Source organism: Poromitra crassiceps, assembly GCF_964638095.1.
Source record: "Poromitra crassiceps genome assembly, chromosome: 14".
NCBI lineage: Eukaryota > Metazoa > Chordata > Actinopteri > Beryciformes > Melamphaidae > Poromitra > Poromitra crassiceps.
In genome coordinates this window covers 6,775,691-6,918,002 of record NC_139633.1, presented here as the reverse complement: position 1 = coordinate 6,918,002, position 142,312 = coordinate 6,775,691, and the positions used below count along the sequence as shown (strand labels likewise).

At 43.8% G+C, this 142,312-nt stretch overlaps 3 protein-coding genes across 6 annotated transcripts in view; all 3 read left to right on the top strand.

Moving 5' to 3' along the window:
• The first annotated feature begins 32,822 nt into the window (after positions 1–32,822).
• rtn4b (reticulon 4b) lies at positions 32,823–67,947 on the top strand. Its single transcript, XM_083651142.1, has 7 exons — positions 32,823–34,681; positions 56,757–56,964; positions 59,200–59,338; positions 61,412–61,481; positions 62,275–62,321; positions 64,488–64,546; positions 66,792–67,947. Exons 1-7 carry the CDS (start codon positions 32,971–32,973, stop codon positions 66,832–66,834), a joined length of 2,277 nt encoding a protein of 758 aa, XP_083507268.1. The 5' UTR covers positions 32,823–32,970; the 3' UTR covers positions 66,835–67,947.
• Positions 67,948–81,793: 13,846 nt separating this feature from the next.
• On the top strand, positions 81,794–123,476 carry LOC310789494 (uncharacterized protein). 2 transcript variants are annotated; one of them, XM_083651140.1, is made up of 13 exons: positions 81,794–81,896; positions 84,085–84,201; positions 88,188–88,304; positions 91,707–91,820; positions 94,087–94,203; positions 101,916–101,994; positions 102,384–102,612; positions 103,006–104,803; positions 104,898–105,071; positions 110,922–111,095; positions 113,726–113,899; positions 114,060–114,106; positions 122,702–123,476. In XM_083651140.1, exons 1-13 carry the CDS (start codon positions 81,829–81,831, stop codon positions 123,235–123,237), a joined length of 3,744 nt encoding a protein of 1,247 aa, XP_083507266.1. In that variant the 5' UTR covers positions 81,794–81,828; the 3' UTR covers positions 123,238–123,476. The 2 variants fall into 2 exon arrangements, with proteins under 2 accessions (XP_083507266.1, XP_083507265.1); XM_083651139.1 differs by having other exon boundaries at positions 91,704–91,820.
• An 8,620-nt stretch (positions 123,477–132,096) lies between these two features.
• Positions 132,097–142,312, top strand: part of slc30a6 (solute carrier family 30 member 6) — a gene marked incomplete at its 5' end in the record, with an annotated part of 89,939 nt that continues 79,723 nt past the window's right edge. For 2 of the 3 annotated variants that reach the window (XM_083650458.1, XM_083650459.1), the window contains 3 exons: positions 132,097–132,283; positions 134,217–134,263; positions 136,664–136,750. In XM_083650458.1, the coding sequence (XP_083506584.1) occupies positions 132,097–132,283; positions 134,217–134,263; positions 136,664–136,750 (321 nt within the window). The remainder of the gene's footprint in view (positions 132,284–134,216; positions 134,264–136,663; positions 136,751–142,312) is intronic. The other variant, XM_083650460.1, reaches the window with a different exon arrangement.

The following is a 142,312-nucleotide window of genomic DNA, read 5'->3' as shown; positions in this document are numbered from 1 at the left end:
GAATCACATCTCCAAGTCCCCGGTTCCCTTAGGGCCTTCTGTATGAATCACATCTCCAAGTCCCCAGTTCCCTTAGGGCCTTCTGTATGAATCACATCTCAAAGTCCCCGGTTCCCTTAGGGCCTTCTGTATGAATCACATCTCCAAGTCCCCAGTTCCCTTAGGGCCTTCTGTATGAATCACATCTCAAAGTCCCCAGTTCCCTTAGGGCCTTCTGTATGAATCACATCTCAAAGTCCCCGGTTCCCTTAGGGCCTTCTGTATGAATCACATCTCCAAGTCCCCAGTTCCCTTAGGGCCTTCTGTATGAATCACATCTCAAAGTCCCCAGTTCCCTTAGGGCCTTCTGTATGAATCACATCTCAAAGTCCCCGGTTCCCTTAGGGCCTTCTGTATGAATCACATCTCCAAGTCCCCGGTTCCCTTAGGGCCTTCTGTATGAATCACATCTCAAAGTCCCCGGTTCCCTTAGGGCCTTCTGTATGAATCACATCTCCAAGTCCCCAGTTCCCTTAGGGCCTTCTGTATGAATCACATCTCCAAGTCCCCAGTTCCCTTAGGGCCTTCTGTATGAATCACATCTCAAAGTCCCCGGTTCCCTTAGGGCCTTCTGTATGAATCACATCTCAAAGTCCCCAGTTCCCTTAGGGCCTTCTGTATGAATCACATCTCCAAGTCCCCAGTTCCCTTAGGGCCTTCTGTATGAATCACATCTCCAAGTCCCCGGTTCCCTTAGGGCTTTCTGTATGAATCACATCTCCAAGTCCCCAGTTCCCTTAGGGCCTTCTGTATGAATCACATCTCCAAGTCCCCAGTTCCCTTAGGGCCTTCTGTATGAATCACATCTCCAAGTCCCCAGTTCCCTTAGGGCCTTCTGTATGAATCACATCTCAAAGTCCCCGGTTCCCTCCACCATTGGTGGATTGTGGGGCTGGACTCAGAATGAGGCGTTTAGCAGAGTGCAGAGTGAGGACTGAGCACTGTGATGATGACAGAGTTCACAGGGCATGTAGCAGAGTGCAGAGTGAGATGGCCTGAGCACTGTGATGATTTACGGCAAGGCTTTGTCATCTCTGATCTGTAGGCTATGTATTCTGTACAATGTAATGCATTCAGAATTTATAGTTAAAATGGCACATTTCATGGCATATTTCATCATCATCATTATTATTATTATGCATCAAATATTAATATCGGTGCTGCTCACTTATTGAATTTGATGATTAAATAACCTGAAAACTCTCTCTCTCTCTCTGACTCTCTCTTTCTCTCATTCTCTCTCTCTCAGAGTGTAATGTAGATCTCATGATAGCTTGTTGGCAGAGGAAAACGTAACAGGATCAGTCCACACACGCACGCACGCACGCACGCACGCACGCACGCACGCACGCACGCACACACACGCACGCACACACACACACACACACACACACACACACACACACACACACACACACACACACACACCACACAGTTATCTTGTTAGAGAGACTCTCGGAAGACAATAATAAATTATGTAAGGAGGTGAATAGTTTGATTTGTTATGGATGAAGATGGGAAACAAGGGGAAATGGCGGAGTTACGCTTTAATCTGTATTCATGGAAACCTGTCTGGAGTCACTTGGTTCCTGTGGCCCAGTGACCCTGCTGGAAGGAAACACAATCTGAACTGAATGTGAATGACAGGAAATGGAATTTCCACTTCTAAGAGTTTGTCTCGACTCGCTAGACATTATGAATCAAAACATTATGAACTAGACATTATAAATCAAAACATTATGAACTAGACGGGCACTCAGAGAGCGCAGACCGATCCCATACACCCTTTAATTAAAATCTGCCCAATTGTTTTTCCGTAATCCGCTAACAAACAGACAAACATAGAGACAAACAGCACTAAAAACTAGGGCTGGGCGATATAGCCAAAAAAATTATCACATGAAAATATAAATACACATGAAAATATAAATGAATGGTCTTTTTGGCTAGTGACCATGGTATAGTGACTATATAATATATAGTCACTGTATAATATATAGTGACCATGGTATAAACAGGATAATGCCATTTGAGGTGTCCTGTATCAGGAATTCATGGATACCCCGTCATCCAATTCCTGATCATAATGGACACCTCGTCGAGCATTATCCATGATCTTTTTTTTTGTACCTTTATTTATACAGGGGGAGTCTCACTGAGAGCAATGCTCTCTTTTTCAGGAGCGCCCTGTTCACATTCACACACACATTCATACCTGGAAGCTGACCAGTACAACCACAGTCTGATCTGCTGACCACTGATCAGCTCCACTGGAGCGGTTTGGGGTTAAGGGCCTTGCTCAGGGGCACCTCAGTGGTGGTAATGAGGGAGGGGCAAACGCTGCCTTCTCCCTTTCCCCACCCAGATTTATCCTGCCGGTCCCGGGGATTGAACCGACGACCTTCCGGTCACAAGCTCGCTTCTCTAACCATTGGGCCACCACTGACCTAAAGCAGTGCATCTAATATCCATGATCTATTATCTCATGTGGGACAGCTACAGTTAGCTACTGTTATCATCATGTAATGCTTACAGCCAGTTGAATGATGTAAAACTCAAGTATATTTTCCCTTTCTAGCGGCATATCGTTTTAATCATTCACTTCAGATTTAGCTTTACCAGTCAGAAAACGGATGCTATCGAAGGTCATTTAGCATCGCCCTAGGCTAGCCCTGTGTGGGACACCTGACGTCATGCTAGCATAAATAATGCAGTTCAGGCATTAGCACTCGATTGTCGAAGTCGCCCAAGCTCGCCCCCTGGCTTTCTCTCATCAAAACCACTTTCCTCAATTATTTGGCCATTTTAATGGTCATGTATTCATTTAAAATTTGACGTGCAATGTGCATCAGTCGTCCCTCAACAGTCGGGTTCAGGGCAATATACCGCATTCATGACAACTCGGACCGCCGTAAGTTTCAACACGGAACCTCCGCCTCGGACATATTTGCGTTCACGCTGCACTTCCCAATCGGCGGGGGGAGAAACCAAACAAAGGCTATAGGTTGCTATAGCAACCCGTCTAGCATTGTAGCTACCTACTAGCTAACAATGCTAACTGAATGCTGAATTTCACATATTGCTCTAATCAGAGTGAAACATAAATGACACAAACACATAACGTTAACATTACATAATTGAGACATCACATTTTGTGTTAAAACGTTAACAAACGTCTTTACAATAATTCTGTGATTACCATTAACGATACAAGTCACCATTTTGATGTGGCTTTGATGTCAACTCGGACAAAGTGGAGCTCTGGATGATACCCGAATTTCCGAGCTGTAATTCCGGCCTGACAATTCACTTTTTACAGGTCGGAACTCATTTTTTCCGAGTGGTCCGAGTTGTCTTGAACGGGGTATTAGTGTCCGCCTCAGGGCTCATTTCCGTAACCGTCACATGCTATGTTATACTCTCTTCTCTCTCTCTCTCTTTGTATGTCACTCTCTCTCCTCACTCTCATTCTCCCTCTCTCTCTCTCTCTGACAGACAGTAATACAGCCATGTAGAGACAGATGTACTGTATATACTTACATTTTATTTTTAGAGCCATCTATCCTTAGCATGCCGCGGAGCCCTGAAACCTTATAGCTCAGACTGAAGAGAACCACAGAGACTATCTATCTATCTATCTATCTATCTATCTATCTATCTATCTATCTATCTATCTATCTATCTATCTATCTATCTATCTATCTATCTATCTATCCTTTATCTCAGAAGGTTAACAGTAGCCAACTTCTACTTGAGTAGGATGTTCTAGTTCTTTTTCCACCCCTGGTTGAGTCACTCAGTGCATGCCTTTTTGTGAGTGGTGGAATGTATGTTACTCAAGTACTACTTACAGTAAGTACAATTTAGAGGTAGTCTACTTGTAGCCTACTTTACTTGACTAGCCTATTTTCATTTAATGCTATTTTATAGCCTACTGCCCTGGGAAACCTTTTACTCTATTCCATTTTTTGACACCTTTAGTTAGGCTACTAGTTTCTTTGCAGATTTCGATTATTGGCCTAATACAAATTATAAATCAACGAATACATTATTATATTTTTGTACAGGTTAAGATACCCATCAGTATATAAAGTAATTAAACTTAGCTCCACCTTTTCCAGCTGCAACATTAAAGTGATGAACACATTCATGCATCAACAACTTATATTCCAAAATAACATGATTCTGAAACAGGCCATTCTGCAGAATGACTACTTTTGCAAAAACAAATAAACATTCCTGAAGAAACATAAATCACAGACTTTCTGAATCAAACCCATATAGCCTAGATCAAACCCATTTGGTCAATCTTTTAGTTACTAGTTTTGATTGTTTTATTAGGCTATTACTTGGGAAAAAGTAATATTTTGCCGTAGGCTATCCCTTCTTCCACAACCGACCACCAGTGCTTTTGCCCCCTCCCCCCCCCCCTTTAACTGTTTGTACAGCATGTCTCAGAGCTAGGACTAACTGTACACTACCTGTAGGAGGAGTTTCTGCGTAACAAAAAAGTAAGTCAAAGTTATGTAATATTGCCACACACACACACACACACACACACACACACACACACACACACACACACACACACACACACACACACACACACACACACACACACACACACACACACACACACACACACACACACACACACTGAAGTTATGTCACACAGCAAACGGGACTGACAAACCTCTGCTCCTCCTTACTTTTGGATAACTTTCCTCCCACAGCCAGGTGGGCGGGGTCGCTGTCCTTCGGCATGGGGCTATGATTGGCCACGGTCGGCGTCACTCAGGTGAGCCTCGGTGTCTGATTGGTCAGTGGAGTTCCCCTTCTCCTTTTCAACATAGTGGAGGCTGTGCGGGGACTCGGGTTCGATCCGATCTGAGGCGGCGGTGGTGTGGCGCATGCACTTCTCCAACTTTTGTCCGTTATTCTAAAAAGTAACGCTAGAGGGGAGTTTACCTGTGCAGTGTGTGTGTCGGTGGAGTTTGGTTACCGGGGGGCTAACGTTAGTTTAACGGAAAGTTAACTGATATCTGAAACTTTTTTTTTGTACTTTTTGGTTTCTTTTCGCCTCGGGAGACAGTTTGAAAAAAGATGGCAGACACTAGCGAGGAGCAGCAGCAAGTCTCTTCCACCACGTCGTTCGGTGAGGAGCTGGTCCACCTGGTAGACCCGGTCCCGGAGAGAGAGGCCGCCGTGCCGCTGCTGGACCCACAGCCCAAACACGAGCTCTTCGACGCGGATGAAATAGTGGACTTGGTCGGCGGGGCGCAGGACGCCATCGAGCGGCACATAGCCGAGGACAGCGAGGTCACAGAAACCCCCTTCACTCCTCCAGAGGAGCCGGTGTCGTTAATAACCGAGCCCGTCCGCGTAGAAGAGCCAGAACCGGTGACAGTAACGGAGCCAGAGCCCGAGGTAGCGCCACCACAGACCCCCTACACCGCACCACCAGAGGAGGAGGAGGAGGAAGCCCCCCCCAAAGAGGAGCTGATCCCAGACTCCACCACCATCGTCACCCCTGCTGTCGTCCCAGAACCTCTTCTTCTTCCAGAGCCCGCGGTGGTTTTCGCCCCCAAAGCCGAGCCGGAGAGTGCTCAGATCGCACCCGAACCAGAGGTTGTTGAACCCGTCCCGGAGCCAGCAGCCCCCGCACAGGCAGCACAGGAACCTGCGGTGACAGAGGTAGCACCACCGGCTCCAGCATCTTGTGAGTATTCAGACAGAAACATTATGATATGAATCACTGGGGTGAATAACAGTTTTTGCTCAAATTTGACTTGATCCACGATCCTATTCATCTCTATAACTGTATGGCCATGATGGGTGTGTTGAATTGGATTAGCGTTAACGTTATTCATCTTGCCAGTTCCCGTTTGTGTCTGACATTAGGTCAGCATCGTGTGCATGTGGGACAAGATGATGAACAACTGGGGCAACGTTTTTTTTTGGTCCGTTTAACGTTTGTCGACTAGAGGAAAGAATGTGTGTTATTGTGTCTAGTTTGATGTGATTTCTTCAGTTAGCAGGTTAGCCGGTTAGCTGGGTTGGGGGGATGCTAGCCCGAGGGGAGCGGTGTTGGGCTGACTCGCTGTTTGACATTTTGGGTGAACTGTGAATGGAAATTACACTTATTTTCAAACTAAACGAGCATATTTGTTTTGAAAAAGATACTACGCGTCTCCTCCTCACAGAAGACTGTATTCGGATAAGCTTAGCAGGTTAGCTTAAGCCTTCTGCTGTGCCAGAAGATGCGGCCCACCTGTTTTGACAAATAAACGGAAGGAAGCATAATGTCAACTGTTGACTGGATGAGCTGGCAGAAATGTAGAAATGCAGCATTTCTACTTTCTCTCAACGAGTTATCAGCAAAAAACGTGTTCGCGAATATGGCAGCCATGTGTTCTATTAGCGTTGTATTGGAAGGTAATGGGATTTAAACCGTATGGATGCGTTATTACTGTGGGGCTGAGCAGCAGCGCCCATCTGCTCTGCCTCTCCCCACTGCGTGGTGGTCCGCTTTTGCGTTGCCAGTGCGGGTTCCATTCTCGGACACACACACACTTGACTCCTATTTCGTTCGCATTTTAACCGCAAACAACAAAACGAGCCACCGACTGACACATGGCTGCCGGGTATCTAGACCGCAGCATTGTCCACACTAACACAAGGCTCTGGAGTCGGATAACAGGAAAGGGGCCGTGTCCGATGTCGGTAATAGCAGCCATCAAATTGGCTACATTGCAACGTTACTCCGATACAGGTGACGTTATGCACAAAAACAGGAACGGTATATCCTAAAAGGCGTATATTGTGTATGTATGTGTGTTTGGGTTGGGCAGAGAGTGTCGTCATCCAGATTGTGTAGATACAAAAGAAGAGGAGGAAGAACGACGTCAGACAGTGATGTGTCCGATAATGGAAGCACCGCGTTAGCACAGTAACGCTGTGTACCGGAGCTGTAACCTAGAGATTAGTCACAACAAAGGAATCCGCTGTGCGTCCACTCCCTGCCGGTGTGCTGCTGCTCATGTTTTCCACATTATACTGTCTGGACTCTGGAGCCACTGTAACACACGGAGCCAGGCTGTGTCTGACCTGGCTCCAGCGTTTTTTAACCGCCCACCCCCACCCGCATACCCCAAATATATAATGCACATTATTTAGAAGAGGCCTGTGGGTCTATTTCTGTCTCCCCTTTGAGCTGTGAGAAGAAGTGATCTTTTGACGCGTTATTTATTACAATGCTGTGTGGGCTGCTGTTGCCGTTATTTATTAGCTCGTGTGTATTCTTCTGAGCTAGTTGTGTTTTGTGTGGAGGAGGCAGAGAGCAGGCTGTAGGCCTGTGCTGGTTCCCCCAGACATGAGGCAGCAGGAGCGGGCAGGGTGGGGCTGGGTTTGGCACGCCTGGCTGGCTGCTGATGTAGGCTACTGGTAAATAATCATGTGCTGCTGGTGACTGGTTAACCTCCCAGCATCGCATGAATCACCAGTTCATCATACACTTAACAAAAGCACAAATCGGATACATTTTCAGGTGGAGCTGAACGTCTTGGTCAACAGGAAATTAACTGATTTTAGAATTCGGATAATAGGTTCATCATTCTAGTCATTTATCAAGTACAAATGTGAAACGTGCTGATTGCAGATTTCCAAATTTTCGCGTGAATCTAAAATGAATGCTTTGGGTTTTTTGGCTGCCGGCCAGACAAGTCATACATTTGAAGAATCACTTTGGGCTCGGCTGGCATTTGCCATTATTTTTTTAAATTTTATAGACTAATCGATTAGACAATGACACAGCGATTGTCAGTTGCCGCCCTAGTTTCAGAAAACCCCCGATTATGCCTTTCCCCCTTCCTTAAAAAGCCCTCGCGTTTGTTGAATGAAGTGACATCAGTTTGATGCTACTTGCGGTGCTGAGCTGGTTCTGTGAGTCTGTTCTGTCATACAGGTTTGTGTCAGGCAGCTAAAAATGTGGTTGAACTCAGTTTTACCCCCCCCCCCCCCCCCCCACACACACCCCGTCCCTGCTGGCCAGACCTGTGACTGACAGGTCGGCTAATTGTCTCGAGACTCGGCGATCACTGCTGGCCTACATCTTATTTTTGGGTCGCCGACATCTGTCGCTCTGTAAAGTGCTGGTAATTTGGTCAGGTGGATTAGATGGAGAGGGGGTGGGGGGGGTGTCAGACACAGGAACAGCAGCTTAAGGTGTGTGTGTGTGTGTGTGTTTGTTGTGTTGTTGTTTCTCTGTCTCCTAGTGAAGGCCACAGATGAGTGGGGTTAAGTGCTACATGCTTGTCTGTCTCTCTCTCTCTCCCCACACTGCCAGCACAGCAGCTGGAGACAGGCTCCTGAATGGTGATGAGGACCACACGGTGATCTGTTTTAAATCTCGCTGCTTATCACTGGGCCGTTAGCCACCCGGCGTTCTGATGTGTCAGATCCAGGGTTGGACATTAGCACAGGCCACCAGCCAAATGCCTGTGAATTTGTCAAGTGGCCTGTGGATTTATGACGTGGATTCTGAATTGGATCAACCTACCGGGCCGGTTAGCTAGCTACGTCTCCGCCCGCATCTTCTCGAGTCTCTCGACCAATCGGATAAGGTCCGGGACACTCGGGGAAACGGTCGCAGTCAGACCGCTTGATTAATGTGTTTTTTAAGGGGTGTCGCCCAGAGAGCGCAAAAATGAAGGATGGGTTTATTGTAATTATTTTAAGAGCTCCTTGCACCCACCGCCCGGGTGGGGTCGGCAAAAAGGGCCTTTCTGTGTGGAGTTTGCATGTTCTCCCCGTGCCTCCCGGGGGTTTCCTTCATATAGGAACCCCCTTCACAAAAACATGCAATATCCTGGTTGCTAATGTGGTTCCTCCTCTGGTCGTTAAGGGCGCCTGTTCAGAGGGAGGGGAACTGGTTGGAATAGCATGAACCTCCCACGTGCTATGTCCTACCGGTGAAGCTTCCTCTGTCAGGTGAAAAGAAGCGGCTGACTGACTGCCCATGTCTCGGAGGAAGCATGGAGCCAGTCTCGGCTCTCCCCAGATCGGCAGAGGATGGAGTAGCAACCAGGATTGAGAAATCAAATGAGCACTAATGGGGGATAAAATGGGATAAAAAAATCGAGAAAAAAAAAAAAAAAGAGCTCCTTGCACCTGATTTACTAAAGGAAAAACAGCTTATTTAATCACACTATTTTACCGCCAGTAAAAAGCATGTTTTAATTTAGCAGCAGACATCAAATTATTTTTAAATCTTCCTGGTTTGTCCCTGCCTGCCTGACGCGCCCCCTTAAATCAGGAGGTGATCAGGAGGATTTGCATCACAAAACTGAGGATTAAAACTTGGAGCGAACTCAAAACCAACAAACATGAGTGGCTTCAAGTCAAATTTAGAATAAACTGTTAATTTCCCAACCTGGTCAGTTCCAGCTGACTTTAAAGGGGCAGCTCACCATAAAACCCCAAAATACATATTTGTCCTCTCACCTGTAGTGCTATTTATTAGGGATGCACGATATCGAACCTATAAATGATTGGCCGATAATGGGAAATTCATATTTATCGGCTATTATCCGATTATATATCGGCTGATAATATATATACAAAACAATATTTTTTACAAGGAAATTTCCTTTTGATAAGCATTTAAGCATAAAATGCCATAGGGGCTAGTCTACTATAGCTTTTTCATTGTTTAATCTGCAGACTAAGCAACCATAGGCTGTCAGTTTTATATTTATATATTTATTAGTATTTATTATAAAGCCTTTATTTCTGTATTGACTGATGCACTTTTCTACTAATAACCTGTATTAAATGCATTGAAATGTCTGATTCGACCAATTATATCAAAGCATTTACTTTGGATTCTGAGGCCAAATATGATATAAAAGCCAAAGTATGTTTGTTTAGATTTTTTTACTCGAAAAAATAAATGAACACTTGAAGAGTCACAAGTGTTCTTTGTTTTGTGTTAACAACAGTTATGACAGTTAGATTTTGTTAGGTCAGAACTATGGAATGTTACATCATCTTTTCTCACTACGTCTTAGTCTTTCTCACCCTCAGCTGTGCGTAAGCTACAGGTTATTATGAACTTCTTTTTCAAATAAGAAAATATGATATTATTGGATATTGTTGTATCGGCCATGAGAAGTAGGTCATTATTGGTTATCGCTATCATCTGGGGAATACAATGGAACTGGATGGCACTCGGCTTATGGTGCTCAAAGTGCCAAATAAATACATTTGAAAAACTCAACAGCATTGTCTCTTTCCAGAAATCATGACCCGGTTACTCAAGATAATCCACAGACCTTGTTGTGAGCAGTTTAATCTAGGAACTATTTTCTTTCGACCAAACTACTCCCAGTAGCTGCTAGCTAGCTTCTGCTCTAGCTCTAGCTGCTCTAAGCAGGAATAGATCATAATGAGATCATAGATCAATGATAGATCTATAGATCATAGATCATAATGAGCCAAAGTCATATCAAAGCAATGCTAGGTGTGTGTGTGGTCCTGTCAATGTTTCCCAAACGTTTTGTAGAAGTACCTACACACTACAAGTAGGGCTGGGTTAAAAAAATCGATATATCGATATTGAATCGATATTCATGTGAAGGAACAAGTATCGATACATAAATCCCAGTATTGATATTTTACAAAAATAAATAAAAATAAAAATAAACTTAGGCTATAATATTATAGGCTGTGTGTGGTAGTTAAAACATAGTTTCAAGTTGACGTTTATTTATGTTTGTAGTTGAAACAAAAACATAAATACTGTATGTGCATTGTGCATGCACCATGAGCCAGATGTACAGACCTCAAATCTGTTTGCACTATAATGTTTGTGAACTGGAAATGTTCATGAGCTGTATTTAATTTAATATTATTTTATTTACAAAGCATTTATACTTTATGAAACACTGTTTACAACATGCTGCTGTTCAATGATTCTGTTGTATAGTGGAAATCTAAATTTGTTTGGCTTCTCACAGAAGACTGTAAAGAAAGATAAGAAGTTGAATGACTATGTTGGTCATGCTTAAATAAAAAAGAATTACATGATGTAACTGCTTGCTTTATGGTCAATTCTTAAATGTAAATATTCATATTTTTTAATAATGCACCAGGTTAGAGGGTTCCTTGTACAATTGACAGCATTAGTTCTTTGAGAATCTCTTCCATTATCACAGCAAAACTGGTATTGTAACTAAAATATCGATATCGTGTCGGAAATCGTATCGACTTGGGACCTTGTGTATCGGTATCGTATCGGGAAGTCAGTGGCGATACCCAGCCCTAACTACAAGTACAGTAACTAGAAGAGGGCTCTGACAGGAACCATAGATTCATGTTTTCATCTTTACGAGAAGGCAGCAGGTGGATCTTCTCCTGAAGTCGTTTATCAGTGTCAGGCTGTGTAGCGTTCCTCAGTCCACTTATAGTCCACGAGGAGACCAGTCCCTCACAGGGTTACAAGTCATTTCATTCTGTACAGCAACTCAACAAGGCACTTAACACTGCCTGGGTTGGGGGTTCAAATCCCACTGGGGCCGGGCCATAGGCTGAGGGGATCTGCTTATGTCGCGAACTCACCATAGGGTTTGATATGATCTTGAGGTTCAGGATTCAATTAAACCAGGAGGATGTGATGAATTCAAGTTCAGTGACAAAGTCTGCCTGTGCAGAATTCAGTTGATTCCTGAGACACAAGTCTCAAGTCAACCAATTAAAAAAACGTCATTACAAAGTGACAATAATAATAAATAGTAATTTGGATGGAAAGCTTGTGAAACTGTGATGGTCAAAAGTCTCATTAGTAGGGGTGTCACAATATATCGTCCCACGAAATTTCGCGATAGTAAAACGTCACGATATGTATCGTTGAGATGAAATCTCATATCGTGAAAATTTTTTTTTTTTTTTTTTTTTTTTTTTTTTTTTTCTTCAAAAGTAGATAAAGAAACGTACTTGTTTGTTGAAGTTCAATGTGTGGAAAGTAGTTCAGTTGAACAAGTCTCTGAAGAGACACATGAGAAGTTATACAGGAGAGAAACCATTCAATTGAGTTTCTGGCAAAACTGTTTACTTGACAGGAAAAACTGAAGATGCATAAAAAATAGACTAAGAAAAGTCTTGTTGTTTGAGTTTGAAGAAAAACTGAAGATGCATAATGAGAATTTATACTGCTGAGAAACCTTTTAGTTCAAAGTAAATCTAAGTGACGGTGTAACTCATTCTATTTCAAGATAAGCCTTATCTCCAATCTCATGTTTTTTCTAGTTGTTATTGTAATAACAATTTCCCACAACAGCATGTTTTGTATTTGTGCATTTCAAATAAAATACTACTTTTCCAGTCATATATTGTCATTATTCAAGTTTAAAAAAATATTGTTAAAATCGTATCGTATCGTATCGTTATCGTGAACCCAGTATCGTGATACGTATCGTATCGTGAACTGAGTGTATCGTGACACCCCTACTCATTAGTGATGATTACTACAGCAGAACAACATGGAGCTAGTATCGCAATATATCGAATTTCGATACATCAGATTAAATTGAATGTTGCTTCTCGTGTCAAATATTGATATGTGATTAATTTAGATCACTTAATTACAAAGCCTCTGATCAATTAGATACTTTTTTAATCGAGTCCCACCACTATATATATATATATATATATATATATATATATATATATATATATATATATATATATATATATATATATATATATATTTAACATCTTAAATTTTTTTGCAGGGTGTTTGACTATAAGGAAATAAAGTTATGAAGCCATCAGTCATTGTATCCAGCTACACCCAGTTAATATCACAGCCAGTTCATATATAGTCTATCCCTAGCTGTTATAAATGCAGGTTAGTGTGTGTGAAGTAAGGATGTCACACAGATACAACCCATTCAGTCAATTTCTAAAGGCTGTTATTGACTGTTCCTGCTCCCCCCCCACATCTCCTGCATTTCTTTCTTTATGACCCCGATACTGTTACTGTAGTGTACATGGCTGGTATTTAAAGCCACAATGCAGTTGACATTGACAGAAATGGAGCAGTTGCTCTGGGCGTACACTTCCTGTCTGAGACCAGATTCAGACCGGATCACATTAGTCTGCCTCTCAGAGCTCCACGTGCTGTGATAGGACTGATGACCTCATGACTCCATTTCCTTTGCTGACAGGCGCCGTACGAGACTTCCAACATGAATCTGTAGGGTTGTCTTTTAGGGCCGCCACAAACGATTATTTTGATAATCGACTCGTCACCGATTATTTTAACGATTAGTCGACTAATCGGATCATAAATTGCAGCTTATCGCCCTGATTTAGCTATCATCAGCTTCTAAATTTAGCTTGAATTTGTTTTAGGCATGTGCTGACTAAAAATAAAGACAATTAAGATGATAATTGACGCAAAAATATATCTTTTAATGAACCAGCAGCAGCTTCGGGGGAACAAAACTATTTTTTTTTAATGTTGTAAAGCAGAACCTTGCCTCTGTGGTGATAAAGGAGTTGGACGGTCTATCTAAACATGTTGTTGTAAAGCAGAACCTTGCCTCTGTGGTGATAAAGGAGTTGGACGGTCTATCTAAACATGTTGTTGTAAAGCAGAACCTTGTCTCTGTGGTGATAAAGAGGTTGGACGGTCTATCTAAACATGTTGTTGTAAAGCAGAACCTTGCCTCTGTGGTGATAAAGGAGTTGGATGGTCTATCTAAACATGTTGTTGTAAAGCAGAACCTTGTCTCTGTGGTGATAAAGGAGTTGGATGGTCTATCTAAACATGTTGTAAAGCAGAACCTTGTCTCTGTGGTGATAAAGGAGTTGGATGGTCTATCTAAACATGTTGTTGTAAAGCAGAACCTTGCCTCTGTGGTGATAAAGGAGTTGGATGGTCTATCTAAACATGTTGTTGTAAAGCAGAACCTTGCCTCTGTGGTGATAAAGGAGTTGGATGGTCTATCTAAACATGTTGTAAAGCAGAACCTTGCCTCTGTGGTGATAAAGGAGTTGGACGGTCTATCTAAACATGTTGTAAAGCAGAACCTTGTGTCTGTGGTGATAAAGCAGTTGGATGGTCTATCTAAACATGTTGTAAAGCAGAACCTTGTCTCTGTGGTGATAAAGGAGTTGGATGGTCTATCTAAACATGTTGTTGTAAAGCAGAACCTTGTCTCTGTGGTGATAAAGGAGTTGGATGGTCTATCTAAACATGTTGTAAAGCAGAACCTTGCCTCTGTGGTGATAAAGGAGTTGGATGGTCTATCTAAACATGTTGTTGTAAAGCAGAACCTTGTCTCTGTGGTGATAAAGACGTTGGACGGTCTATCTAAACATGTTGTAAAGCAGAACCTTGCCTCTGTGGTGATAAAGGAGTTGGATGGTCTATCTAAACATGTTGTAAAGCAGAACCTTGTCTCTGTGGTGATAAAGGAGTTGGATGGTCTATCTAAACATGTTGTAAAGCAGAACCTTGTCTCTGTGGTGATAAAGGAGTTGGATGGTCTATCTAAACATCATGTTGTAAAGCAGAACCTTGTTTCTGTGGTGATAAAGCAGTTGGATGGTCTATCTAAACATGTTGTTGTAAAGCAGAACCTTGCCTCTGTGGTGATAAAGGAGTTGGACGGTCTATCTAAACATGTTGTAAAGCAGAACCTTGTCTCTGTGGTGATAAAGGAGTTGGATGGTCTATCTAAACATGTTGTTGTAAAGCACAGAACCTTGTCTCTGTGGTGATAAAGGAGTTGGATGGTCTATCTAAACATGTTGTTGTAAAGCAGAACCTTGCCTCTGTGGTGATAAAGGAGTTGGACGGTCTATCTAAACATGTTGTAAAGCAGAACCTTGTCTCTGTGGTGATAAAGGAGTTGGATGGTCTATCTAAACATGTAAAGTAGAACCTTGCCTCTGTGGTGATAAAGGAGTTGGACGGTCTATCTAAACATGTTGTTGTAAAGCAGAACCTTGCCTCTGTGGTGATAAAGGAGTTGGACGGTCTATCTAAACATGTTGTAAAGCAGAACCTTGTCTCTGTGGTGATAAAGGAGTTGGATGGTCTATCTAAACATGTTGTTGTAAAGCACAGAACCTTGTCTCTGTGGTGATAAAGGAGTTGGATGGTCTATCTAAACATGTTGTTGTAAAGCAGAACCTTGCCTCTGTGGTGATAAAGGAGTTGGACGGTCTATCTAAACATGTTGTAAAGCAGAACCTTGTCTCTGTGGTGATAAAGGAGTTGGATGGTCTATCTAAACATGTAAAGTAGAACCTTGCCTCTGTGGTGATAAAGGAGTTGGACGGTCTATCTAAACATGTTGTTGTAAAGCAGAACCTTGCCTCTGTGGTGATAAAGGAGTTGGATGGTCTATCTAAACATGTTGTAAAGCAGAACCTTGTCTCTGTGGTGATAAAGGAGTTGGATGGTCTATCTAAACATGTTGTTGTAAAGCAGAACCTTGCCTCTGTGGTGATGAAGGAGTTGGATGGTCTATCTAAACATGTTGTTGTAAAGCAGAACCTTGTCTCTGTGGTGGTAAAGGAGTTGTATGGTCTATCTAAACATGTTGTTGTAAAGCAGAACCTTGCCTCTGTGGTGATAAAGGAGTTGGATGGTCTATCTAAACATGTTGTTGTAAAGCAGAACCGTGCCTCTGTGGTGATAAAGGAGTTGGATGGTCTATCTAAACATGTTGTAAAGCAGAACCTTGCCTCTGTGGTGATAAAGGAGTTGGATGGTCTATCTAAACATGTTGTTGTAAAGCAGAACCTTGTCTCTGTGGTGATAAAGGAGTTGGATGGTCTATCTAAACATGTTGTTGTAAAGCAGAACCTTGTCTCTGTGGTGATAAAGGAGTTGGATGGTCTATCTAAACATGTTGTAAAGCAGAACCTTGTCTCTGTGGTGATAAAGGAGTTGGACGGTCTATCTAAACATGTTGTTGTAAAGCAGAACCTTGCCTCTGTGGTGATAAAGGACTTGGATGGTCTATCTAAACATGTTGTAAAGCAGAACCTTGTCTCTGTGGTGATAAACGGGTTGGACGGTCTATCTAAACATGTTGTTGTAAAGCAGAACCTTGTCTCTGTGGTGATAAAGGAGTTGGATGGTCTATCTAAACATGTTGTTGTAAAGCAGAACCTTGCCTCTGTGGTGATAAAGGAGTTGTATGGTCTATCTAAACATGTTGTTGTAAAGCAGAACCTTGTCTCTGTGGTGATAAAGGAGTTGGATGGTCTATCTAAACATGTTGTTGTAAAGCAGAACCTTGTCTCTGTGGTGATAAAGGAGTTGGATGGTCTATCTAAACATGTTGTTGTAAAGCAGAACCTTGTCTCTGTGGTGATAAAGGAGTTGGATGGTCTATCTAAACATGTTGTAAAGCAGAACCTTGTCTCTGTGGTGATAAAGGAGTTGGACGGTCTATCTAAACATGTTGTAAAGCAGAACCTTGTCTCTGTGGTGATAAAGGAGTTGGATCGTCTATCTAAACATGTTGTAAAGCAGAACCTTGTCTCTGTGGTGATAAAGGAGTTGGATCGTCTATCTAAACATGTTGTAAAGCAGAACCTTGCCTCTGTGGTGATAAAGGAGTTGGATCGTCTATCTAAACATGTTGTAAAGCAGAACCTTGTCTCTGTGGTGATAAAGGAGTTTGATGGTCTATCTAAACATGTTGTAAAGCAGAACCTTGCCTCTGTGGTGATAAAGGAGTTGGACGGTCTATCTAAACATGTTGTAAAGCAGAACCTTGCCTCTGTGGTGATAAAGGAGTTGGATGGTCTATCTAAACATGTTGTAAAGCAGAACCTTGTCTCTGCGGTGATAAAGGAGTTGGATGGTCTATCTAAACATGTTGTTGTAAAGCAGAACCTTGTCTCTGCGGTGATAAAGGAGTTGGATGGTCTATCTAAACATGTTGTAAAGCAGAACCTTGTCTCTGTGGTGATAAAGGAGTTGGATGGTCTATCTAAACATGTTGTTGTAAAGCAGAACCTTGCCTCTGTGGTGATAAAGGAGTTGGATGGTCTATCTAAACATGTTGTTGTAAAGCAGAACCTTGTCTCTGGTGATAAAGGAGTTGGATCGTCTATCTAAACATGTTGTAAAGCAGAACCTTGCCTCTGTGGTGATAAAGGAGTTGGATCGTCTATCTAAACATGTTGTAAAGCAGAACCTTGTCTCTGTGGTGATAAAGGAGTTGGATGGTCTATCTAAACATGTTGTAAAGCAGAACCTTGTCTCTGTGGTGATAAAGGAGTTGGATGGTCTATCTAAACATGTTGTAAAGCAGAACCTTGTCTCTGTGGTGATAAAGGAGTTGGACGGTCTATCTAAACATGTTGTAAAGCAGAACCTTGCCTCTGTGGTGATAAAGGAGTTGGATGGTCTATCTAAACATGTTGTAAAGCAGAACCTTGCCTCTGTGGTGATAAAGGAGTTGGATGGTCTATCTAAACATGTTGTAAAGCAGAACCTTGTCTCTGTGGTGATAAAGGAGTTGGATGGTCTATCTAAACATGTTGTTGTAAAGCAGAACCTTGCCTCTGTGGTGATAAAGGAGTTGGATGGTCTATCTAAACATGTTGTTGTAAAGCAGAACCTTTCCTCTGTGGTGATAAAGGAGTTGGATGGTCTATCTAAACATGTTGTTGTAAAGCAGAACCTTTCCTCTGTGGTGATAAAGGAGTTGGATGGTCTATCTAAACATGTTGTTGTAAAGCAGAACCTTTCCTCTGTGGTGATAAAGGAGTTGGATGGTCTATCTAAACATGTTGTTGTAAAGCAGAACCTTTCCTCTGTGGTGATAAAGGAGTTGGATGGTCTATCTAAACATGTTGTTGTAAAGCAGAACCTTTCCTCTGTGGTGATAAAAAGTTGGACGGTCTATCTAAACATGTTGTAAAGCAGAACCTTGCCTCTGTGGGGATAAAGGAGTTGGATGGTCTATCTAAACATGTTGTTGTAAAGCAGAACCTTTCCTCTGTGGTGATAAAGGAGTTGGATGGTCTATCTAAACATGTTGTAAAGCAGAACCTTGTCTCTGTGGTGATAAAGGAGTTGGATGGTCTATCTAAACATGTTGTAAAGCAGAACCTTGCCTCTGTGGGGATAAAGGAGTTGGATGGTCTATCTAAACATGTTGTTGTAAAGCAGAACCTTGTCTCTGTGGTGATAAAGGAGTTGGACGGTCTATCTAAACATGTTGTAAAGCAGAACCTTGTCTCTGTGGTGATAAAGGAGTTGGATGGTCTATCTAAACATGTTGTAAAGCAGAACCTTGCCTCTGTGGTGATAAAGGAGTTGGATGGTCTATCTAAACATGTTGTTGTAAAGCAGAACCTTGCCTCTGTGGTGATAAAGGAGTTGGATGGTCTATCTAAACATGTTGTAAAGCAGAACCTTGCCTCTGTGGGGATAAAGGAGTTGGATGGTCTATCTAAACATGTTGTAAAGCAGAACCTTGCCTCTGTGGTGATAAAGGAGTTGGACGGTCTATCTAAACATGTTGTTGTAAAGCAGAACCTTGCCTCTGTGGTGATAAAGGAGTTGGATGGTCTATCTACACATGTTGTTGTAAAGCAGAACCTTGTCTCTGTGGTGATAAAGGAGTTGGATCGTCTATCTAAACATGTTGTAAAGCAGAACCTTGCCTCTGTGGTGATAAAGGAGTTGGATCGTCTATCTAAACATGTTGTAAAGCAGAACCTTGTCTCTGTGGTGATAAAGGAGTTTGATGGTCTATCTAAACATGTTGTAAAGCAGAACCTTGCCTCTGTGGTGATAAAGGAGTTGGACGGTCTATCTAAACATGTTGTAAAGCAGAACCTTGCCTCTGTGGTGATAAAGGAGTTGGATGGTCTATCTAAACATGTTGTAAAGCAGAACCTTGTCTCTGCGGTGATAAAGGAGTTGGATGGTCTATCTAAACATGTTGTTGTAAAGCAGAACCTTGTCTCTGCGGTGATAAAGGAGTTGGATGGTCTATCTAAACATGTTGTTGTAAAGCAGAACCTTGTCTCTGCGGTGATAAAGGAGTTGGATGGTCTATCTAAACATGTTGTAAAGCAGAACCTTGTCTCTGTGGTGATAAAGGAGTTGGATGGTCTATCTAAACATGTTGTTGTAAAGCAGAACCTTGCCTCTGTGGTGATAAAGGAGTTGGATGGTCTATCTAAACATGTTGTTGTAAAGCAGAACCTTGTCTCTGGTGATAAAGGAGTTGGATCGTCTATCTAAACATGTTGTAAAGCAGAACCTTGCCTCTGTGGTGATAAAGGAGTTGGATCGTCTATCTAAACATGTTGTAAAGCAGAACCTTGTCTCTGTGGTGATAAAGGAGTTGGATGGTCTATCTAAACATGTTGTAAAGCAGAACCTTGTCTCTGTGGTGATAAAGGAGTTGGATGGTCTATCTAAACATGTTGTAAAGCAGAACCTTGTCTCTGTGGTGATAAAGGAGTTGGACGGTCTATCTAAACATGTTGTAAAGCAGAACCTTGCCTCTGTGGTGATAAAGGAGTTGGATGGTCTATCTAAACATGTTGTAAAGCAGAACCTTGCCTCTGTGGTGATAAAGGAGTTGGATGGTCTATCTAAACATGTTGTAAAGCAGAACCTTGTCTCTGTGGTGATAAAGGAGTTGGATGGTCTATCTAAACATGTTGTTGTAAAGCAGAACCTTGCCTCTGTGGTGATAAAGGAGTTGGATGGTCTATCTAAACATGTTGTTGTAAAGCAGAACCTTTCCTCTGTGGTGATAAAGGAGTTGGATGGTCTATCTAAACATGTTGTTGTAAAGCAGAACCTTTCCTCTGTGGTGATAAAGGAGTTGGATGGTCTATCTAAACATGTTGTTGTAAAGCAGAACCTTTCCTCTGTGGTGATAAAGGAGTTGGATGGTCTATCTAAACATGTTGTTGTAAAGCAGAACCTTTCCTCTGTGGTGATAAAGGAGTTGGATGGTCTATCTAAACATGTTGTTGTAAAGCAGAACCTTTCCTCTGTGGTGATAAAAAGTTGGACGGTCTATCTAAACATGTTGTAAAGCAGAACCTTGCCTCTGTGGGGATAAAGGAGTTGGATGGTCTATCTAAACATGTTGTTGTAAAGCAGAACCTTTCCTCTGTGGTGATAAAGGAGTTGGATGGTCTATCTAAACATGTTGTAAAGCAGAACCTTGTCTCTGTGGTGATAAAGGAGTTGGATGGTCTATCTAAACATGTTGTAAAGCAGAACCTTGCCTCTGTGGGGATAAAGGAGTTGGATGGTCTATCTAAACATGTTGTTGTAAAGCAGAACCTTGTCTCTGTGGTGATAAAGGAGTTGGACGGTCTATCTAAACATGTTGTAAAGCAGAACCTTGTCTCTGTGGTGATAAAGGAGTTGGATGGTCTATCTAAACATGTTGTAAAGCAGAACCTTGCCTCTGTGGTGATAAAGGAGTTGGATGGTCTATCTAAACATGTTGTTGTAAAGCAGAACCTTGCCTCTGTGGTGATAAAGGAGTTGGATGGTCTATCTAAACATGTTGTAAAGCAGAACCTTGCCTCTGTGGGGATAAAGGAGTTGGATGGTCTATCTAAACATGTTGTAAAGCAGAACCTTGCCTCTGTGGTGATAAAGGAGTTGGACGGTCTATCTAAACATGTTGTTGTAAAGCAGAACCTTGCCTCTGTGGTGATAAAGGAGTTGGATGGTCTATCTACACATGTTGTTGTAAAGCAGAACCTTGTCTCTGTGGTGATAAAGGAGTTGGATGGTCTATCTAAACATGTTGTTGTAAAGCAGAACCTTGCCTCTGTGGTGATAAAGGAGTTGGATGGTCTATCTAAACATGTTGTTGTAAAGCAGAACCTTGCCTCTGTGGTGATAAAGGAGTTGGACGGTCTATCTAAACATGTTGTTGTAAAGCAGAACCTTGCCTCTGTGGTGATAAAGGAGTTGGACGGTCTATCTAAACATGGTGTTGTAAAGCAGAACCTTGCCTCTGTGGTGATAAAGGAGTTGGATGGTCTATCTAAACATGTTGTAAAGCAGAACCTTGTCTCTGTGGTGGTAAAGGAGTTGGATGGTCTATCTAAACATGTTGTTGTAAAGCAGAACCTTGCCTCTGTGGTGATAAAGGAGTTGGATGGTCTATCTAAACATGTTGTTGTAAAGCAGAACCTTGCCTCTGTGGTGATAAAGGAGTTGGATGGTCTATCTAAACATGTTGTTGTAAAGCAGAACCTTGCCTCTGTGGTGATAAAGGAGTTGTATGGTCTATCTAAACATGTTGTAAAGCAGAACCTTGTCTCTGTGGTGATAAAGGAGTTGGATGGTCTATCTAAACATGTTGTAAAGCAGAACCTTGTCTCTGTGGTTATAAAGGAGTTGGATGGTCTATCTAAACATGTAAAGCAGAACCTTGTCTCTGTGGTGATAAAGGAGTTGGATGGTCTATCTAAACATGTTGTAAAGCAGAACCTTGCCTCTGTGGTGATAAAGGAGTTGGACGGTCTATCTAAACATGTTGTAAAGCAGAACCTTGTCTCTGTGGTGATAAAGGAGTTGGATGGTCTATCTAAACATGTTGTTGTAAAGCAGAACCTTGTCTCTGTGGTGATAAAGGAGTTGGATGGTCTATCTAAACATGTTGTAAAGCAGAACCTTGCCTCTGTGGTGATAAAGGAGTTGGATGGTCTATCTAAACATGTTGTAAAGCAGAACCTTGTCTCTGTGGTGATAAAGGAGTTGGACGGTCTATCTAAACATGTTGTTGTAAAGCAGAACCTTGCCTCTGTGGTGATAAAGGAGTTGGACGGTCTATCTAAACATGTTGTAAAGCAGAACCTTGCCTCTGTGGTGATAAAGGAGTTGGATGGTCTATCTAAACATGTTGTAAAGCAGAACCTTGCCTCTGTGGTGATAAAGGAGTTGGATAGTCTATCTAAACATGTTGTAAAGCAGAACCTTGCCTCTGGTGATAAAGGAGTTGGACGGTCTATCTAAACATGTTGTAAAGCAGAACCTTGTCTCTGTGGTGATAAAGGAGTTGGACGGTCTATCTAAACATGTTGTAAAGCAGAACCTTGCCTCTGTGGTGATAAAGCAGTTGGACGGTCTATCTAAACATGGTGAAAGTATCAAAACACACTCAATCCATATTAGAAGAACAAGCCTTAAATGGGCCGTTTGGACTTGTGTAACTTTGTGGCTTTGAGCGGTTGTCATTGTTTATCACCGGAGAGGTTTCCCTACCTGGAGCCGCCGGGCTGCGGTGTCTCACTTTTCAAACGGTTAGCCAATCAGAGCAGAGGGCAGTTAATAAGCCTTAAAGACACAGCGACAGAAATAGCCTGTTCTTGGGTAAGGCTCAGAGAGATGCTGTAAAATCGATGAAGGGAGTTTTTTGGTGCATGACACCACACACAGCTTTGAATGGACCGCAAGACACTAAATACAACTCTGGACAGTGTTCGCAGGGGTGGGGTGGGGGTGTCAGGGCCAGGGGGAAATATCATTTTTTCTTACTTTTCATTTTTTGTTTTTGAACGACTTTTTGATACTAGAATTTCTACTTCGATACCGATACCCGGTAAAATATCGATACTCGATACCATTTTCGATACCATGCGGTGGGATGACAACAACACATCAAGAGGCATAAAAAATAAAGAAAGAAATATGGATGGACAGATGCACGCTTCTCCATAATCTAGACCTGATCAAACTCATTCAAAACGTTGACCTTACATAGCAGATTACACCTGCTATAGTCATCAGCCTATCAGAACACAGCAGATCACACCTGCTCTAGTCATCAGCCTATCAGAACACAGCAGATCATACCTGCTCTAGTCATCAGCCTATCAGAATACCCTGAACTTGTTGAAGCAAAAGACCAGGAGGGAGAAATCAGTGGTATGTTTGATTTCTCATTAAGAGAAAGCACTGATGATATTGATACAGTTGCAAATGAGTATTGTATCCGTTTCAAAATGTTTTGTATTCATACTTATCGATACTATCGATACCTGTTGCAAATGAGTATTGTATCCGTTAAAAAAAAAATTGTATTGACTTTTATCGATACTATTCGATACTTTTGACAACCCTAGTGTCTTGTAAGTATCAGGTAATTTCCAGAGTCTGTCCTGTTATCTGTCTGTTCCACTTGAGACAAAGAGCTTTAGAAGGAGACGTGTTGTTGATCAGTATGCAGGATTAACCTGAGAGCGAAGCGTGTTCGTTTTTCCTCCGGCTGAAACCTGACTGCAGCCTTGGCCCAGTCGAAGCGAGCCTCAGGTTGCACAGGCTGCTCGTCCTGCCGGGACCTCCCACCTCCCACCTCCCACCTCCGCTCGTGTTAGAGGACCTGGGTAGGTGCAGAGTGCAGACTGTAGCTTACCTATAGTAGCACTAGTAGGCTTTTCACTAGCTATTTCCCCCCTGCATGTAGGACAGTAAAGGACACTGTTGATGTTGTCAGTGGTGAATTCCCTACAGACTGTAGAGACTAGCTTGAAGAAATGTGTCAACTGGAAGTCTGGCCGGTTGAACATTGGCATTTTGCATAGGACACTGTACTGTATAGATCCTATTTGTGGGTGTTTTCATGTTAAATAAGTTGCATGTAGACCCTTCTCACGGGGGTGATTTTCTGTCAAAAAGGGCAGGGTCAACACAGGGGCAAGCAAAACACTAAGGAGGGTTTCAAACGTCCACGAGTGGAATTTGGAAACCCTCATTCGTGTTTTGCTTGCACCTGTGTTGATTCTGCCTTTTCGACACAAAATGGCCCCCGTGAAAAGGGTCTATTGCAGCTCAACTGCAGGCTGAGAAATATCATCATTTTAATGAACACCAGCCACCAGCCAAAGTCTTGGCTGTAGGCCGTAGCTGAGAAGTTGGTTATTAAATATAATCAAGATAAGTTAGTTGCTTTACCAGCCACTTTGGCAGGTAACCAGCCCTCATTTGGAGGGCCTGTTTGACCCTTAAACAGTCTAGTTGGCTGGTAAAATCATAGATAATAGAACTATGGTAAAACATACTGAAAGTGGCTTTTGAATTTTTATGTTTAGCAGCAAAATGTAGCGAAGGACAAAAACGTCCCCCTCGCCCTGATCTTCACTGTCCGTCCTTCCAGCTCGGGTTAACATCCACCTGCTGAGAGGAAGGCAGTGACATGTGATGCTGCCTCTAATCTGGTTACCTTGTTGAGTGTGGGCCAGTTCCTGCTGTGTGAGCTGTGTGTGCTTCACCCTCAGCAGCACAGAAGCTCTGTGTGCTTCACCCTCAGCAGCACAGAAGCTCTGTGTGCTTCACCCTCAGCAGCACAGAAGCTCTGTGTGCTTCTGCTTCACCCTCAGCAGCACAGAAGCTCTGTGTGCTTCACCCTCAGCAGCACAGAAGCTCTGGGTGCTTCTGCTTCACCCTCAGCAGCACAGACGCTCTGTGTGCTTCACCCTCAGCAGCACAGAAGCTCTGTGTGCTTCACCCTCAGCAGCACAGAAGCTCTGTGTGCTTCACCCTCAGCAGCACAGAAGCTCTGTGTGCTTCACCCTCAGCAGCACAGAAGCTCTGTGTGCTGCTTCACCCTCAGCAGCACAGACGCTCTGTGTGCTTCACCCTCAGCAGCACAGAGCTCTGTGTGCTTCACCCTCAGCAGCACAGAAGCTCTGTGTGCTTCACCTTCAGCACCACAGAAGCTCTGGGTCTGCTTCACCCTCAGCAGCACAGAAGCTGTGTGTGCTTCACCCTCAGCAGCACAGAAGCTCTGTGTGCTTCACCTTCAGCAGCACAGAAGCTCTGGGTCTGCTTCACCCTCAGCAGCACTGAGGGTGAAGCAGGGGTGATTAATTAAAAAAAAAAAAAAAAATTTTTTTTTTTTTTTTTTTTTTTTTTTTCAGTCCAGCAGCCTCTTGCACCAGCTGAACGTAAGTTCTGTCTTAAGTTAGGGTGTAAAGTCCACACTAACTGCTACGTTCAAACTAGTTAGTTTGACACTAAAGTTGTGTCTTTGTTTGGTTGCAGCACGGAGACGTAAGGTACATCTTAACTAGTAGACCCTAAAGTCCATACTAACCAAAATAGTGTCGCAGACAATGACGTGTACAGTATCTGTGACCAATCAGTGAAAAGCACGGTGGAAACGGTGTTTATTTACGGTTGTTTAAGTGGAGTGAAAACAGGACATGTTGCCCACCGCAAATTAGTGCTTTCATATTTCATCAACACTAATCAAATGAGAACGTTATTGAGTAACGTTCGTTTAGGTTCATATTACTGTTAACGTTTATCTGTGAGCTCTTCATCAGTATTGTAGGCTATACCACCATCCTGCCTCACTAAATTGTTGCGGTTATTTTAATTTGTATGCAGTGCTGCAGCTTGTGGGAAACAAAAGCGTGAGTCATAAATATCAAAGGGTGTAATTTATCATGGAGAGCGCGTTGCGGACGCAAAACAATGATGCGCCACGGTGCCAAGTTGCAATCCGTGCCAACTGCTATTTTACGGAGGACTTTACACCTAGTAAGACGTAGGTGTAAATTTTAAGTTCTAACTTATGCCTACGTTGTAACTATTTCACTTGGTGCAACCCAAATATTTTTAGTAGTGCGTAAACTCGGACTTAGTGAGACTTTACGTTCAAACTAGCTTACGTTTCAACTTACGCACAGCTGGTGCAACCCACTGCAGCCCACCGGGCATCAGCCCGACGTGTTAGCTTGGACGCTCACAGTCACAACACTGCCTCACAAACTTGGCTGCATCCAACTCGAGACAACTTTTCAGACCCTGGAGACAATCTTTCTCAGAAGAGACTAACGCGACAAATCTGGAGACTTTTTCTGACATGGGATTAACATTACCAGCAAGCAGCAGTTGGTTAATTTTGGTTAATTAAAAAAAAAAAAAAAAAAAAAAAAAAAAAATTAATAATAAAAAATAAAATAAAAATTCGAACATTCAAATTACATTTCGAAAACGAACCCCTTCCCCCACATTCGAAGTTGCATTCGAATTTCGAATGAAAAGTGACAGCCCTAGTGTGCTTCACCCTCAGCAGCACAGAAGCTGTGTGTGCTTCACCCTCAGCAGCACAGAAGCTGTGTGTGCTTCACCCTCAGCAGCACAGAAGCTCTGGGTGCTTCACCCTCAGCAGCACAGATGGATTGGGAGTTAGTGCGGCCTCCAGTCATACTGCAACTTATTTTTTTTGCTTTCACGACAAACAGTTTGACTGTAGGTCCCATGGGTCCAATTTGACTCCTTGTGTCATGGTTCCTTTTCAGACTATTGACTTAATTAATGTTTTGAAACTAGGCTAGAGGCAGTTCAATTATTAAGCAAGAATAATGTATGGTGAGTAGAAGCATGGTAAGAGAGTAGCGCAGGCATGACGCATTTTTGTAGGCTTGCCCAGAAATCGCCGCCATGCTGGTTCATAAGGGCAAAAGTGAATGGGATTTTTTTTGCATTGGGATTTCTGTTAAATGCATGAAATAAGGTCTGTGCAAAGTTTATGAAACGGCAAAGTTTGTGTTCAGCAGGATAATCTTCACAAACGAGGATCACTTTTATGACTTTTGAAGCGCTGTTTCATAAACGTTTGTTAACACAGACCGAAATCCCCATAGTAAAATCCCATTGCCTTTCCCCCCTACTCATTCCTACAATACTCCACACATTTATAACGTAGAAATATGACCAGACTTCATTTTGTTCTGCTAGATCTTCCAAGCACGAAGAACCGCATCGCTCTACCCCATAATCCCTTGTGTTTTGGGCTGGTTTCCTGTAGGTGGAGGGAGTTGCAGTTCTCTTGTTAGAGGACTGAATCTCTCCTGCTGTCATTTTGGTGCCACTAGGGTTCAAAGGTCATTGTGCTCACCTGGACAAGCCAAGCAACTAAACTGCAGTGTTAACGCTGAATGTGTCTGGTTGGTTCGATCCTAGGTGGGCCTCAGCGCTGGAGCCTGAACAGCAGAGGTAACCCAACACAACGGCCTCATCCCTATCATCATTGGGCCCAATCTAATCCTTATCAGATTAGCATGGCTACAAAGGCGGAGATTTAATTCCCTCCCGCATTTGATGATCATGGAACGGATAATCAATAATCTAACTGGTATGAGAGTAGCCATTGCTTATGATCATTTCTGATTTGTTCATTTTTGACGCTTCATTATTATGATTGTTGAATTCATCCATTGATGAATTCATCCATTGATTTCTGTGCTTCACACATACACACACTCAAACCTTTGATGGAGCTGACCGCAGTGCATGCTGGGACTAATTCCCCACAGGGTTACAGCAGACTCCAGAGTTCATATCATGGACTTGGAATGATAAAACAGGCGTTAGTTAACATTGTAATTGTGATCATCTGTATATTATAACAGTAGATACTCCTGATGTATTTTTTTTATTTACCCTAAGGTACAAGTATGTATGATGGAGCCTCACCCTACTTCACATTTATACTGGGAGTTGCCCAGTACAACCACAGCCTACTGTTGGCTACAAAGAAGCTCCACTGTAGTATTTTAGGGGTTAAATAATGCCTTGCTCAAAGGGACTTGTGGTGTTTTTGAGGGAGAAATAGTGTGAGAATCCTCGTTCTCACTCGCAAAACCTGGGTTGTAGGACAACCCCGACGTTTGGGTTGTCTTGTCTTTTATTTATATTGTCCTGGCTGCCACATAGGCCTGCATGATATGAGCAAAATCTGCGACATGCGATAACATTGTTCAATATTGCAATGGCGATATGACTCGTCATAAACAAATATTGAAGTGAAGTTAGCTATACAGTAACAGCTCCTATGTCTTTCTGCTTTGATACTGCTAACATAGCCCCCAAAACATTGAATAGCCACGCCCACAAGCGACTCTCGAGCTGAAACGACAAGGGAAAGGGGTGCGCTGGATTTACCGCACAAGACAAAACGATTGCATGCCGAGTGTGAATGCATGGTGCGTGTAAATTAAATGATTTTTGTTATTCATTAAGCTTCTTTGCGATCTTCTTTGCGATGTGTTGTTTATTGCGCATGTTCATAATATCGCCATGACGCTGAAAATACGCTCTTATCGTGCAGCCCTGCTGCCACATGCAATTCTTGGTTAGTGTAATGGAATCAGACAGATTGAGTAAAAACACGTATTTTAAGCGTCCTCTTAATTTCAGTTAGTTTAATTTGTCTTCACCATGCCCTCTGCTAATGGGTTGAACTTGTTATCTTACACAACAACTCCAAATTAGGTTTATTTCCTGTGGAAACATCGCTGTGTGTACAGGTTTAAATTGAATGATTATTTGATGGTAATTTGCAGATAGATTTCCTGTTTCTGACATGATTTGTAGGTATGGGTCTTCTTGGTATCTATGTAGTTGCAGCAAATAATCCCTTTACATTCCCTCCTGAGCAAAGGTCAATGCTTTGCATATACGTGGTTTCCCTGAGACCTGTGTCTCTGTGTTGCATCCGCGTGGTTTCCCTGAGACCAGTGTCTCTGTGTTGCATCCGCGTGGTTTCCCTGAGACCTGTGTCTCTGTGTGCTTTAAATCTGTTTATCTCCCTCCTCAGCGAAATGCCATCAAAGTCACCGGCTGCTTGTAACTGTCTCTGATGTCATGCTATGGCACTGATGCTGCTTCCATTCTTTCTTATCCCACCTGTTCTGTCTTCCCCACTGTCGCCAATGAAACCTTGAGCGCTAAACGAACCTGGTCCTGGAACCAACCTACCCGAGAAGATACATTTTTGGTTTTGGCGATGCTGGAGGTAGCTTTACTAAATTGTTTGTGGCTCCATTGGCCGATGCTGCATTCCACAGATGTTCTGGCATCCTTCCAGGACAAATATGATTGCCCGGCCCTTCGGAATCCTGCCAAGGTGTCTCTCAACCATGAGGTTTCTGAGATGCCGTTATCCGACATCTTGTCAACCTGGTGACATACACTTTGAGTCATTTATACTTAGTGTGTCCAAGCTACGCTCCATGACATCGGCCGATTAATCAGATATCGGCTTTTCCCCGCCCCAAACTGTCGTAATTATATCGTCCGTTAAAAATCCACTATCGGTCAACCTCTCGTATGTTCCATGCAGAACCTTCTCCTACATATGCTACACAGTCAGCAACACTTAATCACAAAAATACAACCCAAAACCTGATTCAATGATGAAGCCTGACACCTACTGGACTGGCCATCTGCTGTTGGCTGGTCTTTATACCGGGTGATGTCACCCGGGCCGCCTGTTGTACTCTAAACAAATGTGTGACATCAGCAGTCAGTAATGCATGACCTTAAATCTATCAAACCACCTGTATGGTTAATTAATACATTATAAATGTAAACTTGTACTTAGTGTACAGTTTCCAAAGTTCTTATCTATACCAATTGGCTACTGTGTTGCCAAATATCATCGACATGACATTTTAGCTGTTGCAGTATCTTACACATGGCAAAGTAAATCCCGCAGGCGACCATGTTTGTGCTTGTCTGAACTACCGCTCTGGCATGAGCGGAGGCTATAATCTACCAGCTGTATTCTGACTTTCATTGATTGGAACGTAGCATTAGGTTGGCACAAGGTAGCATGTCAATTTATTTATTTATTTTTGATTAGGTTTTGGTTCTTTAACACATTCAGTGCCAGCGACGCCATATGGCGTCATTAGAAATTTACCGTACAGTGCCAGCGACGCCAAATGGCGTCATAACTCGATTTTTTTTTTTTGACGGGGGGGTGTCGATCTATGCCTCTTACATCGCCTCTTACAATATTCAGAGGTATTGAATGTGTCTAACCTATTTTACAGAACCCTTAGGTGGCGACAGCGCTCTCCAGATGAGAGAACGTGGAGTGAAACACACAGAAGAAGTCATTGGGGGGAAGGAAATCGCATCGCATCCGTCCGTATGCAGCGGCTTCATTGAAGCAACGTTTAGCTGTGCCCCTGCAGCAGCCAATCTGCTATCACAATTGAGCACCTCGATGTCCGCTGCAACAGCCTCCGTGTCCGCTGCAACACATGATCAGCCGTGGATTTGTTATTATTCTCAACTCGAAGCATGGGAGCTGGTACACGCGGCTGTAAAAAAGCAGGATCTAGCTGACTTTTTCAGTGCTGAGCACAGGCAGAGAAAACGAGAAAACAGCAGAGCAGAGAGACACTCCTCCCACAACGGGGGGGGGGGGGGGAGGAGGAGGGGGGGAGGTGGGCACGCAGAGCCAAGTACACAACACAGACCTTTTAGCTGAAACCAGCAGCGCTGGCGCCTGCATGCGCTGCTGGTTGCAGCTTCTTGCTGATCTTTTGCTGCTGGTGGGCATCGGATATTCTGGCTTGCGTTTGCCAACCCTGTCCTGCTGTCTGGGTCTGTGTTGTGTACTTGGCTCTGCGTGCCCACCTCCCCCCCTCCTCCTCCCCCCCCCCCCCGTTGTGGGCGGAGTGTCTCTCTGCTCTGCTGTTTTCTCGTTTTCTCTGCCTGTGCTCAGCACTGAAAAAGTCAGCTAGATCCTGCTTTTTTACAGCCGCGTGTACCAGCTCCCATGCTTCGAGTTGAGAATAATAACAAATCCACGGCTGATCATGTGTTGCAGCGGACACGGAGGCTGTTGCAGCGGACATCGAGGTGCTCAATTGTGATAGCAGATTGGCTGCTGCAGGGGCACAGCTAAACGTTGCTTCAATGAAGCCGCTGCATACGGACGGATGCGATGCGATTTCCTTCCCCCCAATGACTTCTTCTGTGTGTTTCACTCCACGTTCTCTCATCTGGAGAGCGCTGTCGCCACCTAAGGGTTCTGTAAAATAGGTTAGACACATTCAATACCTCTGAATATTGTAAGAGGCGATGTAAGAGGCATAGATCGACACCCCCCCGTCAAAAAAAAAAAATCGAGTTATGACGCCATTTGGCGTCGCTGGCACTGTACGGTAAATTTCTAATGACGCCATATGGCGTCGCTGGCACTGAATGTGTTAATGGGAGATAAACGTCTGTGTTGTGCCGTGGTTTCATTGGACAGAGGGGCTTTTCCTCCTGTCTGACATACTGACCTGTTTTTTCCTCTCTGCTGCTGTCTTCTTTGTCTTCCACAGATGCTCCTTCTCTTCCTAAAGCTCAGCCTCATCCTCTGATGCAATTCCCTACAGGCAAGTTCTCTCTGCTGGCTGTGTTTCCCAGCCTCTCTCTTCTGCCTTCTCTCCTGCAACTTGTTTAGTTCATCTCCGCCCCTTGTCCTTAAAGCACTTCATTCTGCCTGACCAAAAAACATTGCATGTACGATGACGTAGATTTGTTAACTTAGCTTTTATGTAGGATTTTTGTGCATTTCTCAGAGTAACTTTGCATCATTTAGAAATGTCAAATTGCTTGTGTTTGTCTTGCATTGTGACTCCCATGCAATTGTGGTAGAGTAGATTAAATTTGTAACGTTGTATTTAAAATATACAAGTAGGGTTTAGTGAAACAATGATTTCCTCATTGATTATAGGCCTCTTAATTATAATCCACAATACATGGCCTAACTGAAACAAACGTCTTTTTAAGACTGTAAAATAAGAGGTTCCATGAATGTGACTATATTTAAAATATATTAGAGCCCGACCGATACTGGATTTTTGGGGCCGATACCGATATTAGGGAGTAAAAAAAGTCAGATGTCGATATATAGGCCGATATTCTTATATTAAATATACACATTATATTACACAATGTTTTTGCAAGGATCCCTCAAATATCAAACACTTGACAAAGATATGGCTTGACATGACTTGAGATATGTAGCTATTTTACAGCTTATCAATAAACTTTTTCCAAAATGACATCAATGCAAATAAACCGTAAACTTCATTGGGAATTTACTCATTATAAATAACTAGAAATACAAAAACACAAATGGAATAAATATAAAATATAACTTGAATTAAGAAAAAAGATCAAATATACACAACATGCTGTCTATAACTTCAAAAATACAAAATAAAAAAATATCTGCAATATCGGCCAACATATCGGCCGACACCGATGTATCAGTTATCGGCCGATAATATCAGTGGACCGATATATCGGTCGGGCTCTAAAATACATATATTATTTTTGAGAGCAATCATTATCAGTGTTCACTAAACAGCTTGTAAGGCACACTGGGCATGACTTGTTGGCACCAGACCTGGGCAAAAACGACTGACCTTGATATACACCTGAGCAGGGTGGTAAACCGCTCCCCAGCCAAATGCTGGAAAACCTTGATTGTGGCTGGGAAGTTAGTCTACTTTCTGGCCTCTCTTACTGGTAGCATTTTATTCTCAAAAATCTAGTGATCTGGTAATGCTCTGAGAGTGACCACAGTGGCCTGGAGAGAAGTTGGTGTCCTTCTCTGCTTTTCCCAGTTTGGAATCCACCAGGGCACTTTGACCGGTGGATGGTTAAGTCAAAATGCTGTAACTTATTTGACCAGCTGAAATGCTTTTTGGAACAGGAGGGATGCTTGGTCACCTGCCAAAAATGTCATTACAGCTACCAGCCACGCCAACCTTTAGCAGCATTTGGTCGGTATTATCTCCCATCCTTATTCCAAATGTACTCAGTTGTTCTACCCAGGTGTGGTGAGGAGCACCGTATGGAATGGAGTGTGTCTTTGATATGTGCTGTTATTGCATTCTCCCTCCTCCCTCTCTACTCAAGCACTTGGGCAGAAGGGTGATTCCCCTGCTCCCATCTCTCCCCTCTCCCCTCTCCACTCCCCCGACTCTCTGGAAGAGCTGTCTCTGACGGAGAGTCCCAACCAGCCCCCTACTTCGGGATCTGCCGCACCGTTCGGCTTCTCCTCCTCCTCCTCCTCCTCCTCCACTGTAGCCCCCAAAACCCGCATGCCTTGGGAGGGTGAAGCAGAGGGCGACTCTGGACCGGGCCGTAGTAGTAAGATCGAGGAGGATCTTCTCGACCCGTTAGCCGCTCCTTACCTGAGTTTAGGGAAAGACCCGGAAGGGCCCCGGAATCCGTGCGAGGACAGCGGCGTTTCCGTTTCCCCCGAAGACAAGCTGTTTAGCTCCGACAGGTCCTCTACCGGCCCCTCTCCTGTTGTTACCCCCCCGCTGAAGGGCCCCGAGTCTTACTCTGCCTCCTCTAACCCAACAGAGCAGCACTGGGAATCACCGTTGCTATCGTCTCAAGAAAACTCTAGAGTCTCCATGGATACCTTCTCCAAGGACACGGCCCCCCGGTACGAGCCCGACCTGCACGGCAACCAGTCTGACGAAGACGATGACTTGATGTACGACGTGAAGACGAAGAATAACCCATTCGAAGGCTATTCCCCCTTGGCAGATGCCGGCTACTCCCACTTCGGGGACACCAAGTCTGACAGCCAGGCTGCCAAAATGTCCGAGTCTCCCACTCCGGATCTGGTCCAGTACGGACAGACCGGAGACTCCCAGGAGAGTGCGCCGTCTTTCTTCGATGAGGGCAAATTGTACGAGGAGATTGGCGCCGACTCACTCTTGCAGTCGGTGGATCAGTTCTCCTCCAATCTTAAAGATGATGATGATGACGACGAGGAAGAGGAGGATTCTGTTCTGCCGCCGTCTCTACCAGACATCCTGAAGTCGTCCCCTCTCAACCCTGAGAAAATGGACTCTGGCTCCTCTGAGGGAAGCCCAGAGGAGCAGAGCCCCGTCCTCGAACGGAGGATGATGGAGTCGCCCAACCCTCCGATCAATCTGTCGGTTAACAATCCGTTTGCTTTTGATGCCAAAGTGTCCCTGTTGAAAGAGATGGTCGAGGAGACGGAGGGGAAAGTGGCCGGAAAAGCGATGGATGATGACGACAAATGCTTTGGCGCGTTTGACCTCGTCAAGGAGGCAGAAGAAACCACTCCCACGAAGCTCAAGGAAGAGGAACCTGTGAAGATCGAGCAGAAAGATTGGTTTTCAATTCACGATTCACCAAAAATGACCGCCAAATTTGAGCCGCTCGATTTCCACAGCAAGAAAGCCCCTGCTGACGATTCAGATTCGGAGTCACCGACAGCGTGTCTGTCTGCCGACCTGTCTCCAGTTCTAGAAGCCATGGCCAAGAACCCCGCCATCTTCCAGGTGGAGATTGAGAAGATGGACCTGAAGATGGAGGTAGAGGATGCAGAGGTGGCGGATGAGGTCTCCGAGCCTGAGATCTCCTCTGAGGAGTTTGAGTTTATCGAGAGACCACCCAGGGGCGTGATTGACGAGTTTCTGGAGGCTCTGGATAACTCCAAGTTTGCCTCCGCCACGGCACCGGAAATGCCCATGGATGATGATCTAAGCTTTGGGGAGAAAGATGTGGCTTCAGTTTCAGCTCCACCTCCGACGAAAGTAGCCCCACCCCCAGAGATGGAAGAAGAGGTTCCAAGCCAGAGCTCCTACCTCCTCCTCTCCCAGGCCTCCCCACAGAAGGGCAAGGCCGAGCTGGAGAAGCCTGAAGACCAACCCCCGTCCCAGCCTCCGCTCCTCCACTCCCCTGTCCACAAACCAGTGGAGGCCGTCGCTAAGAAGAGTGTGGAGGGCGGCAAAATGATTCAGATGCCAAACCTGAACGCAAGAGCAGGTAAAAAATACATCCATCTCCGCATGGAAACCATCCCCCCATCCTCCTCAGTTTTCATTGGTTCTTCCATATCGGCTTCATCTTCATCATCACCTTTAAGTTCTCCTTGGTCATCTTCTCCTACCTACGCGACCGACCGACCGACCGACCGACCGGCCGGCAGCCATTGTTTACTTTCGACCCTTTCAGTTTCTTCTTGGTGTCACCTTTCCCCTATCGCATCGTCCTCTTTTGCATTTTCTTTGAAATTAACCATTGCATTTTGTGTCGTGTGGTCTAACGTGTGTGGTTGTGTGTTCCATTGTGGTTTTGCCTTCTTCTTTTGCGGTGTGCATTTGGGCTCAGTGGAAAGACAAAGCATCTCTCTACTTGAATACTTTATTGCTTTATTTAACGGTAAGTACAATACGAGGGATCAGTCGAGCAGCATTTTGCTAAACAAACCGCATCACTGGGTGGCAACGGCAATGGAACCCTATGGAGCCTGAGCTTTGGGAGGCTTGAGTGTTTGACTCAAGCCGATTTTCTTTTCTTTTTGCTATTGTGTTGATAAATCCATTGGGTGGTGGTGGTGGGGGCGGGGGGGGTGGGTGGCATTGTCTAAGGTGTCTTGTCTCAAAAGGAAGGATTCATGGGAAGCAGATTAGTGATTTAGCTCCTGAGGCGAAGAGGGCAGTGTGTGCGTTTTCCTTAATCAAGCCTGTATGTCATACCGCCCCAAACCGCTTCGGACTATTTGCCTTGAAAGCGTTTTTGCTGTGGAATTGGATTACCTTGCCGGCTGCTTTTAGCCTCTCTCTGCTCTGGAAATAACCCGAGATGCCAGTCAGAAACCCAACACCACCCGACCGACCCCAGAGACTCCACCCAGCATGTTCCCCCAGCAACAGCCAGCTCTGATTATTATGGGCTGTGTCATATCTACCACGTCCTAGTTCTTATGTACGTGAGGCTAAACGTATTGTTCAGAGATGCACCTGTGCTAATGTAAACAGTCTAATCACTTTAGAGCGTATTGAACCTTTTCATCCGCTAACCACAGTAGCTGTTAGGCTCCAGATTTCATCTACTACTTGGACTATTTTATTTTATTTTATTTTATTTTATTTATTATTTATTATTTATTATTTATTTATTATTTATTTATTTATTTATTTATTTATTTATTTATTTATTTATGTATTTATTTATTTATTTATTTATTTATTTATTTATTTATCCAAATCTGATTTTGAGATGGATAGTAAACGTTTATTTCAGTTAGAGGGGGTTGGTTCCCTTGATGCTAATTTGAGGTGTTGTGAGTCCAATTCAACCCAATAACAGTGATCGATGCGATACAACCTCGATACACTATAAGGATAAGTATTTTATGTAAATGCTCAAAACAATTTAAAATGTCATTCCAAAGTACAATGATGATGGTCATGCTGTCTCATGTATAATGACTACAGCAGAACAAAATGGAGGTAATATCACTAGACTACATTTTCTGACCCATGATTAGTCTATAGTCTAGTTTAGGCATCGCGCGCGCTACGCACGCTCAATTCCTAGCTCGGCCTTTGCACGGCCTCGCCTGTCCTGCAGCTCACCGAGCTGGCCCTGCAGCTCGCATTCGCAGCTCGGCCGCTGCTCGGCCTTGCCCGCAGCTCAGCTGCTGTGTGGCCTTGCCTGCCCTATTGGTGCGCGCACAATGTCTCCCTCTCTCTCTTCCTCAGTCTCTCTCTCTCAGTCGCTCCCCCTCTCTCTCCCTCCATCTCCTCTCTCTCATCAGTCTCTCTCATCCTCCTCTCTCCCTCAGTCTCTCTTGTGACTTTGTGTGTGTGTGTGAGTGAATTTATGACATCAGTGGGATTTATGACATCACTGATGATGTAATCAGTGGGATTTATGACATCACTGATTATGTCATCAGTGGGGGACAGACAGAGAAACGGCCGCTGCTCGGCCTTGCCTGCGCTATTGGTGCGCGCACAATGTCTCCCTCTCTCACCCCCTCTCTGTCTCTCCCTAATTCTCTCCCCCCTCTCTCTCCCTCTCCTCCTCTCTCTCCCTCTCCCTCAGTCTCTCTTGTGATGTCATCAGTGAGATTTATGACATCACTGATGATGTCATCAGTGGGTTTTATGACATCACTGATGCATTTATGACATCACAAATTATGTCATCAGTGGGACAGACAGAGAAACAAACAGACAGACAGAGCCCTTGCTCCCATTTATATACTGATGATATACTAGGGATCTCGCGTGCTTTGCACGCACGCTCGATTCCTAAGCCCGCCCGCTACGTGGCCTCGCAGCTCGGCTGCTGTGTGGCCAATGAGACCAGCATCACTGATGATGTCAGATTTATGACATCACTGATGTTGATCAGTGGGATTTATGACATCACTGATGATGTCACAGTGGGATTTCATCAGTGGGATTTATGACATCACTGATGATGTCACAGTGGGATTTATGACATCACTGATGATGTCACAGTGGGATTTATGATATCACAGTGGGACAGACAGAGAAACAGACAGAGCCCGAGCTCCCATTTATATGCTGATGATATACTGTATGAGTTCATTTGCAAAAACAGGTATCTCTATTTGAATTTTTTATCATTTTATTTTATATATTGATGTATTGATACTGTAATTTATTTATTTTTGGGAATTTGTTATTATCAATCATAACTAAAACATATTCATCTGATAATTTTCACATAAATCACCTCAATGTCTTCTATGTGCACTCCAGGGAGTATCAAATTGTTGTTTGTTCATTTTAAGAATGGCGTTTACCTGTTTTTGCAAATGAACTCATATATATATATACAGTATAGCCTGTCAGAAAGCCCTCAGCCTGCTAGAAAGCCCTCAGTCTGTCAGAAAGCCCTCAGCCTCACAGAAAGCCCTCAGCCTGCCAGCGTTCTTCTCCGTTTGCCTTGAGCTGCAGCGCTGCAGTCTGAACACTAGAGAGGCCTCTTTTTAGCCAGCGCTGCCAAACGGATGCTAGCAGGACGCGTCGGCGCTGCAGTGCCTCTGACCCGCATTGGCTCTGTGAGCCACTCGGCTACTGTGTTCTGACTGTGTGTGGGCGGGGCCAGAGCCTCCGCTCATCATAATGTTGCATCATTATGATATCATATGAGCTAACGTGGCTAAGCCAGGAAGTGATCATTAGGTAGCCTTCCTGTTTTCTTTTGGATAATAGATTTGAATAGCTGAAATCAACTTCTCCATTTGGAGCCTGTTCATGAAATTACACTTTTCTCAGGTCCGACTTCAGAGCAGGTCAGCCAAGTCATGCAGCTCAGTATTTTTTTCAGACTCGAGCCTCAAATGCCTTTTTTTTTTTTACCTTTTTTTATACAGGGGGAGTCTCACTGAGAGCAATAGAGACACTGCGGAGCGCGTCATCATTCAGAAACCACGCCCAAATCTGCCCCCCAATCCTGGCATTCTCCTATGTCGCATGCATGGTCGTGTGTTGCACACAAAGATCATATATACGGAAGATGAACACTCCAACTTACTTCCTTGACAGCTAGATCCACATTTTTCTTCTCGCCAATTCTCAATGGCTTCCTTGTTTTGCTTTGTTTTGCTTTAATTGTCGATTTTTTTACATTTGTTGTCTGCGCAGCCCACCACACAACAGCTTTTAGCTATGTTTAATTCAAGGAAAATGACGCCGGTGTATGGGAGTGAACGGAGCGCTTTCCCCCGTGATGGGCGTGGCCTATTTCATGCAGTGTCTCTATGCTCTCTTTTTCAGGAGTGCCCTGTTGACATTCACACACACATTCAGACCTGGAAGCTGACCAGTACAACCACAGTCTGATCTGCTGGCCACTGATCAGCTCCACTGGAGCAGTTGGGGTTAAGGGCCTTGCTCAAGGGCACCTCAGTGGTGGTAATGAGGGAGGGGCAAGCGCTGCCTTTTCACTTTCCCCACCCAGATTGATCCTGCCGGTCCAGGGGATTGAACCGACGACCTTCCTGTCACAAGCTCGCTTCTCTAACTGTTGGGCCACCGCTGCCCCCCCACTGCTTTCTTTCAAACATTTCGATATCTTTACTATACTCCTTAATGTGTGACTCCCCAGTAGGGCTGGCCAATATATCAATATGATATATCAATATTGATATATCATATTGATATATCAATATTGTGATGAGACTAGATATCGTCTTAGATTTTGAATATCATAAATATCATCATATGGTGGTAAGTGTTGTCTTTTCCTGGTTTTAAAGACTGTGTTACAGTGTAAGTGATGTAATTTTCTGAACGTAACAGTTCTAGCTGTTTTATTTGCTTTTACCCACTTACGTCATTATATTATCCACATTAATGATTATTGTTTATCAAAAATTATTTATCTCATTGTGTAAATATTTTGTGAGGGCTCCAATAGTCATCCCTACAATATTGTTGCAATATCTATATCGAGGTATTTGGTAAACATTTTTTTTTTTTTTACATTTGATGCCCTACTCCTCAGATTTGTGTTTTTCCACCACTGTGCAGAGGTTTTCAAAGTGGGAGGCGGGGCTCCAAAAACAGTTTCAGGGAAGTCTCAGTGAATGCAAGTAAAAAGAAAATCCACGAGTTATTACATTATTTATCAAAAGGAGATAAGAATAGCCTGACTCCCAGAGAGTCAGAAAGAAAGAAATTACTCCAGACAGACCTTTCTATTTATGTATTTGATGTAGTCTGAAGTCAGACGGCAATATCTGACATAATCACCATCACATAGGCATCCAGGAACTGAGCAAAACTAAGCAAGTAAACTTGGGGGGGGGGGGGGGGGTCCAGGCTTTAGTCGAGGGGAGGCCCACTGTTTCAGACTTTGAAAACCCCTGGTCTACAGGGAGCGGCATCGAGGTGATGAGTCACCTTGATGCTCTGCGTAGGACTGGCCAGGGGGGCGACACCCAGCCGCCCAGTCAGAGAGACCTGAACTTTGTACCGCCTTCATGTGTAACCGACTGTTTCGCCACCGAAACCACCTTTTCCTCACTGGGTCATAAAACCCCGGGCTTGTTTCAGGCCGAGCTCCAAGTGACAGAAAGAAGAGCCAGCGGGGATTTATCAGAAGCTCTCAGGTCAAAGGTCAAATCTGTCACTCATGAACCGAACCGAGGATGAATGGTCAGCTTAGCTCCCGCAGCTGCAGCGTGAAAGTCTCCAGACAGGAAACAGAACTGAATTTCAAGAGAGTTTGTCTCGACTGAGGCGACTCGCTAAAACATAACTCAGACATTTTGAATCAAATAATAAAAAAGTTAAACGAATCAAAACACATTCAGTCATAATCTATGGATGACATGTTCTGCATCAAACTGCAGCTGAAAGGATCCTTGAACACTTTATGATATTCAGTATTGATAATATACTGTTGTGGGATTTCACCAAATATTTAACTTCGACTTAACTGAAATTCGATTTCAGTTCTGTTTCCTGATGTTGCTTTTGTCCTCTAAACGCCTAAAACACTAGCTCCTAGCCGGGGGCCATTTCCCTAATAGTTGAGTTGTATTCCCTTCTAGATGATCCATGTTGAAACGCTGGTGCTTCAGTGAGGAATCACAGTTCTGTTATGAAAGTGTGTGAAGTGACTCAGACTTCAGTCACTTCTGTATTTGGTGTTTCTGACTGTTGGTTGTGAAACTCATTTAGAAAGTGCCTTCAGTCTATTGCTTTGCTTATGACTCCAGAGACTCGGTCTCTACTGGTCTAGTTATTTCTGGGAAAGTGTTGAACTGATGTTCATACTTACCCCCCCATAAAATATGAAAGAGCCGCCATGTTTGTTCAAACAAACCCTGCAGCTCATGACACTGCCTGACATGATAGCAACATTTGATGAATAAATGATCGTTTGGTAATATGATTACTAGTATCATTAATTGTCATGCTCAAGAAAGAACTGAGCCATAATGTAGAAGTTGCACATTGAATGGTTTAGATAATCGGTTTCACAACATATATTTAACTTGAGTTACCAATGCCATAGATATATACACTTTTAGATGTTGGTTTCCATCATCTTTGTATTTAATTATTTTTAGAATTTTTGTTTGTTAAATGATGGTGATGTCTCTTAGCTGGTGTGAGAGAGGATGACAGGCGGCAGAGGGTTTATGAATGAGGCAACTGCCCTCTAGTGGAGAGATTGAGCTGTTGCCACACTGAAGTCTGTGTAGATTCACCTCAGTCATACAGGTAGGGAAACAAAATCAAACTTAAATTAAGAGTTGGCAGTGTTTCACCGCTCATCTGAGAAGCTTCTTCAGTTCTAATCACTGTTGTTACTTTTTTTGGACAATTATTTCAATTCAACTCCCTGCTAACCATGTGATCAATGACTATCAATCTACTAAAGCAGCTGTCATCTGAGTCCACAACATCTAGGGCAATGGTAAAATGGTGAAACTGGGTGTAAGTTTAATGATTTGTTTATTTTTAATTGCGGTAGTAGTTTAACTTTAGTTTTAACTTTACATTTTAACCAACCAACATTTGGGGTCTTATTCTAAAGATCTTAGTTGGCTGGATAGTGAAAGCGGCAGGTGACTTTTGCTATTCACCAGAACTATTTTAAGCTGCTTTCACAATGTTTGTTAGGCCTCTGTGTCATCAACAGCATTCTGTTCTCCGGTCATCCGTCCGTCCGTCCGTCCGTCCCATTCTCTTGGTGGTCAAAGGTCAATGTCACTGTGACCTCACAAAGATATTTGTTGTTTTTGGCCATAACTGAAGAATCCATCCATATACTAATCATGACACAGATTCAGACAAAATGTCTTAATAGGATCAAATGATGGAAGTGATGACATTTTATATCCCAAAGTTCAAACGTCACTGTGTGACGTCATCATGTGTTGCTTAATCAATCACTGTAGCTGAGAAAATGATCTTAGGTCATTCTACAACAACGCTGGTCAGTTAGTGATCCCGAATCCTTTAAGTCGACCTAATCACATTCATTATATTGGTTTGGACTTCAACATTCTTGTGTCAGTCCGCCCTCTGCACTTCCTCTCCCTGGATGACAGCCAGGACAAAGGGGCGTGGCCTCCTGTTCCTCTGGTAGTCCACCACAAGCTCATTGGTTTAGCTGATATTGCGCTTCGGGTGATTGTCGTTGCACCATGTGGCTTTCTATCAGTCCTCTGTACTCCTCTGTGAAAATAATCTGAGTAAAGACAAGTGTGTTTCTCCATGAAAATTATTCACTGGAATCATACACGTCAATAATAGTGATAACTTCCATCTTCAAAAATAAAAATACACTTAATACATTTTATGAAATTCCTTCCAAGTCTTCACTACATACTATTTAATGAGTGTGGGCAGACCTGGATGTAGACTGCAACTCAGAGGCGTACAACCACCAGGCGGTTATTTATCTCTCTCCCTGCAGTAACTTCGATATCAGCAGGTTTGAGCTGTCCACAGAAATCTCACCACTGCAGCAGGCAGAAGCAGTCGGTCCCAGAGCAGGAGATCAAATCCATTTCAAATGGCTGGCGTGACGGGGATCGTTGACCCCGCTCTCGTCTCCTGCCTCGTCATCAGATTTGACGGGAGGGTGGGGAGGAGGAGGAGGAGGAGGGGGGGGGGGGCAGAGACCCTTTTAGGCGCTGCGTCAGAGCGCTGCCTGGCACATCTGAGGCAGCAGACAGTCAGCTGACAGCCTGCCTGCCGACCTGCAGGAGAGAGAGAGAGAGAGAGGCTGGGGGAGAGAGAGAGAGAGAGAGACTGAGGTTGTGGGGAGAGAGACAGAGGCTTAGAGAGAGAGAGAGAGAGACATAGGCGTGGAGAGAGAGAGTTGTTTCCCTCACTGCAGTCGTCTCCCTGGAGGAAGGCTTGCCTCAGTTCCCCCCTCCCTCCCTCTTCTTCCTCCTCTTCCTCCTTCACCGCCTCCTCGTTTGCACACACACACACACGCACTCTCTCTCTTAACACACACACACACACTCTCTCTTAGCACACACACACTCTCTCTTAGCACACGCACACACTCTCACACACATTGCCACTCCTGCCCTGTCTCTCTCTGTGGAATGTGTGCTTGCTGAGCATGGAGAACGCCGACAATTCCGTGGAGAAAACACCTGACTGCCAGCCGGCCTGCAGGCAGTGGAAGGAGCAGGGTAAACCTCTCTCTTCTTCTTCTGCTTTTCTTTAAGGAGCAGGGTAAACCTATCTCTTCTTCTGCTTTTCTTTCACACTGTTGTGTAGCTGTGTGTCAGGGTATGGACACAGCCAGGGTTAGTGGTTTTGATTCCCATGCTAAACCTTTCTGCACTCTTGTCAGGAGCTTTGGGTAGAAGCTTGTCTTAAACGGCTCGGGCTCGATTTAGTTTGTCTGCTGACTGTGGGGGGGGGATCCAGGATTGACATTGATGCTACTAACACAGAGACAAGGTCTTATTGGGCGTCTTATTGATTTCCAGTACAGGAGTCAAGACATCGGCATGAAGCTGATTCACTTGGAAACAGGAGAGCGCGTCGTTGCGGGTTTTTTGCCGGTGCGCAACAGAGACTTTGTGCTCGGCGGACGGGCGTTCGGCGGTGACGACTCGGCTGTTTTGTGTTTTGTGTGTTGTGAAGCGACGGCTCTGCTCAGGACTGTGGCTGCATTGTCGCTGCATGGTTTTCCAACACTGCGTATCTGTCTGTCCTTGGCTGACTGCAGTGGCTGCCTGTCGGCCTCCACAGCACAGAGGACCTTTGGACAGAGAGCCGACGGGCGGACTGTGGCCAGAGATAGACAATGAGAGGGAGGGAGGGAGGGAGGGAGGGGTTTCTGTCTGGGGTTACGTCAGCTGGCAACTTAATGATTGGCTAATGTGCCTGGGCTATGCTAATGATCTGGAGGAGATCATTGGCTAAGGTGCCTGGGCTATGCTACCGATCTGGAGGAGATCATTGGCTAAGGTGCCTGGGCTATGCTAATGATCTGGAGGAGATCATTGGCTAAGGTGCCTGGGCTATGCTACCGATCTGGAGGAGATTATTGGCTAAGGTGCCTGGGCTATGCTAACAATCTGGAGGAGATCATTGGCTAAGGTGCCTGGGCTATGCTAAAGATCTGGAGGAGATCATTGGCTAAGGTGCCTGGGCTATGCTAAAGATCTGGAGGAGATCATTGGCTAAGGTGCCTGGGCTATGCTAAAGATCTGGAGGAGATCATTGGCTAAGGTGCCTGGGCTATGCTAAAGATCTGGAGGAGATCATTGGCTAAGGTGCCTGGGCTATGCTAATGATCTGGAGGAGAGACAGCCAGAGCCTCATCCCAGCCAGGCTGAACCCGGCTCCTGCTGCCAGTTCACTAAACCATCTTGCCGTTGGACCGACTGCATGACTGTTTGATAGGGCTGGCACGGATCACGGATAATCCGTGACCCGTACGGATCAGCCCCCACGGTTCGGAACGCGGTTCGGAACATCAATAGTCCGCGGACCCCCCCCCCCCCTTCGTTTCATTTAACGTTTAATGTTAGTGTATGAGAACGCCCAGCGCAGCCAGACACAGACAGGCATAATCATGGCAAGCACAATTGAGCTTCCTCATCCCTTGTCGCTGCTGTAAAGTATGTCTGAAGGCTGTGGCTAGTGGCTACTAAAGACAGAGTCACACAAACTTATTTCAACACCTCTGAAAAAGCACAGGAATGCGATCAGCGTGTTGCGCGCTGCACAAGATAACGAGAGCCACAACACACACACACACACACACACACACACACGCGCGCACACGTTTCACAAACACATTATCACCGGACGGTGAAATGTTGCCTTAGGACACATAACAACAAAACAACACGTGGGGCCACTGAGTAGCTTAACGTAGCATCAACGTTATATTTCCAGACTGACCTGGTCTGGTCTGTAGGTCTGTACCCGTGTCATGTGACTGGTGCAAGCAACAGCCACGAAGTTAGGCATAGCAGTGCCACCTAAAACAGGAAGTTGGGTCGTTCTGCCTTCAGAGTAAAAGCATACATTGTCTCACTTATGAGAAAAAAATATTTTTTGAGCTGTGCAGGGCAACAAATGGTTAGAGAATTATAATAGTATTAAAAAAATCTAATCGAAAATCTAATTTTGAGAGAAAAAATCAGATATATATATTTTTTTGCTGATCCGAAAAATCCGTGATCCGTGGCTCAAAATCCGTCACGCGATCCGATCCGTGGGTTTTCTGATCCGTGCCAGCCCTACTGTTTGATCAGTAGTGCTGCTCAACCCATTAGCTGATTACCATATTCCTCTAATAGTGGCCGGTAGTCAATTAAACGCCATCAATGGCCTTTGGTTGACATAGACAAATAAAGACCGTCCCCAAATACAGGCTGGGGAACAAAAAGATACCCGTAAAGTGTAGAAGAGCTGCACTATGCAATTATTTCATCCCCATTTAACTTAGCAGAGGGCTAACCGGAAGTTAGCCTGCTCGGCCGGCGGGAGTCTCTGGAGCATGCTGACGTTGATTAGTGTAATTAACAAACAAAAAAAACTCAACCAAACGAAGCCCAACAGAAGCAGATCAGAAAACAAGGAGGCTTCCTACTCAAATATGTCTCTAGAGCCCTTTTCCCACATGCGTACCGGAAAATTACCTGTAAGTCAATATCGGACATTTCCCTTCACACTTCGGCTCGCGCATGTGGGAATCTATCAGCGAAATTGCCTGTATGTGGGGGGGGAGTGACGTGTCGGCAAAACTCTGAATGGTGAAATAAGTTTGCTTGTTTATCCGTTCACCTGCATCGCGTTGAAGCACTTTTTACAGACTGGCTTCATTTGATGTGTCCGGGCTTGCCTTCGCTGTCGGCAACGTAAGCAAAATACTTCCACTTTCGCTTCATGCATTTGCCCTGTCGGGCTGTGCCTGAAGGAGGAGGACGGACTGTGGCCAGAGAGCGAGCAGAGAGGAGAGGGGAAAATCAGCACAGCACACCCACACATGAAGCTGACATAGGCTACTGCTCTTATTATCACAAGATCATTTCGCCAGTTTGCTTTAATGTGCGCGAATGATTAGATTATGCCCGCTGGAACATTGCAACGTGTGTACACCTCGCCCATGAGAGTGTCGCGGAAAATGACTGCACCCGTTTCTCACTAGTATCCGCTAAAGCGCATACCGCTCTTCTGACAGGCTGGAAAGTGGTGAAATCTCCGCGACGACGGGGTCGCGCTTATACCGGCACGGCGCCTTTCTCACATGCAGGCATTAGACCACGTACTGGTCATTTTGCGGTACAAAGCGCATGTGGGAAAAGGGCTTAATTAATATAAGCCTCCTTGCAATAAAGGCCTGAGGTAAATGAAGGCCTGGGCCAATATTAGAAGAACTACGGTAATTGAATAATGGCAGGTGAATGGGTGGCTCCGCTGCGTAGGAAATGAATGGACTGGACTTGTTGAGGCAGTGTGTTGTTTATGTCGTGTCACTGCCGTTCTCTCTAGTCAAGTGAGGGCCAGCAGCTTGATTCAGAGGCGCTGCAGTATATGTAGAGCAGGCAGACAAAAATAGTCCAGACCCTACACCGCAGGTTGACAGAACTGTGTTGCATAATAATGCCAGTAGTGCTAATATGTCAGCAATATCCTGGGCTGGTCTTACCTGAGAAATGAACTTGTTTTATTGACTGAAGAACAGCATCATGTCATATAACCGTATCTCTTCACAGCTAACGTTAGCATGAATGTGGTAAAGTAACCCCTGAGGTTCTCTGGAGAACGTTCACCCACAAAGTGTCATCAGGCTTATCATCACACTGATCCAACACCATAGGGAGATGAAGCTACAGTAGCGGTGGAAATGTACAGACGGTTTATTAGTGGGGGATAGGGCTGAACAATTCATCAAATTATCGAAATCAGAATGTGGCCTACTGCCATTTTCAAATTGCAGGAGGCACAGTATTTGTTAAAGGCGAAATGTCTGTCAAAATACCGTTTTAAATGATATATTGCCACGCTGCCTACAGTACACATCATATTCTACAGACTTAAGAAAACATTTTTCAGGGAAACGAGAATAATTGCAGTATGTCGAAATTATCATTCCCTCAAATATCGCACAAATTGCAATATCAGTCAAAATAATTGTCGCAATTAAATATAAGCAGGAAGTGCAGGGACTTCTAGGTAAACCTACAGAAATATGTCATCCTTGCGGTACCAGTGTGGTACTCAAGCATGGAGCTGATATCACCATTCATGTTCCTGACATCATCATAACGCACATGAGACAAGTTAGCTCTGACTAAGCCTTTCTGTAAGAAAGCAGAACAGAGCATTTATATTTTTGTTTTAAAGGAACAGCTCACCCTAAAATCCAAATTACATATTTTTCTTCTTACCTGTAGTGCTATTTATCAATCTACATTGTTTTGTGTTAGTTGCCTGAGTTTTGGAGATATCGGCCCTAGTGATGTCTGATGTCCTTCTCTCCAATACAATGGAACTGATGTCACTCGGCTTGTGGTGCTCAAAATGGCAGAAACATACATTTGAAAAACTCAACAGCAATGTCTCTTTCCAGAAATAATGGCCCGGTTACTCAAGATAATCCACAGATCTAGTTATGAGCAGCTTCATGTAGGAACTATTTTCTTTCAACTAAACTACTCCCACAGCTGCTAGCTAGCTGCAGTTTCATGTAGGAACTAGCTCGCAGCTAGTGGGTGTAGTTCGGTCTAAAGAAAATAGTTCCTCATGAAATTGCTCACCACAAGGTTTGTGGATTATCTTGAATAACCAGGTCATGAAAAGTATAAAGTCGGCCGACTTTGTAGCTAGCGTGGAGAAGCTGGCTAGCATTAGCTAGCTACGTTAGCTTGTGCTTGTGACTGATGCTAGTAGGTGGGCCAGAAGAGTTGTATGACACACGTCTCGGGAAGAGCCTGGTGACACGAGGTTAGGTTGCTGTGGACACCTTGCTCTCTAGTGATTGGTTAGGGAAGACCGAAGCCCGCCCCCTCATAGAAATGCTCTCTGAAGTGACTGCAATCTCAGACCAGAAGAGGAAATGAGTTTATGAGTTGACGATGAAGTCTGAAGATCAGACTACTACATTTGGGGTGCTAGATATGAAACAGTTTGAGAATCAGCTCTATATAGAGTAGACTGTGTGTGTTCTCTCTGTGTGCTGAACATCATGCGTCCGCTCGTCGTTGCAGCATCTGAGGCTGACGCGCCGTCGCGTCGTGTTGCAACACTGAGGCTTTGTGCTCGCCGTGTGTCGGCACTCTGCCTTTTGACGGCGTGTGACTCCATTACCCAACAGTCACTCTGCTCAGTCAACTAAACATGACCGGAGAGAGCACTGTGACAAAGGGGCAGTGGGCCTTTTTCACAGCAGCCATTTTGTGTCTAAAAGGCAGGGTAAAACACAGGTGCAACCAAAACATTCATGATGGGCCCAGCACTGGAACACCTAAATGGACTGGAAGTTGGAAACCCTCGTTAATGTTTTTGGTTACACCTGTGTTCACCCTGCCTTTTAGACACAAGATGGCTGCTGTGAAAAAGGTCAGTTGTGTCACTATCAGACATTGTGTGTGTGTGTGTGTGTGACTGTGAGGCTGAGTCACACTGACTAAGCAGTATTGGGGTGTGTGTGTGTGTGTGTGTGTGAGAGAGAGAGAGAGGGGGAGGAGAGAGAGGGGTGACTGCAGCAGTAGTGCAATAGCCAGGCGTGGTGCTGTAAGTCAGACTGAGCAGAATGTAATCCAGCATCATCTTGTGAACTCTCACACACTTCACTGGCAGAGTGACTCATTTAGGGCCATTATGATTTCCGCAAAATGAAAAAAAAAAACTGAATTTGGTCATAAAAATGGAATCAACTGTAAAACATGGAATATTGCAGAATTGTCAATAATTTGTCTGAAATTGATCAAATTAGGCCTAATTATCAAAGTAGATCTAATTATCGTAGTAACAGAAATGATTTCATAATTGTAAAATAGGCTGAGAGAAATGATTCAGTTTTCGATTGGGGTGTTTTGAGAGGGGGGGGTCGGCCTTGCGTGGAACCCTTACTGCACCTCACAACTTAGTTTTCACCTTGAGTATATTGCTCCTAACCCCTAAATTAAAATTAAATGGAGAAAACAGAATTTGGGGAAATATATATATATATATAGTATATACTGTATATATATTGTATATATCGCCTAGGCCTAGTTGTTTGGTTACAAACCAATGAAGGTATAAAGAGTAAACTTGGGTCAGGCCTAACTGCCAAACCCCAGTAGATTTGGGGTGACTATTAGGTTCTTTGTCCATTTGATCTGGGCTTGATAAAGGAAAAAGCTTCACACTCACTTCACCATGTTTTTCCTGAACGGATTTCAATTCCCTAAATGGATTTTATTCTTATTCTCTGCCTGACGTCAATTCTCTCAGCTCTTACTCAAGTCCCAGTTGGGGGTGGTTTCTGAATGCCTGGCTGTCTCTCCTGCTTGGCATTTATGCAGCTAGTTATCCTTTTACAGGCCGTTTACAGTTATACAACACACATCCACACCCTCCCCCCCCTCTGCTGTAAGACTTCTTATGACACTCATTTCTTTGTGATAACAGATGGCATTGCAGACATTAACCCGTCTCGCTCTGCCTTGGTTGAACGTTGGACAGTAGTTCTGAAGAGAGAAATCCAGCGAAGCTCACCTTGATCTCTGCAGAATCGAGTTGAACCGCAGACAGTATTGTATTACAAGGACTTTGACTAGCCTCCTGTGAAGGCCGGTGTTAAGCTGTTGGGAGAATATTTGATTGGTGTGCCCATTGCCAAACAAGGACTGAACATGTCGAATCTGACCAAACATCTCCGAACAAGGACCGGCAGCCATGATGGCATGGCACACCAAAACAAACATCTGTGTTTGTCCGTGTTTGTTGTAGAATATTTTATTGGTGTGTGACATGGGCTGAAGTCTTCATTATCATCATCATGATACAAACTGATGGAAGTTATGAGGATAGGAAATAATACATGTGTACAAAAATACATTAACACACTTCAGATATCTCTTTCCATTGGCAGACAATTGTACGGATTTGAACACTTCCTCAGCAGCTGCACACACAATAAAGTTTGTGTGTTTGTGTGTGTGTGTGTGTGTGTGTGTGTGTGTGTGTGTGTGTGTGTGTGTGTGTGTGTGTGTGTGTGCTTACTCTAATAAATAACACATTGGTTTATTTGGTTAGGGGGGGGAGGTTATTTATTAGGGGGAAAAAATGCTGTTATATCTGCTCTGCTGTTGTAGTCAAGGAAGCCAAACTATAAATCATGGAGGGAAATCCGCACACATGCCAATTATAAATCAGGGGATGTATTTCCATTGTTTTTGTTTTTATAAGTGTCTTAAATGTTATTTTAAAGAGGAAGCAAGGTGCATCAATATAACAGTTATTTAGGTCAGGGGAGCTCAATCTTTTGTCATTCAAAGCCCACTTCTGATTGTTAAAACATTTCCGATGACCACCTTCCTAAATAAATTATAGGATATCATTCTGATATCGTGATGTGCCAGAGGGGCCTCAGTCCAGTGGTTGAGAAACACCGATTTAGGTGGTTAATATCTGAATTATACGAAATGAAACTTTTTCATGTTGATTTTGATTTCAATTCGGGTTAACGTTAATCACATTCGGATCATAGTTTACAAACTTTACTTTCATTTGTATTTACCCCTACGTCACTGCTTGTGAAGCTTGAAAATGAGTCTTCTCCAAATTAACAAATATATATTATGTGCTGCTCTTCTCAACTGTTTCATCCATATTACTAGGCAGTCAGTGTAGGTGAGATAGGCGCCGATCTGCGCATGTCCCTCCCTCTCTCTCACAGTCTGCCTGTAGGTCTCTCTACCCATGTCTCTACCCCCCTCCTCTCTCTAACGTCAGCCAGGCAGAGAGAGCTGCGTGCTGCTGCATGCTTAGCGGAGGTTCAAGATGGATGCCAAACGGGGTTAGTTGTCCTAATCTTTTGTTTACCGACCTTCCCTTGCTTTTACAATCGCGCATTTGCGTGCCGTTATCTCGCTTTTAAACCACGGGTCAGCTATTTGCATGTACCGGGAGCGCGCTGCACACAGGCCGGGGAAGGAGCTGGGGAGAGCGGGCCGCCTGAGGAGGTCAAGCCGCCGGACGGGTAAAACGCTTTCCCCGGTGGTGGTGAGGAGGGGGCTCCCGGGGGCTGTCACACGGCTTCCCCGGTGCAGATAACAAAGCGCATCTGGATACGTACAGGGTGTCAGATGAAGGGACCCGGGCTGGAGGTTAAAACATAGCGGGTAATGAGACGTGATCAGCCCAGCCAGCCAGGGGTTTATGATGCGCGGTCTATTTTTAGCGAGGCTCGGGCGATGCTAACTCACGCCTGCTACCATATGTAGCCACACGGCCACATTTGGACCGAGAACCACCTGCTCTCCTGCCCCTCCTCCCATGTCGTCTGTGCACCCACACAATGGCTGTGTCAAAAACGACGGTTCACAGCCGCTGTTATGGAGCTGCTATGTGGCTAATGTCGCTAAGCCTGCCTGGAGCCTGTTAGCGTGCTGGGCGCTGAGATGATGGACCGTTGCTACTGGTTTTAGCAGTTAGCTGAGGCTAGCAGGCTGGCTGTCAACGCCCGCATTCACATAGCACTGAGCGAGGAAGCTTCCCGAAGGTGATGAAGCTATTCTGCTGCTGTTGCTTTGAATGATTTCGATGTCATCTAGAACAGTGGTTATGATGAACATGGGGTCCAGGGACTACCAGGCTTCATTGAAGGAGTTCCCAGCAAATTAACGAATTGTTCAGTTCACCACTTGGTTACAAAAATACAAATTAGACAATGGAGGAGGAGGACAACTATTTTGATTCACTGTTATTTTTCTAACATTACCTACAATAGAAATATATAGTAATGGCATTCTGGTCAAAATCATATCTAATCTAAGTAAAAAAAATATATATATATATACTCAGATTTGGGTCCAAAGCAAAATCTGTCATCAAATGGGTGGTTCACATGTAGGCTAAATTAGGGGCCCTTGATAGGAAAAGGGTTGAGAATCACAGATCTAGAATGCCACTCGACAACCAGTGAATAGAGGTTTTCTGATTAAAACCCCCATTGTTGATCCAGAATGTGGCACATTGTCACTATAAATCGACAGCAGCACAGTTATATAAGGTAACTGGGTTGGTTAGCCCGAGGTCATCATCTCTATTCCATTGTAAGGGAATGTAGAAAACACCAGCTGCTTTTGTGAAACTCCGTCCTTCTTATAGATGACAATTAAGTAGAACGAACGTTATTTTTCATGAACATTAGCTAAACAAAGATGTTGCCATCAACACATGTCTGTATGAGTGATTATTAATATGCGGATTGTAATATATATCGATATTTAATGTGTTATGTGGCTGGCTATATTAAAATATATCAATATTGAATTTAATTATGTGGTGGATCTGATTGGCTTCAGCAATGTTTCAGCCAATCAGAGCTGAGGATCAAAGCTATCTGCTTTGTAATTAGCCCGAATATATTTTTTATTTCTTTTTGGAAAGCATTGCGCCAGCCTGTTGATTGGCTGTGGTCCCTCACAGTGAGAGCGATCAGCAGGATCTCTCCACTTGGCAAAGAGCAACTTGTTGCTGGAATTGTGATTTGGGACTTTCCATCTGCGCATTTATTGCCTGTTGAGCCATTTTCACAAATATTCTGGTGGGCTGCCAGATGTGTTGCGGCCGGCCGGCGGTGCTCTCAGTACCTGGTGCTCTCAGTACCTGCTGCTCTCAACACCTGCCACTCTGTATGGACAGAGCATCACACCACACTGCAGGCCCAAACTTTGCATTTTAGAACTATTAGATTAGATTGTAGAACTATTCAAGACCTTTGACTTGACACCTTCTCCATTATGCTTTGAGTCAGTTCAGTTCATACATCTGATTCACCATGCAGTACCAGTACTTACTGCTTTACATTTTCACTGTCTAGAATTTGTTCGGCTGTTATAATTCAGCCGTTTTTTCGACCCCAAAATCTCCCGACATTTTATTGAGGGAAGTGCTGCTTGGTGCATTGAAAGGTGAACCCTAACTCTTTGGAAAAGGTCTCCAGTCAGGTTTTGCAGGGTTTGCCGCTGAGCAAGGCAGCCACATTACACCGTCAGATTCCAGCATGCAGCTCATCGTGCGTCTGTCAGGAGGTCAGGGCAGCCTGTAGGAAACCCGGGTGTCGTCCACTTCTAATAGTGTCCACTGACCTGCCTGGAATTCTCCGGTGAAATGTAAGAGTGGTCAGTCGGGTACCAAGGCCCTGAGCTCAGCTGTCTCCCAGGACCCCCCCATAGCACCCCACCACCCACCCACCCACCTTGACCAGAACCCCTGACCCTGAATAGGATATTACTTACAATCTTCGTGTTAGATTCTGAGGCTTCTTGCCACCGCCTGAAGGCTATGGTTACACACACCAAGGTTGTGTGAGAGTGAACATGTGGTAGCGTCACAAATCCCCTTGCAGCAGCTACGTCTGTCTCCATGATGGGCGACCATTGTAAAACATAACTCCAAATGTGTATCAAACAGCTAGAAACAGCTGAGTCAGCTTGTTGTGGTGTGGCTGCAGATCCATTCACTAACGTTTTCATTAGGGATGCGTACCGGGCAGGCACCGGCATTATTTGGTACCGGTTCCTGATTGGTCGGTACCAGGCGTATTGATAAGGTCCTGGACGTTCGCTGCTGCTATCGGTATTTTTTTTTTTTTTTTTTTTAACCGTTCCCTAACGATGACGAAGCGGCACCAGGCGTTTGATGTTGCATGTTCACACTCCTGTCGCTACGCGTGCGGCAGGTTCAAAAGATTTAAACGATCAGTAGTAGATTTTGAAGAAAACTAAGTTTTATGATAGGAGGCATCGCATTGCTGAATCGCACAACAGAGTCTGATAAAGCCAGCGACTGCCCCGGCTGTGATGATTCACAGAGAAATCTCCGCCTCGCGTTGCACAAACGTCACGGTGTTTTGCTGAACCAGACCTATTTTCTCACAGAATACTATGTGGACTTTGCCAACTCTGAAATACAGAACAACAAACGAGAAGCGACGGTGTTCACTTGATCTGTAACGTTACGTTAGCTTGCGGCTACATCCTGAGCCATCCGTTCAGCAGATAAAGTTGGTCCACAAACTCCACGTAACGTAACTCCTTCGCACTGGTTTGTTTCATAATTCTTTGAAAACGGGTTTGATTTATCCAGAGTCAGACTCGATGAAGAAAATGTTTTGTAAATGAAAATATGCCCCAGTAAAGACATGTATTGCAGGTAACTTTGGTGAGTTTACCGTCAGTGACATGCACAATGCATTCTGGGTGTTGTAGTATGATTCCCCTTGAGAGTGACATAGAGAAAACTACAGCCGTTGTCTCTGGTTGACTCAAAGGGCTCCAATTTAAAAACATATTGAATATTTCTACTACATTGGTGGCCTAGGTTTAATAAATCATCATATTCACAGCAGGGAAAGTGATAACAAATTAACTGGAATCTTTTTGCATCTTTTCATGTCATGTCTTCTTTTTTTTGCACGAAATTATGGAGACGAGTAGAGTAGTATCAATAAGAGTATCGATAAGAAGCAGTACCGATACCAGAACCGGTATATCGATATAATCCAAACGATACCATCCCTAGTTTTCAGTCAAAGTGATTTGTTTCCAAACGTAGGTTACCGTGACACAGTCAACTGTCTTGTCTTTAGCCCTAGTCTCTATTCCAAAACACTCTGATTTGTAGCTTGAGAAGAGTCTGCTCAATTAACCTGAACAAACTGTTAGCTAGCTAACTAGCCAGAAAACACACTGATGTTAATGTAAACATGCTAGCTGCTAATAGATATGTTAGCTAGTGTGCTGCTAATCATATGTGTTAATATACCTCCAATATGTACACTAGAGAGATAGTGTGTGTGTGTGTGTGTGTGTGTGTGTGTGTGTGTGTGTGTGTGTGTGTGTGTGTGTGTGTGTGTGTGTGTGTGTGAGACGTGTAAGCCCTCTGCATGATGTGAGGGTGAAAATGGGACAATGATCTAGAAGTGAGGAGGAGGAAGTGGGATAGAGCCGTGTGTCAGTTCCTCCTGCAGGCTCAGTGAAGCTGTCTGGACCACAGGCCGCTCAGCTGTAGTGAGGCAGCAGGACAGAGTTCCATGAGACTCGGATCCTCTCTCCTCCAGATCATCACTCACAACAGCCATGTGACTTGCCTGCTGACTCAGCTCAATCAGTCAGCACAAAATACTTCCAAACTGTAACCTGATCCAGGCAGAAACCTGCTTGTAATATGCACTATGCAGGAGTGTGTTTTGGCTGATTTCAAGTGAGCTTGTGAGGCTGTATGTTTTGACTGAGCCCCAAATGAATTTACACGGTTGAACTTTGATTTCCCATCGATCCATGCGATCACCTGGCATCCCATAATAATCCCTCACTTCCTGTTGACATCTTGCATATTAGACAGATGAGTCGTCGCACATTAAATTCAGAAAACAAGTTGATTCATGCTCCAGACTCGGGTTCAAGGCGTTTGGTTGGCTGGAAGAAGGGCTGCTCAATTTTTTTTTTTTTTTTTTTTTTTGCATCATTAAAGTTCAAATCTGAGAGACGTATCCGGAGGCAAAGAGGGATGACGTGCAAACAAAGCTCCCAGGCTGTGGCTGTAGATCAGTGTGACTGTGGAGCAGTGCTACTGTGAAGTAGGCATGGGTCGATTTCCGGTTTTACCGGTTCGGTTCGGTGTACGAGCCCAAACCGGTTTGATCACGTGCGAACCGAAAAAACCTTAAAAAAAAAAAAATCTTTTTTTTGCCCGTCCATTCTGATTGCACTATTGTTCGTATTAGCCTCTTCTCAAGTTGCACTAGTATGCAAAAGTCTTATTTTGTTTATTATGTTGATGTTTGAAGAAAAGTTAAGCTGAATAGTTATGAGAAATAAATACAGGGTGTGTTTGTTACACAGGTGTCCTGCTTCTTTTTATTCAGTATCATTGCTGGTTGACAATACCAGCTTAGAGGTGTATTATCGCTATCAGGTTGACTGAAGTTGCACTACAGACAGTTATGGGCCACACTCGGGAGCCCTGCTTAAATTTTTTTTTTTTTTTTTATATTACAAAAAAAATCGGTATACCGGTTCGATCCGGTTTAGACGGCAATATCGAACCGGTTTTAAAAATTTCAAACCGACCCAGCCCTACTGTGAAGCAGGCTGTAGATCAGTGTGACTGACTGTGGAGCAGGCTGTGGCTGTAGATCAGTGTGACTGTGAAGCAGGCTGTGGCTGGAGATCAGTGTGACTGTGGAGCAGGCTGTGGCTGGAGATCAGTGTGACTGTGGAGCAGGCTGTGGCTGTAGATCAGTGTGACTGTGAAGTAGGGCTGCCCTCGACCAAAGATTATCCTGGTCGACCAGAAATCGACCACAGCTCCGACCAATCGATTGGTCGAAATGGGGTAAAAAAAGAAAAAGAAATTTGCAGTGTTTTTATTGTTTTTTTGTTTTTTTCAGTTTACGGTACTTTTGTTCTTATTTTTTGCAGTGTACTGACTACTGAGTGCACTATACGTGATGGCTGATCATTATAAATAAAAGCTATTTGCAGCATTGTAATGTTAGCGGAATGGACAGACTGATCAGCGTGCCGTGCAACACCTGGCCATATTCAGTTAATGCTATGATGGGTGTGCAACTGTGTTGCAACTTTCTTCTGTGGCACGTTCGTTCCGGATCGCTTTTCTTGTTATGAAATTGAATTTCTCCTATTAATTAATAACACCAGCGATTGTCCGACTAATGTGAATCTGGTTGACCAAGAGCACATCGACCAATCGATCAGGAGAGGGCGGCCCTACTGTGAAGCATGCTGTGGCTGTAGATCAGTGCGACTGTGAAGCAGGCTGTGTGGCTGTAGAAACCGCACAGACTTCCGCACTAAGTTAATAACCCCCCTACTCCTCTCCTCTCCTCTCCTCTGCAGTGGTGGATCTCCTGTACTGGCGTGATGTGAAGACCACGGGCGTGGTGTTTGGCGCCGCCCTGCTGCTGCTGCTCTCCCTGACGGTGTGCAGCATCGTCAGCGTGTGCTCCTACGTGGGCCTGGCTCTCCTCTCAGTCACCATCTGCTTCAGGATATACAAGGGCATCCTGCAGGCCATCCAGAAGTCAGATGAGGGACACCCATTCAAGTGAGTCCAGAGGAACATGTGGAAAAACCACCTCACCACATTTGACTGGTCATTTTTGAGTCACTTTGATGATCTTTGGGCCATTAAACCTCAAACATACACCTTATTATAATATTGAAAGTACACAGGAAAAAAATAAGCATTCCTTCGTTCTTGAAAATAAGTATGTTGTGCACCTCCCTCACCTGCCACCATTTTGGTTTTCTGCTAGTCATCCAGTGACACTAGAGGAAACTTTTACCACGTTGATTCACTGATTAAATGTTTTCATCATAAAAACTTCACAGACCATTGAACAGGGAAAAACGGGGTTCCCACGGTCATGAAATTTCATGGTCTTGTTTTCCAGGCCTGGAAAAGTCGTGGAATTAGAAAAATCCTTTAAAGTTTTGGAAAAGTCATGTAATGTTGTTGCCTGTAATGAATTTGTTAGTGATCTTCCTGTAGATAACTTCCATGTAATGTTCAGTGTTTCCCACAGGATTTTGAGTTGTGGTGGTGGGTGGACTGCAGGACCCCCCATCTCTGAGCTCTGCTGCTTGTGTCCAGAGATTTAAAAAATGTATCAATGAATGGGAAACACTGATGTTACATAACAGGACATTTATTCTGTAGCTGCTGATATAACGTAGCTATATGTGTCGATTTTAGTGCTTCTTGTATTTTATATTAATACTTTAGTGAAAAATTCCTGTTTTATTGCAATAGCTTCCATGTAAATGTGATGCAATGACTCTAAAGCATCCATTATAAAGAGCTGTGTCCTATTTGTTCAGTGAAGTTATAATTTCTGGTATTGATTCAGAGTCACCGCCTCACATTACATGGAAATTCTATTATGGATCCTCATGGAAAAGTTGTAATGTATGGGAAGTTCAACAACAACACTCTGTTTAGTACAATAAAGTACAACAAATCAAATGTGTGTAATGGATGAAAATTAAAAAATGAATAGTACCCTAATTATTTAAGCAATAATTCGGGATGTCAATCACAAGACGGTTGACTTCTTTCTTTCAATTACAAAAATTCAAAATGCTGGTTTAGCTTATAGAAACTATTTTCTAATCATTTTGGTCAGTTGTGATGGGAAAATCCCAAACATCTCGACTTGTCGCAGACAGCATGGGTGTGAAAATACAAAATCCCCATTGATTTTAAATGGAACACTTCAGACATTGAACTGACACAGTTGTGCAGAGAAATCAGTTCTCCCTCCTGTTGGACAAAACCTTGTGAGCAGTTTTCCCTGCCAGCCAACATGCTGACTCACAGCAGCACATTATAGCTAAATTAGCTGGACTTCAGATTATCTGAGGAAAGTGAACTCAGAGGATCAGTCATATCACAAGCAGCTTTTCCAGATCTGATCTGGTTTGCCTTGGAGGTTTAGACCAAACGGATTTCCAGCTGTGTTTTAGGGTTTGCGTCGTGAGAAGATAAATGTCATGATCAAAAACACAAGCACACCTAATAAACATCTCCACAAAGATGAGGTTTATAAAGCGTAACTTTGGTAATAACCCATAATGTGCTTTACTTTCATGTGAGAAGGCGGTGTGCACGAGCAGGCGTAGGACTTGTGCAGATATCTTATTTTAGTGGTTTTAATAGGATAAGCATTTGGTAAGAGCATCATGAGTTTGATTTCCGTCATTGGTTTCAACTTTAATAAATTCAATCATTCCATACAAAAAATAAAAATGGAATTTAAATTCAGTCGTCTGCTGGAACAAATCTCATCACTTTCAATCTATTGCTTGAATTACCGTATACATGACTCACCTGCAAGGGTTGCGCGGCCGAGTGTCATCAAATCAGCAGACACGCCCCCCTCCCGTGTGGCAAGTTTTCACCTGGTCATGCACATCCCAAATGTTATAACTACCCGGGCGCCGCTGGCCGGACAAAGTGGTGTTTTAAAAAATAAGTCACTTCCCGGAGGAGAAAACTGCACGGACTATAAAAGCACCAAGCGTTTTCTCGTCAGGATTCCGTGTGTCTCGTTCTCATGTGACAGTCCATACGTCTTGCAGACACACACAAGATCTCAAGTCAAGACTTTAGAAACCTTTTCAAGTCATCAAAGTACAAGTCAGAGTCAAATCACTCAAAGTCCCCGCCACTAACTCTAAACCCCCATGTAGTGCTGGAGTCTGGTCTTCAGACTACTTATCTGGTCTTCCATGTAATTAACTGTGATCTGCTCCAAACCTGTTATCCCCCCCACTTCAGGCAGTACCTGGACCAGGAGGTGGCTCTGTCTGAGGACATGGTCCACAAGTACAGCGATGTCTTCCTGGCTAAAGTCAACAAGACCATGGGTGAATTAAGGCGCCTGTTCCTGGTCGAGGATCTGGTCGACTCCATTAAGGTGAGGACGGCTTTATGAGAGGATGGCGTAACGGAGTCATCTCTGTCATCCTGATTAGTGATCGGATGATACGCTTATCTTGTGGGCTTCAGGATTAAATCAAACCAGGATAAGATGTGATAAATCAAAGTTCAACAACAACAAAGTCCTACGGTGTATAATTGTGTTTATTTCGGAGCCACAAATCTTTCCAGCGATGCCATTGGCTGCTAGAATTTAAACAACAATTTAAAAATGTCATTGCAAAGTGACAATAATATAATTTGGATGGAGAGCTTGTGACACTGCGATGGTCTCATTAGTGATTACTACAGCAGAATAACATGGAGCTGATATCACCATGAATGTTGCTAAGGCTGGATTCACACAGGATCCAGCCTTCTTTACACGACTAAAACATCTTTCTTCGAAAACGTTTTGAGGAATATAACATTACAAAATTTGAAATGGAGTGAAAGAGTTGAAATGAGTGCCTCCTGAGCAGATTCATTTTAACGTTTTCATTTATTTTCATGATTCATTCTTACATTCCCCCTGTAGTATCTCCACGTACCCCTAGGGGCATGCCAGTTTGGAAACGGCTGCATTAAGTGAATTAGTGAGTCTACGCGTTACATAATGTGTCGGGACTGAAAAGGCTTCCCAGCTGCTGTCCATGTACAGTCAGTGGAGGAGGGACCAGCCGCCTTTCAGAGCGCTGCAGCTGTCCAAAGCCTGTCATCACCTACCACCCACCCACCCCCCCTGTCCAACCCCCCCTCCTCCCTCTGTCCTGACCTGGAGACAGTTTAGCCAAGATAGGAGTCTCACTGGTGGAGGAGAAATTCCCTCAGAGGGAAGTAAAGTTAGATGTGTTTTTTTTCACCCGTTCATGAGGAATTTCAAACCATAATTCTCTCAGGAGTTCAGAAGTCAACCCGCAAATACGCCCGCTTGGTGCATGTATGTGTGATTTGCGATTGGCTTCTTCTGATGCCCGACACTCCTCAGTCACGAATATCAACGAGCACAGCAGATGAACCTGTCGCTGAAGCGCAGGAGGCGGCCGTGTTGAGGATGTTTTCTCTGAATATACAATTTATTTTTTATTTAATTTAGTATTATGACACAGTAAAGGTTAAATCAAAACAGATTTTGGAAACTTTTTTTGAAGTGCTATCAACAAGGTATTGAGTTCCCAGTTCCACAGAAGGATTCAGGCTAACAGCTGTACACAGCAGCTGGCATCAACTGGGTTTTGCTTAGAGACCAGATAAGACCAAACTCTGATTGAGACTGTTTACATGCCTTTTGATTGAGTGTGAGTATGGTCTTAATCAGGTTAGTATAGTTCATGTGCAGGACATAAACACAGCCAGTGTGTCCTCTTACTTTGTTGAGATGTATTTTATTTAGCAGCTGGCCTGCTGTGTAGACCGCTTTAAACTGGTGTTATGCTTACGCCAAATCGCCTGCGCCGAGGGGTCGCCGCAGCTGGCCGTAATAATAATAAAATGTCCCCCCAACCGACATGATTGCAGGTTCTTGTTAAACGACACGATAACGTCATATTAAATGGACACGAGTGTACCACAAGCCACCTAGTGTTTTGGACGTGTACCGCAGCCAACGCGCCGAGTTACGTTGGAGTATGCACAAGTCTCGCCGCTAGTCGGCGGCAAGTCTCCAAGTCGAGGCTGCGCAGAACCCTGTCAGCGCCTTGAGTCTCAGAAGACTATTCCCGTCTGTGTTGATGCTTTGATCGACCGTCCCACATAACTGCTTTAATCCATCCTATCATTTTTAGATAGTCTTTAACTGCTCCATTTATATAGAGGTTTAGTTTATATATAAAGACGTTTAGTTTATATATAAAGAGGTGAGATGAAACATGATCCAGATAACGAGCAGAAACTGAAGCAGTGAACCTGAGACAGGACTTGAAATGAAAACCATTTTAACAACACTTTCTATACGTGTGTGTGTATGTGTGTGTGTTCTCCAGAAGTCTGAAGCTTATGTGCTACAGCTGCAGTCACACATACTAACTCTCCCTCTCTCTCTCTCTCTCTCTCTCTCTCCCCCTCTCTCTAGTTTGCTGTGTTAATGTGGATCTTGACGTACGTCGGTGCCTTGTTCAACGGACTCACTCTTCTCATTCTGTGTAAGAATCCCATGTAAACGATGTCACCTAAAGCAAAACGTACACCCCTGCATAAATCGGACAAATATCAACTTATATATTTGGTTATGTTGTTTGAGTGGGCACTGAAAAACTGACAGTTTTTGGCATGAAAATGGTAATATGTAGAGATATTGCACTTTTAAAAGGCATTCAGTCCAGTCATGTGATTCACAGGGGATTTTAGAATTTCCTAGTACTGGCTGAGAGAAGCACAATCCATTGATTTTTTCCCCCCAAACCCGTCCCAAGTATGAGTGCAAGATTGCTTAACATCCTTTCTTTTTGTCAGTCACAAGTGGTTCATAGGAACCTGTGTTTACAACAGTGTTTTGTGAAGTGATGAAATGAGTCCATGTCCACTAAATATAGTATGATACAGAAATCTGTATCTCAAAAACTACAAGGGGAGTGTAGCCACGTCTTTGACAGTTTCCACAGCAAACGTTTCCACCTCTTAACGGAAAACAATTCTGTGGCTTTTCCTTCACATATTAAATAGAGTCGTTAAGTCATTAATGTGTTCACACTGTAATCCTCAGTCAGTCCCTGTAGACTCAGACATGATCCAGCTTTTAAATGGAGTATTGATCTCTTAAGTGCAGTTTTCTTTTTCATTGCTGAAGTGGAAACTATTTGTAAAGCTCGTTTCATAGAAGTGTAGCTTTCCATTGCAAAGAATAACAGCTAACGAAGCAGGATGATTAAAATATGGGCTTGTAATATAATAATACCATCTGGTCACATCATCTCACCTTCTCTTCTTCCTCCTCAGGTGTGGTTGGAGTGTTCAGCTGCCCCATCATCTATGAGAAACACCAGGTAATGCAGTGCTTCCTCTGTGGGGTGTCAAGGTCTTTCTGGTGGCCTGGGATCTCCGTCCGCTGTCTCGAGCAACGAATCCAATAGTTGTCATCTATTAAATGAATCGCAAACTATTTTGATAATCGGTTTGAGTATGATTTTATTAATATTATTATTGGTGTGTGTTTTTTTTTTTTTTTTTTTTTTTTTAGAAAAAAGTTACAATTATCTGATTACAGCTTCTTAACACATTCACTGCCAGCCGTTTTTTCAATACTGTAGGTAGCTTCTGCCAAGGTTTTTTTTTGAGGATTCTGGCTCATCTTTCAAGAGCCGAGGATTCTTTTCTGCTAAGATTTTGTGAACACAAAATATCTCAAAAGAACTAATAGAATGTGTGCTTTCTCTGTCTAAAAGAGTTAGTTTGTAGAGTTAGTAGTTATGTAGACATTAGCAGTTGAATACAGCATGGTTTCAGCGTCTGAAAATTTAAGCTGAGATAAATGGCTTTTTGTGAAATTCGATAGAACAGTCACTTAACCATTTATTTTTGGCGTAAGACGTCAGACATCCAAACAATAGTTTTGAACAGTAATTTCCTCCATAGCAGCAGGAAACCCCCCTCTCCTTCAAACTCCTCCCTCCGTGTGTGTTCTCCTCCCTCCGGGGCTGCAGCGGTACAAGCGAGGCTCTGCCTGTCTGTGCTGCCTGGCTGCTGGCGGCTGCTCTTTGGGCGAGTCTGCATGGGGCTCGTTCGTTTCGGTTGTGAGCTCAGCTGGAATGAAGCTGCGTGCGATTGTGGGCTTTCTGCCGGTGTTTCAAAGTGTGTTGCACCCATAATCTATTATGCAAATTTACAATCCCCCACCGCCAGCTCCCAGCGCGATAATGCGCGAAAGCGAAAGCGTTTTCGCCAATCCATTTTACAGTATGAGAATGGTTTCCTCGCGCGTTCCCCTGCAGTTTTGGCTCGGCTTTTTCTAGTCTGGAGAGCACTGTCGCTACTTAGTGGGTCGGTGGAATGGGTTGTACACGTTCGGTGGCTCCCATATTTATATAGGAGATGTAAAAGGGTTAGATCAACGTCCCACCGTCAAAATCTTTTTTTTTTTTTTTTGGACGAGTTGACTCGCCATTGGCAGTCAACCGTTGGTTTCTGCTTGACGAGTTGACTCGCCAATGGCAGTGAACGTGTTAAATGTGAATATTTTGCGGTTTCTTTACACCCCTATGACAGTAAACTGAATATCTTTGGCTTGTGGACAAAAGAAGACATTTGAGGATGTCATCTTGGGCTTTGGGAAACACTGATGAGATTTTCACAATTTTCTGACATTTTATAGACCAAACAACTAATCGATTAATCGAGAAAATAATCAACGGATGAATCATCAATGAAGATAATCCTTAGTTGTGGCCCTAGCCGCCCTACTAGTGTCGCCCCTCCTCTCTTTCCTCTGTCTTTCTCTGTATTGTCTTGCTAACTGAAGCAGAGCCTCTTCTGTCTGATGTGGTGACTGACTGACTGTTGGTCCAGACTAGGGATGTTCATCAATTATCGAAAATCGATAATCGATCGTTAAGGATTGGAATCGATCCTGTGGCATTTGGATCGATTTTTTAATTATTAAAAAAAAAAAAAAAAAAAAAATTTTTTTTTTTTTTGGGACTAGGTTTGGGTGGAATTCGTTCCTCCTCGCCCCACTCCATTGCACAGCCGACTAACGTGAGGTGGAGCTTCATATAGTCTCTAGTTTTCTGGCTGGGCACGGGCCTTTGTGCCAACAAAACTGTTTTAAACATGAGAAATTCACACCGGCATGCGCCGGGGACAGCAGTGTTGGAGAGGAGACACATTGAAATAAAGAGTTCATTGAGGAGAACACGTTGTCTTTCGTATTTTCTGCCATAGGCATTCATTTTGTTAAAAAAAAAAAAAAAAAATTTTTGAAAATATTGAAAATTTTCTAAGTATTAATAAAATCGATAATCGATAATTGATCGTTAATTCTCACCGATTATCGATTTTGGAAAATTTTCAAAATGAACATCCCTAGTCCAGACTGACCACTGTTCTAATGTGTTGAATGACTGTTGTCTCTGTAGGTCCAGATTGACCACTTGGGCCTGGTCTGTCTGACTGACGTGTTGACTGACTGTCTTTTGTGTCTGTTGTCTCTGTAGGTCCAGATCGACCACTACGTGGGCCTGGTCAACAACCAGATCAAAGATGTTGTTGGAAAGTAAGTGGCTGACTGGAACTGGATGACTGTATTGTTACAACAGACTGTACCAGTCGACTTCCTCTGGGGTTTTATAGAGAGCCAAAGTCAACGTCGCTTCCTGCTTCACCATGCATACCAAGAGATTTTCATCCGCCATTTATTTTCCCATAGACATTTTGTAAAATGGTTATAAAAATAGTTCTACTTGGTGAAACCAAACGATTCAGATATATTTGGAGAACATTTCACTCAGCCCAAAACATAAAACAAAATGTTTTAAAAAGAATCTTTTCAACAAAGTTTTCTATGGTCTCTCCTGTTTCTAAATATAGCTGAATCGTTTGATTTCACCAAGTAAAACTATTTTTATATGCATTTTACAAAATGTCTAAGCTTTCCAAATGCGATCGGACCGAGTGGATCAAAATCTGATTTCGTGGGGTTTGTGCGACGCTCAAAACAACGTATCCACCATTTTTCAGTAGCGACTGGGTAGGCTACGGCGGAGCCCATGACGTAAGCACGTTCTGCAAGTTCTGCACTGCAGGTTTAAGAACCCAGTCAGAACCTTCTGGATAAGTTAATGTGTGTTCACTCCTCAACCAAACTATTCAGGTATCACCTTTGCTTCACTATGATTTGATTGAAAGCATTTATTGACATCAGATTTAAAAACACAAGTACATATCATATACAAGCATTTAAAAGGAGAATATCAAAAGGATAAAAACATAAAAAGCCAGAGGGCTTATTTCCATTGTGGTCCCTCTATCTATATACGGTAAGCTATAGATAGCTTATCTTATCTGAATAGTTTGATTTGTGCATCACATTGTGGGTGGGTGCAGCTATGTCCCTGTCTGAAGCTACAAGGTGTTGAACAGATAAAGCCTGTCGTTTAGAACTGCTCTGGTTTTATCTTTCATAATGTTACGTAATTTTAACAAGTTAACCACTAACCAGCAAGTGCTAATTATGTCGCATCCATGCAAAATAAACTCATGGCACACAACCACAACTTCTTTCCAACTGCCATCGGCCTCACCAATAAGGCCCGAAAGCCCCTCCCACCAGAGACTCACTGTCTCCCCCCCTGCCCCAGCTGAATCACCCCCCCCCTCCCCTCCCTTCACACAGCAGACTGTGACTCTCGTAACTAGGGCCTTTTTTTTAAATAATTCTTTTAAATTCAAATGAAATGAAACTTCGTTTTAAACTTAATACTAGCTTTAAACTGTAGTTTTAACTTATAACTTAATATCAGTTTCTCGTTTTTTAATGCCGATCTAACTCTGACTGCTAATGTCGTGTAGATTTTGTGCAGACACAGGTTGCTTTAATGTATATTGATTTTAATGTACATACACACACACTTAAGCACATTGTGTATATACGATCTTTTGCACTAGCAATATTGAGTCTTTTTTGTGTTGACTTGATCACTGTATGGCATGCAGGCACCAAGACAAATTCCTCATATGTAACTTGCATATTGTGGCAATAAAGTGATTCTGATTCTGATGACATCAGCCGTCAGCTAACGTGAGCTGTTCTGCCTTTAGAGCATTGATGCTTTGAAGTCACAGACAGACACTGGACTTAAAGCATGAGGAGGTGCTTTGACTGTGGCCATATTGTTCACAAGCTTCCTCTTCTCACAGCTGTTCTAACGATGTACAGAAGAGAAACGTACTAGAGCCCCAGAGAGGCAGCGCTGTGTGCTGCCCAGTACGTTAAGCTTCACTTAACATTAGATTTAATGTGTTAAACCAACATTTGTATCAAAAGGAATTAACGGTCAATCATAACGTTAATCAAAATGCTACTAATCACCACCGAGCTGCAAATCATTTCATCGGAGTTACGCTGCCCAGTTGAGCAACTGAGATGACCGGCTGGACCCTGGTGCCTCAATCTCCAGACTTCCATACAGGCATAATTTTGATAAACTGACCTCATACTTGTTGACTGTATAAATACACTACTATAGGGGGCTACAACTAGCAGCTACGTAAAAAGTTCAGAGGGGGGGGGGACTCCTCACTCCGCTCTCCGCTCCCGTCCACCGGTCACTACTGCGCAGACTGGTTCCAAAATGGCGCGGAATCTGGGGTATTTTGTCTTCACTATAGCACACCGGCAGGAGGTGGAGACATGGCGTCCATATTAATATAGGTCGGTGGTTTCCCCCTGACAGCACTGCGTCGTGTGTGAAGTCATTCTGTCTCTGTGACTCCTCTAACCCTCTCCCCTCCACCCCCAGGATCCAGGCCAAGGTGCCCGGGCTGAAGCGCAAAGCAGAGTGAAGATGACGAGACCAGGAGACGTTTGCTTTCAGGACGTCCTGGAGGAAGACGGAGAGATGGAGGGGAGGGGGGTGTTGTGATGGGGTGGGAGGAAGTCTGGAAGGAGGAAGGGGGCGGGGTCTGGCGTGACGCAGCCCTTCCCACGTTATTATTTGTCAAAATAAAAACACTTTTTTTCCAGTTCAGAATTCCTTTTTATTTTTTGTTGTCGTTGTGAGAAGCGGAGCAGGCGTGGTTTCAGGTTGGCGTCCAGCTCGCCTCGCGCCGCCATCTTGTCTGAAGAGATTTTTGAATCGTGTAACGCCCCTTTAATAATGAGCTTTGAAATGTTCGTTTCTGTGAGACGACGAAACAAACACAAACCATCATGATTTAAATCCCCCCTCCTCACCCAATGCATTCTGGGAGGTCGGTGGTTTTTTCTCTTCCCGCACAGTTCAGCCGGGAGTTTTTTTTTTCTTTTCTTCGTTTGTGTCTTTATTTTATTCTTTGTGAAGGGGGAGGGGAAGAGCGGAACCTTTGTTGTTTTGTCCTCTTTTTTTTGTATGATTCTTCTTCAGTTAGTTGTATTTGTGATTTTGCTGTTTTTCTGATCCACTGTAGTGTCTCGACGAACGACCGTTTCTGAACGCCGTCTGACATTCGGCAAGGAAGGGGGGGGGTGGGGGGCGGGGGCGCTATACCATAAGCACTTCATCGCTTCTGAGTAACTCTAGCTAGAAACATCTAGAAACCTTTGCGAGAGGAATAAAGTACATTTATTACATAAGCCGTCATTTCATGTCATTGCAGCTGCCTAGTATGAAAAACTCGGGAAGCAACACGTTTACATACATCGACATATGATAATTATGAAAAACTTAAAAAAAAAAATGAAATGGGGGTTTGAAAAAATTATAAAAACTACAAAAAAAATATCCATACTGTCTGTGGAGCCGATATCTTAAAGCTGCAAAACGGTGTAACTTGGGAAATCTTCAAGCATTTGTTTGTTATGCAAGTAATTGTGAATGAAACTTCATACTTCAATGTGACGATAAGCTCCTGCGGGGGCAGTGTTGTGGAATGCATTGTGAGATGTATACAATTATCAATAAAGCTTCTAGACGAAGAGTCCGTTTCCTCTCTCTGCTGTTACTTTATCAAAGGACAGCAAGGACTTTCTGTCTCCGACCACTCTCATTCTGTTTCAGTTACAGTGCAGACCACTGATTAAAAAAAACGTTCATATCCACCCTAAATTACTCCACACTTTTGAATCCCTCCAGGAAATGGTGATTTTGCGATCGCAATAATGAATGCAAATTCAACCAATCTCCGCAATATTTGCAGGGGCTTTCGATTTTTCAAGATTCCTGAGATTTTTCAGCAAAAACAAGCAAACAGGTTCCTGAACTTGCAGTTTTTGCCAGTTTCAGCCATTTTACCACAAAATATCACAAAACCAACAAAAAAAGTTGGTAGTAGTTAAAAAAAGAAAGTTTAATCCCCCCCCAATTTGCAACTTTTGCCAGTTTCCGCAACTACATCAAAATCTCAACATTTTGCAAATTGCATTGCAATTTTTTAAAAAAAGCCACTGCAAAATCAAGCATTTTCATCACAATAACAAAAAAATGAAATCCTGGCGGCACTGATGAGACTATCAGGCTTCCTGCACAGGTCTGGAGAAGTATTACAATTAATTTGATAATTTCCAGGTCTTGAGTTTTATGTTGTACAGCCACTTTTGAGTTTATTTGGATCAGTGTTGGGGGTAACTCATTACAAAAGTAACATATTACACGTAATAAATTACTTTTAGCAGTAACTCAGTAATATAACTTATTACTTATACAGGATTTCAGTAATATTATACCAGTTACTTTGTCAAGTAACTCCATTTTTTTTGAGTTAGTGAGTTGAGAATTTTTTTAATCAAAGCACATTTAAAAAATATACAATAATTTCCTAATCAAACTTTGTTTTTTATGAAAAACAGCCACTACACTATAGATGACAATAACAGGAAAAGAATAACATTTAGAATTTTGGATTGTTTACACTGACTTCAAGGCAATTTAAATTATTTTTCGGGATGGTTCCAGGGCGGCGATGTCATTCTGCTGCTGCTGTTTTGGTAAAAGTAATGCAGAAGTACGAGTTACTCTACACAGACAGTAATATTGTAAAGTAACATATTACTTTCAAATGAAAGTAACTAGTAATATGTAATATATTACATTTTCAAAGTAACTTGCCCAACACTGATGGGGATGCTCTTATTACCCAGCTGCTGTCAGCATGCATTCTATATGTTAGCCACCCAAATCACATCCAGTCAAGAACATAGGAAAAAAGTGTTTTAAAATGGAATCCACATAGGAACCTAATCATCTCACATTCATACATTTGTGGCTGTGAAGAGTAATCTCCATCTATACAGTAATATGACCTCTAGTTAGCAGGGGCAAGATGTCTGTCTGTGTAAATCATATTGAACACCAGACAAAATCTTCTAAACAAGTCAAGGTCTGGAGAAAGTATGGAATTTTCAATTGAAAATGTGTTCAGTGTTTTGTCTGTTGAGAATGTTAAGTGTGTGGCAGACAATACAATACAATTTGAAAGAGAATAAAATAGGACAAAGATGTTGTAGTCTACGTTTTTACAATTTAACAATGGAATAAATTGATGTTAAATGGATGCATTATCATCGCGTCACAGAGCCAAGAGAGCGGGCCTTCTGTGCTCTTCAGGTCTGTCAGCAAAAGACTTCCAGCAGGCAAACTGACAGAGAGAAGGTGGTGGTGGTGGAAGAATGAGGGCAGGAAAGAGTGTTTGTGATGGAGTGGGGAGGGGTTTTGTCGCCACCTTTTGGTTAAATGAAGTCACTACAATAGATTTCAGATCAGTGAAATTTGTTTCTGTTTTTGTTGGATGGTAATTGAATACATGCATCTTTGATAGGGTAACTTGTTTGTTAATTTTTTGTTACTATAAAAGATCATTTGAAAATGTGGTTTGTTTCTTTCTGTCCGTTTTAAGCCTGGGGAAGAGAAGCTAATCACAACAACCTGCTGGTCTAGGAGCAACAACCGTTCCAGCTGAAGCAGTCGGCTACACGAGCTGTCCTTACTGTAGTTATCCTGTTTCCTGTTTCTAAACTCATCTTGTTCCACTCTCTTCCCTTTGGTTCCCTCTGATATAAAGCATCACCACAGGCCTGTTTACTGACGCCTCACACGATTTCTCACTAATGAAGTTCCAAGTTTTCAATCAGTTGCCTCTCGCTGCCACTTGGAGGCGCCAACGTGCAACGCTAACTTTTGAGGTATGCAACTTTTTTAGGGCTCTTCAAATGTTTTATTTTTTAGCCTACATCTTCGTCATATTCTTGAAGAGTAGATAGATGGACAATGTACTCTTTTAATTGTTATTTTTGCACCATAACTCAAAACACAAGCCTGACAGTTATTGAGAGTTGATTTGAGTTAATGAGTTATTAATTTGAGTTAGTGTGGACCATTGATGTCACTGGTCCACACTTTAACACTCAATAACTGTCAAATTAAATGACAGACTTCAAAACCGTTTACAGTTTTCTGATATACTACTGATGTTCTAATGATACAAAGCTGGTTGAAAATGGGCGGAGTGTTCCTTTAATGTATCAAGAGCTCTGTCAGACTCAGAGCTAAACGATACTGTAAAATGTAAGAAAGGATAAACGAATAAAAACATTTGTTTACATTTGAAGGGCCCTAAAAAGTTGCATAGTAGCCTATACCTTTAAACCCGACTCAACGGGTTTAAGCTGCAGTTTGGTTGTCAAATAGTGTTAGATGTTAGAATGTAGCGTTAATGCCTAAGTGGTTTTGTCTCATTGTCCATTTCAGGTCAGGAACCACATTCTCAACTACTCAACATCACACGCACACACGCACGCACGCTCGCTCGCGCGCGCGCACACACGCACGAACACCACATTTTCAGGCAAATCCCCCCCCAAATAAATGCTGAATAGGCTACAACATTTCAAAAGGAAACTCTTTTGTTGCTTGTGGTTCAAGCTGACTCAATATCTCAATGTGCTTTACAGGCTTCTTTGTTCATGGGATTTTACCTAAATCTATGCTCTCTGTGGTGTTAGTGCCAGTCATCAAAGACAAAGTAGGCAAGCTGAGCAGCTCAGATAACTATAGGCCCATAGCCTTGGCCAGCGTCTTGTCCAAAGTTTTGGAAACAGTTATTCTTAGTAGATTTGAGAAATACATTGTGTCTACAGATAACCAATTTGGCTTTAAACGTAAGCATGGCACAGACATGTGTATTTTTGCTCTTAAAGAAATTTTAGATAAATATAATGGACACAATTCTACTATGTTTATGTGTTTTATTGATGCATCGAGAGCTTTTGATCGCATTAATCATGAGAAACTTTTTTATAAATTATCGCAAAGAGGGGTCCCTAATTTTCTAGTCAGAATCCTAGTCTTCTGGTATGCTCACCAGACGATGAGAGTAAAATGGGGGAGGTCAACCTCTGCTCCCTTTGGGGTAAACAATGGCGTCAGGCAGGGCGGGATTTTATCCCCTTTTCTTTTTAACGTCTATATGGATGATTTATCTACGGAATTAAATGCTTGTGGTACAGGGTGTAGGGTTGGAAACCTGCTAATTAATCACCTTATGTACGCAGATGATTTGGTCATCTTTAGTCCATATAGTGCTGGCCTTCAACAGCTGCTGAGTGCATGCTCACAGTACGGTGCTGACTTTGACATTAAATATAATGCAAAAAAGAGCAAGATTATGATTGTCCGTAGCAGGGAAGACAGACATTTAACCTTTCCTGACTTTTATCTCTCTGGCTCTATCCTTAGTGTCTGCAGTGAGATTAAATATTTGGGCCACATCATCTCGAATGACCTCTCTGATGACAAGGATATATTTAGACAGCGTCGGATGCTGTATGCACAAGGAAACATGCTGTGTAGAAAATTTAGCATGTGCTCAGTACCGGTGAAGATCTCACTTTTTAAATCCTTCTGTACACCCCTGTACACCGCCCACCTGTGCTGCCGCTACAAGCAGGCCAGTATCAGACGATTGACAGTGGCATACAATGACTGTATGAGGCTGCTTCTGAGAGCTCCAAGAAGCTCCAGTGCAAGCCAAATGTTTGTCAGTGTTGGGGTTCCCACCTGCTCTGCTGTGCTATGCAATCTTATGTATAAATTCATGTGTAGGGTATCTGAGTCAGTAAATTACATCATTAATGTCATCACTAACACGATACGTAGTTCTGTCAGGTTCTCCTCCAGACTGTGGAACCATTGGCGAACTTGTCTGTATGTTCGAAACTGAATATGGTGGAACTCTTTTTATTGTATATTTCTTTCTATATTATTATTCTTTTTATCTATTGTGTTGTTGTTCTGTACTGTGATATGGATTCCCCTGAGTCTGCAATAAAGAATCAATCAATCAGTCTGAAGTGGCTGTTGATGTGAGTTTGCTGTCTCTTTTCTGTAAGTGAGAAAATTACACCTGTCTAACAGGTTCAGCTCCTCCCTCTCTCCCTCTCTCTCTCTCTCTCTCTCTCTCTCCCCCCCCCCCCCCTCTCTCTCCCTCTCTCTCTCTCTCTCGCTTTCTCCCTCTCTCTCTCTCTCCCTCCACCTCCCCCTCCCCTCTCTATCTCTCTCTCTCTCCGCCCTCCAAGTTCATTATTTCCTTGTTCGGTGTGGCGCAGATTATTTTCTCCAGCTAAAGGTATTGTAACAGCACTTTACTGACAATTTTACTGTACTGACTCTTTAATGAGACTGTTATTTGCTTATTTAGACTAAGAAGAGGAAATCTCAGCTGTTAAAGTTTTGTCTGTTTGAAAACTCCAGATTATCAAAACAGCTCAACGCTCTTTTACAACATGATAGTTTTAGTGGTGTTAATGTTCACTTCAAATCGTCTAAAAGTAGTTTTGTTGTGTTGCTTTCTGCCTGCAGGTTTGAGAGAAAAACTGCAACAATTCCCTTCAGGAGCATAAGGCCTGAGTAGGATTCTTTGTTTTGACACTTTATGAGCAAAAACACAAGTCGACACATTAAATATGCTTCATCAACGATATTGTGGAAACTATTTGTTAATATTTTATATTTACTCACTTAACTAGCTTTCACTGGTGTTCTGCTTAGGCCTAAGAAATGAGGAGTAGAGTAGTAGTAAGTTATTACAACCAACACCATGAAGCACTATGTTCAAATACAATAAATGACAAAATAAAGTGCAAAGTAAAACAATGTAATCACAGTATCATCTCTTGCTATAGTGAAATAGAAGAGTTAACTTCTTGTCACATGTTGCTCTTCAGTCAGTCAGAAACCTTTTTGATATTGCAGACTGTGACGTCAGACAGATTTGAGATGTAGACTCTCATTCTCACTCTGTCATTGAATTTTAAAACCATATAAATTACTCCTCCATGCATTACATCTGTGTGAGTGCTGCTCTGCTGTTTACTTCACTGTAGATGATGTGGTTAATGTCTCCATCTAGTGGACAGATGGTAGTACTCCACTCCATCACCTGAACTGTGGTTACTCTGCCTCAGACCTGTTAGACCACTTGATGTCAGACTATAGACTTGTTTACCCTGAAGTTATGAGGCCGCACCCTCATATCAAATGAACACAGAACTGACAGAGGAGAATAAGCAGCATCCGTCTTCTCTCTCTCCCTCTCTCCCTCCCTCTCTCTCTCTCTCCCTCCCTCCCTCTCTCTCTCCCTCCCTCCCTCCCTCCCTCTCTCTCTCTCGATGAAGGCAGAACATCTCTGACTTGATCTGGATGGTGTGAATTTACCAGGAATACATCTTCCAAGGTAATGGTGACTAGATTTGTCTTTGTCTGATTGTTTGTTGTCTGGCAACGTGTTAATGAACTTCTGTCTTTATAGACCTGTTCTGTTGGTAGCAGGTCTCTCTTGAAAAAGGATATTTTCTGTATCTCAATAAGATAAGACTTCCTGCTTAAATGGAGGGAAACACAGTTTAGGAAATTTAAAATATATTTTGGGGGCAACTTTTGCCCCCATGGTCTAAAGATTGGGGGCATTAACAACATTTTATGGGCACTTTATAAAATTGGAATTAGTGCATAAAGTTGCCTAAAGTGTAGTGAGAACAACAGCACTGTTTGTCTGTGTTCTTCATCGTTGTCTTCTGGCATCCAGCTTGCAGGTGCTGAGTGTCTTACAGATGGAAATTAAATGTATTGAATGAAAATAAAATTATCAAAATATTGGGCGCAATTTTTGCCCCTGGATCATGTTTTTTAGGTGAATTAATCTGATATTTCTTTGGGGCATTTTTGCCCTTGCCCCTGGCTATGTGTCTGCCAGTGTAGGAAAACACTGGCAAACACATATTAGATAAATACATAGCTGACATTAAAGTCTTTCAAATCATGAATCTGCTATTTGCAGATGGCGTTCATAATGTCATAATATCCAACATTTGTTCTCGTTGTGGCCATAAAGAACACTGTTTTATTTGTGACTTGTAGTGGAAGCCTGATAAACTCTAGTTATGTTGTAATCTCAGTTCTCTGCATTGGTGAAATATGCAGGATGTGTCAGAACTAGTCTGTAAGCTCAGATACATGTTGTGTTTCTGTTGATACACTGTGAACAAAACACTACAACACAGCAGAACTACATCACCTCATCTGTCATTTCTCTGCCTCAGAGGGTACCTGCTCAGACCTGCTCAGACCTGGTTAGACTGGTTTGCGATCAGAAAGATGTTTATAGACTTTAATAGTGAAGTTATGAGGACATGGCCTCACCTCACCCTCATATCAAATGTTTACAGACGTATATCACAATATGGGTCATATAAGCAAAATTAAAACGTAGTACTCATCATATTATCATATATTATAATTACCTGGTGATATGATGCCACTGAATAGATGACAAACGACAGTACTGGATTATCGCCCTACGGCACAAAGCTGCTACTCAATCAGTCAGCGGAACGGCCTTGCCAAATGAGCAACATCTCTAGACATTCTGACTTCTAACCTTAACCAGAACTAACTAGCACAGAAGAAATCTAACTAATCTACTGCCTAGTCTGCCCTGTCCTGACCTACTCTAATCTAGTCTAATCTTAGCCTGAACACTATACGATCACGGCTAATCTGCAGCCTAACCTAAACCACTCTGACCTACCCCGACACCCTCCACCCCAGTCCCCAGTCCCACACCCACAAAGATATGAGAAGTGGAGCCCAGGCCGAGAAATACCTATTAGCTAGTTGAATTTAGCTGTGTATGTTTTTGTAGCTCTATCCAGTAATAAAAGCTTGTAGTAATGACTGAGTGCAGCTAACAGCATGTTGGTGTGTTTGTGTGAAGGTGTTGTTGGCTCCACTATGAGTCAGCGTGAGGAGAGAGAGGAGGGGCTCTCTCTGTCTGAGGAACATGACAGCCGGACCAAAGCTAAGAGGTAAGATGAGATAACTGTCCATGACTGTTCTCTATCTCACAGCTCAGCAGTGACATCATTACAGCTCAGCAGTGACATCATCACAGCTCAGCAGTGACATCAGTACAGCTCAGTAGTGACATCATTACAGCTCAGCAGTGACATCATTACAGCTCAGCAGTGACATTATTACAGCTCAGCAGTGACATCAGTACAGCTCAGTAGTGACATCATTACAGCACAGCAGTGACATCATTACAGCTCAGCAGTGACATCATTACAGCTCAGCAGTGAAGTCATTACAGCTCAGTAGTGACATCATTACAGCTCATCAGTGACATTACAGCTCAGTAGTGACATCATTACAGCTCATCAGTGACATTACAGCTCAGCAGTGACATCATTACAGCTCAGTAGTGACATCATTACAGCTCATTAGTGACATTACAGCTCAGCAGTGACATCATTACAGCTCAGTAGTGACATCATTACAGCTCATTAGTGACATTACAGCTCAGCAGTGACCATAGTGCCCGTAGAACGCGGGGGAACGGCGTTCCCATACTTGTCCATGGGGTGTTTTGTGTGTGTCAGTGTGTGTGTGCATGTCGAGCGAATAAAACGATTGAAACTTGGCAACGTTGTCATTCGTCCTATATTTAAGGTGGGCTGAATTATTCACACAGCATCAACTCGCAGTTTGAAGAAAAGGAAACATTCCACCTTAACTATATTTAAGGTGGGCTGAATGATTCACACAGCATCAACTCGTGGCTTGAAGAAAAAGGAAACATTCCACCTAGCAGTGACATTATTACAGCTCAGCAGTGACATCATTACAACTCAGCAGTGACATTACAGCTCAGCAGTGACATTATTACAGCTCAGCAGTGACATAATTACAGCTCAGCAGTGACATTACAGCTCAGCAGTGACATTATTACAGCTCAGCAGTGACATTACAGCTCAGCAGTGACATCATTACAGCTCAGCAGTGACATCATTACATCTCAACAGTGACATCATTACAGCTCAGCAGTGACATCATTAACCCTTCATTATCCAGAGTCAAAGCTCTGTCTGTCTCTGTTTTGTTGAAGACCAGTCCAGCAGGAGAGAGCAGACTCTCCTGTACCTACCTGTGTGCCCATGAAGAGTGATTGGTCTATGGATCATTCTTGAGTTACTTGAGTTAGTTAGTACTGGGATTCAAACCGGCAACCTACTGGTCAAAACCCTGCTTCTCTAACAGGTTTACTTACATTACATTACATTACATTACGTCATTTGGCACATGCTTTTATCCAAAGCGACTTACAATAACACATTTTTGTCAGCAATAGAGCAATCAACTATGCAACACAGTCTATGACAACTACATTTTCTGAAGGAATACTTCAAAACCTACCTGTTCTCCCAAGCTTACAACCTCCCCTAGCCTTAACTCCCTCTTCCTACCTCGCCTCCTCCCCTTTTTCCACCTCCCTCTCTTCTGTCTGGCCCCTGTCCCTACCTCACTCTCCCTCCCTCCCCTCTGTTTCCATATATCCCTGATCGATGTCTTCATTGTTACTTGTATCTGTTGCCTGTTGTGATCTTGTTTTCTATGTACTCATACTGTGTCAGCATCTTTGGGTCATTGAAAAGCGCTTTATAATTAAAATTAATTATTATTATTAGAACAGTCTTTGGGTTGAGATCTTTGCTCAAGGTCTAATTGGTGGTAGTTGCACAGGGTGGAGAAAGCGTTACATATTCACTCTGACTTTCAAAGTTGGTACTGGGATTCAAACCGGCAACCTACTGGTCAAAACCCTGCTTCTCTAACATGTTTACTGCCACCACCCTGTTTTATCAATCCTTAGCAGGATCCAGCAGGAGAGAGCAGACTCCCCTGTACCCAGCTGTGTGTCCATGAAGAGTGACTGGTCTATGAGTCATCCTATGAGTTTCAAAGATGGACAGCAGCCTACTGAGCAAAGGTAAGAACTGAAAACAAATTAGTTTATTTGATTCTACTGAACAAGGAAAGAAGTCATGATACTCTGTTGATTTAGTTTCTTATTTTATTACAATTAACTATCCAGATTCCAGAAGTTTTTTTCCTTAACATATTTTCTTTTGCAGCATTGCTCTGCTTCACATCCATAAGTTACATATTCATACCAGAGCTGCTCAGTACAACCACAGCCTTCTGCTGTTGGTCACTGAGCAGCTACCAGATCCGTCTGGGCGTTGAGATCTTTGCTCAAGCTCTAATTGGTGGTAGTTTCACAGGGTGGAGAAAGAGTTACATCAAGCGTCTTTGAGCATTTGGAAAAGCGCTATATAAATCCGATGTATTATTATTAGTAGCCGGGCCAGCGAAGCGGCAGGGCCACTTATTGTATTTGCCTGTATTATTTTTCTTCTCCCGGGAAGTTCGACTTCCCATGGATGAAAACTAACCAAACTTTGCACAAAGGTCCAGTCCCATGCCAAACGTCTTTGAGACAAATTTGGGGCCAATGGCACTACAGCGACCGTCTAAAGTTTAAAACTTAAAAAATTCATAAAAAATCAGGCATACACGTGCTACGGCTTTGCAACTTTCACCGAAATGTGCGCCCAAATGAGGAGAAACTTTTGTACAATGCAACCTATGGCCAATTATGAAGTCTAAAGACTGCAAAACTGCAAAAACTGTAAAACTAATTAAACCCTACTCCTCCCACATGTTTTCTTCAAACGACACCAAACTTAAGCATCTGCATCGTTAGACTGTCCTACACAAAAGTATCAAAACAGATTTTCGATCGGTCAAAAATTGAGCCCACAGTGCATCAAAACGTTGAATTCTGGCCCTGTGTATAACCTAATTGCCTTAATTACCTATGGCAATTAGGTTGTATTTGTGATGTCATCAGTCAGTCAAGCAATTGTGATGCCATCACTGATGTCACTCGAGCAATTGTGATGTCATAATAGCTCAAAGCCTTGGAACTTGCCCAGCCACGCCCATTGCTGCGCAGCAGCCACTTTTTTGGCACGTAATAACTCCCACAATTTCTGCGCCACATAGACATGCCCGAACTCAAAACATGCAGCTTATTGAGGACAGGTGTGCTATGACTTTTCTAAGGGTTTGGTCAAGTGGTTTGGGCGCTATTCGCCATTAAGCGCCATTTTTCCCCCCATTGACTTGCATGGAGTTTTGAAAAATCTTGCAGTAAATTAGCTGTAATTCAAAAACCATAACAGCTACAGCTACGAAACTTGGTAGGGAGGTGCACAGAGGGGCCTTTTACTATACACGAAAGAATTACACAAATTGAGCGGATGGTGGAGCTATAACAGCCCTCTTTACATTCTGGTCCATAACTTTTGAACCGTAAGGTCTATCATCAAACTTCTTTTTTCCCTGGATTCCTTCGGTCCTTCCGCATCTACTCATCTAGGCCACGCCCATTTCCGTCTGACTAGATTTTCCGCCATTTTGAATTTGGTCCAAAACTGTTTTTTTGCGATTCCTCCTTGAAATTTTGTCCAATCTTCACCAAACCAAAGCACACATCATGTGATGAGTGTCCTGCACAACACTGTTTTATGGTATTTGAAAAAAACGCACCGTTGCGATATAATTGACTTCCAAACTTCTGTGGGTGGGGCCAATTTCACAAGAATCGCCATAACTCTGGAGCACAACGTGCGATCCTAACCAACCTTGGTCCAGGTGTGGAAGGATGTACTCTGAGCCTATAGGAGAAATATTGTGTCATTTCGCCTTTAGGGGGCGCTATAGCAGCATTCAGTACCTGTACCTTCTAAAAGCCTTGAGACTTGCTCAGCCATGACCCATTGCTGCGCAGCAGCCACTTTTTTGGCGCGTAATAACTCCCACAATTTCTGCGCCACATAGACATGCCCGAACTCAAAACATGCGGCTTATTGAGGACAGGTGTGCTATGACTTTTCTAAGGGTTTCGGGGGGTCGGGCATACCCGAAGACCTCTAGCTCAAAGCCTTGAGACTTGCCCGGCCACAACCCATTGCTGCGCAGCAGCTATAATTATTATTATTATTACATATTCACTCTGACTTTCAAAGTTGGTACTGGGATTCAAACCTACTGGTCAAAACCCTGCTTCTCTAACATGTTTACTGCCATCACCCTGTTTTATCAATCCTTAGCAGGATCCAGCAGGAGAGAGCAGACTCCCCTGTACCCAGCTGTGTGTCCATGAAGAGTGACTGGTCTATGAGTCATCCTATGAGTTTCAAAGATGGACAGCAGCCTACTGAGCAAAGGTAAGAACTGAAAACAAATGAGTTTATTTGATTCTACTGAACAAGGAAAGAAGTCATGATACTCTGTTGATTTAGTTTCTTCTTTTATTACAATTAACTATCCAGATTCCAGAAGTTTTTTTCCTTAACATATTTTCTTTTGCAGCATTGCTCTGCTTCACATCCATAAGTTACATATTCATACCAGAGCTGCTCAGTACAACCACAGCCTTCTGCTGTTGGTCACTGAGCAGCTACCAGATCCGTCTGGGCGTTGAGATCTTTGCTCAAGCTCTAATTGGTGGTAGTTTCACAGGGTGGAGAAAGAGTTACATCAAGCGTCTTTGAGCATTTGGAAAAGCGCTATATAAATCCGATGTATTATTATTAGTGGCCGGGCCAGCGAAGCGGCAGGGCCACTTATTGTATTTGCCTGTATTATTTTTCTTCTCCCGGGAAGTTCGACTTCCCATGGATGAAAACTAACCAAACTTTGCACAAAGGTCCAGTCCCATGCCAAACGTCTTTGAGACAAATTTGGGGCCAATGGCACTACAGCGACCGTCTAAAGTTTAAAACTTAAAAAATTCATAAAAAATCAGGCATACACGTGCTACGGCTTTGCAACTTTCACCGAAATGTGCGCCCAAATGAGGAGAAACTTTTGTACAATGCAACCTATGGCCAATTATGAAGTCTAAAGACTGCAAAACTGCAAAAACTGTAAAACTAATTAAACCCTACTCCTCCCACATGTTTTCTTCAAACGACACCAAACTTAAGCATCTGCATCGTTAGACTGTCCTACACAAAAGTATCAAAACAGATTTTCGATCGGTCAAAAATTGAGCCCACAGTGCATCAAAACGTTGAATTCTGGCCCTGTGTATAACCTAATTGCCTTAATTACCTATGGCAATTAGGTTGTATTTGTGATGTCATCAGTCAGTCAAGCAATTGTGATGCCATCACTGATGTCACTCGAGCAATTGTGATGTCATAATAGCTCAAAGCCTTGGAACTTGCCCAGCCACGCCCATTGCTGCGCAGCAGCCACTTTTTTGGCACGTAATAACTCCCACAATTTCTGCGCCACATAGACATGCCCGAACTCAAAACATGCAGCTTATTGAGGACAGGTGTGCTATGACTTTTCTAAGGGTTTGGTCAAGTGGTTTGGGCGCTATTCGCCATTAAGCGCCATTTTTCCCCCCATTGACTTGCATGGAGTTTTGAAAAATCTTGCAGTAAATTAGCTGTAATTCAAAAACCATAACAGCTACAGCTACGAAACTTGGTAGGGAGGTGCACAGAGGGGCCTTTTACTATACACGAAAGAATTACACAAATTGAGCGGATGGTGGAGCTATAACAGCCCTCTTTACATTCTGGTCCATAACTTTTGAACCGTAAGGTCTATCATCAAACTTCTTTTTTCCCTGGATTCCTTCGGTCCTTCCGCATCTACTCATCTAGGCCACGCCCATTTCCGTCTGACTAGATTTTCCGCCATTTTGAATTTGGTCCAAAACTGTTTTTTTGCGATTCCTCCTTGAAATTTTGTCCAATCTTCACCAAACCAAAGCACACATCATGTGATGAGTGTCCTGCACAACACTGTTTTATGGTATTTGAAAAAAACGCACCGTTGCGATATAATTGACTTCCAAACTTCTGTGGGTGGGGCCAATTTCACAAGAATCGCCATAACTCTGGAGCACAACGTGCGATCCTAACCAACCTTGGTCCAGGTGTGGAAGGATGTACTCTGAGCCTATAGGAGAAATATTGTGTCATTTCGCCTTTAGGGGGCGCTATAGCAGCATTCAGTACCTGTACCTTCTAAAAGCCTTGAGACTTGCTCAGCCATGACCCATTGCTGCGCAGCAGCCACTTTTTTGGCGCGTAATAACTCCCACAATTTCTGCGCCACATAGACATGCCCGAACTCAAAACATGCGGCTTATTGAGGACAGGTGTGCTATGACTTTTCTAAGGGTTTCGGGGGGTCGGGCATACCCGAAGACCTCTAGCTCAAAGCCTTGAGACTTGCCCGGCCACAACCCATTGCTGCGCAGCAGCTATAATTATTATTATTATTACATATTCACTCTGACTTTCAAAGTTGGTACTGGGATTCAAACCTACTGGTCAAAACCCTGCTTCTCTAACATGTTTACTGCCATCACCCTGTTTTATCAATCCTTAGCAGGATCCAGCAGGAGAGAGCAGACTCCCCTGTACCCAGCTGTGTGTCCATGAAGAGTGACTGGTCTATGAGTCATCCTATGAGTTTCAAAGATGGACAGCAGCCTACTGAGCAAAGGTAAGAACTGAAAACAAATGAGTTTATTTGATTCTACTGAACAAGGAAAGAAGTCATGATACTCTGTTGATTTAGTTTCTTCTTTTATTACAATTAACTATCCAGATTCCAGAAGTTTTTTTCCTTAACATATTTTCTTTTGCAGCATTGCTCTGCTTCACATCCATAAGTTACATATTCATACCAGAGCTGCTCAGTACAACCACAGCCTTCTGCTGTTGGTCACTGAGCAGCTACCAGATCCGTCTGGGCGTTGAGATCTTTGCTCAAGCTCTAATTGGTGGTAGTTTCACAGGGTGGAGAAAGAGTTACATCAAGCGTCTTTGAGCATTTGGAAAAGCGCTATATAAATCCGATGTATTATTATTAGTGGCCGGGCCAGCGAAGCGGCAGGGCCACTTATTGTATTTGCCTGTATTATTTTTCTTCTCCCGGGAAGTTCGACTTCCCATGGATGAAAACTAACCAAACTTTGCACAAAGGTCCAGTCCCATGCCAAACGTCTTTGAGACAAATTTGGGGCCAATGGCACTACAGCGACCGTCTAAAGTTTAAAACTTAAAAAATTCATAAAAAATCAGGCATACACGTGCTACGGCTTTGCAACTTTCACCGAAATGTGCGCCCAAATGAGGAGAAACTTTTGTACAATGCAACCTATGGCCAATTATGAAGTCTAAAGACTGCAAAACTGCAAAAACTGTAAAACTAATTAAACCCTACTCCTCCCACATGTTTTCTTCAAACGACACCAAACTTAAGCATCTGCATCGTTAGACTGTCCTACACAAAAGTATCAAAACAGATTTTCGATCGGTCAAAAATTGAGCCCACAGTGCATCAAAACGTTGAATTCTGGCCCTGTGTATAACCTAATTGCCTTAATTACCTATGGCAATTAGGTTGTATTTGTGATGTCATCAGTCAGTCAAGCAATTGTGATGCCATCACTGATGTCACTCGAGCAATTGTGATGTCATAATAGCTCAAAGCCTTGGAACTTGCCCAGCCACGCCCATTGCTGCGCAGCAGCCACTTTTTTGGCACGTAATAACTCCCACAATTTCTGCGCCACATAGACATGCCCGAACTCAAAACATGCAGCTTATTGAGGACAGGTGTGCTATGACTTTTCTAAGGGTTTGGTCAAGTGGTTTGGGCGCTATTCGCCATTAAGCGCCATTTTTCCCCCCATTGACTTGCATGGAGTTTTGAAAAATCTTGCAGTAAATTAGCTGTAATTCAAAAACCATAACAGCTACAGCTACGAAACTTGGTAGGGAGGTGCACAGAGGGGCCTTTTACTATACACGAAAGAATTACACAAATTGAGCGGATGGTGGAGCTATAACAGCCCTCTTTACATTCTGGTCCATAACTTTTGAACCGTAAGGTCTATCATCAAACTTCTTTTTTCCCTGGATTCCTTCGGTCCTTCCGCATCTACTCATCTAGGCCACGCCCATTTCCGTCTGACTAGATTTTCCGCCATTTTGAATTTGGTCCAAAACTGTTTTTTTGCGATTCCTCCTTGAAATTTTGTCCAATCTTCACCAAACCAAAGCACACATCATGTGATGAGTGTCCTGCACAACACTGTTTTATGGTATTTGAAAAAAACGCACCGTTGCGATATAATTGACTTCCAAACTTCTGTGGGTGGGGCCAATTTCACAAGAATCGCCATAACTCTGGAGCACAACGTGCGATCCTAACCAACCTTGGTCCAGGTGTGGAAGGATGTACTCTGAGCCTATAGGAGAAATATTGTGTCATTTCGCCTTTAGGGGGCGCTATAGCAGTATTCAGTACCTGTACCTTCTAAAAGCCTTGAGACTTGCTCAGCCATGACCCATTGCTGCGCAGCAGCCACTTTTTTGGCGCGTAATAACTCCCACAATTTCTGCGCCACATAGACATGCCCGAACTCAAAACATGCGGCTTATTGAGGACAGGTGTGCTATGACTTTTCTAAGGGTTTCGGGGGGTCGGGCATACCCGAAGACCTCTAGCTCAAAGCCTTGAGACTTGCCCGGCCACAACCCATTGCTGCGCAGCAGCTATAATTATTATTATTATTACATATTCACTCTGACTTTCAAAGTTGGTACTGGGATTCAAACCTACTGGTCAAAACCCTGCTTCTCTAACATGTTTACTGCCATCACCCTGTTTTATCAATCCTTAGCAGGATCCAGCAGGAGAGAGCAGACTCCCCTGTACCCAGCTGTGTGTCCATGAAGAGTGACTGGTCTATGAGTCATCCTATGAGTTTCAAAGATGGACAGCAGCCTACTGAGCAAAGGTAAGAACTGAAAACAAATGAGTTTATTTGATTCTACTGAACAAGGAAAGAAGTCATGATACTCTGTTGATTTAGTTTCTTCTTTTATTACAATTAACTATCCAGATTCCAGAAGTTTTTTTCCTTAACATATTTTCTTTTGCAGCATTGCTCTGCTTCACATCCATAAGTTACATATTCATACCAGAGCTGCTCAGTACAACCACAGCCTTCTGCTGTTGGTCACTGAGCAGCTACCAGATCCGTCTGGGCGTTGAGATCTTTGCTCAAGCTCTAATTGGTGGTAGTTTCACAGGGTGGAGAAAGAGTTACATCAAGCGTCTTTGAGCATTTGGAAAAGCGCTATATAAATCCGATGTATTATTATTAGTGGCCGGGCCAGCGAAGCGGCAGGGCCACTTATTGTATTTGCCTGTATTATTTTTCTTCTCCCGGGAAGTTCGACTTCCCATGGATGAAAACTAACCAAACTTTGCACAAAGGTCCAGTCCCATGCCAAACGTCTTTGAGACAAATTTGGGGCCAATGGCACTACAGCGACCGTCTAAAGTTTAAAACTTAAAAAATTCATAAAAAATCAGGCATACACGTGCTACGGCTTTGCAACTTTCACCGAAATGTGCGCCCAAATGAGGAGAAACTTTTGTACAATGCAACCTATGACCAATTATGAAGTCTAAAGACTGCAAAACTGCAAAAACTGTAAAACTAATTAAACCCTACTCCTCCCATGCACATGTTTTCTTCAAACGACACCAAACTTAAGCATCTGCATCGTTAGACTGTCCTACACAAAAGTATCAAAACAGATTTTCGATCGGTCAAAAATTGAGCCCACAGTGCATCAAAACGTTGAATTCTGGCCCTGTGTATAACCTAATTGCCTTAATTACCTATGGCAATTAGGTTGTATTTGTGATGTCATCAGTCAGTCAAGCAATTGTGATGCCATCACTGATGTCACTCGAGCAATTGTGATGTCATAATAGCTCAAAGCCTTGGAACTTGCCCAGCCACGCCCATTGCTGCGCAGCAGCCACTTTTTTGGCACGTAATAACTCCCACAATTTCTGCGCCACATAGACATGCCCGAACTCAAAACATGCAGCTTATTGAGGACAGGTGTGCTATGACTTTTCTAAGGGTTTGGTCAAGTGGTTTGGGCGCTATTCGCCATTAAGCGCCATTTTTTCCCCCATTGACTTGCATGGAGTTTTGAAAAATCTTGCAGTAAATTAGCTGTAATTCAGAAACCATAACAGCTACACTGCCCTGCAAAGCTAAAAGGGGGTAACTCGCCAGAGTGTAGAACTGAGAAAAATGACTTTAAAGTTTTGTTGTTGTCCAGCCAAATGTATTGTAGGAAGAAAACTGGAAATGTGTTAATTATTTGTTCATTTAATGTAGTTATTTATCTACATAATTGTTTTTAGCTCAAACTTGACCTTTGACCCTTATTTGGAAGTTACCTTACTCTGGCTTTGCATTGTCTGCAAAATAATAAGGGGTGATGCCAAGCAAAAAGACAGTAACTTCAATTTGATCCTTCACTTGGTTGCTTATCACTATATAAAACCACTATATATGATAATAATGACAACATAGACATTAAGTCTCATGTTCATGGCACAATTATGCTTAATATAATATGCATATAAATTTAATATAACTAGATTATCAGGCCGCTACACATCTTTCAAGCCTAGTTTGGTGGGACTCTTGTTGGCCCGTTGTGTGTCTGTGAGTTGGCACCTCGGGGGTTAATGTTGTATGAGCTGGCTCCTCAGGGGTTGATGTCGTATGAGCTGGCACATCTGGGGTTAATTTCATATGAGCTGGTACCTCAGAGGTTAATGTCATATGAGCTGGCGCCTTAATGTTGTATGAGCTGGTAGCTCAGTGGTTAATGTCATATGAGCTGGTGCCTCGGGGGTTAATGTCATATGAGCTGGCACCTCTGGGGTTAATTTCATATGCACGGCGCCTCAGGGGTTAATGTTGTATGAGCTGGTACCTCGGGTTAATGTCATATGAGCTGGCGCCTCGGGGGTTAATGTTGTATGAGCTGGCACCTCTGGGGTTAATGTCATATGAGCGACGCCTCAGGGGTTAATGTTGTATGAGCTGGCACCTCCGGGGTTAATTTCATATGAGCGGTGCCTCTGGGGTTAATGTGGTATGAGCTGGCGCCTCGGGGGTTAATGTCGTATAAGCTGGCACCTCCGGGGTTAATTTCATATGCGCGGTGCCTCGGGGTTAATGTGGTATGAGCTGGCGCCTCGGGGGTTAATGTCATATGAGCTGGCGCCTCAGGAGTTAATGTTGTACGAGCTGGCACCACAGGGGTTAAATTTGTATGAGCTGGCGCATCAGGGTTAATGTGGTATGAGCTGGCGCCTCGGGGGTTAATGTGGTATGAGCTGGCGCCTGGGGGGTTAATGTGGTATGAGCTGGCGTCTCGGGGGTTAATGTCATATGAGCTGGCGCCTCGGGGGTTAATGTCATATGAGTTGGCGTCTCTGGGGATAATGTTGTACGAGCTGGAGCCTCGGGGGTAAATGTGGTATGAGCTGGTGCCTCGGGGGTTAATGTCATATGAGGTGCCTTGTGGGTTAATGTATAAGGGTTAGGGGGTTAATGCCGTATGAGCTGGCAACCTTGGGAGTTAATGTGGGTGGTGTGGGTGCCTGTGTGGGTGGGGGTGGTATTGGTCCGATGTCACAATCATGACATTAGGCCTGCCCAGTAATGTAACTCATACCTCAACTCAACCTGAGCATTCTGGTGAGTTACCCCCTTTTTGCGTTGCAGGGCAGAGCATTCAGAGTTCAGTCAAACCAAGCCAAACAACCGTAACTGATGTTACCTCTGTCTTGCTTGGCTTTTCTGGGGCTTTTGGAAGTTACTGTAAATATGACCCCCTATTTTCTCCAAAAAACAACACAATTGACTCAAGATATTTTTCCACATGATAAAGCAGATCTTCAATGTTCCAAAAATGACAAAAACTCATGTTTGACAAAAATTGAGTTACCCCCTTTTAGCTTTGCAGGGCAGTACAGCTACGAAACTTGGTAGGGAGGTGCACAGAGGGGCCTTTTACTATACATGAAAGAATTACACAAATTGAGCAGATGGTGGAGCTATAAAAGCCCTCTTTACATTCTGGTCCATAACTTTTGAACCGTAAGGTCTATCATCAAACTTCTTTTTTCCCTGGATTCCTTCGGTCCTTCCGCATCTACTCATCTAGGCCACGCCCATTTCCGTCTGACTAGATTTTCCGCCATTTTGAATTTGGTCCAAAACAGTTTTTTTGCGATTCCTCCTTGAAATTTTGTCCAATCTTCACCAAACCAAAGCACACATCATGTGATGAGTGTCCTGCACAACACTGTTTCATGGTATTTGAAAAAAGCGCACCGTTGCGATATAATTGACTTCCAAACTTCTGTGGGTGGGGCCAATTTCACAAGAATCGCCATAACTCTGGAACACAACGTGCGATCCTAACCAACCTTGGTCCAGGTGTGGAAGGATGTACTCTGAGCCTATAGGAGAAATATTGTGTCATTTCGCCTTTAGGGGGCGCTATAGCAGCATTCAGTACCTGTACCTTCTAAAAGCCTTGAGACTTGCTCAGCCATGACCCATTGCTGCGCAGCAGCCACTTTTTTGGCGCGTAATAACTCCCACAATTTCTGCGCCACATAGACATGCCCGAACTCAAAACATGCGGCTTATTGAGGACAGGTGTGCTATGACTTTTCTAAGGGTTTCGGGGGGTCGGGCATACCCGAAGACCTCTAGCTCAAAGCCTTGAGACTTGCCCGGCCACAACCCATTGCTGCGCAGCAGCTATAATTATTATTATTATTACATATTCACTCTGACTTTCAAAGTTGGTACTGGGATTCAAACCTACTGGTCAAAAACCTGCTTCTCTAACATGTTTACTGCCATCACCCTGTTTTATCAATCCATAGCAGGACCCAGCAGGAGAGAGCAGACTCCCCTGTACCCAGCTGTGTGTCCATGAAGAGTGACTGGTCTATGGGTCATCCTCCTGATATCAAAGATGGACAGCAGTCTACTGAGCAAAGGTAAGAACTGAAAACTTCCACTTGGTACGGGAGGGACATGCCATCCCGCCTCTCCCCAACCCCACACACACACACACACACACACACACACACACACACACACACACACACACACACACACACACACACACACACACACACACACACACACACACACACACAGTTTTTAAACTGAAAACAATTGTGCCTAAACTGAAAAGAAAATCTTGCTTAACACGGTACTGTTTGACCAGCCATCATATTCTGCCTGTGAATGTGAATTGAGTTGCTGATTGTAAGCCCCTGATGATAATGGTATAGGCTACTCCAAAAGATCGCCACAGACGAGCGGACAGCTTCTATCATCCTTGGTTCTATGCTTAATGCCTCTATGGCATCTTTAGACACGGACATCAGGCACGCGGCACGGTGTCCACCCGCTATGCCGACCACCCGTAATGCCGACCTTAGGTTTAGGCGTGGGGGGTGGGAGAGGTTAGGTTTAGGGTTAGGGTCTGGCGGAGGTTAGGTTTCGGCGTAGGGGGAGGTTAGGTTTAGGCATGGGGGGTGGGAGAGGTTAGGTTTAGGGTTGGGGTCTGGTGGAGGTTAGGTTTCGGGGTGGGGGGAGGTTAGGTTTAGGCATGGGGGCTGGGAGAGGTTAGCTCCAGCCGGTCCACCGACACGCTGCACGCCGCCTCGCTCAGCTGGTTCTGCTTGTGGGCTATCGGCATTGCGGCCTGTCGGCACTGCGGCCTGTTGGCACATAGACGCGGCACCCGCGGCACGCCCACTTGAAAACAGCTCAGGATGAGAAAGGAGCTGAGGTGCTGAGCTGACCCACATGTGTAGAGTGCAGACCGACAAACATGGAGTGCCAACAGCAAAAGCAGTGAAATCTTCTGTCTTTCTTTGGAGAGGGGATGAAAAGAAAGAAGAGGAATGTGAGTTGGTTCATTATTGGTTGTAAAACAGCAGGAGTTTCTAGTAACTTGAATGTGTTGTCCACCTTAACCCTCTGAAAACCACCTTATCCGCTTTGCTAGCTAGCCTATACTTCAAGATGTCATCGATGAAGCGGACAATTTATCTGTTGTGGTGACACAGAGAAGTTTGATTCTCCCCGGGTTTAGTCCATCCTCCACCGCCGGTAACATGAATGGCTCTGCTCAGCCGGGTTTAAGAAGCTTCTGGAAGCTGTCAGTTGTGTGTGAGACAGAACCTGACCCGCAGGACCCTGGCTGTCACCGCAGCGATGGATGCTATACTGGAGGAGGCAGCGCTCTGAAGAGGCACCTACATTGTGACTACTTATCCACATAAAGTTTGGTGACTATTAGGGCTGGGCGATATGACGATATATTTCGCCTGGATGATAGAAAATGTATTTCGTTTAATATGAAGCTCTATCGTTTATATTGCCGTGTCGCAAATCACACTCTTTACAGCAATATTGTCCGTCATTTGGATGACGCTGTGCTTTCGTCATTCTGTTTTCTTTTTTACTCACATCCACCACACACACGCGCCAGACTCTGTGTCAACAAGCCCCTTGTGTCCCATTATAAGTGGCAGAAATTAGCCGGTGAGTAGGCTAAAGAGCAGGGAGATGTTACCTCCACTCCGTCCGCCTAGTCTGCCCAGGCATTTGCGCTGTGGTAAGTCCGCATTTGATCCATATTTGCGTGTGTCCTCCTAACGTTAAACTTGGCAAAACATCTCCCATCCTCTCATCATCCCAAGGAAATCCATTGAGGAGCCAACAACAAAACGTCTATCGTTAACTTTAGCTTATAGCTTTCCCTGGGTTTAAGAGATGTGTTGGATAACCGTGAAATCCCGGAGTGGAGTATTTTTGTTGAGTGAACTGAACTGGTAACATGGAAATCCCGAAGTAGAGCATTTTTGTTCCTTTTTAAACAAACTGAGAGAACTGGACTGATCTATAGGCTAAATAACTTATTCTACCCGTTTTGCTCTAATGTAATATTTGAAAATCGAACTGGTGGTGTGGTTCAGTTTGTTTCATTCTCCTGCCCTGCAACTAATGATGGTCTCGACCTAGTTTCAAGATGAAGACCAGACACGCTGCCTCGCGCCACACGTAATCTAGTGACATAGCGACCTCATCATCACATGTAATCCTAGCGTGACGACAAGTGCAGTAATCCCAGCGTGACGTTCGCGTGACGCACTTGCCTAGGTGACGGCGTTAATGTCGTCAGTGCCAAGGCTATGACGCGGCAGTATTTATAGCCACGCTTGGCGCACCATCGTCCTCCTTCCCTGATCTCCGGCCGCTACACCTGAGCGATCTCATCCCTTCTCTGGAAGCCGCGTTTCACCCCACCCACCTCCCCAGTCCACCACCAATGTATTGACTCCTGAAGAATGCCCTACGGGGGGGGGGGTTCTCTATTCTAGCCCGAGCAGATGCCCTCCCGCCTCAAGTAGAGAGGCATCTTGCCACGGAGTCACTACGCCAAAGAATCAGTTGCCATGCTGCCACACCATCAGAATTAATGCCATACCGTTTCAGGCCATGAATATTATCGCCATGCCTTACTTTAATAAAGCTTGCTGATTAACCTTACCCTCTGGTCTCTCATGATTGAAATAATTATTATTTGTGTTGTAAATAATAGCCATGCTTATCTGTATTCTGAATGCATGTATCCGTGGTGAGGTTTGACAACATTTTAACTGGTTGAACTGCTACATAAATAAATGGCCATGTGGTCATTTTATATAAACTATAAATTGAATTTACAGAAAATATGCTATATCGTGATGTATATCGTTATCGGGATATGAAATGACCTATATCGGGAAATGAGATTTTGGTCATATCGCCCAGGCCTAGTGACTATTACTGTCTGATCTTTTTACTGTGGGATGAGTTGCTGGAGGTTTTGTTTGGAGGCAGGGAATTTCAAATTCTTTGTCCAAATAAGGTGAATGACATCATCACACCACAACAGAGTAGAGCAGAGCCACATGGCTGCATTCCTCCCCAGACTAGACCAACACTATCCCTCATCCAAGTATCCTGCAGCATGTTTCCTCTAACTCCAAATCAATTAGGCTAATTGAAGAACATTTTCTCAGTTTGTCTTTTCCAAACACCAGTAGAAGCCATACAAACAATGAAGTCAAGATGAGATGTATTTGTATTTTATTTATTATTTTGAAAGAAGAGCCGATGCTAAGGTGACCAGATTTCTCAAATGAAAATCGGGGACATTTCCAGTCCGGCAATCAATATATTATTAAAATATCCAATGTTATTACCTATGAAATAAAAAAGGGGGATGATTCCAGTTTCATTGATTTTATTGAACAACATTTCGGTCACTCAGACCTTCATCAGGTAAAATGTCTGCAACATGTTTACTGCCACCACCCTGTTTTATCAATCCTTAGCAGGATCCAGCAGAAGACAGCAGACTCCCGTGTACCCAGCTGTGTGTCCATGAAGAGTGACTGGTCTATGAGTCATCCTCCTGATATCAAAGATGGAGAGCGGTCTACTGAGCAAAGGTAAGAACTGAAAACAGACGACTTTGTTATTATTTGATTCTGCTGAACAGTCAGATGAAAGAAGTCATGATACTCCGTTTAGATTCTTCTCTCAAAACATCACATCCAATAATCAGAGCATCACATTCCAATGATTCCTTTATTACTTTTAAAGAACATTGTTTCAGAGAAGAAATTAAGCATCGTGTTAGTTCATGCAGGACACGGACGTCATAGCTGTAATCAGGTGACCGCCGCTGATTGGATCAGTGTTTAAACATTCACCAATCACAGTCATTCCCACAACAAGGCGGTCCATTTAAATATGGCCTCCTCTTACTCTGATCTTGCTCACCTATATGCTGCCTCACACTGCTGCTGCTGCTCGCAATGCTTTGCCTCCACCGCTCCACCACTCCTTCAGCACCAAGCGCCAAACATAATGGTATTCCGTCCAATAAATGGTTAAATCTATGACTAAAGTGTTCCTGAACGAAGTGCGTTGCAGAAAATATGCCATATTTTATTATTATTATTATTATTATTATTTTGTTGTTGTTGTTGCTGAAAATATTTTGCAGCATTGCTCTGCCTCACATCCACACCGAACAGACATTCATACCAGAGCTGCTCAATGCAACCACAGTCTTCTGCTGGTCATCATGGACTGTAGATATGATGGACGTAGTCACTCCCATTTTGAGACGTTCAGGACGGACAACCCCGTCTTTATTTCAATCAGGAGAGACTAGAGACCAAAGGATGAACAAAGTGATATTTATTACAATAAAGTGAATAATTTACTACAGAAAGAATGATGAGAATAACATTTTGTTATTAGTCTTTGGCGGTTAGACACCGCAGGGAGATCTTGAGAGAGCTGCACCAGCCCAGATCAGCATCCAGATATATCCCCCTGCAGTGTCTAGATACTGGTGGTGCTGGTGATCTCCTTCTGACACTCATGATGAGACTCTTCCGACTGAAGAATCGGATAGGTCTGCATTGACCGGGAGGAGAAGGGGAGGAGGAGGGTGCGAGCCTGACAGCAGCGATGATTGAGAGGCTGAATGAGACAGAAACAAGCATATTTAAGGAACCCGCCTCCAAGCAATTGGCTTACGACTGGGTTGTGGAGCAACGTGGCTTACACTGGAGGTGCGTAGGGTGAGAGGTGATGAGAGCAGTGATGTGACACTATGCAATTGGTTAACAAAGACTGGGCGGCAACCAGCTGATTGTTCATTGAAACCCGGAACTTGACAGCTTATTATGATCTTGTGAGTAGATTGAAGAGTGGAGATATAAAGTGAATTAAGGAAGTGTAAAAGATATTATAGTCTTCCTGCTTGAACTTACGTTGAGAACTACATTTGTCACAATGCACTAATTCATGCACATACGCATTGTACACACACACACACACACACACACACACACACACACACACACAGACACACACACACACACACACACACACACACACACACACACACGCACGCACGCACACACACACACACACACACACACACACACACACACACACACACACAGGAGTTTAGAGGCACCATGGAATTTGTCCTCCGCGTTTGGCCCATCCTGGCTCATCCTTCCTCCACGGGCTTGGCCAGGAGCGGAGTGCGTCCTCCCGTACTCCCAGTGCGTCCCAGGTGAGAAGTGAACCCAGGACCTTCTTACTGTGAGGTGAGAGCGTGAGGCAATAATGCTACAATTGCATCATCATGCCTAGTGTGGCATGTCGCCATCTTGGGGTCCTTGTGCAGCTCGAGCGAGAGGGCACGAAACCAGTTGTTTCGCAGAGCCACAACTCCACCTGCTATTGGTCCGTGATAGGAAAGCTGCGTGGTAACTGGACAAGTGAGCTGTCAATCATGCCCAAAACAGTCTTTTCTATTTCTAAACAGGTGAGTTATATAAACTTCACCCTGTACATTTGTCATGAAAGGTGAAATGAGCTATATAGACCAAAACTGTGTTTTGAACCAGGCTGTAAACATGTTTCATCCTGTTACAAAGTATCACTTCCACAGCTTCCTCTGTCAAACCCTGAGCTAGTCACACATATGGTGACTGAGCAGCTAGCAGAACTGTCTGGCGGTTGAGATCTTTGCTCAAGGTCTAAGTGGAGGTAGTCGCACAGGGTGGAGAAATAATTATTCACTCTGACTTTGAAAGTTGGTACTGGGACTCAAACTGGCAACCTGCTGGTCAAAACCCTGCTTCTCTAACATGTTTACTGCCACCACCCTGTTTGATCAATCCTTAGCAGGATCCAGCAGGAGAGAGCAGACTCCCCTGTACCCAGCTGTGTGTTCATGAAGAGTGACTGGTCTATGGAGCCTCCTCTTGCGTTCAAAGATGGACAGCAGTTTACTGAGCAAAGGTAAGAACTGAAAACAGATGAGTTTATTTGATTCTACTGGACAGAGGAAAGAAGTCATGATACTCTGTTGATTTAGTTTCTTCTCTCAAAACATCACATCCAATAATCATAGCAACATTTACAGTAGGGATGCACGATATTTAACGGACCGATAAATTATCATCCTGAAATGGCCATTTTGCGTTATTATTTATTATTCCGATAATGACATTTTAGCCGATAAAGAACGCAACCAGATCCAGATATCCTACCTAGCGATGTCCAATACTGGGAAGCAGGAGGACCCTCGTGTCCAAAAATGCTATATTTTGAAGGTGGTGTGTGCTGCTTTGCAGAAATAGATCAAACCCAGCATTTCAATCAAGCAGCACGTAACCTGTTGGCAGACACACGGAGCAGCTCCAGCTTCATTTGGAAAAACTGAAACTGCATGTTTGCTCACTCGCTCATTCACATCGACTATTTATAGAATAATAATAATCTGTCGCGTTGCCTGTCTCTCTCTGGCTCCGCCTCCTCTCCCTGCCTCCTCCCACTCGCTTAGTACACAGCACTCTGGAGGGGAGGGGGACCGACTCGCCCCTGATACGATACGGTCTGGTATCAAAGGCGAGTCGTCGTAGGAGGGTCTCAGGAGCGCGCATAGCTCTGCAAATTGTGTTCATACATAACCTCGCGTCACCACGGGAGAGAGCCTGGTAAGCGTTACTACAGGCAGGAAGACAGAAGAAGACCCACCCCCGTCTTCCGGTGGCCTGTGCTGCAGTGTTCTCGTCCCTGCACAGAAATGCAACAGTAGGCAGTTGCTACGAGTTAGAGAAAAAACAAGAAGCATGGACATACCAAACAAAGTGTTTGTTTTTAGCTAACGCTAGTTACTAGCGTCTAACCTTGCTTGCAAGATGGATAACCTCGCGAGATCAAAAGAGATTCTCTCGACGTAATCCATCTTGTCATGCACAGGCAGTTAAGATGATTGGCTTAGAAACCCAAACCATGGCCGGCTCGTCGAATCAACGGCAGCCTTAGCTTTCTGTGTGACGCTACTGAGAAGCGTCTGGGCAAGTAGTGGGTACATGGTCTTTGTAGTTCTTTTCACTCGTCAACATGGCTGCCGCCGCGAAAGCTAGCAAGGCTATTGTAGATGCAGCAATAACTTCAGTTATTTCTCAACTGGACAGCATTTCCAAAATATCAAAACGTTTATTAATCCAATCCAATTATTAATCGCTCATGCGTTAGTTTGTGGAAATTCCCGTGCAATAATCATAACTCTGGCCCCACATCACTCTAGCCGGAGCACGTTAGCCTACATTAGCTTCCACAAAACACACACACACAAAGCTGCGCAAAAGCGCTTTACGTTCTTATACGGAGATAGCGAGGCAGCATAGTAAATAAACACACGTGGCACTGTGCTCCGTTTTCATCAATGAACTATTAATAGCGCAAGGGACGGCCACTCGTCAATTCGCTGCGCGTAGCCAAACACTCCTGGCTGCTGTTAGCCGCTAATTAGCAACAAACATTTCAACAGGCCCTCCGGTCGCAAACGTTAGGTCAGAGGCATGGCGATCTGATTGGTTGAAGTTAACACGCACCAGCGGTGATAGACAGATGGGTCATCCAATCACATGCCAAGTAGCTTGGAAAAAGTGCCCGCCTCCGTCAGCGGGTTGGATGATTGCATTCCCAGATGGACTGGTTTAGTGAAACGTAATGTGAAGCTAAACCGTCCATCTGGCAGCATCAGGTTAACTCGCGTTGCCCATGTTGCGGAATATTATTCCTGGAGCACAGCACTTTGGTTTCTGACAGCACTTTGGTTTCCGGGTCTTCTGCCCATAGCCGGAAGACTTGGAGCGAGGCCTTTCCATCCTGGCTAGTTCATACATACACCGCCACCCGGGTCCCCTCTGGGTAACTGCAGAGTTCCAAGGCATGTCTGAAAGGGGCTTCCGATTTGGTTAGGTCAGAGCTATGGAATAGTCTATTAAATAGGGCTGCTCGATTAATCGAATTTTAATCTAGATTACGATTTGGGCTGTCCACGATTCTGAAAACAAGATAATTGACATCAAACGATTTTGCGGCTCTTGTCTCTCTCGTTCTGTCTTGTGTTCAAGCGCACCCCTTCCTTTGCTCGGCCCCTCCCCCAAAGCACACCAGCTCGAGTTGTGACTGTCGTGTAGTCTGGGCACCTTCCACCCCGCTTTTTGTCATGGGGGCGTAAACCCCGGACCCAGAATTAACACCGGATGGCAATGCGCCTAACAACGTCTTTGTTGCCGTTAGCTTGACGCGGTGATTTTACCTAAACTAGAGTCTGATCAAAACAAAGCTAGCGTTACATAAAACAAAACGTTTATGCAATATGGCATCTCCGCCACCACCGCCTGACACACTGGTCAAAACGGTGAAAGAGGATTCTGATACTTGGGTCAAATTGTCAAGTTAACGTGAAAGTTGACGAGCTAGAAACGCTGCCATCCGGTCTAGGGCGGGCTCTAGGCGGGAACCAGTAGGGTGACAAAATCAATTGTGGGCGGGAGCCAGGCTCTTTCTCGCCGAGAAGAGCCTGGTGACGCGAGGTTACTGTCGTGTGAAGAGCCACAGGCTTTCTCCTCCCCGCTTATTTCACAGAAAGAGAGCCGCTGGTCGAGAAGAGAGGTGAAACCAGGGATCGCGGAACCGCCCGGGCCACCCGGGCCGCGGCCCGGGTACTTTTCAGTTCCCAAAAAAAAAAAAAAGTTTTTTTTTTCTTTTTTTTTTTTTAGATTTTTTTTTTTCTTTTTTTTACAATTAAACCTCATTTACTTATTACACTCGACTGGTTGTTTTTCAGATGTGATGTGAATCTAAAGTGAACTAAACAAGTCAGATCCACTATAAATGTTTTTCAGTAGATGCTGTGATGTAGCCACAAGAAAGGTGCAATATTAATGTTTTTCAGGAGATGGCGATGTTGCTAGCTATAGGTTCTAAACAAGAAATGTGGTTCAAATGTTTACAGTAGTTTTCCTTTCTTGCTGCACTACAATGTTACAATGCTGTGTGAGACGGAGCTAAACACAAAAGATGCAATATTAATAGTTTTTCATGAGATACTCAGTATTTAATATTAATACTAATACTAATAATAGAAAAGGAGAAGATACTGAATAATGACATCACAACAGTATAATCCTAATGTTAATTTAAAATTAAATATTCTTCTAAATATGGATAAAAGTCACGCCCCCCCCGACACGCCCCCCGGCCCCCCCAAGTTCAGATGCGTTCCGCTATCCCTGGGTGAAACAACGTATGTGGGCTGGAAACACTATGGTTTCGCCGAGTTTAAAGGTCCTTACACTGCGCATATCTTGCACTGTTTGTTCCAAGTCTGTGCCTGTGACAGGTGGGTCAAAACTCGCATCGCAATTCCGTGCTGTATATTCGCATCGCTCTTGATGTGTAACTGATGTGTATCTTACACATCAAGAGCATGGAATTGCGATGCGAGTTTTGACTCACCTGTCAAGATATGCGCGGTCGTGGCAGCACCCCACAACACGACCTCTCCCTCTGTTTAATCACTTGAAATCCACTCACAAAGTGGTCTATGACCAAGAAATAACGCTAAATGAACTAAAAGAGAAAGTCCCATCTAGTTACTCCTGCCACAACACAGTCATCGATTCAGGACACTCTTTACAATGCGACCGCATTGATATGATGCATGAATATGCATTCTAACGATCTCACAGATAAACATTAACAATAGCCTATTATAAACCTAAACGTAAGTCGCTTTGGATAAAACCATCTGCCAAATGAGTAATTTAATGTAGCCTAATGTAAACGAACGTTACTCAATAGCGTTCTCATTTGGTTAGATTTGAGGTTTAAGGTATACTAGTTCAGATGTTTACCAACATATTGAATGTAGATTAATAGTTGCAGTTGGTTGTGGCAGTTCACTGCAACATAGTAGGCCTACATATACTGTATATTTATTTTAGTTTTTATTTTATTTCTAAATCTTTGCACTTTTATTATTTATTTATTTATTTATTTATTTATTTATTTATTTATTTATTTATTTATTTATTTATTTATTTATTTATTTATTTATTTATTTATTTTCAATTATATCTAAAATCCAAAGACATCCAATGTTAAAAAGAAAAGCCAGTGTCAATGTTCAATAAATGCATGATGTTCTCAATGTCAATGATGTCAATAATCGTGTTAAATAATCGTGATCTCAATATCAATCAAAATAATCGTGATTATGATTTTTGCCATAATCGAGCAGCCCTACTGCTGGGGGGGGGGGGGGGGGGGGGGGCGGCACTGCAGAGCGGGTGGGGAGTGACGTGTCGGCAAAACTCCGAATGGTGAAATAAGTTTGCTTGTTTATCCGTTCACCTGCATCGCGTTGAAGCACTTTTTACAGACTGGCTTCATTTGATGTGTCCGGGCTTGCCTTGGCTGTCGGCAACGTTGCTTAGTCCCTGTCGGGCTGTGACTGAAGGAGGAGGACGGACTGTGGCCAGAGAGCGAGCAGAGAGGAGAGGGGAAAATCAGCACACACACACATGAAGCTGACATAGGCTACTGCTCTTATTATCACAAGATCATTTCGCCAGTTTGCTTTAATGTGCGCTAATGATTAGATTATGCCCGCTGGAACATTAAGTAACGTGTGTACACCTCGCCCATGAGAGTGTCGCGCAGAATATGAAGATAGACTAAACCGGGGACAGATCATGACAGTGTTATGTACCTCTGCGCTGCTGCGTGAGACTAGAGCCGTCTGGAAGCGAGAGAGACCAGGAGGGAATTTATTTTGGGAAGATGCTCTGAACAATTTTGACGACGTGGAATGGAAGCGTCATTTTCGCATGTCCCGGTATTACGTGCTGAGTCTGGTCCGACCCGCACGCAAGATCACCCGGTGGCGAAAACCACTGGAAGCGCGTTTGCGACTGGCAATAGTCCTTTGGTGGTATGCAACACCAGGGGAATATTGAACAATCAGCTGTGTATTTGGTGTTGGACTGTCTACTGTGTGCAACCTGGTCCACGAAGTCACAGCCCACTGATAGCGGAAAATGACTGGACCCCTTTCTCACCTGTCTGTCTATCGCGGCATACCGCTCTTCTGACTAGCTAAAAACTGGTGAAATGGCCGCGACGACGGGGTCGCGCTTATACCGGCACGGCGCCTTTCCCACATGCAGCCATTTGACCACGTTCCGGTCATTTTGCGGTACAAAGCGCATGTGGGAAAAGGGCTACTGAAACCCCTCCCCCGAGAAGCCGACCTAGTGAGCCCCTCCCAGCCCACAGCCCAAAACAGAATTTTGTAGACCAAGATGGCGGAACCCTGATGCGGGCATTCCTGACTTTTACATTCCCTGATCCACCTTATATATGCGGTTTCATACTTTAGCCAAATCGCCGCCGAAAAGAAATATCTCAGACCAGAGTCAACCTTGCCGGTCTGGCTTTCACTAGATGGAGAGCCCTACGAGCAGCTATATCTGGCCTGCAAAGTGACTCGGAGCTGGCGTGTTCTCCTGTACACAGTGGTAAGTAACGTTATCGCGTTTGCATGTCCCATTTCAGTAACGTTACGCATGATAGCGAAATGTACAAGTTGTTATCGATATTGTGAATTTGTTCTGTGAATGTTGTAATCACTTGGCTAACTGTTGCTTTTCACGGCTATTCAAATGACTTTACACTGCTAGTGTAGCCTGCTGCAGGATTTGATTAGCTTGTCGTTCGTGTATAACTTATACACAGACATTCTGGTGACAAGTTGACATGAATGACATAACGTTACTTCCCATTACAAATTTCCCATGCATTTTCTGTTTATAATTACGTCCAGTTGCTGTCACTATGACGCAGAACGGTATAGTAATGTGTAAACACTTAGAAAGGGCATGGAGAAAAGCTAGCTTCGCTAATGTTAGCAGTTTGTTGTTCTATTCTATCTCACTAAGCAATGTTACATTAGAAAATAGCTGTAACACCGTCCAAACAAATCAAGGTTTGGTAAAAGTATCTAATTCATGACAATGTGGAGGAACCCTGCCTTGATATCTACCAGCTACAAAATAGATGGTTCAAATTAATACTAAACACGTTTCCATTTGTCTGATTTTCAAGGTGCCAGTCATCCAGTCATCCAGAAGATGACAAGATAGAAAACAAGTGGACCCACCATTATGATATTTGAGATGGAGAAATTGTGCTTTTATAGCAAACCTGTACATGTTCTATCATCTTTGATGTTTAGATGTTTGCTGTCTGCAATCTTCTGTACACCAATAAAGTTGATATGACTTCATCCATGTCTCTTGGCCACTATTCTCCATTGTAACATTAGATTTGCCTAAAGCTGAGTGTGTCTAGCTACAGTAGCCTAGTAGTGCCTACCAGTATTTGTGTTTCTGTGTATATATAGCCTACTTTATATAATAGACAGTGTATGTGATGTTTCTCAGTACATTGATTTCACAACTTCGTTTATCAGAAAAAATACTTTATTTGCCAAACTAAAATATGGGCTACACCAGGATGACGTGACCAGTTCCATCAGCTATGCGGTTCTTCAGGATGTCGACAAGATCTGCTATCGTCCTACAGCCGACCTTCCTCTCTGCGACCCTGTCTCCTCTTTGTCCCACTGGTGCTAGCCTGGGCTTCAGGCATACAGCTTGGTTTGCCTGCCTATAAAATACAGCAGTGATTCAAGCGTTTGAAATTAGTTTGAACAACTCTAACAATGAGAAAATACTAGCGTTGCACTATGAATACATTTTGGCCATGTCTTGGTATTAGCAGACGAACAAAAACACAGGCTAAGCTACTCACTGTTGACAGACAGCTGTGGTTAGCTAGCGATGTCCCCAACATTGAATTGAAATCATCCTAATTTAGCTATGTCAACCTGGTTTTAGACAACGTTTTGCCTAACTGTACTTAGCAATAGGGCAGGCTATGCAAAAGGTTAGGTTACAATGTAACCTTTTCAAAATCCATGTAACCATTACATGGATTTTGATCGGTTAGCAGATTATACAAATAAGTCTTACCAAGCGGACTATTGTCAATATCCTAAAGGTTTATGACTATCATGTGAAATTTGTCATTACTCAAGCCAAATACATAGCCGAGATGCATTCGTGCTTGTTTTATGTACTTACGTCTGCAGTAGGTAGGCTATGCACAAAATAGTTGTTTATATCTCCGTTGCTTGGGAGGGAGGGAGGGAGGGAGGGAGGGAGGTGTGGGAACCAGGAAGTGCTGTGCGCTGGTGGGTGGGATCGAGATTGTTTGGGTAAACAAGTTTTGTTATGGTTTGAAATGGCGACATCTAGTGGACAAAAAAATCACACACAGTGCCTTTAAATCATCCATCTTTGCTCAACACATCTGCCTTTTGTCTTCTTTTTTTACCCCAGGTGTGCATAAAATACAGCTTAAGAACTTATTTCTTTCAATACAAAAATGTGAAATAATTACCGGTTATTGTATCGTTATCGACCAGATATTTATCGGTTATCGTATCCATATAGTGCATCCCTAATTTACAGTGTACTTCACTGTGTGTGTGTGTGTGTGTGTGTGTGTGTGTGTGTGTGTGTGTGTGTGTGCGTGTGCGTGTGCGTGCATGCGACATTACATGACCTAATACTTCATGTGTTCTCCAGAGTCCACCAGGAGAGGTCAGAGGTTCACAGTGGTCAGTCTGTCCAGGAGCTTCAAACAGACCTAGACTCCATATTTAAGGTGTGTAAATGTACAACACATTTTACTGCAGCTACTGAAATACAAAACAACTACTCCGGTCTTATAACAGTCTGTTGTTGTTGTTGTTGTTGTTTTTGTTGTTGTTGTTGTTGTTGTTGTTGTTGTTGTTGTTGTTGTTGTTGTTGTTGTTGTTGTTGTTGTTGTTGTTGTTGTTGTTTCTCCACAAACCCTGTTCCATCAGGAGGTCTTTTGCCTCCTTCCTGGTCATTATTGTAGATAATTTGTTCTTAACTAACTTCTTACCTCAGAAAATAAAGATTGGTGGTTGATGATGTCTTCAAGCTGCACTCTTTAGACTAGTGGATCTGATCTTATTACAGTATTATTTTTTTGTCAGAATGTTTAATTCAAATATTATACTGTTGCAGCTGCTTGAGGAGAACATTGTCACCTTTGTGAAGAAGGAGCTGAAGAGATTCCAGAGGGTCCTGAGTCCAGATTACACAGAATACTTAGAGAGACAGAGGGAGGAGGACGAGGCGGTGGGCAGTGAGGAGGAAGAGCAGAGGAGGAAGAGCACAGAGGCTTTTCTAAACATCACACTGCTCTTCCTGAGGAGAATGAAGCAGGAGGAGCTGGCTGACTCTCTGCAGAGCAGTAAGTGGCTTTAACAGCTTTAACATGATAGAGAGGGGACGTGGTGGGATAATGGGAGATATATGATATTATAGATAAATAAAGACATTTCTCATGAAATATCGATTAAATTCCAGATTGCAAAGTAATATGCACAATCCTCATGAATCATCAGCTAAAGTCATTGATTTATTCATGTGGGTGTATAATGCTGCACACAGTATTATTTAAGAACAAATGCCACCATAGATGCATTTCACATTGGTCTAGCACACACAGTCAGGACCTGTTTGTCCACCAGTGATGAGCAGAATAGATGCCATGGGGTCAGGAAAAGTATGCATTCACATATTAATATTTAGGCTTTTCATATTTACAGCAACATCCACTGATTGATGTAATTCGTCCTTTCAGAAACTCTTCCTGCAGTGTGCCAACATAATCACAAATCCAGTCTGAAGGAGAAGTTTCAGGCTCTGTTTGAGGGGATTGCTAAAGCAGGAAACCCAACACTTCTGAATCAGACCTACACAGAGCATTACCTCACAGAGGGAGGGAGTGGAGAGGTCAATCAGGAACATGAGGTCAGACAGATTGAAGCAGCATCCAGGAAACCAGTGAGACCAGAAACAAGAATCAAAAGTGAAGACATCTTTAAACCCTTACCTGGACGAGATGAACCAACCAGAACATTGATGACAAAGGGAGTGGCTGGCATTGGGAAAACAGTCTTAACGCAGAAGTTCACTCTGGACTGGGCTGAAGACAAAGCCAACCAGGATATACAGTTCACATTTCCATTCACTTTCCGAGAGCTGAATCTGCTGAAAGGGAAAAAGTACAGTTTGGTGAAACTTCTTCATCACTTCTTTCCTGAGACCAAAGGAATCTTCAGATTTGACAAGTTCCGAGTTGTGTTCATCTTTGATGGTCTGGATGAGTGTCGACTTCCTCTGGACTTCCAGAACAACGGGATTGTGACTGATGTTACAGAGTCAACCTCAGTGGACGTGCTGCTGACAAACCTCATCAAGGGGAAACTGCTTCCCACTGCTCACCTCTGGATGACCACACGACCAGCAGCAGCCAATCAGGTCCCTCCTGAGTGCATTGACATGGTAACAGAGGTAAGAGGCTTCACTGACTCACAGAAGGATGAGTACTTCAGGAAGAGATTCATAGATAAGGAGCAGGCCAGCAGAATCATCTCCCACATCAAGACTTCACGAACCCTCCACATCATGTGCCACATACCAGTGTTTTGTTGGATCACTGCTACAGTTCTGGAGCTTGTGTTGAAAACCAGAGATAGAACAGACATGCCCAAGACCGTGACTGAGATGTACATCCACTTCCTGCTGGTTCAGTCCAAACAGGCAGATGTCAAGTATCATGGACAAGCTGACAAAGATCCAATCTGGAATACAGAGAGCAGGGAGATGATTCTCTCTCTGGGAAAACTGGCTTTCGAGCAGCTAGAGAGAGGCAACCTAATCTTCTATGAAGCCGACCTGAGAAAGTGTGACATTGATATCAGAGCAGCCGCAGTGTACTCAGGAGTGTTCACACAGATCTTTAAAGAGGAGCGTGGGCTGAACGAGGACACAGTGTTCTGCTTTGTTCATCTGAGCATTCAGGAGTTTCTGGCTGCAGTTTATGTCTTCCTGTCCTTCATCAACACTGGTGTCAATCTACTGTCAGAAACTCAATCAACATCCTGTTGGTCAACATTATCAAGAGGCAACTCTAAACTAACACACCTCTACCAGAGTGCTGTGGACAAGGCCTTACAGAGTCCAAATGGACACCTGGACTTGTTCCTCCGCTTCCTCCTGGGTCTTTCACTAGAGAACAATCAGACTCTCCTAAGAGGCCTGCTGACACAGACAGGAAGTAAGTCGGAGACCAATCAGAAAACAGTCCAGTACATCAAGGAGAAGATCAAGAATAATCCCTCTCCAGAGAAAAGCATAAATCTGTTCCACTGTCTGAATGAGCTGAATGACCGTTCACTAGTGAAGGAAATCCAACAGCATCTGAGTTCAGGAAGTCTCTCCACAGCCAGACTCTCCCCTGCTCAGTGGTCAGCTTTGGTCTTCATCTTACTGTCATCAGAAGAAGAGCTCGATGTGTTTGAGCTGAAGAAATACTCTGCTTCAGAGGAGGCTCTTCTGAGGCTGCTGCCGCTGGTCAAAGCCTCCAATAAATCTCTGTAGGTGCATGCATAATTTGATGTCTTCAATATGAAATGCAATATACAGAAAAACTATTTTCAAACTTCTTGTTCATGGCAAATTCTTCCCCAGGCTGAGTGGCTGTAAGCTGTCAGAGAAAAGCTGTGAAGCTCTGGCCTCAGTTCTTAGCTCCCAGTCCTCTAGTCTGAGAGAGCTGGACCTGAGTAACAACGACTTGCAAGATACAGCAGTGAAGCTGCTCTCTGCTGGACTGGAGAGTCCACACTGTAGACTGGAGAGTCTCAGGTCAGTATCCCTTAAGCCCATGGTACACCAATCAAACATTCTCCAACAAACACAGACAAACAGATGTTTGTTTGGTGTGCCATTGCTGTTTGTCATTGTTTGGAGATGTTTGGTCAGATTCGACATTGAGAGGTCTTCACGGGTCTACTCGGACCTTAGGACCCGACCCAAGACCTGTACGGGTCCGGGTCCGGGTCCATATTTATTATGGTCAATTAGGGTCCAGGTCGGGTGCGATTCTATCACCACGGGTCCCAGGTCGGTTTATCATTATGTGTAATACCCGAGTGAATCCAAGAAGACCCGTGATCAGTGCTGATCACGAGAGAAACATATCGTCGCTGTTGTTTACTTTTTTTCATAAATCAGTGCCATTGGTCACCCTTCACGTCTCTGTGTGGTTTTTAACAAATGCAACCAATGGAAAAGCATTAAAACGAGCTTGTGAGTAAATCTCGTAACGCCATTCGCCCTCAATCTGCCAGTCAAACCTCGAAATTTGCCCCCTACCTCCGTCTGTACCCCCCCACGCAGGACAGTAAACCCGGAAAAGTCACACGGCAGACGTGCTGTATATTTCTGATATCGTTTTGACTAATCCTGGCTTCCTCTGACGTTAATAGATCAATACAATGTTTTCCAGTTATTCCTAGGCTGCAAACTTGTTTTAACATGCAAATCGGAGTGGTTTTTGACGAGAATAAAGTAACGTTAACGCTACGTTATGTCAGACTGTTCTCATGCCCATGCCAAAGCCCCCGTCTCGGCCATGAGAGAGGCAAGGGGCACGCTGTTGCTCCTGCGCGCGCCCCCGCGGCCCGGAGCTTGGGGCTCGTGCATGAGCATACGACTCTCTCCCGCCTGACTGGCCGGGAGAAAGTGCTTCCAAGTCGGACTGATAATATAAACAACATCATTTGAGCTTATCCAGGTAAGATATTAATAAAGTAATGACACATTCAGCGGTAAACTAACTATAATTAAGACATGTGCCAACTTTGACGACGTTTGGTTCAGTATTTTAACTCATTGAGTGCCAATGACGACAGCTGTCGTCAATTCAAATACTGACGTAGACGACGATTGTCGTCAATTGCGTTTTTTGACGGGGGGATGTCCATCGAAGCCAGATCTATGTCCTGTAAAATTCTGGGACATGTTGAATGTCTATAACCTATTTTACCGAGCCATTAGGTGGCGACAGTGCTCTCCAGATGACAGAAATGTCAGGAATACAGCCTGACAAAGCCGTGATCAAAGACAAACCACGCTCATGCTGCAGCGCAGAGCCATCATGTAGATGGCTCTGGGCTGCTTGCCAACAGCAATCAATCCGCGCACACAACTGAGCTCCTCTGCCTGTCTGTCTGTCTGCATAGTTTCTTCACATGATTACCCACCAGAAAGGCAGCACCCAACGCCGAAGGGCCAACCCTTACCTGCAGTAGCGTTAGGCATTTCCTCGTTGCTGCTGTGAGCTGCCAGGAGCCGCGCGGCGCAAAAACAGAGGCTCCGAATAGACTTTGTGCGTGTGGGGAGGAGTTTCAGCTGACTCGGGGAGAGGCGGGGAGAGGGGGGGACAGGGGGGTGGGGCACGCATGCACCACAGAACTAAACCAGGTCACATCATCAGAAGATATTATCTAGAGTCAGTGAATGTGCTTGAAATGCTGCATTTCACAAAAGGGTGAATATCTCAGCTTCCTGATAGAAAAGCATATTTTTGCTGTTTTTGACCTATCTTCTCCGGCTGATAACTAAAGAACGGAAAATGGTATCAATAAACTTTTTTTTTGCTGATGATACAATAGAGTCTCCTTGTTCTTTTTACGTGTTCGGTGTTTACATAGTAATATCACACAATATTCTGTGGGCCTCGAGAAATCACTGAAAACGCTCTGAAACTCTGGCACTGGGAGCGTCCGTTCTCCAAAAGTGGCTGGCACTCAATGAGTTAAGAGCAAACAGGTTTTTTTAACTTCCTGAAAAGTTGCTGTTTTGGAGATTTGAGGTCCTGGAACGACAGCGACGATATGAAAACACAGTGCGCGCCGCATGTGAGTCTTTGTTGTCACAAACTGCAAGTAAATCCATAGCGAGAATAACTAGCAAGAGGGTTCCCTCTTCAACGAAAATTATTTCCTTATTTGCCTGAGGCGCATTTGTGCGCATGCACACACATACTTCGCACTACACACATAGGCCTACTTACTAATTTACTTTAAAAATCACTGTTTCCTGTAACTTATTATTTATTTATGTATTATTTATTATTAACACATTCACTGCCAGCCGTTTTTTTTTTTACTGTAGGTTCTGCCAGAGGGTTTTTTTGAGGATTCTGGCTCATCTTTCAAGACCCGAGGATTCTTTTCTGCTAAGATTTTGTGAACACACAATATCTCAAAAGAACTAATAGAATGTGTGCTTTCTCTGTCTAAAAGAGTTAGTTTGTAGAGTTAGTAGTTATGTAAGCATTAGCAGTTGAATACAGCATGGTTTCAGCGTCAGAAAAATTATTCTGAGATAAACGGCTTTTTGTGAAATTCGATAGAACAGTCACTTTAACCATTCATTTTTGGCATCAGTAAGACGTCAGACATCTAAACAATAGTTTTGAACAGTAATTTCCTCCATAACAGCAGGAAACACCCCTCTACTTCAAACTCCTCCCTCCGTGTGTGTTCTTCTTGGCTGCAGCGGGCATGTCACAAGCTCGTTGCTGCTGCTCCTGTAACCTCGCGTCACCAGGCTCACTGCTTCTGCTGCTGCTCTGCCTGTCTGCTGGCGGCCGCTGTGCAAGTCTGGATCGGCTCGCTCGTTTCTTGTGGTTTGTGTTGAGAGCTTTGATGAAGCTTTTGCGATTCTGGTCTTATTTATGCTGCGTGTTTCAAAGTGTGTTCCACCCGTAATCTATTATGCAAATTTGCAATCCCGCACCGCCAGCAATCAGCGCGAAAACGAAAGCGTTTCCATTTTCACGAGAATGGCTTCCTCACACTGCTTTTTGCTTGCCTTCCTCTAGTCTGGGAGAGCACTGTCGCCACTTAGTGTGTCGGTGGAATGGGTTGTACACGTTGTACACGTCCAATACTTATATAAGAGATGTAAAAGGGTTAGATGCACATCCCACGGTCAAAAAAAAAAAAATCATTTTTTTGACGTATTAATACGTCATTGGCAGTCAACCGTTAGATTTTTTTGACGGATTAATACGTCATTGGCAGTGAACGTGTTAACTTTTATTAGCTTATTATTATTATTTCATCACGTGGTGAGTACACAAGTCACAACATATACATGTGAGTGTTTCTGGTGCTGTTAGAATGTGTATTTTGGGTGACTGAATGGCGGTGCCATAGACTGCCATTGTAGTGCTATCTGACCAGTGCTGTAGTGGTAAAAAATAAGGTGGGTAAACTATACTTTTGACTCGAGGCAGCTTTCTCACGCGGCACCGGCAGTGTTATAACGGCGGATAAATAAGCTTCCGTGACCGATATGCAAGACAAAATATGAGAGTATATAGAACAACTTAATCTGAATCATATAGCCCTATAAGGTATATCAGGGGGTTCCCCCACATTTCTGAGTAGCCAGCCAGATAGAAAAAGTAGCTGGCTATGGGATGGGCCTTGCCCCTCAAGGGGGGTCCGGGGGGATTCTCCCCCGGAAGATTTTTTTTTTTACATTTTAAAGTAAAATTCATCAACCTGGTGCATTTGAGAGCAAAATGAACTACACACATAAAATAATTAGGCCTAAACAATCAATATAATATAAATCAATAAAATATAAAATGTATTTATTGAACATTTGTTGAATTTCTCCAGGTATGAAAAGTAGTAGGTAGCCTACTTTAAAGGACATTGTATGAACCCAGTATATACAGTTTGAAGAGTAATATAGTTCTCTCTCTCACACACACTGTACCTGTGATTGTCAGCTTCAGCTTTATAGCTAAAAGTATGTAGACAGATTGAATCTGTGATTCTTGAATACCAATATATAATTCAAACTGTCCACAAACACATTGGGCAAGGATAGGTAGACAACATACTGTACATGGAAATAAAAGTGGTTCTGCCACTCTGGCCACTAAATTTTAGTCAGCCAATATTTATTTATAGGCTACAGATCTCGGCACAACAAACACCAGTATGTTTCTAGATAGTTTTCAACATGGTCGTATTATATTGGCTTTATACAGTAGCACCTGGACTATTCAAGTCGACTCGCACGCACCTAATGTTACAAACTTTACTTGATCAGAGGGAAATCAATCATGATTCACTCTTCAGTTGTAAAACGGTGAGCCTATATGATTTTCCCCACTCCGGACACACATTTTTAACCAACCTTACCTATGTTCAGCTCACCATGAGCTGGTCTCCAAATGCGCATTGCGCATCGCTGGCAGAATGGCACCGTTTAAGTTGTTTGAAGGGAGCGCTGTCTGGGCAGGCAAGCACAGCTCGATAAAGGCACCAACGTGACCGGGGCCGTGTACCTTTCCCGCGGAGCGCTCCACAAAAATAGGCTACGGTTCGCGGAGATCCTGGTCAGTGCCATGCCCATGTGTAATCTTTTTTCTTTTCTTTTGGTGTGTGACGTGCTTGGCGTGGTCTCCGCATCAACGGAGTTTACGCGAACGTGTTAAAACTCGTGCAATAATAAGTGTGCATAAACGATTTAAACATGTGAGTAAACGATCTTAAAAGGTGCCTAAACGCTGCAGAGCATTGAAAAAGGTACGTAAACGCCGTTTACGTGCGTTTAGCCACCACTACAGCCCTGTATCTGACTAATGTTTGCAGTGAGGACTGAGGAGTGAAACGTGCTTTCTAATGCATGCACAGTGAAGTGAAGATGTTGGCGTATCTCTTTAACGTTAGCCATGGCTTTTCAATCAGCAAGAAGGATAACAGAAAACATGGATTTATTTTTATTAGCATTACAATCTTTATTGGTAAGGATCATTGAATGGATTATGCATTACGTCACGGTCAGGCAGTGTCTGTACTGCAGTGTCTGGCATGAGCAACCAGGGGAGAACACATTAACGTTAGGTAAGACAGATGCACAAAGTTTCATTTATACAACTTGTAATAGCAATTAGCGAGCAACTTTGATGTTGGCACCGCTAGTCTCTTCCTCAGTATTTCTTGGTTCTGTACGGGTCCAGTATGTTTGGTTCTATACGGGTCCAGGTCTGACATTTATCGGTTCTGTCCGGGTCTCGGTCTCAGGTTTCTAATAATAGACGGGTCCAATCCGTGTTCGGGCACAAGTTTCCCAGGTCCATTAGGGTCTGGGTCTGTCATTTTGGACCTGTGAAGACCTGTAATCCTTTAGCCCATAGCACACCAATCAAACATTCCCCAACAACTGCCAACAACAATGTTGTTAGCAAATGTTATCCTGCTTTACATACAGATTACTATCGACAGACAAACACCTGTGGATGATTTTCTCTGTCCATGTATTTTTTAAACCAGGTGTGATACCAACATTTAGCCCTTCATAGCCCCTGTGAATGACTTTCCATGAGGGCATTTCATTCTTTCCTCTCTGTGCTGCCTCAGTTGTTGAAACCTGAAAAAGCAGAAAGGGCTTCTAATATTCTGTCAGACAGTGAGTAGGGAACTATCAAACTGAAGCAAATAACCACAGAGCTGACTGACCAACTGTATGTGGCAGTAACCGTTTTGCTAGAATTTGACGGCATTATCACAACTAATTTCACAGTAGGTTACTAATAAAATCTGACATGGCTTGATTTGTGTGTGTGTGTATGTGTGTGTGTCTGTGTGTGTGTGTGTGTGTGTGTGTGTGTGTGTGTGTGTGCAGTTTGTCAGGCTGTCAGCTCACAGAGGAAAGCTGTGCTTCTCTGGCCTCAGCTCTGAGCTCCAACCCCTCCCATCTAAGAGAGCTGGACCTGAGTAACAACGACTTGCAAGATACAGCATTGAAGCTGCTCTCTGCTGGACTGGAGAGTCCACACTGTAGACTGGAGAGTCTCAGGTCAGTATCCCTTAAGCCAATGGTACACCAATCAAACATTCTCCAACAAACACAGACAAACACAGATGTTTGTTTGGTGTGCCATTGATGTTTGTCATTGTTTGGAGATGTTTGGTCAGATTCGACATGGAGAGGTCTTCACGGGTCTACTCGGACCCTAGGACCCGACCCGAGACCTGTACGGGGCCGGGGCCGGGTCCATATTTATTATGGTCAATTAGGGTCCGGGTCGGGTCCGATTCTATCACCACGGGTCCCAGGTCGGTTTATCATTATGTGTAATACCCGAGTGAATCCAAGAAGCCCCGTGATCAGTGCTGATCACGAGAGAAACATATCGTCGCTGTTGTGGCAGGACCTCGAATGTCCCTTTTTTCACTTTTTTACTTTTTTTCATAAATCAGTGCCATTGGTCACCCTTCACGTCTCTGTGTGGTTTTTAACAAATGCAACCAATGGAAAAGCATTAAAACGAGCTTGTGAGTAAATCTCGTAACGCCATTCGCTCTCAATTTGTCAGTCAAACCTCGAAATTCGCCCCCTACCTCTGTCTGTACCCCCCCACGCAGGACAGTAAACCCGGAAAAGTCACATGGCAGACGTGCTGTATATTTCTGATATCGTTTTGACTAATCCTGGCTTCCTCTGACGTTAATAGATCAATACAATGTTTTCCAGTTATTCCTAGGCTGCAAAATTGTTTTAACATGCAAATCGGAGTGGTTTTTGACGAGAATAAAGTAACGTTAACGCTACGTTATGTCAGACTGTTCTCATGCCCATGCCAAAGCCCCCGCCTCGGCCATGAGAGAGGCGAGGGGCACGCTGTTGCTCCTGCACGCGCCCCCGCGGCCCGGAGCTTGGGGCTCGTGCATGAGCATACGACTCTCTCCCGCCTGACTGGTCGGGAGAAAGTGCTTCCAAGTCGGACTGATAATATAAACAACATCATTTGAGCTTTTCCAGGTAAGATATTAATAAAGTAATGACACATTCAGCGGTAAACTAACTATAATTAAGACATGTGCCAACTTTGATGACGTTTGGTTCAGTATTTTAAGAGCAAACAGGTTTTTTTAACTTCCTGAAAAGTTGCTGTTTTGGAGATTCGAGGTCCTGGAACGACAGCGACGATATGAAAACACAGTGCGTGCCGCATGTGAGTCTTTGTTGTCACAAACTGCAAGTAAATCCATAGCCAGAATAACTAGCAAGAGGGTTCCCTCTTCAACGAAAATTATTTCCTTATTTGCCTGAGGCGCATTTGTGCGCATGCACACACATACTTCGCACTACACACATAGGCCTACTTACTAATTTACTTTAAAAATCACTATTTCCTGTAACTTATTATTTATTTATGTATTATTTATTATTAACTTTTATTAACTTATTATTATTTCATCACGCGGTGAGTACACAAGTCACAACCTATACATGTGAGTGTTTCTGGTGCTGTTAGAATGTGTATTTTGAGTGACTGAATGGCGGTGCCATTGACTGCCATTGTAGTGCTATCTGGCTAATGTTTGCAGTGAGGACTGAGGAGTGAAACGTGCTTTCTAATGCACGCACAGTGAAGTGAAGATGTTGGCGTATCTCTTTAACGTTAGCCATGGCTTTTCAATCAGCAAGAAGGATAACAGAAAACATGGATTTATTTTTATTAGCATTACAATCTTTATTGGTAAGGATCATTGAATGGATTATGCATTACGTCACGGTCAGGCAGTGTCTGTACTGCAGTGTCTGGCATGAGCAACCAGGGAAAAACACATTAACGTTAGGTAAGACAGATGCACAAAGTTTCATTTATACAACTTGTAATAGCAATTAGCGAGCAACTTTGATGTTGGCACCGCTAGTCTCTTCCTCAGTATTTCTTGGTTATGTACGGGTCCGGTATGCTTGGTTCTATACGGGTCCAGGTCTGACATTTATCGGTTCTGTCCGGGTCTCGGTCTCAGGTTTCTAATAATAGACAGGTCCAATCCGTGTTCGGGCACAAGTTTCCCAGGTCCATTAGGGTCTGGGCCTGTCATTTTGGACCTGTGAAGACCTGTAATCCTTTAGCCCATAGCACACCAATCAAACATTCCCCAACAACTGCCAACAACAATGTTGTTAGCAAATGTTATCCTGCTTTACATACAGATTACTATCGACAGACAAACACCTGTGGATGATTTTCTCTGTCCATTTTTTAAACCAGGTGTGATACCAACATTTAGCCCTTCATAGCCCCTGTGGATGACTTTCCATGAGGGCATTTCATTCTTTCCTCTTTGTGCTGCCTCAGTTGTTGAAACCTGAAAAAGCAGAAAGGACTTCTAATATCCTTTCAGACAATGAGTAGGGAACTCTCAAACTGGAGCAAATAACCACAGAGCTGACTAGCCAACTGTATGAGGCAGTAACCGTTTTGCTAGAATTTGACGGCATTATCACAACTAATTTCACAGTAGGTTACTAATAAAATCTGACATGGCTTGATTTGTGTGTGTGTGTATGTGTGTGTGTCTGTGTGTGTGTGTGTGTGTGTGTGTGTGTGTGTGTGTGTGTGTGTGTGTGTGTGTGTGTGTGTGTGTGTGTGTGTGTGTGTGTGTGTGTGTGTGTGTGTGTGTGTGCAGTTTGTCAGGCTGTCAGCTCACAGAGGAAGGCTGTGCTTCTCTGGCCTCAGCTCTGAGCTCCAACCCATCCCATCTGAGAGAGCTGGACCTGCGCTACAATCATCCAGGAGGCCCAGGAGTGGAGCTACTCTCTGCTGGACTGGAGGATCCACACTGGAGACTGGACTCTCTCAGGTATATATTTGAAAAGCATCACCCTCACCTATTTCCTCCAGTGACCCCTTCCATAAATAACGAACTATTATACTTCTATTATATGGAAAACCCTTCATAGGGAAGGTTTTGTTTCTGTCATCAAATAGAATTTTCTGGTCTGACTTTGTTTCCCCCACAGTGTGGACCATGGTGGAGTCCAGAGGTTGAAACCAGGTCTGAGGAAGTGTAAGTGTGTATCTCCCTAATAAATGCATGACCGTCTGTCTGTATGTTCTCAGTTTATCACACATCTCGAGAACTGTTCGTTCGATCGACTTCAAACCTGACGAGCGCGTTTCTGGGACCCTCAGAAAATGCAGTGTTGAATAGTGCAAATTGGACATATGACATTCAATATTAATACTTTTAGACACAATTTTTGCTGGCGGGGCTTAAAAATACATGTGAAATTTGTGGACCTATAGGAGGTACGTCTGTGCATGGATTGTATTTTCTCCAGCAGATATCTTAAGGCTGCAACACACCACCAAAACTTCAAAAGACTAGCGGCAAAGAATGCCGACTGTTGTATCACCTCACGTCTCCTGTGTGCACTTGAACACACTGCAAAGACTACAGCCGACGCTCAACTAGCACGTACGTTCTGCGACTGTGAGACCATAGGACTGTGCATATAGGTTTTCACCTGTGTTGCGCAATAGCTACAACCCTTCAGCACTTCCATTTTCTCAGGTTCTTCTTCTGTGTTTTATGGCAGTTGGCATCCTTAAAGGGATAGTTCGGTTTGTTTGAAGTGGGGTCCTATCAGCTAGTTCCATACACTAACTGAAATAGGTAGTGTTCTGGACGCTGAGCGCACCGTGTATAGAGACCCGGCACTCTGAAGCAACAGCCTCCAGAGACAGAGCTGTGGAGGCTCCACAGCTCTGTCTCTCTAGTACACTGGGCCAAAAACTAAAACATAATTTAGCCACCTAAAACAACGCCCACCTAAACAAATCAATATCTGTGTACATGTACGCTCTATTTTGACAATTTTCAGCTTTACTTTTCCGCCAAACAGCCGTCTCATTCGGCACTGCTTTTTCTCCCAACCGTACAACTACCGTATTCCTCCGCTAAACGTTGTGATTCATTGGTGATTATGTCACAGTGTTTCTGACATCATCAGTGAAATCATAGGTGAGGTCTTAAATCATTGATCATTTATGTGTGAGTGACATCACACAATTTATTGTGTGACAATGACGACATCACAATTGCTTGAGTGCGCGTGAGACCTCTAGGCCCATCCACCAACTTAGCCATCACAACTGTCTGATGACATCACTGAGGCCCACCCACTTAGCCATCACAACTGTCTGATGACATCACTCCTCTTCTCCCTTCTTGATTTTGGCTGGGTTTAATCCATCAACTCAATGGGAAAAAATGGTACAAGGCCCACCTGCCGGACGTCAGTTGGACGTCCACACTCCCAATTTTATTGTAGATATTTCATGTGTTGCTGGGTTCTGCCCTGGTCTGCTGATTAGCCACAGTGTTCACCAGTGTATTTTGATGACAAATAACTTTATTTTGGGCACAAAGTCCTAAAAAATGAGCTGTTGGTAAAAACGGGTGATGACATCAGATGAGTGACGTATGATATTCAGATAATACATTACAATATGTTACAGCAAATAGCTGGTGTTAGCCCCTCTGGCATTAGCTAGCTGTTAGCCCATTGGCTACGTTTGCTAACTAAAGCACCTTTTACACAGTCTGTGAAAGCCATGATCGTTGTGGGATTATTACGCCTCGCCTCCTGTGATCAATGTGGAGTGGAGGATCATTTTGTTCCACCTTTTGTTCTGTGACCAGAGGTAGTATCATTTTGTTCCACCTTTTGTTCTGTGACCAGAGGTAGTATCATTTTGTTCCACCTTTTGTTCTGTGACCAGAGGTAGTATCATTTTGTTCCACCTTTTGTTCTGTGACCAGAGGTAGTATCATTTTGTTTCACCTTTTGTTCTGTGACCAGAGGTAGTATCATTTTGTTCCACCTTTTGTTCCGTGACCAGAGGTAGTATCATTTTGTTCCACCTTGTTTCCGTGACCAGAGGTAGTATCATTTTGTTCCACCTTTTGTTCTGTGACCAGAGGTAGTATCATTTTGTTTCACCTTTTGTTCTGTGACCAGAGGTAGTATCATTTTGTTCCACCTTTTGTTCTGTGACCAGAGGTAGTATCATTTTGTTCCACCTTGTTTCCGTGACCAGAGGTAGTATCATTTTGTTCCACCTTTTGTTCTGTGACCAGAGGTAGTATCATTTTGTTTCACCTTTTGTTCTGTGACCAGAGGTAGTATCATTTTGTTCCACCTTTTGTTCTGTGACCAGAGGTAGTATCATTTTGTTCCACCTTTTGTTCTGTGACCAGAGGTAGTATCATTTTGTTCCACCTTTTGTTCCGTGACCAGAGGTAGTATCATTTTGTTCCACCTTTTGTTCTGTGACCAGAGGTAGTATCATTTTGTTTCACCTTTTGTTCTGTGACCAGAGGTAGTATCATTTTGTTCCACCTTTTGTTCCGTGACCAGAGGTAGTATCATTTTGTTTCACCTTTTGTTCTGTGACCAGAGGTAGTATCATTTTGTTTCACCTTTTGTTCTGTGACCAGAGGTAGTATCATTTTGTTCCACCTTTTGTTCCGTGACCAGAGGTAGTATCATTTTGTTCCACCTTTTGTTCCGTGACCAGAGGTAGTATCATTTTGTTCCACCTTTTGTTCTGTGACCAGAGGTAGTATCATTTTGTTCCACCTTTTGTTCTGTGACCAGAGGTAGTATCATTTTGTTCCACCTTTTGTTCTGTGACCAGAGGTAGTATCATTTTGTTCCACCTTTTGTTCTGTGACCAGAGGTAGTATCATTTTGTTCCACCTTTTGTTCTGTGACCTCCAGATGGAAGTTCTATCAGAAATAAGTTAACCAAAGCAATAAGCATATCTGCAGTGTGTCTCGCCTGTTGTGCGTTTCCTTATGAAAAACAACTAACATTATAGTATTCACACTGTGCTCTTAGTAGCCTATATCCCAACTCTGTGGTGAATATTCACTCGAGCAGCTGTACGCCTCGCGTCACCCACCGTGCCTGAGACGAGTTCTGCTCTTCTGAAAGTGACATAACCAGTCAAACTTTTAAAAGGAGAAACCAAGTGGTCTATATTGACATCGATACCGACAACGTTATTAAAAGCAGACTGCAGCTGTTTGACACGCGGGCGTCCAGTCAACACGCTTTCAGAACAGACGTAATTAGGCTACTTCACAACATGGGAATATGCTTTACAAAAAACTGGAACCAAAAGGAGGAAAGCCTTGTGTTACCTGTATGCATTGCTGCCTCTGTGATCCATAAAGTCGATCAGATGAATATTGAAAGTTGCTCGTTAAATAGACTCCTCGGACATAATAAACTTAACGACCTGATCTGCCAGAGGACCTATCGCTGTTATTCTCCCAATATGCCCGCAGCAGCTTGCAAACGTTTTTTTCCTTTCTTCTTGTTTGTGTGCATCTGATAAATCCCTCTGTAAGTCATAGGTGTTCAAGTTCACCAGGCTCAAGATGGTGCGATAATAACTTTTAACCGGTTTGAGTCACGCTCTTTCCATAAAGCCCATCAGCTTTCATATCTGTTGGCCGGTTTGTTGACAATAAGCAAAGTTTTGGCTTCTTAAATAACGTTTTTCACTGAGATATGACCAGAAACAGTATGGCCGCTCATTTCCATTGTATTGCAGACAAAGAGTTTACTGAAGACAAGATAGACAAGAAGACACTGTTCTGCTTCTTTTACAACAGCGCCTCCAGTCATTATGTTGCAGTGGAACAAACTATTAGGCTTTGGTTCTTATCAATGTAAGCTCTTTGTTACAGCGCGTGCACATGTACGTTTTCATAGAACATCAACGATGAAACAGGGAGGAGAAACTGACAGGAGGGGAGCTTTAAAACCCCTTAACTTAACCCCGTAACTTTTTCACCTTAACACGTTAAGTGCCATAGCCGAGATAATTCGTCTTACATAATCCAACGCTTGAGTGCCAGAGCCGAGATATCTCGTCTTACATAAACATTTTTTTTTTTGACGGTGGGACATCAATCAACAACTTTTACATCTTCGAGATCACTATTGGAGCAAGAGAATGTGTATAATCTATTTTACCGACCCACTAAGTGTTGACAGTGCTCCCCCAGACGAGCGAAATCAAAGAAAAAACTGCCGCGGGAGCAAGCCATTCAAGGAAATGGCGAGGCGATTTTACAGTAATCCATTCCACACTTGTCTTGCCCGAGAGCGGCCGCGCAGGCAGCCGCACACAGAGAGCGGAGAGCGATTTGCAAAATAGATTATAGGTGAAACACACTTTGAAACACCTCAGAAAGGCCAGAATCAACATCTGCCCATCGCCCACGCATTCCCCGGCCCATCTTGACTCGCACAAGGAGCGTCCGCACGCAGGCAAGCAGGCAGGCAGGCACGCAGGCAGGCAGGCAGGCAGCAGCAACGCGCTTCTGACACGCCCGCTGTAGAGCCAGGAGGAAGGAGGAGAAGACACACGGAGGGAGGAGTTTGAATGAGAGGGGTGTTTCCTGTTGTTATGGAGGAAATTACTGTTCAAAACTATTGTTTAGAATGTCTGACGGTCTTACTGATGCCAAAAATGAATGGTTAAAGTGACTGTTTCACAAAAAGCCATTTATCTCTGAATAAATTTCCAGACGCTGAAACCATGCTGTACTCAACGGCTAATATCTACATAACTACTAACTCTGCAAACTAACTCTTTTAGACAGAGAAAGCACACATTCTATTAGTTATTTTTAGATGATTGGTGTTCATGAATTCTTAACAGAAAATAATCCTCGGCTCTTGTAAAATGAGCCAGAATCCTCAAAAAAAAACCTGGCACAACTTACCTACAGGATGAAAAAATGGCTGGCACTCAATGTGTTAATATAACAGCTTTTTAGTCATTGAAGATGGTCCAGTGTATTCTAAGAGGGAGAATGTCACCTCTATTGGTCCCACACCGCCCTCCAAAGGCCTATCCTGGCACTAAGCATTTGTGATTAATATCCCTGTTACCTCAGGGATATTAACACCCTGAGGTAACAGACACACTGTCAACCCCTATAGGAATATTATAGGGATATTAACACCCTGAGGCCACTGATAAACTGTCAACCCCTGCCAGCCCCGCCTGCTGAGAGACAAGCTGGAAGAGGTGCAGGTCGACGCCCCCCTGGTAACCTGGATTACTGACTACCTAACCGGAAGACCACAGTACGTAAGACTGCGGGACTGTGTCTCCGAGACGGTGGTGAGTAGTACGGGGGCCCCACAGGGGACTGTTCTCGCTCCTGTCCTGTTCCATATTTACACTGCAGACTTTCAGCACAACACAGAGTCATGCCACATACAGAAATACTCGGATGACACCGCCATTGTTGGGTGTATCAGGGGGGGCAGGAGGAGGAGTACAGGGGCCTGGTCGAGGACTTTGTCGGTTGGTGTAAAGGGCTCATTATACTCGAGCAAGCTCCGTGGGGGAGGAGCTCCGCGAGTCTCCGGGAGTCACCGTGCGGACCTCGCGCTGGGGCAGATGCTATTATACTATCAGAAGTGATCAGCCAAGTGATCAGCATGTATTGTACAATGGTAATAGTGAGAACAGCCCGTGAAAGTCGCAATGAAACGCTATTATGTGCAGTACTGAGTGCGCTTTCACTCTCAAACGACCGTACATCAGCACATGAATGAAATCACCAAACTTGTTTTTTACTGAAAGCCGTTTTAGTTCTCAGCCCTGATTGCCTACTCTGTGCTGCTTTTAATCTCTCTCAAATCATGCTCTCAACACAACACATTTACTTGGTGAAATGACTAAAAACGAACAGTTGCAAATCAAAGTTTATAGCCTACCACATGGGTCAAGAAATGTGGGGAAAAGTTAACACAGCTCAGTGTTCAGGGCTCAGTGGCTTGAAAGCGGCCATGTTTGGAGAGAAGCCGTGCATTGGTCGCGCAGGCTGATCTCTACAGCACTCTGGACAGCCAGAGAAGTACCTTCAGTCGCAGGCTGATCTCTCTTAGCTGCAAGAAAGATCGTACCAAGAACACTTTTGTTCCACGGGCCATCAGGCTGTACAATGCCTCCCCATTGTGCAGGGGACGTGGCCCCAGCAACCTGCAGAGGGCGTGGCCCCAGCAACCTGCAGGGTGAATGGCCCCAGCAACCTGCAGGGGGCGTGGCCCCAGCAACCTGCAGGGGGCGTGGCCCCTAGCAACCTGCAGGGGGCGTGGCCCCTAGCAACCTGCAGAGGGCGTGGCCCCAGCAACCTGCAGGGGGCGTGGCCCCAGCAACCTGCAGGGGGCGTGGCCCCAGCAACCTGCAGGGGACGGGGCCCCAGCAACCTGGAGACTTGAGACTTAAAACTTTAGTATTTATTGGTGTATGTACTGCAGGCACTTTCTCTATGCATATGTTTGCACACTGCACAGGCACAGGCACTTGTTTACCTCTCTTATTTCCATGTCCCTGCCAGTACTGGCTCTATCTTTTTTATCTTGTTTATCTTTTTATTGCCTCTTCTTTTTTAGTATTTTAACATGCTTTTTATCCTTCATCTGTACTTTGTTATTTGTGAAGCTGCTGTACAACAGAATTCCCCTCAGGATTAATAAAGTATTTATCTATCTATCTATCTATCTATCTATCTATCTATAGGAATAGTATAGGGATATTAACACATTCACTGCCAGCCGTTTTTTTTTTTACTGTAGGTAGGTTCTGCCAGAGGGTTTTTTTGAGGATTCTGGCTCATCTTTCAAGACCCGAGGATTCTTTTCTGCTAAGATTTTGTGAACACACAATATCTCAAAAGAACTAATAGAATGTGTGCTTTCTCTGTCTAAAAGAGTTAGTTTGTAGAGTTAGTAGTTATGTAAGCATTAGCAGTTGAATACAGCATGGTTTCAGCGTCAGAAAAATTATTCTGAGATAAACGGCTTTTTGTGAAATTCGATAGAACAGTCACTTTAACCATTCATTTTTGGCATCAGTAAGACGTCAGACATCTAAACAATAGTTTTGAACAGTAATTTCCTCCATAACAGCAGGAAACCCCCCTCTGCTTCCAACTCCTCCCTCCGTGTGTGTCTTCTTGGCTGCAGCGGCCGTGTCACAAGCTCGTTGCTGCTGCTGTAACCTCGCGTCACCAGGCTCATTGCTTTGCTGCTGCTGTGCCTGTCTGCGCGGCCGCTCTTTGAGGAAGTCTGGATGGACTCGCTCGTTACTTGGAGTTTTGGTTGAGAGCTTTGATGAAGCTTTTGCGATTCTGGTCATATTTATGCTGCGTGTTTCAAAGTGTGTTCCACCCGTAATCTATTATGCAAATTTGCAATCCCGCACCGCCAGCAATCAGCGCGAAAACGAAAGCGTTTTTGCCAATCCATTTTCATGAGGATGGCTTGATCACACTGCTTTTTGCTTGCCTTCCTCTAGTCAGGAGAGCACTGTCGCCACTTAGTGGGTCGGTGGAATGGGTTGTACACGTTCGGTAGCTCCAATAATTTTATAGGAGACGTGGGGGGCATTGATCCACGTAGCACCGTCAAAAAATTTTTTTTTTTTTTTTTGACGTCTCAACTCGTCATTGGCAGTGAACCGTTGGAATTTTTTTGACGAGTCAACTCGCCATTGGCAGTGAACGTGTTAACACCCTCAGGTCACAGACACACTGTCAACTCCTATAGGAATATGATAGAGATATTAACACCCTGAGGTCTAAGGGTATTATCAGGCCGCTACGGCTTTCAAATCTATTTGGCTGGTATTATGTTGTGTGTGTGTGTAAGATATCGGTAGGTGGCACTATGTTGAATTGCATGAAATCCGGGACTGAAATTGCATGAAATCCGGGACTGAAATCGCACTCCCCGAGTGTGAAGTCCATCTGCCGAATGGTTCTCGAGATAGACAAATGTTTGTGTTGCCAGTAGGTGGCGCTATGCCAAATTGCACAAAATTCAGCACTGCAGTCCATCAGGTCCCCCTAAGCACATTGCCCAAGTTTGAAGTTGATCGGACTAATGGTTATTGAGATAAAGTGCTTTTTGTGTTTGCCAGTAGGTGGTGCTATGCCGAATACCATGAGACTCGGCACTGAAGTCCATCTGGTGCCCCTAAGCGCACTCCCCGAGTTTGAAGTCGATCAGACAAATGGTTCTCGAGATAAACCACTTTTTGTGTTTGCCAGTAGGTGGCGCTATGCCAAATTGCACGAAATTCAGCACTGCACTCCATTAGGTCCCCCCCCCCGAGCACACTCCCCGAGTTTGAAGTCGATTGGATCAACGGTTCTCGAGATAAACCGCTTTCTGTGTCTGCCAGTAGGTAGCGCTATCTGTGTGTGGGGGCGTGTGAGGTGTTTGTGTGTGTGTGCGTGCGAGCGTGCGTGCGTGCGCATGCGTGCGTGCGTCTGTGCGCGCGCGCACGCGTGTGTGTGTGTGTGCGTGTGTGTGTGCGTGTGTGTGTGTGTGTGTGTGTCCTACTCATGCTGGTATCAACATGAGAAAAGGCAGATTGAAGTAGAGTTTGGACTTGAAGCAGAATGTTCAGTCCTGCTGTGAATGAAGATGATGGCTGATAGAATGTGTCACCATGAAAGTGTGAAGAAATTAAAGGTCAAAGTGTTCATAAATCAACAAAGAATAAACAGCTCTATTAGAATCAAAAGAGGTTCTGTATTGAGTCTTGTTCTCTCATCAGATGCCTGTGAACTCACACTGGACCCAAACACAGCACACAGAGAGCTCATCCTGTCTGAAGACAACAGAAAGGTGACGTGGAGAGAGATGCAGCCATATCCTGATCACCCAGAGAGATTTGACTCCTATCATCAGCTGCTGTGTAGAGATGGTCTGACTGGTCGCTGTTACTGGGAGGTGGAGAGGAAAGGAGGGGTTGCTATAGGAGTGACTTACAGAGGAATCAGCAGGAGAGGAGAGGGTAAAGACTGTAGGCTTGGATGGAATAAAAAGTCCTGGAGTCTGTTGTGCTCTGATAACAGTTACAGAGCCCGGCACAATGACAGACTCACAGACATACGTCTCCCCTCCTCCTCTGTCTCTAACAGATTTGCAGTGTATCTTGACTGGCCTGCTGGCTCTCTGTCCTTCTACACAGTTTCCTCTGACAAACTGTTTCATCTCCACACGTTCAACTCCACCTTCACTGAACCTCTGTACCCTGGGTTTAATGTCTGGTCTTATAATACCTCAGTGTCTCTGTGTCAGATAGAGTGAGAGAGAAACACAATGTGACCAAACACAGCTGCTGACATGATGCTTCACTCTGTACAGGATCACACACACACACACACACACACACACGCACGCACGCACACACACACACACACACACACACACACACACACACACACACACACACACACACACACACACACACACACACACACACAGAGTTATTGTTCCCCTGAGAGTCTGTTGTTGATGATTGACAGGTTAAAACAGGCCCGGCGCTAGGGGCGGGCCTGACCGGGCCGGGCCCCCCCATTCAACAAACTGGCCCCCCATTCCAAAAAAAAAAAAAAAAAAAAAAATTTTTTTTTTTTTTTTTTTTTTGCTAAACGTTTTTCCGTTTTTCTGTTTTAAAGTTTAACATGGAATCTGGCTGTCATTAGGCATTGATTAACTGAATGCTATTGCTAACTGTTACTTTGAACATCCATTTGCAATGATTCTGGCTGGATATTAACTATTGTAAATTTGTCACAATGAATGCAATTTGTGCACAATGTGTAAATACACTTAATATTAATTGTTTAGGCCTAATTATTTGTAAAGTCACAACACATTAGAGATGTGTGTAGTTCTTCACAGATTTAGCCTCTTCATTTTGCTCTCAAATGCACCAGGTTGACGAATTTTACTTCAAAATGTACAAAATCTTCTTCCGGGGGAGAATCCCCCCGGACCCCCCTTGGGTAGCTTGGCCCCCCCAAGCTAGTGGCAGGCCCCCTCTGTAACTTGGGTCTGGAGCCGGGCCTGGGTTAAAATCTCTTTCTTTTCGACCTTTGTTATGTTTGTATTTTATTCATGTCACCAAACTAAACATCTCTCATGTTTCCAACAATTTAAGGTTAAATTCACATTGTTTGATCGTGTTGGTTTCAAACATTTGATTCTATACTTTTTATATAAGTTTTACTTTTTAATAACTTTGACTTAACATGTGATTACAATGTTCCTCAAATCAAATCATATCTTGTTGATATGAGGTCATGAAGAGATGACTGTGTAGTGTGCATATAAATATCAACATCTGCCATTAAACAAATCTGACCCATTCTGTTTATTTCACTATTATTTAATACGAAACGTGTGTGTGTGTGTGTGTGTGTGTGTGTGTGTGTGTGTGTGTGTGTGTGTGTGTGTGTGTGCGCGCGCGCGCGTGCGTGTGTGTGTGTGTGCACGTGCGTGCGTCTGCGCGCTCGTCTGTGTGTGTGTGTGCAGCTGTGGCTGAAATCATCCTGATTCATTTGCTGATTGTTCCGTTAAAAACTTAGTTTGATGATTTGAGGAGTCAAATGATTTCAGTTGACTTCCAACATGTTGCCACAGCACAGCAGACCCTCTACACCTCATCTCAAACTGTTTCATATCAAGGAGCCTAACTTGTGTGGTTGTTGATTGGTCAGATTTACAAGTGACCCACGTGGCCACCACACAAACCGCATTCTGATAGGCTGTTAACACCCCCCACCCCCGCAATATTCGCCAAAGTGGTTTGGTCCATCCATTTTTTCCCCCCACTCGGCAGAATGCAGCGCGCGACTCTATGGAGGTGTGTGTGTGTGTGTGTGTGTGTGTGTGTGTGTGTGTGTGTGTGTGTGTGTGTGTGTGTGTGTGTGTGTGTGTGTGTGTGTGTGTGTGTGTGTCATATGTGTGTGTGTGTGTGTGTGTGTGTGTGTGTGTGTGTGTGTGTGTGTGTGTGTGTGTGTGTGTGTGTGTGTGTGTGTGTGTGTGTGTGTGTGTGTGTGTGTGTGTGTGCGTGCGGGCGTGCGTGCGTGCGCGCGCGTGCGTGCGTGCGTGCGTGTGCGTGTGTGTGTGTGTGTGTGTGTGTGTGTGTGTGTGTGAGAGAGAGAGAGAGAGAGAGAGAGCTCTCTAGGGAGGGAGAAGTGATTGAAGCTGTGGGGTCATGTGACAATAACAATGGGCGTGGTAAACTATACACAGTTGGAATCAAAGTTTCCTGCATGTTGGTTTTGTATAATGATCTAGTCAGTTGTTTCTCTGGACACATTGATGTACGTGTGTCTGTATTGTAGAGATAACAGAGAAACTGTCATCAAAACAGTCATTCTTCTACATCTATTTGTGTTCACTTCTTTAAAATTACATTTATTTAACAATTCATCAGTTTGCTTGGGACCACCTGGAACCCCCCTCAAGGACCCCTGGTGGTCCCCCTGGACCCCACATTGAGAACCACTGCTCTGGATTAAATTAAATTAAAAGACAAACCTTAATTAGGGAAACTAAAGTAACAAAACATGACTACACAGTAAATGAGTAATTGTGTAGTTATTTGATGTCTGTCTGTCAGCATCACAGTCTCTCATCTTCTTCAACAGCTCTCTGGCACCCTCTGCTGCTGACAACTGAAGAAACTTTATTGCCTATTTCATATTTTATGTGCTCATATTCTGTTTTATTTCCCCTGCTGAGTCCGAGCTGCAAAGATCTAATTTAACCAATAAATCTATAATTGATGATTTAGTTTGAAGACTTCACACTCAACACAAAGCAAGTCAGCAGACGAGGAATATGAAGAGTGTTGCTGTTAAAGAGCCACGATCAGCAAAACTTCCCTGTATGATTCAAAGTTATAAAAACAATACAAAGTGCTGAATGTTCAGCTTATAATTTAGTGCAAAAAGGCTGCACAGTAGCAATGAAGTGCTACTACTGCATCAACTAATCAAGCTGCTTTCTGCCTTCCCTCAGTCATATCATGTCATGTCAAATATCTCAAGAAGTAACACATGGGTGTACACCGCATGCTTAGTGAGAAAGACAGTGGTGTTTGGCAATAATATAAAAATAATAATAATTATGTTTTATTTCTATAGCACTTTTGCAGGTAGAGTTATAAAGTGTTTGACAGGTAATAAAACAAGTAAAAGCTAACAGGAATTAATTGAAAACAGATTACAGAAGGATCAAATTGGAAAATGCAAGAGAGCAACAGTTAGAAGGTCCTCTACTATATTGTTCAAATTCCTAATTGTCAGTTCAACTCTAGATGACACAAAAGCTCTAACTTTGAACCAGAAACCAGAAAGTTTAAGTTAATAAATATATCGCAATTCCTGTCTATTGTTAGTTGTATGTTAATAAGTGGCTATTCTGAACAATCTGTAGTTTCAACAGTTTATATGCTATTGTATGCATATTTAATTATATATTGCCTAAATTGCATAATAATAAAAAAATTAAGAAGGGAGGGAAATAGAAGATCTAACCCTATGGTGACAGAAAAACAACCTCTCTTTAAACATTAGTAAGACCAAAGAAAGAATAGTCGACTTTAGGAAGTTCAGGGAAAATCACATTCCCGTTTCCATCAACGGGTCATCTGTTGACATTGTCGATAGCTTCAGATTCCTGGGAATACACATCACAGACACACTCACATGATGGTCTCTTGACACCAAATGTATCCTCAAGAAAGCACAGCAGAGACTGCACTTTCTGAGGCGCCTCAAGACATTTGGCTTGAGTACCAAAGCTCTTGTGAATTTCTATCGTTGTACCATAGAAAGTGTTCTGACAGGTTGTATCAGTGTGGTTCAGCACCATAGATAGTGTTCTGACAGGTTGTATCACAGTGTGGTTCAGCACCATAGAAAGTGCTCTGACAGGTTGTATCACAGTGTGGTTCAGCACCATAGAAAGTGTTCTGACAGGTTGTATCACAGTGTGGTTCAGCACCATAGAAAGTGTTCTGACAGGTTGTATCACAGTGTGGTTCAGCAGCATAGAAAGTGTTCTGACAGGTTGTATCACAGTGTGGTTCAGCACCATAGAAAGTGTTCTGACAGGTTGTATCACAGTGTGGTTCAGCACCATAGAAAGTGCTCTGACAGGTTGTATCACAGTGTGGTTCAGCACCATAGAAAGTGTTCTGACAGGTTGCATCACAGTGTGGTTCAGCACCATAGAGAGTGTTCTGACAGGTTGTATCAGTGTGGTTCAGCACCATAGAAAGTGTTCTGACAGGTTGTATCACAGTGTGGTTCAGCACCATAGAAAGTGTTCTGACAGGTTGTATCAGTGTGGTTCAGCACCATAGAAAGTGTTCTGACAGGTTGTATCACAGTGTGGTTCAGCACCATAGAAAGTGTTCTGACAGGTTGTATCACAGTGTGGTTCAGCACCATAGAAAGTGTTCTGACAGGTTGTATCACAGTGTGGTTCAGCACCATAGAAAGTGTTCTGACAGGTTGTATCACAGTGTGGTTCAGCACCATAGAAAGTGTTCTGACAGGTTGTATCACAGTGTGGTTCAGCACCATAGAAAGTGTTCTGACAGGTTGTATCATAGTGTGGTTCAGCACCATAGAGAGTGTTCTGACAGGTTGTATCAGTGTGGTTCAGCACCATAGAAAGTCTTCTGACAGGTTGTATCAGTGTGGTTCAGCACCATAGAAAGTCTTCTGACAGGTTGTATCAGTGTGGTTCAGCACCATAGAAAGTCTTCTGACAGGTTGTATCACAGTGGTTCAGCACCATAGAAAGTCTTCTGACAGGTTGTATCAGTGTGGTTCAGCACCATAGAAAGTCTTCTGACAGGTTGTATCACAGTGTGGTTCAGCACCATAGAAAGTCTTCTGACAGGTTGTATCAGTGTGGTTCAGCACCATAGAGAGTGTTCTGACAGGTTGTATCAGTGTGGTTCAGCACCATAGAAAGTGTTCTGACAGGTTGTATCAGTGTGGTTCAGCACCATAGAAAGTGTTCTGACAGGTTGTATCAGTGTGGTTCAGCACCATAGAAAGTGTTCTGACAGGTTGTATCACAGTGTGGTTCAGCACCATAGAAAGTGTTCTGACAGGTTGTATCACAGTGTGGTTCAGCACCATAGAAAGTGTTCTGACAGGTTGTATCACAGTGTGGTTCAGCACCATAGAAAGTGTTCTGACAGGTTGTATCACAGTGTGGTTCAGCACCATAGAAAGTGTTCTGACAGGTTGTATCACAGTGTGGTTTAGCACCATAGAAAGTGTTCTGACAGGTTGTATCACAGTGTGGTTCAGCACCATAGAAAGTGTTCTGACAGGTTCTATCACAGTGTGGTTTAGCACCATAGAAAGTGTTCTGACAGGTTGTATCACAGTGTGGTTCAGCACCATAGAAAGTGTTCTGACAGGTTGTATCACAGTGTGGTTCAGCACCATAGAAAGTGTTCTGACAGGTTGTATCACAGTGGGGTTCAGCACCATAGAAAGTGTTCTGACAGATTGTATCACAGTGTGGTTCAGCACCATAGAAAGTGTTCTGACAGGTTGTGTCACAGTGTGGTTCAGCACCATAGAAAGTGTTCTGACATGTTGTATCACAGTGTGGTTCAGCACCATAGAAAGTGTTCTGACAGGTTGTATCACAGTGTGGTTTGACCACCTGACTGAGTGCCCAGGACTGCAGACAATTACAGAGGATTGTGAAGGCAGCAGCTAAAATCATCGACACAGAACTGCCACAACTCCATAACATCTACACCAGTGGTTCTCAAATGGGGGTCCAGGGACCCACAGGGGTCCATGGCACTTTGCCAGTAGCCTGGGTAAACCCAGCCCCCACGTGACCTGCTCTCAGACCTGCTCACTAGTGAGCAGGGTCGGTCTGAGAGCAGGTCACTGGGGGCTGGGTTTACCCTAGTCTCTTAGAACAGACGAGTTGGCTTCCGCAATTTTCAAATGCTTCCGCCATACCGTCTGTACTTCGTGGGGGAGAATCATGCACCAACCGGAATGGGAAGTAGAAAGGCGGGTCTTCCGCTCATTAGTCCAATCAGAATCCAATATGCCGCATTTTTCGTGGACACACGCGTCGTGATTGGTCGGATTCTGTCGAACTTCTTTCCTGTCTGAAGGTTTTTTTCCCAACTTCCTTGTGCATGTTCTGGGGGTGTAACGTACAGATATAGCTGCATTCGCCGGATGTAGATGAGACAGTCTGTTTTAAGAGACTAGGTTTACCCAGGCTACTTTGCCAGGGGGTCCGCGAAAAGTTTCAGGATTTTGTTTGTTTTTGCAAAAGCTTCATAGTTCAACGAAAATATTTTATACTTTAAATCTAAAATGGTTCATGGATTACATTCTAATCTAACAAACCTATCAAATTAAAAGTCAAGCACGTTACCGTGGAAACAATTAAGCTTAGCCCAAAATCAGAATAAGGGATATTTTCGATCTGGGGTCCTTGGCTGACAAACATTTGACAACCTCTGATCTACACCACTCGCTGTAAGAAGAAAGCTCAGAACATAATTAAAGACAACAGCCACCCCGCCCATCCCCTGTTCTCACTCCTACCATCCAAAAAACTTTACCGGAGCATCAAATCACACACCAGAAAAGTGTAATACAAAAAAAAATTATTTTAATGTGAAGATTAAACTGGTAGAAATTTATGACGATATCTTTGAAGGGGAAAAAAATCCATTCACTTTTGAAAGAAACTGGCAATTTTGGCAATTTTCAGGTTTTTCGCATAAATATAAATACGTATTGTAACGAAATGGGTATTCGTCCAAGGAACTGGAGACTTGAAGTTGGTACAGGCTTTTTATTCTTGTCTTCACAATACACGCTCCTAGCAGCTAGCTTCGCTGCTAGCTCTGCAACCACCCGGTCAGCTCCCTCGCATAGCCTGACTGGCCTCCGCCCCGGCCGCTGGTCACATATATCCCCTTCCCCCTAGGAACACAACCCCACATATCAGTTCCTAGCCAAGCACGGAAACACCCCAATACACGTAATTACCCGATACGCTACATATCCCCCACACAAATTTAATGTCGCTTCCACGCGACATGCACAACCCACACACATCCCCCTGTACCAAAACACACCCAACACAATATTTTTTCCCATCACCACATCAAATTCTAATTCCCCAACAAACAGTCTTTTCTTTTCAGCACCCCCGTCATAATGTCCAGTTTTTCATTAGGTACTCCGTAATGTCTAGTTTTCCATTAGGTACCCCCATAATGTCTAGTTTCCCATTAGGCACTCCATAATGTCTAGTTTTCATTATTTCCTTTCTTTTTCACACATTTAAATTCAACCCACATTTCCCACATTTAGTCCCTTTTAAACCCCCCCTTTTGTTTGTTCCAGTAGCCAAATGCACGAACGAGCACCGGATCGACATCCTCGTCCTCCGGTCTCCACTCGCGCCCGTCGACTCTCCAGCTGACCCTGGCGTCGTCCTCCCGGCCTCGCACTCGCTCGTTTTTCCGTCCCCCTCCTCCAGGGTTGAGGACAGCAGAGCGAACACCACCGGCGTCGATCTTCCCCTCGGCTCTCCGCTCGTTTTTCCGTCCCCCTCCTCCAGGGTTGAGGACAGCAGAGCGAACACCACCGGCGTCGATCTTCCCCTCGGCTCTCCGCAGTGCAACGTTAGGGGGTGTATAGCGGTTAGGCTGGGCCGGTTCCCCCGGCGGTAACCCCTCTCGCTCACTCGGAGACACGAGCGTCGCTCTCCCGACTGTAACAACGCTGCAGACGATGTCCCTCTGGCTGTTCCCCTGCAGCACCGTTCTCCTATCCGTCACCACGTTCTCTTCTCCCCGGCTGCTCACGCTCTTCCCAGCCTGCGTCTCACCTCCGGCCTCCACACTCTCAGTGCAGTCCCTGGCCAAGTGCTCCGGTGACTGGCAAGTCCAGCAGAGTCTCACCTGTCTGCCGCCTGCACGTCTCTCTTCTCCCGCTGCCCCCCGATCTCCGACAGCCTCTGGACACTCTCTGGCTAGATGTCCGATCGCGCTACATGCCCAGCAGGCTCCCTGCTGTCCATGTCGTTGTCCCGCATACCCGGTCCGTCTCCCGGAACCGCATCGGCACCACCTCGCCACGTGGCCCGGCTCTCTGCAGGTCCAACACAGTCTCTTCCGTGGCTCTTCCGGCCGCTCTCCCCGCTGCATTACCTCCGCGCTCATCAAGTCCACCCGCTGCATGACTTCTCGCAGCGCCCGCATCACCTCTACTGCCCAGGCAGGAGTCTCTTCTACCAGCCGTCCGACCTCTCTCAACACACGGGCCTCCATGCCCGCCAGCATCGAGCTGATCCCCGCCGTCAGCTCTCCTTTCCTCCCGTTCACCGATGGCCATTCTCCGGAGATACTTGATTCTCCGCGCACCATCGCACGTGGTTTTAGCAGCTAGCAGTTAGCAGTTAGCACCCCTGGTAGCTAACTTACTAGCGCTAGTTTCTAGAGCCAAAAAGCCGCACCACCCGTCTCTTTTGCCGTTCCTTCTCACCCTCTCCCCTCTCGGCCGAATCAGAGGCGTTACCGCTTTACTGTCTGGCACCAATGTAACGAAATGGGTATTCGTCCAAGGAACTGGAGACTTGAAGTTGGTACAGGCTTTTTATTCTTGTCTTCACAATACACGCTCCTAGCAGCTAGCTTCGCTGCTAGCTCTGCAACCACCCGGTCAGCTCCCTCGCATAGCCTGACTGGCCTCCGCCCCGGCCGCTGGTCACATATATCCCCTTCCCCCTAGGAACACACCCCCACATATCAGTTCCTAGCCAAGCACGGAAACACCCCAATACACGTAATTACCCGATACGCTACAGTATTTATATCTATGGTTTTTCGTCCCAGGTAGAGATGTTGGCACACATCCCAAGTTGTTCGCAGGGGTCATATTAATAGTCTATAATTAACAGTTGAGATATTCTCTCCTACATTAAGTTCATACATATCTGAGCCAGGTCTACAGTAGTGGAAGTAGTAAACACTATGAGCAGCAATATATTCCCGACCTGTGAGAGGCAGCAATGTGCCGTTAGGCATCCAGTCTGCCGGAAAGCCATTAGCAGAAGAAGAGAGACGGAAAGTGCAAAATGGCGATGGACGGGATGATGTCCACGTCTTCATCGGGTCTGGGTTACCACAATGTCGGGGACTTTTACCCCAGAAAGTTCGGGCCCAAGCCGGACGTGGTGCCGTCCGGAGTGACCGAGAGGAAGGTGGGGCCGCTGGATAAACCTGACATGGTGTCGGTGGATGTCATTAACATCAAGGATACAGGTTTGTTATGCTAGCAAGCTAACGGCTAACTACTGGTATCTAGTAGGCTAGGTGTCTAGTAGATCCATGGTCTAAGTAGGTGGCTCTGGCTAACCGCTAACTAGGCTAACGTTAGTTCGCTGTTCCTGAGTCTGGTGGCCAACGTGAGCTGAGTTTCGCGTTCAGTCCACTGCCCCCAGTTGTCAGTGGCTAGGCTAGCTTCTCTCGTGTTGATTGGACCCTAGCATCTTGTTTTGTTGATGTTAGCAAGGCAAGCTGCTGGCTAACTATGCCAACTAAGCATCAGTCAGCTGGCTGACGCTGTCAAACAGTTAATGTAACTAGGCTCAGTGGTTAGTACTCTCGCCTCACAGCAAGAAGGTCCCGGTGTCATGCCGAGTTTTGCACCCCCGCCGAGAATTGCACCCCCACCATATTTTGGGTCTGTTTTAACTTAAAAGCAGGGATGCAAATCTCGGCAGGTACAAACCGCCGAGATTTGCACCCCCCTCCATAAAGCCAGGAGAGATCCCCGGGTCTCGAGGTCATCTGTACCCGGATTTTAAGCACCAAAGTCGGCTTCCATGAGCCAGAAGAGAGCCCCAAGCATGGAAGTCACCTCCACGCGGATCTAATGCATCAAAGTCGGTCTGCATGAGCCAGGACAGACCCCCTGACTTGGAGATCACGTCTACCCAGATAATTATATCATTTTTAAACAGTTAAGTTTCCGTATAAATCATTACAATATGCTCCCGGAAGGTGGGGATGCAATTCTCGGCGGGGGTGCAATACTCGGCATGACACCGGGTTCGAACCCCGGTCCATCCCAGGTCCTTTCTGTGTGGAGTTTGCATGTTCCCCCCGTGTTCCTGTGGGTTTTCGCCGTGTGCTCCGGTTTCCTCCCACCACCAAAAGACATGTACCATATGTTAGGTTTAATACTCCTGTCAGTGGCCCTGACCAAGGCACTGGCAAAAATAACTGGAGTTGGTCCCCGGGTGCTGCACTGCGGCTGCCCACTGTTCCTAGTTCTAGGAAGGTTCCTAGTAGAGGATAGGTCAAATGCAGAGGATGAATTTCAATGTCTTGTAGATTTGAGGATAATCTTGGTTCTGAGACCCATGTTTACCTCTGGACTCATCACAGGACCACTTCCAGTATTGTATTTGGTGACTTACTTTGGCATTTATGGTCAAATCATGAGACATGATGTATGAGTAGTTGTGCTGTGGCAGGCTGAACAATAAGGGATTGGGCTTGAGACTGGAAGGTTGCTAGTTAGAATCCCTCAAATGGGTGAGAACAGCTACCTCCGAGATGACTTTGAGCAAGGCACCAAAACCCCAACTGTAGACAACTGTGGTTTTACTGGACAGCTCCCAGGTGTGAGTATATGGACATGTGTGAATATGAAGTACAGTAGCGCATGATCAGAAAACTCAGACTGTAACAGGCAATGTATACCAGATGCGTTACGGCTGCGTTGTGGATCCGGCAAAACTGACGGATCGACTCTCGCCCATGTTAATTGATGGGCGTAGATGCGGTACGGAAAAATTACGCACCTGTTCTATTTTTGTTGGATCCCGCATACGTCTGACAGATTACATGAGTGTGGGTCTGTTCGCAGCCGTACCGCGTCTGTTCCGGAGGCGGTGTACATTAGCCCTTAGAGAGCAGGTGTGCTCAGACGACGATCTCTGTGAATAAAGGCTGAATAGAATATAAGACCAGATATGTTGATCTTTTATTGTATTTCTGGATGAAGCTTTGGGGGACAGTTCAGGAATGCACAGGAAACACTGAGTTTTCACTTCCTGTCGCTCGTAGCTTAATAATCAATCTGCTAATATGAAGCGTTCAGTAGCTCGTGGCACTGCAGATCTGGAGACAGTCAGTACTTTGTTGATGTTGTTTTCGTATTGAGAGTGATATGTGCTTTCTTCCACAGATGTCCCCATGCACAGGAAGAAGCACGAGCAGGACACATATGTCTTGGTAAGTCTTCCGGGGTGTCTGTCTCTTCATCAGTGGGCTCGGGTCCAGGGTTCCAGGTTATTACGCTTAACCTTTACTCCTATTTTTTTTTTTATGTGATAAAAGCAAAGTGAACATAATATATAAAATATATAAAATTTTAAAGTTTAAAACGGGGAAAAAAAGAAAGAAAAAGAAACGGAAAAACAAAAACAAAAAAAACGGATTCCCCCATTTTGTTTTTTCAATTTAAAACCATTGAAAATGGGTTATACTTGAGTACCCTGACCTGGTCTATTTATTTTTAAACATTTTTAATGCTGAATGAATGTTTAATACTAATGTTATGTTAAATTATCTCTGTCTTAACCTGTTGGCACAGGAAAAGAAAATTTGAAAACATACAGAGATACCCATTGTAATAGGTGAACACATCAATAAACTATGGGTCATATATTTATTTAGGTAGACATAACATTTTTGATGGCACAAGGGTTTTCTGGTCCACATTGTTTTGACGCGAAAACTGCCTCGCTTAATATTGTTTGGCCCGTGACTCCTTATATTTTTCTGTATGCGGCCCACAACCAAAAAAGTTTGGCCACCCCTGGTTTAAAGGAAGGCAGTGAGTCTGTATTGCTTTAATAGTTGCCACTAAAATCTTTAAACTGATTCTACATGAAAGGACAGATAGCCACTCTGGAGAAGCTAAAATGGTCTCCACCATTTGAATCTGATCCAAAACGTTGATTACAGCAGGAGAAGACTGAGTCGCTCCTAAACTACCTGCTAACGTGGCTGGTAGAGTCTGGAGATTAACTAGCACTTCATTGCTATTTTCCCACTCTGCCCTCATGGTCCAGTAAAAACACAACACCACCGGTTTGTTTAATTGCCAGATATACGTTTATTTGGAGCACCATTAGCTACAGCATTGCAGCAGCTATTCTTCCTGGAAAGATATTGTCTAACTTTGTTACTGGTTGGAAAATGACAAACAGTTGCAGGTGTAAACTTGATCTATAGATTTCTAACAGGTTAGACTGGCTGTGCAGCAGAAACCATCTGTTCACACTGCTGACTGCTGTGTTCAGTCTAGGGCTGTCAAAATTGGTCAAAAATGATATTAGAATATTCCTTCTAAAAATACATATTTGTTAGAATATATTTGAATACGGTATATATATTATTATATTATGATATGTCTGTAACAGTGTGTTTAATCGCGCTAATTCATATAGTTTTGCCTGTATGGCAGTGAAGTTGGCATTACATTTCATTCTCTGTATTAAAAACCTGGCAGGATGACAGGTCAGCAAAACTCGGTCCAATAGACAAGCTACTTCTGAAAAATGTGATTGATTCATTGATTTATTATTTACAAGCCCCAGCACACTTGTCTTTGGTCAGTGTGAACCTACAACAACCACATTGGCCACTTAAATCCAAAATTGCATAATTTGAATTTAGAATTTTATTTACTCGGTTTGTAAACAAGTGAAAGTTTGTGGTCAGATTTGGACTTCACCAGACAAGCGCAAACCTTTAAGGCCATGGTGACACTTCCCCTGTGCCCCCTCCCCCCCCCCCCAAAAAAACACCACCCATATCCCCCTAGTCACTCCACCGACCCACCCCTCAAATCCTGACTGTAGCACCTTCCTAGCCCTAGCTACGGCCATTTCCGTGACTGACTGACTGACTTCATGAGGGAGTGAGAGAGTGAGTGCCCTGACTTTTCCGCCTTATGACCTTGGTGGGGCCGCTAGCCTAGCGCCGTGGGAAAAAGGTTAGTTTCCAGCCCTCCCTAAACAGTAGCTATCATTTCACGATTCATTAGGTATGTATTTATTTCTCCTTTATTTACCCAGATGAGTCCCAGGTGATCGCAGCGAGCAGATATGAATATGAATAAAATACGTAATAAGTTTTAAAGACTGCAATAGTCTGAAAATCCTCCCGCCAGTCCGGAGTATTGACTTACAGATACTGAGAAGAAGTTTGTTGTTACTTGGGTAAAATCAGTGTTGTACACAGACACACCACTTGATGGCAGTGCAGGTCAACCTTTGCATCCTCTTCTTCTCTGATGCTCTGCACAACATGTAGCAGTCACATACATTCATTTATTATCACTAATTTAATTGCATCTCATTATCTTTTTTTATTTATTAATCGAAATGTAATTCATGACAACAACAAACTGTCGTCTCCTGTCGCTCTCCGTTACATTTGACAGTCAAACATCTTGTTTGGGTCAGAAAGGTTTCATTCTCACAAAAGAAAATCCACAGTTTGTTTTGCAGCCAAGTTTTTGTTCATCAAACTGATTGTTATCATCACCCGCTCTCTTGTAAAATGTGTGTATATTATATATATATATATATATTTTTTTTTATTTTTTTATTGTCTAACCTACAGGGCACCATTCATCCATTCCGGAAGACACACAGATCTATCTTTGGGAAGCTCTCGCAAGAATTCCGACTGGTAGCCTCAGATAGACGGGTAAGGCGTGTGTGCGTGTGTGTGTGTGTGTGTGTGTAAGGATAACCGCTTTTATGATAACAGTGATAAAATTCCTTAGGATAATGTACCGTTTCAAATTTTCATTATTAACCGTGGTACCGTGATTACAGTGCTTTGAAAAACATGGTAAATACTGTCCATCATCAACCAAAGTTGGCAACTGTCTCCCAGATGCAAACGTGCAGCCTTGGAGAAATGATTTCAGTGAGTGTATAAATTCATTTTTTGGTCTGCGTTTTCAATATGAAACGTTGTAAAAATGATTTCAGTGAGTCTCTCAGTACTTCTTGAACGTTTTCAGCAATTTTTTACAAATACCGTGATGATACGATAACCGTGATAATTTGGTCACGATAATCGTGATGCAAAATTTTCATACCGTTACATCTCTAGTGTGTGTGTGAGAGAGTGTGTGTGTGAGAGTGAGAGTTCATAACGTGTGTACACACAAACACTCCCTGCTCAAAACAGACTTAACTACCGTATTTGTGTTATTTGATATTTTTGGAAACATTTTATTGTGATCATCAGTCCAAACCAAAATCCTTCCAATGAGTCCTTAATGATCAAAACCACTTCTGGGTTTTCACTCAGGACGTGTTGGGAGAATCCTCACGTTCTAATCCCATTCTGCTCTAATCTGTTTATATTCTCATATGCAGCATAGCACCCAAACACCTCCAGTAATCCAGCTGTCCTACTAACTAGGTCACTGTTCCAGTAAAGACTGCAGGGAAGGTACCAACAATCACCAGACAACTGCTGCTCAACTGTAGCAGGTCTTTTTAGGGCTGCATCAATACTGCAAAATCGAATCTAATATTTTTGAGCGAATACCTTAATGATAATGTGACGATATTTTAGGGAATTAATATTTGACCCGGTTACTCAAGATAATCCACAGACCTTGTTGTGAGCAGTTTAATGTAGGACGGGCACGCATTCCTTCAGCGTTCACAACGTCCCAGGTGGGAATCGAAACCAGGACCTTCGAGCTGTGAGGCGACAGCGCTTACCACTGCACCACCGTACCCCCGACAGCACTCACTATTAAGTGTCTAGCCAATCTGCTCCCACAATTGAGCCTTTCTGTCTCCGTTGTGATAGTTTCTCCATTATTAGCGTTAGTTGGCTGAAAACGAGAGCCCGTACCAGCGCCTTCCTGAAGCCACTGCTGAGTTTATTTTCAATCTCCTTCCTTGCTGGGATCACCGCACACCAGCGTACTGACAGGAATATGCTTAGTGGACACACGCACAGTTTATTTTTGGATGAGAAATGAGTGATTGCGAGTCCAGAACACAATCAAATCATTGTCAAAACTTTACTTAAAAGGACACACAAAAAAAGACGTGTAAACGGTTATTGATTTTTCTAAACGTTTATGATTTAATATCCGTGTAGTCGGGGTACACGGTGACATCCCTACTTTGAGCATGACAAGCCGACTGCCATCCGGTTCAATTGTATTTGAGAGAAGGCAGAAATCTCTATGGCTGATATCTTCAAAACGCAGACTACTAACACAAAACAATCTAAACTAATAAATAGCACTATAGGTGAGAGGAAAAATATGTATTTTTGATTTTAGGGTGAGCTGTCCCTTTAACAACCTTAATCTCAACACTGTTACATGGAATTATAAAGAAAACACTGCAGACATTATAATGGACTTAAAAGCATCACTTGTGTGTGTGTGTAATGTGTGTGCATGCATTAGGGCTGTGAATCTTCACTGGCCTCATGATTCCATTCGATTACGATTCAGAGGGCTACGATTCGATTTGATTACGATTAACGATGCATCTCGATGCATCTTCAATCGATGCATCACTTTTTTTCCCCAATACATGATTTATTTTTTCTCTCTTTTTTCTCACTGTGTGGCTACTTTTAAAATAAAAGTGCATTTGGAATTGCATTGTATTATGATCCAAATAAACAACTGCATGTACTTCCATTATATTTTATTCGATTATTATTTTTTTATTTTTTAATAATCGATTTTTGACATTTGTGAATCGATGCAGAATCGTGCACGTCCGCATCGCGATGCATCTTATAATCGATTATTTTTGACACCCCTAGCGTGCGTCAGGGTTATTGTGCTATAATCCACTCTGACCATACACCATGGTGTGTGTGTGTGTGCGCGTGTGCGAGTGTGTGTCTTGGAGGATTGGATTGCGCGGTGTTGTACATGGGGGCTTAGGGAGCAAACAGAGTTGAAGCTGGTGAAAGTTGAGATGTGCCTCCTCAATGCCTTGTCACCCTCCGCTCATTCCTCTTGTTTCCATCTTGTCGTGACATCGGCCCGCGGAGCGTCAAGGTTCTGTGTTCTGATGCGCTCGTGTTTCATCTACGACTTGGAGCGATCTGAAGTGGCTGATATTGTCATGTAGGGATGTCACAATATATCGTCCCACAATATATCGCGATATCAAAACGTGACAATATGTATCGTTGAGATGAAATCTCATATCGCGAGAAAAAGAAGCTGAACACGGTGGCGCTGATCTGCATCTGATTGCATGCTCGCTCTCCTTTTCATTGCTTTGTTTGAACAGACGAGGGACGTTACAGACACGGAGGATGAAAATGGTGAAATTACTCAAATTAGCGTGGAGGATGCCCCCTCAACTTACAAATCAATCGCAACAAAATATTGTTATAATATCGTATCGTATCATTATCGTGAACCCAACATCGTGTATCGTATCGTATCGTGAACTGAGTGTATCGTGACACCCCTATTGTCATGTATGAGTTGTAGTGATCAGGGGCATCTGAAGTGGCTGATATTGTAGCTGATATTTTGTGCGGATGAAAGCCTGTAGCTTCAAAGTCATATTGTACAATAATGTGCATATTTTGTATCTGTTTGTTCCAATATTTAATTGAAGCTTATATTGAGTCAGTGTGAAATGTTCACACTCACTTTTCAAATTGAAAAATCTAGATGTCTTGTGCATCATTTTCTACACATCTACCTGTAATTCATCTTTGGTGTTTTTGGAAGTTTTGTGATGGACATTTGAAATGAAAATCCTTGAAGCGCTAGTGCTTGCAACAACTCGGGTATCACGGTTTAAAAATGCAATATGTTAACCTTTAGCATTATATTATTATAGCATTACAATTTCTAAAAATGAGTAGACCTATGTTATATATTTTAATTGTGCACTTACATTATCCCAAATGTTTAAAAAAATTATCAAACTCAGAGCAATTCATAATTTTATTCAAAAGACGCGGACCGTGTCAGGTGAGTCGCTTGTCGATGATGTCATCACAGAGCGCCAGCTGTTATTCGGATCTCCGGTCAATTCATGGACTTGAAAACCTAGGTATTCCTAGGATGGCGAAATAGGGATGAATTGACGATGGTTATCAGAAGATAACGATAACGCCGGCAGAGCAGCACATGGCGTAGCATTGTCATTGAGCAGCGGAGCAGCAATGAGCAGCAGCACTCCTGGAGCTAAAAACGTGAGCAGCACTCATGTAATAACAATACCACTGAAGCTAGCAGTGCTATGCTAGGATGAATAGTGGGGCATTTTAGGTAACCCTTAACCCTTGGCACAGAGAAGCCCAAGAGAGTGATCCTCAACATCATTATTCTCTGGTTAGATAGATAGATATATAGATACAGTAGATATATAGAGTAGATAGATAGATACAGTAGATAGATAGATGGATAGATAGATACAGTAGATAGATAGATGGATACAGTAAATCAGGGCTCTTCAATTGGCGGCCTACAAGCCCCGTGTGGCCCGCGCGCTGGAATTGCATTTTTTTTTTTTTTTACAGTGCACCTGAACGCAACATGCAAGATACCCGCTGAATACGTGTCCAAATGTTCATGTCATTCTGGCCAATATGGCACTTCTGTTATAACATTTCAGTCTGGAATATGGAATATCTTTCAATCATCTTTATGACTAAAAGGCTAAAAGTAATCTCATGTGTAAGAAATTACTGTTCTACATTGAAGTAAACATTTAAATAATTAACTCGGTTTTGGTTGGTTTGGTTTTATTGTAGGGATGCACGATATGGATTTTTTCAACCGATACGATAACCAATAAATATCTGCTTCTCCTGGCCGATAACCGATACGATAACCGATAATTATTATAATGAAGAAATAGATATAATAATTTATCTGTCCGATAATTATCGTGCATCCCTATTTTCTTGAGCTTCAAGAGTGCATTTTATGTTCTTGTGTGACCCTCAACAGGCTTTGAGAATGCCCAGCCACTTACTGATACTGTTGATTAAATTAACCCACTCATATTCTCGTTTATTTCAAGAAAAACATTTTGACTAGTGGAAATTCTAATTAACTGGTAACTTTTAAATCTAGCAGCCATATTGGCAGGTGGTCAAAAAAGTTAATTTCAAGCCCTGCAGGGAGAGCAGGTGGTGAGAAAAGGATCAAATATTGGTGGTTAAGACTGAAGTGGTTAAGACAGTATATATATATTGACACAGCTACTACAGTGAATGCTGAGAAATTAGATATTCCTCTAAATCTGCCTTAAAAACGGGCTTAAAAGCGTCCAAAATGTTTCGCCGGCACGCTTTGCGTGCCCGCAAGCAGCTCCCTTGTGGTGCCCCCGCCTAAGATATTGTCATTTTGTTCTGGGAACCATTTCTACTACGTTTCTACCAAGGAGCTGCTGGCTGCTACTGTCGGCTGAGCCCAGAGCCGTTCTGCTCCCGTGCGCAGCTCTGTTGCGCAGCTGCTACGGCAACATCACATGGACAAAAGTGTTGCGCTTAAAGAGACAGACGCCGGTAAAAATGAAAATAACAATTTTCGACTTTCAATAATAAAAGTCGATCTTGATAATAAAAACAATTATTCATGTACAGTAAGCAGTGACATGAGGGTCGGACTGTGCAAAACTGCCCCCCCAAAATATATGTGTATATATAATAAAATTAAAATCAAAAGGGGCAGGGGAACATTTTCGGAATCGCGATATTATCTAATCGACAATTGGCCCAAACCTACTGCTGGCCAGGGCAGGGCAGGGCCGGCAATGCCACAAATGGACTTGGGGGGGCAGCAGAGCATCAGGAACCACCGCCCCGCTCCCCTCTAGGGCAGCGCTGTGTGTGTGTGTGTGTGCGAGGAGGGGGTTGGGGATGTTTTGGACCAAGCACCGTCCTTCTGTTTGCACACAGACACATGCACACATATACACACACACACACACACACACACACACACACACACACACACACACACACACAGTCAGTGCGGGTCTCCCCTGTCTGTCCCTGGCTCATGCTGTCACACACGCCCTGCTGCTGTCATAACACGGCGCACCACAGTAATTGTAGATTTCACAGCACTCGGCGCTCCCCTCCCCTCCATGTCATGTGACTCCAACACCAAGTGACAGGCCAGGACACACACACGCGCACGCACTCGCACACACGCACACACATGCACGCACACACACAGGCACGCGCACGCACGCACACACACACACACACACACACGTGCACACACACACACAC

What these genes read in the sequence shown, in the direction of transcription:
- rtn4b (XM_083651142.1), top strand. Translation starts at nt 32,971, where the DNA reads ATGCCTTGGGAGGGTGAAGCAGAGGGCGACTCTGGACCGGGCCGTAGT. An exon ending in GATGAGGGACACCCATTCAA is followed by an intron (nt 56,965 to 59,199) that starts GTGAGTCCAGAG and finishes CCCCCACTTCAG; the next exon opens with GCAGTACCTGGACCAGGAGG. An exon ending in TCATCTATGAGAAACACCAG is followed by an intron (nt 62,322 to 64,487) that starts GTAATGCAGTGC and finishes TTGTCTCTGTAG; the next exon opens with GTCCAGATCGACCACTACGT.
- LOC310789494 (XM_083651139.1), top strand. Translation starts at nt 81,829, where the DNA reads ATGAAGAGTGACTGGTCTATGAGTCATCCTATGAGTTTCAAAGATGGA. An exon ending in TGGAGACTGGACTCTCTCAG is followed by an intron (nt 113,900 to 114,059) that starts GTATATATTTGA and finishes TTTCCCCCACAG; the next exon opens with TGTGGACCATGGTGGAGTCC. An exon ending in GAAACCAGGTCTGAGGAAGT is followed by an intron (nt 114,107 to 122,701) that starts GTAAGTGTGTAT and finishes TTCTCTCATCAG; the next exon opens with ATGCCTGTGAACTCACACTG.